Raw genomic sequence first — 144,179 nt, 5'->3', positions numbered from 1 at the left:
GCTTAATAAACGTTTATAAACACAGAATAAGGTTAATAACTATCTTATAAGTACTTTATTAACTGTTAATACGTATTTAATAAGCTGTTTATTAACTGTTAATTAATGTTTGTTAATAGGACGTTCGTTTAAAGTGCTACCTAATATGTTTTTATATCCTATTTAAAAAATAGCCGATCTACAAGCTCACAGCACATCACATTGCAATGTGTTTTGAGCTTGTAGATCCGCTATTTTCGAATAGCCGAAAAATGAAAACTTAAGTATTCCTCTTTTTGCTGGGGAACCCCTTCAAGGATCCCTAGGGGTCCCCGGACCTCACTTTGAGAACCAGTGTTCTAGAAGGGAACACAACATGCTGTACACCTGTAAACCTGTGATGTGACAATAAAGACGATTCTGATTCTTTGGGGTGAGTAATTGACAGAAAAAAAATAATTTTGGGTGCGGTGAACTCTTCCTTTAACTCCGAAGAGTGTATACTATTGTACACCCTTTGGTTTTACTGTGTAACGCACCTTGGACACGTCTCCCTTGAACCCGTAGCCTATGGCTCTAAAAAGACCACCTCTAAGGACAGTGAGATCAGTGAGAGCCTGAACTAACAACGGTATCAGCAACCTCTGAATAGCCTTTTAAGCTGTCTCTCGTGAATAACCACACTGTGTGATGGGCTACAGTATTTACTGTGGAGTCAACGTGATCTCTCAGCTTTGTAAGGGATCAACCAGCACTGCCACTGCGGCACGATCACCACAACACAGCCATGATCCACTGCCCCGCACGTACATGCCTTAGCGTACCACCCGATATCTGACTCAGGACTCCTCAGGGAAGAACCCACATATCTGTGCGTGTGTGTGTGTGTGTGTGTGTGTGTGTGTGTGTGTGTGTGTGTGTGTGTGTGTGTGTGTGTGTGTGTGTGTGTGTGTGTGTGTGTGTGGGTGGGTGGGTGGGTGGGTGGGTGGGTGGGTGTGTGTGTAATACTGTACATTTTAGTGCATAACATTCCTGGCAAAATGTACCCTTAAGCCCTCAAACTCCACCTGTTCAGACTTGGTTTCTTCAGCTAAAGCCTTATTTTTCACTGTTTTCCCTTTTAGATAATTCATTTCATTTAAGATTTCTATCTATCTGAGGTATTATTATCATTATTATTATTAAGCTTCCATTACATGCACTTAATGAACCGTAAGGGTCCTTTTGGCACTCAAAGCCCCCTGTCCAGATTTGACAGCGCAAAAGCTGGCTCATTTCAGAGTGAAAGCATGTAACTGATGCAACCCTGCTGGGAGGTGGGAGCTTTTTCACTTTTTAATTGTTTAACAGCTGCCCACCTCAGGGGGGTTTCAACGTCTTTTCGTTTGAACTCAAGTTTTTTAGAGAGTATTGTTATTCCTGCATTAGCCTCTCCAGGCTTTTATTTTCCTTCGCGTTTTGCTCAAAAATAAGAGCCTGGACCAGCCTGTTGACGTTCCTGGCATAGGAAGAGGGTGGTTTCCCCAACGTCAGGACTCTCAATGCTGCACATTGGGGAGGAGGAGGGGGGCGGGAGCACAGATTGGTGAACCAATGGGAGCCCGCGGATTCTCTCTCTGGAGATTTTGAACCCGCCCCTCTAGACCAGATATCAGACGTGCTAGGGCAGCCTATTCCTGCATTAACCCTCCCCGTCCGGCTTTCCTCCCCCGAACACGGGCCAATTGTGTTAACATATTAGAGGCCCAACAAAGCCGGATCACCGCAATGGATTTGAACCCACAACCTCCGTGGTGGTGGGCAGTCTATGTATCAGTTTAACAGAAACCCAGCTCACGGGTGTGCGCATAGAATTAACTGACAGGCATTTGACCAGGCTGTAAAACCTGTTTAGAGATTGAATTCACTTGTACTCCACCAAGAGAGAGGGGGGGGGGGGGGGGGGGGGTCCATGCCACACCCTGACGGGTGGGCCTGCAAACTACAGTAGCAGTATCTCAAAAGAGAGGGTTCCGTTGTAAAACATGATATCATGCAGGGTGTGTTTTGTGCTTGGGGTTTTCGTTGTTATCCTCTTTTTACTGTCATGAGAAACTATATAAATGTTCTGTGTAAATATGGTGCAGCCGAGACTCGGTCACCTTGCATGCTGGAAGGGTGGCGTTTCCCTTGGGATCCCTATTAAGTTTCATCTTGCTCTCACTCTCGTTGATTTTATTGAAAGTTATAGGCTACTGTATGTAAGTTTAGCTATGACAGAGGCTGATAATATAATATTATGTGCTTACAGAACAAAATATTCTCCCCATTGACAGTGAAACAGGTCTTAATGTCACTCTTTTACTGTGGAACACAAACAAACAGTGCCAGATTCTGACAATGTATAACATGCCCTGACACTGTATTTTCTTAATTTTATTTTTCAAATAACAATATCAACTTCCAGGTGATTTTATTATTTGAATTAGGAAGAAGATTAGGACTGGATCCACAAATTCAGATTCAGATCTTTAAATAGAAAAATTGAGAAAAATAAATAAATGCAGTGTCAGAGTTTGTATTATTTGTTTGTGTTTGTTTGTCCGCTAAAAAAGTGAATTTGACACTTGTTGAAAGTCAATGGGGATAATATTTTGAACTATCAGTCATCAACAGAGCAACTACTACAGAAATCTCACCAATATTTGGAGTTTACATCATTGCAAGATAACTGCACAAACCAAACCTCTACCAAAGTATAATTACGTTTTTGGGAGTTTTATTCATGCAGCGTATGTGGCCTACGGTATTTGTTGATGGCTTAAATTATAATCATCAAAATGAATCAGAATTTCTTTTATCAAATTTGTATAAAGCTATATATGACAAAAATGACCCCTGGGGGACCCCGGTCAAAAAGGTTTAAGTCAAATGGTTAAAGTATAGTCTCTGGTGATAAGAACTGGGCTGAAAACAGGGCCAAGTTGTGGTTGACTAGAGAAAAAAAGCACAGCCTCCACACAAGTACAAGTCTACAAGCGCTCCACAAGTTTATGGATTTCTGCTGCAAATGTTTCAGTCAAGGGTAAAAATGCACTGTCAAATAACAAAGCAACTTTCGGTACTAAGAAAAGCGCTATATAAATCTGATGCATTACTATTGTACGTGGCCACTAAACAGTGGGATGCTCTACCAGCTGCCCTGAAACTTTTAAATTCCCTTTTCGATTTTGAATATGCCCTAAAATCATGGCTCTATTAAAATTCGAATTGATCTTAGCCTGTCCCCAGGGTTGGAAAAACTCACTCCTTCATCGAGCTTCACAACATCTGTTGTGACTCGTGAGTGGCATCCTCCATGTGTTCGCATCCCTGCGGGTGGTCCCCATCTCATCATCAATTGTTTTAACTGCATATTTTGATATGTGTTCTTTTTTTTTTTAGCATTCTTTGTTGTATTGTATTTGTCTAGATGTTGAATGTTTACATGGACCACAATGGAAATAAGCCTTTGGCTTTTTCTTTTGTGATTATCCATTTTGATTTCTTTTTTTCCCCTTCTTTTTTTTAAAGACGGGGTGCCGTGATTTTCAGTGATCCCCCCCCCCCCCCCCCCTAAAACATAATCATCAGGTATTATGGTTATACTAGGAGGAAGATTTTTTTCAAAAAAGTGTACAGAAATTGTTAAAATTATGTTTTTATGTGGACACGCCTCCAGTTCATTAAGTATACCTGGTTCTCACATTGGCACCTCCTCCACCACCTTAGCACCACCCACCTGTCAGTCCCTCCTCCTCCTCATGCCCACACCTGTTGTGTTATGATAATGAGGGGGAGGGTATGTTTTTACTATGTCACTAAAGCGCTGTTTCTCTATTGGCACGTTTGACCCTCAAAGTTTCAGCCTCCAGGTAGAAACTCAAAATAGTCAGAGAAGACATAAAACACCATAAAAACACCACCAGGGGGCTTAATGAAGTTCTATCAACCTCATAGACACATGAAAAACAGAAAAAGTGCAAAACCATGGCACCACCTCTTTAACCTATTGCTGTACTAAAACTGTCAATAAAACATTCTATCAATCAAAAAATCACAGCAGCCAAAGCACATTAGATAATATTCATAGATATGATTAATATTGACATGTATAATGTGTGCATTTTTCTCTCCAAAGTTTCCTTTTTGGAAATGTATGGAATAATTGATTCTAGACTGTGCAACACAGATGGAAATGAAACATGTTCCAATGCCAGGAATGGGATAGAGAGAGTACTACCAGAGTAGTTAGTGATAGGCAAGCAGGCTGCAACTTCACCTTGAACGTGACCAAGTGCAGGTACAACTTCTGACAAACAGATCACAATTTTTTGCCTCCGAACTTTGAGAAAGGCCCTGAACTGAACTGTAGGCTGGCTAACTGCAGTCAGTGTTGGAAAAAGTACTAAAATGTTTTACTTAAAGGGATACTTCACTTTCACATAAAATAAACATTTAAAAAATATATTAAAAATAAATGAAAAAAGTAATGGAAAAATCACGGCCCCCTCACGCATTAGAGTGTCCTACTAATTTGTGAGGGGGCCTTTATTTTGCCATAACTTCTTTCATTTTTTTAAAATATTTTTTTTAAATGTTTATTTTATGTGAAAGTGAAGTATCCCTTTAAGTAAAAGTACCAATACTGCTATGTAGAAATACTCTGTTACAAGTAAAGGTCCGGAATTCAAAATGTACTGGCCACAAAAGTAGCCTATTGGTATACAAATGTACTTAAAGTACCAAAAGTAGAAAGTAGGCTACTCATTATGCAGAATGTCCAATTTCACAAGTTTTCAAATGAATAAAATGTATAAAGATCTTTTGAAAATAGCAGATATTGTGAGCTTAGATCGGCTATTTTTAAATGGCCAAAGTGTATATAGGGCTGAAATGGTTAATAAAAATGTATGCTTTATTGCTTTGTAATAATAATCATCTTCAAAGTAACTATAGTAACTAAAGTTTTCAAATAATTGTAGTGGAGTAACAGTATAATATTTGCCTCTGAGATGATGTAATGGAGTAGAAGTAAATTGTACTGAAAATTGTAAATACTCCAGTTAAGTAAAAAATACCTCAAAATTGTACCAAAACAATTACAGTACTTGAGTAAATGTAGCCTACTTAGTTACTTTAAACCACTGACTGCAGTGTTGCGATACTTTTTTAATTGAACAGAAAATAAATTACCTGGCCCCTGGCCTCCATGGTGGTTCTGCTGAGACGGAGGTTGAGCAGCTCAGCAGGTGCTTTATTATATTCTGTGAGCACGCAAAACTTCAAAAGCCCCGTAAGTCCACTGTTAACTTAATAAAGTCTTTAAAAAAAAGATTTATAGGCCTATTAAATATCCCAGATGTAATTGTCAACGGTCTCACCCTTTTAGACAAGCAAGTGATTCGTTGTCGTGTTAGACAACGTTATCTGAAGCTCCCATTGACTTGCATCAAGTTGCATGTGGAAATAAGCCGGTTATGTTGTGAATCCTGATTGGCTGCCTGATGTACGTGGGGGGGCGTTACTTGACGGAGGTGCGTGCAGACTGTCACGGCGTAGCTACATTGTGGATGTGACTGACGGATGTCCACGGCACGGTAAAGTTAAGTAAAACCCTTGCGAGTTGAAACTGCACTGGTGGAAGAAGTAGCCTACTCGCATTTTTTACTTGAGTAAAAGTATCAATACCACAATGTATAAATACTAGTAAAAGTACCAAAGTATAGACCAATTATTTGTTTACCAACATTGAGACTTGACGCACAGGTGATTGTTTCATGCAATCAATTCCCAACATATTGTTTTGGGGTGCGCTGGTTTCAGTTCATTCAACCTCCTCTTGTGTGTTGGCTAGTGAGGCGCGTCCTAGAGAGACATGACAGAATGGGTTTCATTTAAATTTCATTTCAAAATATGCTTAGTCTACTGTACAAAAGTAAAAGTATGCAGAATGTCCCATTTCGTTTTCAAAATACAAATCTTTCGAAAATAACAGATCTTCAAGCTCACAACTTTGCCATGGGAGGTGGTGTGAGCTATTTTCATATAGCCGAAATATATATTATAGAGCTTAAGTGGTTAATGTATGTTCAGTAATAATCTGAATCTACAAAGTAACTAGTACCTAAAGCTTTCAAATAATTGTAGGAGTGGAGTAAAAGTATAATATTTTCCTCAGAGATGTAGTGGAGTAGAAGTACAAGTATTGAACATTGGCAATACTCCACTAAAGTAAAAAAAATCCAAACAATTGTACTTAAAGGGATATTTCACTTTCAAAAAAACTTTTGGTCATTTTATCATCTACTCAGGCCTTTGTGAACCCCCCAGACAGTTTTTAAGTTGCTTGATTAATTATTTAGATATTTGATATTCATTTTATCAGACACGCCCCCTTCCTATACAAACCCATTGTAACTTCAAACTCCATTTTAACCATGTTAGATTCATCAAAAACACCCGTCCTTGGTTCTGGTGACTCACCCTGCCCTCCTAATGCGTGAGGGAGCCGTGTTTTTTCAATTACTTTTTTCATTTATTTTTTAATTTTTTTTTGGAAAATGAAAAAAATAAAATACAATAAAAAAATTTAATAAAATAAATGAAAAAAGTAATCGGAAAAACACGGCCCCCTCACGCATTAGGAGGGCAGGGTGAGTCACCAGAACCAAGGACGGGTGTTTTTGATGAATCTAACATGGTTAAAATGGAGTTTGAAGTTACAATGGGTTTGTATAGGAATAAAATGAATATCAAATATCTAAATAATTAATCAAGCAACTTAAAAACTGTCTGGGGGGTTCACAAAGGCCTGAGTAGATGATAAAATTACCAAAAGTTTTTTTGAAAGTGAAATATCCCTTTAAGTACAGTACTTGAGTAAATGTACTTAGTTACTTTACACCACTGACCATAGAAGGCTACTTTTTAATAAGTAGAATAAAAGCCCTGTATGCATGAAGTGTTTCTTTAGCCTATTTGTGAAGCTGGGTTTGAGGTCATGTAAGATGACAGTTAGGCTATTCAGTTGTATTCAGGTGAGTGTCTATCAGCAGTTATAAAAAATGATATACGTTTATCACCAATAAATATATTGATAAATATAAGTACAGTCTCAGAAGCCTATCAACAATGAATATTACAATAATGAATACAATACAATATGAATGAAGATATGTACAGTCTCTCGATGGTTATCCTTCGCACAGGCATCTATTAAAGTTTCACAATTTACATCCTTGTAATAGTTCATGTGCAAGTGCACCAGAGTCCATGCAGGAGCCAGTTACTGATAAGTATAAGTAGCCTTGGGAACCAACCTGTTCAGAGCCATGTGGCCCATATAGGGCAGGAGCCTATCTCCTGTTTCTGTAGTGTGAGGCAGCTTGATGTACATCCCCCGTTCCTCCAGCCATGATATACAAGTACCCCCATTGGACATGACGCTAGTGTAGGAATGGCAAGAATGAACGTATTGCAACTTCTCTCTTTGGGCACGCAGAGCAACGTGTCCCTAGCCTGGCATGGCCAGACTAATATCACGCGTCCGTAGATGTTAGTCTGGAATCTCTGTGTGGAACCTGCATTTCTGCAAAATGCCTCTGGTGATAAACCCGCCCCATATTTGCATACTGGGCTCTGATTGGTCCCTCACAACTTCTGAGACCTAATCTGCCACGGGCAATTTTGTTTTTGCAATGGCAGATTTGTCTGGAACCAGGCTAACGTGTCCCACTAGTATGTAATCTAACCCTTGATGCCGAGTGCCAAGCAGGGAGGCAATACGGGTCCAATATTTATAGTCTTTGGTACGTATGACCCGGCCGGGGATTGAACCCTGACTTCCCAATCTCAGGGCGGCACTAACCACAAGGCCACTGAGTTGGTCAATATATATATACATAAAGACCTGACAGGTGCAGGTTTAAAATTATTATGGCGGTCAGTAATCCACCACCAATCCTTGGCCTCCTATACTGAGCTAGAGGTGGTTGTGGTTGCACCACCCTACGATGTTGCACTCGTCCTCGTTGTCATCCGACATTCAGCTGACAATGGAGCTGTCATCGGAAAACGTCTGCTAAGTGCCACATACCCAAGTTGAAGCAGAAGAACATGAAAGTTCACAGAATGGTTGCTTGTGGTGCGACGATGTTATTCACCAGCACATTTGACTGGCCCCCCTGACATACTGAGGTCTGCTGGGGAGGTAGTCTGTAATCCAGGCCACCAGGCCGTGGTCTACCTACATACCTGAGAGTTTATCTGCAAACGAGAGTGTCTGGATAGTGGTGTGGAAGGCAGTGGAGAAGTCAAAGAACATGAATCTCACATGGCATCTCCAGATGTGTGTAGGCTTTGTGTAACAGGTAGCATCATACACACCAACGTAGGAGACATGCTGGGGCTTGATGTGGGTTACTTGTCATGGATTTATTTGATTATTTACAAGGCTATACAACTTTGTTGAAATCTTTTTAGAACTCAGTGGAAGTAAGTGTGTCTCTTAGGAGTTATTTATTTCTAAGTTCTAAGGGTGATAGCAATTTAATCAGATGTTAATGAGGCTTTTACTTTCTATGGACCCACAGCTAGAAAATTAGCAACTTTGCATGAGAAAGTTGTTGCTTAGACCATGTTTGCTGTCAATGCTAAGCCAAGAGCAGCATTTATGAAACTGACCTATTATTAACAAAAGCAGACACTAACTACAGTATGTTGAGGCAAATTTGATGAATACCAATCTTATCTCTGGGAACACAATAGATTTAATTCACAAGAGAGCAATCAGAACTTTCTTTCTCTACAACATCAATAAATGGAAAAACAGCTTATTTGAGATCACAAGTAGCCGAAGTCCAACAGAATGATCCAGGAATATCCCACTGGGTCTCGATGATTTCATCAACACATTGTTTGAAACTTAAGAAGAACAAACAATGCAAGAAAACCTGGAATAGTGGAAACGGAAGATGAAACCTGGGGTGAGGTCAGGAGGAAAGAATAATATTATATGAGTATATCAAAGGAGATTCATTTGATGACTTCTTACAGCAAACCTGAAGGAATAAGCACAACATTGATGTTCAGCATACAGTAGTGTCATTACATTACATTACATTACATTACATTACAGTCATTTAGCAGACGCTTTTATCCAAAGCGACTTACAATAAGTGTATTCAACATAGGTAGGGAACGAAAACTACTAATCACCAGAAGTCTTTAGTGCATTTTCTGCATAAACAAGCAACCAAGAGTATACCTAGCGCTAAGGTAAAAGTGCAATATATCAGCTACCTATTTCCTTAAACAGATGAGACAAAATAGCTAAATCAAATGAGCATGAGCTAAAACAAATAAGTATATCGACTAAACAAGATCCAATAAACAATCCAATAATCCAATAAACAATACAGCAATAGAAAACAAGCGTTCGTACAACTAGTTAACAACAAGTAGGTCAGGCAGGGAGGAAGGGTAGTGTTTCCTGAAGAGGTGAGTTTTCAGCCTGCGGCGAAATATGGGCAGTGACTCTGCTGTCCTAACATCAGTGGGAAGTTCATTCCACCACTGTGGGGCCAGAACAGAAAAGAGTCGTGACCGTGTGGATCGGCCAGAAGGACCCTTGAGTGACGAGGCAATCAGTCGCCCCGAGGTGGCAGACCGAAGTGGTCGGGCAGGGGTGTAGGCATCAACCATAGCCCGGAGGTAGGAAGGAGCTGTTCCTTTCACTGCCCTATAGGCTAGCACCAGGGTTTTGAACTGGATGCGAGCCGCTACGGGGAGCCAGTGTAGAGAGCGGAGAAGGATGGTTGTGTGGGAGAACTTGGGGCGGTTGAACACCAGACGAGCCGCAGCTTTCTGAACAAGCTCCAGAGGTTTGATGGCAGATGCCGGAGCACCAGCAAGGAGGGAGTTGCAGTAGTCCAGGCGGGAGATGACGAGAGCCTGGATGAGCACCTGGGCTGCCTTCTCCGTGAGGAAGGGGCGAATCCTCCTGATGTTGTAGAGCAGGAATCTGCAGGACCTCGTCACTGATGCGATGTTTGCCGAGAACGTCAGTTGATCGTCCAGGGTCACACCCAGATTCTTTGCAGTCCGAGTTGAGGTCACCACAGCATTATCAATGGTGATGGCCATGTCTCGGTGCGGACAGCCCTTCCCCGGGAGGAACATCAGCTCGGTCTTGTCCAGGTTGAGCTTCAGGTGGTTTGTCGACATCCACTCCGAGATGTCAGCCAGACAAGCAGCAATGCGTGCCTCCACCTGGGTATCAGAGGGGGGGAATGAGAGGATTAGCTGGGTGTCATCGGCATAGCAGTGGTAGGAAAAGCCATGGGAGTGGATGACAGCACCCAGAGATGTAGTGTAGAGAGAGAAAAGAAGAGGACCCAGAACCGAGCCTTGGGGAACCCCAGTTGTGAGCCTGTGTGGTTCTGACACAGACCCTCTCAGCATCACCTGGTAGGAGCGACCCGTCAGGTAGGATGCAAACAGGGAGAGTGCAGAGCCTGAGACACCCATCCCCTCGAGGGTGGAGAGGAGGATCTGATGGTTCACCGTGTCGAACGCTGCAGACAGGTCCAGGAGTATCAGCACGGAGGAGAGAGAGTTCGCTCTAGCGGCATGGAGCGACTCCGTCACTGCCAGGAGGGCAGTCTCTGTCGAGTGACCCACTTTGAACCCAGACTGGTTGGAGTCCAGGAGGTTGTTCTGGTGGAGATAGGAGGACAGTTGTTTAAAGACAGCACGTTCGAGAGTTTTAGATAGGAAGGATAGAAGGGAAACCGGTCTGTAGTTCTTGATCTCAGAGGGGTCAAGTGTCGGTTTCTTCAGGAGGGGGGTGACTCTGGCAGTCTTGAAAGTAGAGGGAAAGTAGCCAGATGTCAGAGAGGTGTTAATAAGGTGGGTTAAGAAGGGAAGAAGTTCAGGTGCAATAGACTGCAACAGAGTGGATGGGACCGGGTCCAGAGAGCATGAGGTGGGGCGACTAGAGGTAACAAGGAGAAGGACCTCGTTAGGGGAGAGGGGAGAGAAGTGAGATAGAGAGGGGATGGGGGGGGGGAGAGGAGTAGATGAAGGTAGAGAGGGGGGGGTGGCAGGCAGACGGGTGTGGGTAGTGCGCAGGGCACCAGCCGGGGGAGGAGGGAAGGAGGATCGGATATCGTTCACCTTCTTGTCAAAGAAGTTGGCGAAATCGTCGGGGAGGAGGGACGAGGAGGGAGGAGGGGGTGGTGGTTGCAGGAGAGAGGAGAAAGTTTCAAAGAGTTTTTTAGGGTTGGAAGCAGAAGCCTGAATTTTAGTGCAGAAAAAAGCAGCTTTAGCAGCTGATAGAGAGGAGGAAAAAGTAGAAATGAGAGATTGGAAGGTGAGAAGGTCCTCCAGGAGGTTGCCATTTCTCCATTTGCGCTCAGCCGCTCTCAGGCTCCGTCTCTCAGTCCGCACTGAGTCCGACAACCAGGGGGCAGGTGGAGTTTGGCGTGCAGGCCTGGTGGTGAGGGGACAGAGATGGTCGAGAGAAGAGGATAGAGTAGAGAAAAGAAGATCTGTGGCGGTATCAGGGGATAGAAGAGCAAAGGATTCAGGGGCAGGGAGAGCAGAGAGAACAGAAGAGGAAAGATCAGTGGAGGAAAGTGAGCGAAGATTGTGACGTGAGGAAATCATGTGAGTAGGGAGGGGCTGTGAGGGGGGAGAGGAGAGAGAGAGAGAGTAGGACATGAAATAGTGATCAGAGAGTTTCTTACCCTTTTCACTGGAAAGAGGAGTGACAGACAGGTTAGCAATAGAGCAGCCTCTGGTGAAGATCAGGTCCAGTTGGTTGCCCGCCTCATGGGTAGGAGGAGATGGGGAAATAACTAGGTCAAAGGCGGCGAGAAACGAAAGTAGTGGGTCTAGCTGCTTCTCAGTCGGGAGGTTGAAGTCACCCAGAAGGATGAATCCAGAGCCATCGACAGGGAAGTGGGAGACTAGATGGTCCAGCTCCTCCAGGAAGCCACCAGCAGGGCCCGGTGGGCGATAAACAACTGCAATGGTGAGCTTGACTGGATGAGAAACAGTGACCACATGAAATTCAAATGAGGTAGGAGAGAATTGTGACAGTGAAACAGGAGAGTATTTCCATTTTCTGGAAATTAGCAGACCAGCCCCACCTGTCCGCACGGCTCTGGGAGTGTGAGAGAAAGAGTACACATCTGACAGAGCCGCGGGCGTAGCAGTGTTTTCTGGTCTGATCCAGGTCTCAGTCAGAGCAAGGAAGTTGTCATAGATGCAGTTACAGTACTCATACAAGTCTCTCCCCATCTCAATGCATGAAGAGTATCATTTCAAACCGGGCCTACGACAAGTATTCAAAACAACAGTATCCAGACTGTGCTTTGATAGAATAGTATTAAGACGTGTAACCTTCAAGATTGCCATCAAACTCTTGACTGTCGCTGTGACCCTAAATTCTCACTATGCATTAATCTATCCTTGCATGCTAGAGGAAGTGTTTTGTTCTGTTATCATAATTGGCCTAACGGATTCCCAGGAGCTGAACTCAATCATTCATGACAACTTGATCATGTGACATACAGCTGTTGAGACCACCAGCTGTTGAGTACCCTGGTGGGTCAGTTTTTTTAATTGACTGGATTGACTTAGTGAAGTGTAGGCAAAATATTATGTTATTGGTAAGGTATCTATCTATCTATCTATCTATCTATCTATCTATCTATCTATCTATCTATCTATCTATCTATCTATCTATCTATCTATCTATCTAACTATCTATCTATGGTTCTATTTTTCTATTTATTTATTGTTCTATCAATCATTCTATGTATCTGATATTTTATTTTGGTATTCAATACTGTATCGCTCCTCTGTCAGTCCTCTTCTGGTAGTGATGTGGTTGTCATCCGTCATGCTTGTCCAGGTGAGGGATGATGTTAATCTGTCAAGTGCCTCATGTTCTCTCGTACTCTAATCCTCTGAGTACAGTGGCTATTTATACATACATGCTTGTAAGTGGTGGAATTCCTGTCGTCTAATTGATGCCAATGACTTTAACATGTGACATGATGTCATGGTTGGTCAACTTTGCTTGCCATAGGTTTACCATGAGCATCCTATATATGCATGCTGCATGCATGCATGAAAGGAGACGGCCCTGTAGGGGTCTTTGGCCAGTTCAGATGTTGATGATCGACATCAGTGCAGAGCAGGCTATTGCACACTACAAGTGTGTAGCGTGTGGCATCTGGCCCGTTTCTCTCCAGATTAAATTTGGTTACTATTATTTCAATTTTATGCATCTAGGACAAACATGGCATGATATAGTTTATTTTCCAGAATCTAGCCAATGTTTAGGGTTATGATGACTCATGTAGTAGGACACATACTGTACAAGTAGCTTATTGATCTACTGTACATTTGTAAACTGGAATTCAAATTCAATCATTACAAAACAGAGGATTTTGGAAATTTTTACTATTTTGTTTGTATCAATAAGTGGAGCCATTTTCAATATATTTTCAAGGTCTATAGGATCCAAAGCTTTTACATTTAACAAATGTATAAATGTCTGTGTTCCTCTTCATAGAAAGTTTTTCCAAGATGCCTGCAACTGACCCTGCTCAAAGACTTTGCAGATGAAAAGACACAAAGCTTGGTTAGGCCTTTAGCAAGTAATGGAAACAACACAGGTGTTTTTTTCTTCTTCTCAGTCATTGTTTTCATGTATCATGTCAGTTAGTCAGTGGATGTAGATTATAGACAAATCTGTCTCAACACGATCAGAGTTTCTCAACCAGTATTATATATATACATTATAAAATATAAAATTATTATAATAATAATAATTATTATTTATTTATTTTTACTGAATGGGTTCCCAGATTGATGCAAGGATGAATCCAAATGTGTCATGCAGTTGGCGGTTGGCGCACTGGATTAGTCTTTAAGAGGTAAAATGTTGAACTGCAACCTGAAACTAGATGTTGTGAGTGACATGCATGTTTATTATCATGCTTCTGTGTTGCTGTCGCAGGCAACATCTTAGCTTAATCTTATGTGATTCTGCCACCTAGTGGACAATAATATGTATGAGTTGGTATGTATGCATGTATTTCCACAGATATGTTTTTTGCCCCTGTCTGTCAGTCAGTGTGTAAATCTGTGGGTCCTACATTTGGCTTTCAAAATGTGCGGGAGGGGCCTATTTTATAAACAAAAAAAACAAAAATCATGAATGCATCTTCCAATGAACCCAGAAACATGAAATGTATTTTTGCAATCTTCACCAAATGGTACAACACATGAACTCATGTGTGTCAAATACAGTAGCTTTTTTATATAACATACTGTTTGGCTTTCAAAATGTGTGGCCAGGGCCTGTCCTATATACAAATCGGCTACTAGGAGGGCCGGCTGGCCGGCAGACCACGGCCACGTCACTCTGACTCAGACATAACCACAAAGAAACCCAACAATACGCCCATATATAGGCATGTCACTATGACTCAGACATAACCATAAACAAACCCAATATGCCCATATATAGGCATTTGGAGATCCGGTTGTCCAGAGCCACAGATCGACCACTATGCCCATATATGGTCATGTACATATATGGGACCGACCGGCTTCAAACTTGGCGAGCGCATCGCCAAGGACTCGAGGGAGTGCGGTGCCTGCCACCGAGTCGCTCGGATATGTGGTTGTCCAGAACTGCCGATCCGACTGATATGTCCAAATCAGGCATATATCCAGTTGTCCAGAACAAGCCCCCAGAGCCACGGTAGAACAGTGAAGCTGCCATGGCCTGGTGGTCAAATCTGGGATTGCAATATTTCCGCATTTAAAACGCCACTGTGCATGCTTCTGCCGTTTGAAACCCCTGTGGGCCTGCTCTGTGCCCAAATGTGGAAGTAGAGTGTTCTTCCGGGTGCTTCAAACGCCAGCGAGCAACTTTCATTGAAATGATAGCTGGGGGGCGGGGCAGTCCGCCCTCTATTTTCCAGAACCACTGATCCATTCAATATGCCCATATATGGGCAAGCCAATATACTGGATATGGGCATCAACATGGGCATACACTAATGACATTAGGGATCTCCATATGACCATATATGGGCACAAAAGGGACACAGACAGACAGGTACAACAGGTACTCTGACAAAGCCCTCAACACTATGACCAGACGTATTGGTTGGAACATAGGTGTGAGGGCTATGTCGCGCAGCTGCACAGTTGCCGCCGTGTTTTTCACCGATGCTGGCGCCAAAGAATCCCATTCATTTCTCCATAGTCGTTTCATAAAATCCTTATATTAAATGTTTTAAGCCCACAATCCCCCAGGGAAGGGATCTGTACTTGGCCCCTTCCTTTTCTCCCTGTACACTAAATCTCTTGGCGCTGTTATCTCTGCTCACAATCTATTTTATCACTGCTATGCCGATGACACTCAGCTGTTTCTATCCTTCCACTCAGGTGGAAGAGCACATCGCCGCATGTCTGGCTGACATCTCACAGTGCATGTCTTCTCACCACCTCAAGCTGAACCCAGACAAGACCAAAGCTTCTCTTCATCCCAATCCCAGGTAAGTCCTGTGCCACGCAGGATCTAACTATTTCCATAGACAACGCCCTGGTGACTTCGGTTCCAATGGCCAAGAACCTTGGTGTTGTCCTGGGCAGTTACTGCCCGCACAGAGTACAAAACACTGATGTGTATAATGTTAATCTAATTTCAACAAGTTGTAAGTGTTTTTCTGTTGGTTTGCTGATTTTGGAAGTCATGATTGTTTTGAAAGACAAATGTATGTCAATTGCATCACACTGCTGTGAATCATTTAAAAGTAAGTCGATGTTTGTTAACAATCTTAACCCTTTTACAAACAGATTTCGGTCTGTCCTTGTATGTCACCCAGGATTTGATATACCTTTGGCCTGAGGCAGTATTTATCCAACTTGCCATTGGACTCATGAAATACAACTCAGCATCCCCTGGCCTTTGGCTTCTGTCCTTGCTCAAGGTCAAGGAGTGACTGATTCAGGTCTGGCTGTGAGAGAGAAAATATGACCAGAGGAGGAACCTCTCAAGAGAGGCAATTATTGCAACACAAAAGCTAGGTTTACAGCTCATAAACCGTGCAAGGGGAAGAGCCTGTCTCTGCCTGTGACACAGTCGGCTCATAAAGAATGATGGATGTTGTTGGGCCTTTGAACACATGGACCAGCTCATTAGATTAAATGTCACTTAAGGAGTGTACTTTTTAACTTATGCTCGAATATGGGCAACTTTTTTGTTTCTGTATGGACTACGGTAGAGAAACTGCAGCTTACAGAGGCAATCATTTGCCATTTACTTGGCACTTTAAAGCACTGCGTGCATATTTTTCATATGGAGCTCTTGCAGTGTGGCATGCCAACCTACATAACACCATATATGGAAATTGCAGTGAGCTTGTAGACTAATGACTATCACCATCCATCCATCCATCCATCCATCCATCCATATATACATCCATCCATCCATCCATACCCACTTGCATACAATATAGGACACACACGGTACATACAAACACACTGAGGTATGAACACACAAAAATAATTCCTCCATGAATTAAAGATAATATATATTAAATAATTTGAAAAGCTACATCAAATATCTAAAATGTATTCAAGGTTTTGTTGGCCATATTTTACTTTATTTGTTCCTGTATGTGCCACTTCTACAGTATTTTGACATCTACACAAATACCCTGAAAAGGGTGCTGTCATGGACAGTTGGACACAGACACAGTGACATGCCTTCAGGCAGGGGCTCCATAGCAGGGCACCCGACCCCTGTCATCTCCCTCTGAGACAACAGGAGGGGAGGGTCCCAAGGAAATGGGAGGTCACTGGTGGATAGACGCCAAACATTGGATAACTCCAGTCACATGACAACTTATGGAATGCTAATTCATAGAATTTCGCCTCCCTCTCTTGGTGTGTAGTGAAGCTATCTACAGAGGGAGCGAGGAGGAGGCAACAATTTTCCAACCTAGAATAACAGAAGAACAGAAGGCAGCAGCTCGAGTAGAGGGTGACTCAGTGAGGACTGGACACGTTCATGAAGGTACGATCTGACTGTCTTTCTGTGAAGGTGAAGGTTACTTTGTGATGATACAGGTGTTTTGATATTTGAGAGAGAGAGAGAGAGAGAGAGAGAGAGAGAGAGAGAGAGAGAAAGAAAGAAGAAGAGTGCGCTTGTGTGCGTGCGTGTGCGTGCGTGTTTGTTTACTTTACAGTATGTCCACATGGGTTTCAGTGTTTGTGTGGTGTGAAAGCCAGCTTCACACCACACGTGTGTATGCATGTGTGTTTTTGCGCACGCTCAAATTGTGTGCATGTACAGGTATGTGTCATGTACACATTACATAATTACGTTATTACGCATGGCAGCATTTGAATTGGATTTAAACATAGAAGGTCACTACTGAGTGCAACGAGACACTGCAGTAGCACAGTACACACACACACACACACACACACACACACACACACACACACACACACACACACACACACACACACACACACACACACACACACACACACACACACACACCAGTACAGAGTGTACATAATGTGTAATTGCTGTTTTTACATTCTCATTTGTATATTTTACCAATGGGTGTGGATTGTTTTTCTGCTGATATACAGAGTGACAGCAGCCTGACATCTGTTTATGTTTTATCAAGTTAATTGTATAAATAACTATAATAACTTGAATTCAGAGTTTGTGGTTGGTGTGTGTGGGGTCACTGGGGTGTAATTTGTTTGAGGATAGATGTTTTGAGACCAGTTGAGATCCATGAAGCTTGTTAGTCAACTGACAACCATCTATTAATAACCAATGCTTGTGCAGTGTGCTTTGTAAGCAGTTTACACCCCATGGCATTATTTTGCCACTGAGACAGACAGTACACAGTAAAATCTGCAGTGTTTAAGTTTGAGAGTGTAAATGTAACAAAATGGATGCATACAAGTCCATTTAATTCCATTTGGGCATGCTAGGAACCCCAGTCCAGTCCCAAAGTGCACACTAGTGTTAAACGTACTGCCGTTTATATAATTAAATATAACAACCTGTTTCAAGAACCCTAATTCCCCCAAAACCGTCACTAGTAAGTATATTGAGTAAGTGATGTCAATACACACTTGCATGCATGTGATCAACACACACACACACACACGCACGCACTCACACACACACACACACACACACACACACACACACACACACACACACACACACGCACGCACGCGCACACACACACACACACACTGTGATCAGGTTTCCTTTATGTATAGATGTGTAGAAAGTGAACTCTAAATGGCTGCGGCTTTCTGACCCTCAGGCTGTACACCTGCAGTAGTCGTTGACTCGTTATGCATAATTATGTCATAAAAACAGCTTGAAAAAACTGCTTGGTCCTTGTTACTTACATTTGTCACAAAACACTTCCAGGACCAATCAATTAGTCTCATGTCACAAAGAAAAGTCCAGCCAATATATCTTTTATTTTATTTTATATATATTATTGAAAACATTTAAATAAATGAGTGAATAACAATTTCAGATAATAACAGATCTACAAGCTCACCCGTTGTGAGCTTATAGATCTGCCATTGTCACTATTTTTGAAAAATTAAGAAAATGTTTTAAATTCTTCACTCTACATGTATAATGGTATGTCCAAAATAGGTTGAAAGATAGTTTAGGAAATCGATACATTTCCATTTAACATCACAAGTCGTCATCCTCAACAAATCTGCGGTGGCTTTTCCCTCCAGTCACCATCTCAATGTACAACAATCACAACATGGTTGCAGCTCCCTTTGTCACACGTCCCCATAATCAATGAAACCAAGACAACGGAGGATGTCTTTCACCCTGCAGTGAAAAGCCTGTCCCCAACAGACAAAGAAGCCAGCTTTATGGCAGATCTGTTACGGAATAGTGGTCACAAAACCTCAGCGTATCTGCCTCGGCGGTAGACCTAACGGGCGACAAAACTCTAAAAAGGAGTATACGTAGCAAAATTGTGCATTTTCCAACACAAAGTTTGAAAATGTTTAGTTTGAATTGATTTCATTGGCAGTGTTTTTGTGGAGTGGTATGACGCCTGAGAGGAATTGCTGCCCTACAAACTCACTTTTGAGTCAAAAACTTACCTAGAGCCCTCAAGCCCTGCTCGAGGGCCTCGAACAGCAGGAGTTTGAGGTACCCAGATTGAAGTGACTGGACTGGACAAATCTTTCCCTAAATTGAAGAAACTCTTTCTCCCCTGAGGTTTGGCAATACAGGCATGATGTATGAGGATCTCAACTATCACAGTGGGGCAGGTGTGTAGTGTCACACAAAACTCTGTAATGGTAGCTTTGGTGAAAAGGATGGGTCATAAACTCCCTCCCTGTCTTTATTAGAGGGCTATTATGCCATATAGAGTCTGACATTGCTTTGATTCTGAAAGTGCATTGTAATGTGAGCTCCATCATAATGCTTAATTTAATACTCTGTTGTGCAATGGTGTCTTTCACTCCTTTAAAGCTCTCATACAAGGTCCAATAAGCATACACAGGCACTTAGATAAACAGAACTACACAAATTAGAAATGTGTTAAGACGATTTACTCTTAATATACCACGTTCCATCCTGATTCCCCCCCAAAAATAGTGATATAATGCAGTAGTTCTCAAACATTTTAAATTGAAGGAGAAAAAAAAAACAGTTTGGTATGCATTAGGCCATGGGCCCCATAACTCACAGACCACAGAGTCACAGACCTGTAAAGGTCCATTTGGTTCCTAACTATCAATAATTTACCTGGGGATCCCCTGGAACCCCCTCAAGAACCCCCGGGGGACCCCGGAGCCCCACTTTGAGAACCACTGATGTAATGTACAACACCTGTTTGCTAGGCCCAGTCAGTCCCTGATTTGTAAATATTATCGTTCAGAAATGACAGTAACTTAAGACATGTGATACTAGGTTCAAATACAGATCATGACCCACGACTGCGTCGCATACAGTATAACCTCTTCTCTTTCCTGTCGGCTTTTACAGTAGTTTAAGTGTTTAAATAAATAAATAGGAATCCTTCTTGTGTGTGCACAGAGCCGCTAATCATAATTCAAGTCATTAGTCAAGTGACATGTTCATGTCTGACAGGACTTTTTGTCGTTCAAGTAATTCAAGCAGTAGTAAGCTCAAACTGCAGCTCATGGTGCAGTACAGTAAACCAGTGGTTTTCAAAGTGGGGTCCAGGGATCCCCAGGGGTCCTTGAGGGAGTTCCAGGGGGTCCCCAGTTACTTGATAGTTAGAAATAAAATGGACTCTTATGGGTCTGTAACTAAGAGTTTAACAAAGTATTCATTCAATCATTCAAACAAACATTTACACCTGGCATTAAAATGCATCCCCAGTATCAACTCTTCCTTTACTGCACTACATAGATCCCAAGCAAGCAGAAATAGCATTACATACTTCAACCCTACTGCATACTTAAATTACAATCCAAGCTGCCTGTCAGCGTTTAACATTTCTTTTGTTGGATCTGGAGGCAAATATTTGTTTCTGTCTAAATCACCCAGGATACACCAGATAAAATATGACATCTGTCCCTGATAAATACCCACCAAAGCCACCATGGGGTGCTACTGAGAACACACTTCTTCTGCCAGCTGGATCAAGGATCCTTTGTCTTGTTGCACATTTGGCCGCTGAAGCCTGATACTGTCCATCAGTGTGTTAGCGAAACAGCTCAGTACTGTAGCCCACTGATGAAAAAAGAAAATGGAAAAAATGAGATAAATGATAAATAGAATGAACTAATCATTAAATGAACAATCTGAATTATACTGTGCAGCCTGTACTCAAACTGGTAAAGACATAAAGGTAGATTCAACTGGTCCTCACAAACTGAAAATGTTCTCACAACTTCAACTACTGACATGTTGCTATAATTCCTTTATTTTCTTGCTGCCCATAGGTGCTTTTAATCTATTTTAATCAGGAAGAGGAGTCCCGTTGGGGCTGGACTGGAGGTGGAGAGTGCCATGCACGTTGAGCAGACACCAGTGGCCTCTAGTGCCAGCAGCACCACGACTCCCACTAACAGCACCACAGCCACTACCAACACCATCACCACCAACACCATCATCACCACCAACACTATCACAACCAGTGGGGCTGGGAGGCACATTTTGCCCCGGATATCAGTCTACAGTGGGATAACAGACAGACAAACAGTCCAAGTAAGTCCATTTTATGGTTATTTCTACTTCATAGATGAGTACAGTTGAAAATGACACAAACGGTTCTTCTAATCATGGACATGCGAACTTGTGAAGTAATGTGCCCCTTCAAAACCAATCATGAATATAGGATATTTATGTTACATCAACAGGCCAGTTGATGCACGTTTCTTACAATACTGGCATGGGTGAAATAGACCTTTTTATGGCAGCCATACTAATTTAAGGTTCTCTTCCAGTTAATGTAGCAGAGCCTTTCCAGAGCAATGGCAACATTTGTGGGATAGGCCTACAGCTAAACAGGGAATCTACACTAAATTAGATGCACACCCTTGATAAGCTTTCACAGAGAAGCACACCTTTAATGAACAATAACATATTTTGTAAACACAATTTGAAGTCATGCATTATTTCATCCTACCTTTATATAAATCAATACTTTCCTCATAATATCTGAAAAACAAAAACTCACTGTCCTTAAGCTTGGTTCTCATATATAGCTTTGTTTTTGCACTAAGCTCCGCCTGCAACATTGAGATAACCGGGAAGCATAGAAGTGCATTAGGGGATAGAATCAGGCATTCTAGCACCATGGCACTGTGAAAGGTGTGAAATTATGATTTATATGCATCAAATATATACACATTTAATGTTGCTGGTGTGGTGCAAACTCCCCATATGTCATACGTAAAAACAGACTTGTTTGGCACAACAGGAAGGTGCTAAGCTAAACCATCTGCCGTGGCATTGGTAATTGGTCCGACGGCTCTTTTTTTCCCCGTAGCACCATTGGTCCAACGGCGTGCATTATTACTAAGCCTAACCTGAACCCTAACCACCGTAACCTAAAACAATTCGGACTATTGGGGTTTTGGAATAATGGGCTGTCGGACCAATGGGCAGGCCCCATAAACAAAAGACCCAGCAGGTCTTTTAACCACTTAGTCTAGACTGTACTTCGTCTTTTTTTCATCTGACACCAAATCTCTTCGCAATGCGCTATGAGCGTATAGTTATTTTTGGCTAATGTTCCTCCCAGAATATGGATGCTGGTGTTCAAGTGGTTAATAGGGCAGCCACAGGTGCTAGCCTAGCAGGTATCTGATAAAATAGACACACCTGGAGAGTGAACTGGACAACAGGAGAAAGGAGGAGCATGTAACTCCACAAGATGTCCTGTGCATGTTGACACTGATCAGTATCGCTTCCAGTGATAAGAAACATTCTTTATCAGTTTGAGTCAAATGTAAGAGAAGCAGGCTCATCACAACAAAGGATGAGGGTGTACCCCCCCCTCCCTCTCGCTTCTCCTGTTGCTGTGGAACCGGAATGAGCTGTCACTCAACCTTGATGTAGAGATTCAGTTGAAGAATGGGGGAAGTCTGTATTTTGTCATATGATGGGGTTGCTAGTTGAAAATTAGGCTTCACTCATGACCCAGAGCCTTGGCTCCACCGTCTTCTTTTTGAATTAACCCATTTTAAATATTGATCTAATATTGATCCAGTCTCATTTCTTCAGTGTACTTAGGATTTCTGAGATGGATTTTTTTATTAAAATGTATTTAACTTTATATAACTTGATGCTAACTAATAATACTAATAATACTCGATGAATTGAATACACAGGACCACAATGGAAACCAGCCCTTAGGGCTTTTTGTGTTATCCTTTTAGCACCATTTGTATAATCGTACCACTGAACCTTTTTGCGAACTGTTAATAAAGTATTCAATCAATCAATCAATCAATCAAACAGATTACAGAATCCCTTCATTATTCGACAAGAGAATCCCTTTCTCAGAAAAGGGCTAATCCCCAACAGATGGATTTCAAACAATGTTGCTCTTTTCAAGTGTTGACTCGATGGTAATATAGATAGATACAGTAGATACCTTTATTGATGCCGCAGGGGAAATTCAGGCGCCAGAGACAGCATGTAGAATGTAGTTTTAATCATACTGCAGGCCTAACTGAGATCATACTGTAACTGAGAATGAGATTGTGACTGAGATTGTAACAGAGTATGAGAACAGTGAAATCCTTAGAGTTCATGTATCCGTTTGTAACTCTGAGAACATACACCCGACGAGTTAAATGAACAATCAGCATTTTACTTTGTGCAAACGTGTCCCACACACATATGCATGCACACACTCTCACAGACATCCACAAGCCAGGGCTTGTCCGTGGCCGGATGCATGTATGCATGTTGGGGAATGGCCCCTTGCTCCTGCAGGCAGTGATTGAGTAGAGATGGGGCCCTGCAGCAAGGGGGTGTTGGAGGGGGTCTGGATGGGGTCTGGATGCCTGGCTGTCAGAGCCCTCTGACTGATTGCTCAGAGGTGACAGGGTCACTGGACACACATCATACCCTGAGATCCTGTGTGTACACACACTCACACGTGCGCTGCGAGACTGAGTATTCAGCTACAGTGGGCGAGGCAGATTAGTGAACTTCAGCAGTTTAGACGGAGAAGCCTGTAGAAATGTATTCATTTTCTTGTACCTTCAGCCTCTGAATGGTGTATTTCTGTATCATTGTGTACATGATGTCGTGCAAGCTAACGTCCCTCCTCCAGTCTTTCTGTGCTTTTTGTTCTTCTCTGCTTCCTCTATTTTTGTCTCTTTCTCCGCCACAGCTCTCACTGTCCACCTCTGCTCTGTGTGTGTGTGTGTGTGTGTGTGTGTGTGTATGTGTGTGTGTGTGTGTGTGTGTGTTTGTATGTGTGCGTGCGTGCGTGCGTGCGTGCGTGCATGCGTGCGTGTAGGTTCTCCAGCAGGCTCTGAATGGGCAGCCTGGCACAGCTGCTCAGTACCTTCAGCAGATGTATGTGGCCCAGCAGCAGCACCTCATGCTGCAGACAGCAGCACTGAACACCACTCAGCTCCAGAGTCTGGGTACCATGCAGCAGGTTAGTCAAAATGTCCACCATTGTACCCATCCCCAAGAAATCCAAAGTGACATGTCTGAATGACTGGAGACCTGTCACTCTCACCGCAGTAGTCAGCAAATGCTTTGAGAAGCTGGTGAGAGAATACATCTGCTCCATACTACCTGCCTTGCTAGACCTGTGGCAGTTTGCATAACGTCAAAACAGATCCACCGACGATGCAATTGCCACAGCTCTTCACAGTTCACACCGTCCTGTCGCACATGGATGACAAGAAGCTGAAGTACAAGTACGTACATATGTTGTTTGTGGACTACAACTCAGCTTTCAACACCATTGTCCCGGCAAGACCTGACACACAGAGACCTAGAGCTACAGCCAAGCATGTGCGACTGGATGCTAGACTTCCTGTCGAACCAACGCCAGGTGGTGAGAATGGGCAGTATCACATGGGACACCCTGACCCTCAGCACTGGAGCACCCCAAGGATGCGTGCTTCATCGATGGAGCTGCAGTGGAAAGGGTCAGCGAGTTCAAGTTTCTCTGAGTACACATCGAGGAGGAGACACACACACCATGCACGTGAGGAAAAAGGCACAGCAGGGACTATACTGGTTTCGCCGCCTGAAGAAGTACGGAGTTAGTCCCTACATCCTCAGATTGTACTACAACAGCTCCATTGAAAGCGTCCTGTCAGGCTGTGTTACAGCCTGGTATGGAAACTGCACTGCCCGAGAAAAGAAAAACCTACAGCGGGTGGTGCGGTCAGCAGAATGCATAATGGGAGGCGAGCTCCCCTCACTCCAGGAACTGTACAAGAAGAGGTGTGTAGTCAAAGCTCAGCGCATCATCAAGGACAGGCACCACCCCAGCCACAAACTGTACATACCCCTACAACGACCGCCGCCGGGCAAGGAGGCCTACCTGTGGATTATACCAGTAATGCAACCTTTTGTGGACTATGTGGTTGAACTTGACACTGGAGACTGGAACACACTGATACTCTTCTTGCACTAATGTCTATGTCATGAACAGTATATACCAGCTGCTATGCTCATTCACTTTTTCTAAACCTCATGTACATAATGTTTGGATGCGCTATGTGTAAATATGTAGATACTTTAAATTCCTTCTTTCTTTTCTTTCTGGAAACAATCAAAACGATGTAGCTTGCACGAAAACTTTCAACCACTGTTTTACACCTGTAAACCTGTGATGTGACAATAAAGATGATTCTGATTCTGATTCTTATTTAGTCTGGTTGACATGCAGAAGGTTTGACTTGTTACCCTTCAGCAGGCTTAATTTATCCCATTTGTACTCTCTTAGAGTTACAGACCCGTAAGGGTCCATTTGGACCCCTGGTGGTCCCCAGACCCGACGTTGAGAACCAGTGGGTTAGACAGTGTTTGTGTCTCTCTGTTTCACAGGGAACCCTGGTGGCAGGACATCCAACATCCAACCAGAACATTTCTCCAGTCCAACAGACAGGAAACACACAAACCACTGTGAGTTGGGATGCAGTCATGCATGCTGTGCCATTTCTTCACTGCCAATACCTACTCCCGGTAGTACAGTACCATGACATATTATCCCATAATAAGCCTTTTTGTACTTTTATTCTGTATTCTTTTCAATTCAGTTTCACCTTGCTTCACATAGTATTATTACATACTATTATTGACACTTATTAGGTGCTGTTTAGCATTGTTATCTTTGAGGGGTATGGGAGCAGGATTCATTATCTCCGCCAGGCCAGACGTATGTTTTCGCCCCTGTCCGTCTGTGTGTATGTGTGTGTGTGTGTGTGTCTGTGTCTGTGTGTGTCTGTGTGTGTTTTGTGAGCAGCTTATCTCTGGCACCGCTGGACCAATCGGCATGAAACTTTGCATGCACAAGAAGACTCCACTCCACTCCATATCTTTTAAAACGGCCTGATGGTGGCGCTATAACTGTCCGCTTCACGTTTTGGCCTGTAACTCCTGAACCGTAGATTACTGGCTGGTACAATAAAAATCGCCGGATCCCTTGGCTCATAACGCAACTCCCCATAATAGGCCCTGCCCATTTGTGCCTGACTACATTTTCTGCCGTTTTGCATTTTCTTCAAAACACACTTTTTGCTACTACTCCTAAAGATTTTGTGCAAACCTAACACAAATGACACATTATCTCTGGAGTCATGTTATCAAGCTGTATCTGTCAGATATCATATTCATATTCCCTTCCAACTGGCTATGATTGACTTCCAAATTGGGTAGCCAATCCATCCTGGCAGAGATCTGCGCTCTGAGGAGTGCACTTTTCTAGTGCATTTTTTGCACCAATCATGGCTTTTAAACAGTCACGGGCACGGCTGTCTAATTTTTATACTGCCATATCCCTTATATTGAAACCAATTTGATTGCACATTATAGGGTTAAATTGAATTCAAGCAGTAAAACAAGCTCCTCAGACTGTTATAGCCTAGAGCTTAAGATTTTTGCCCGAGCCCGACGGGACCCGACCCGGCCCGTCGGCACGGGCTGGGCCGGGTCCAATTGGTCACGTATTTGTCGGGCTTTGGGTCGGGCTGGGCTAGGCAACAAAATGCAATTTATTTTTTTATCCAAATAAATGCATATATTAATTAATTTGTAGCATATTCTTTTTTTCTAACAGACTGTTGGAAAAGGGTGAATGACTCCTGTTCTTAACGAATTACCAAGATTTTCTGAGAAAAAAGGCTGCATGCAGCAATTAAGCTTGTTTAGAAAAATGACGGGCTACGGGCTGGGCTGGGCCCAATGTGTCAATTATGTATCGGGCTTTGGGTCGGGCTGGGCTTGAAGTTCTGTCGGGCTGGGTCGAGCCGGGCTCAAATATTTAGGCCCGATTAAAGCTCTATTATAGCCTATCAGTTTCATGCAGTGTAAAAGCAAATATGGACAATATAAACACGAGTCAACAATACAACAATGCAGGCATGCAGTTGCAACAGTAGTATAAAAGAGTGGTGGATAGTAATAAATGCACTACAAAAACTAAACAAACGCAGTATCCAAGTACACAGTCAAATCCTGTTAATCTAACTCTGAGAGTGTACAAATGTAACCAAATGGACCCTGTTTACATTTGTACAGTCTCGTGAAATTAACACTGAGAATTTAGCAGTGTATCGGAGAACAAGTTGTAAATGTAAAGCAACTGATTCATTTGTATACCCATCAACACACCACCAACACCACCAACACCACCAACATCATCATCATCATCGTCAGATCAGCTTAACTGTGCCTGTGACGGCCGCCCAGCTCATCAGCAGTGTCAGCGCTGCAGCCAACTGCGTACCTCAGACAGCTGTGATCCTGAGGAACGCCTCGAACCCCATCCTTACTGCCAGCCAAGCCCAGATGTATCTACGGGCTCAGATGGTGAGAGAGTACATCTACGATCAGTGGTGGAAAAAGTACTCAAATTCTTTACTTAAGTAAAAGTACCAATACTGCAATATAGAAATACTCTACGTTACGTAAAGTAAAAGTCCAGAATTCTAAATTTACTTGAGTAAAAGTACAAAAGTATTGGCATCAAAATGTACTTAAAGTACCAAAAGTAAAAGTACTAAATATTTGAAAATAGCCGATCTACAAGCTCACAACGCGTCGCGATGCGACGCGTTGTGAGCTTGTAGATCTGCTATTTTCAAATAGCCTTTGTATAAAATAGGGCTAAAGTGGTTAATGTATGTTTCATTATATCATAGTTTATATTTGAAAAGTAACTAGTAACTAAAGTTTTCAAATAATTGTAGTGGAGTAAAAGTACAATATTTGCCTCCGAGATGTAGTGGAGTAGAAGTAAAAGTACTGGAAATTGGAAATACTCCAGTAAAGTACAAATACCTCAAAATTGTACTTAAGTACAGTACTTAAGTAAATGTACTTACGGTAGTTACTTTCCACCACTGTCTACGCTACATCCAAATTGTAACAAATTGTTTTTCTACTGTGCTACAGAAAATGGTGTGTTTCAGTTTCATTGGTTCGTGACTTCTGTGTTTTTTTCCTTCATTCTAGCTCTTCTTGACCCCAACTGCAGCCATTACTGCAACCAAAGAAGCCTTGACACAGTCAACCACCCAGCAGCAGACCTCTGGAGCACAGGTCAATATGTTGGAGGGATGGATGGGTCCAGAGAGGATGTAGTGGTTGAGAATACTGCATGATCTCCCCTTTGATAGATGACTAGCCAAATAACTAAAGCCTGATCAATATGTTGATGGCCAATATATCGGCCATTGTTGAACTATTTTGATTATTTAATTATGCAGCCGATGTGTCCCGATTTATATCCACTTAGAACCTGGCATCCCTATTTTGTAATTACAGTTGACAAACGCTTTTAAAAAGCTTGTACATCTGCTTTTATTAAAAATAGCAGATCTACAAGCTTTGATTAATTGAATACTTTATTAGTCAGAAATGTAAACAGCACGTGGTACAGTCAGACATTAAGGCTAAAAGGATGACTCAAAAAAGCTCACAACACATTGCAACGTGTTTCTTTTTTCAGCTTGTTTTTTCAATAGGGCTTCCCTCTGTCACATAGTTAAATGAAGTTACATTTGTTTGTGTTTATTGTTATCTATCAAAGTTATGTTTGTTTTTTGTTTGTATTTATCTTATAAGTTACAGTAAATGTTCTCAAATAGAAGCTTTAATCAAAGCTAAGTTCTTAAAATTGAAAGAAAGTGATGAAAGAAAGTCAAAACATTGGTAATCAGTGGGCTAGGACTCTCCAAAAATCGGGATTGGCATTGGACCCAAAGATCACAGATCTGGCTCTACAAATAACTACAACAATTGCATAACAGATTTTTAAAATGACAAATTCACATTTGTGTGTGCTTACATGGCACTCAAGTAAAACTTTGTTATCACATAACGTTAACACTATCACACAAATCCATACAGATGGAAGAATGCAGGACACATTACATCTGTCCTCCCCTCAGGTGCAGAATCTTTCTATGTGCAGGCCAACTCCGTCTGCACCCTCCACCTCCTCCTGCACAACACCCTGTGCTACTGCGTCTGCTGTTCAGCTGCAGGGTCTGTGCCTAAAGCAGACATCCAGATTCAACCAATTCACCATCCCAGTTCCAGGGCAGGGGTCACCTGGGCAGGGGAAAGTCTCTGAAGAAAAGGAAGGTCCAGGACCTGATGTTGAAGCCCCATCAGAAAGGCAGAAGCGAGAGGGACAAGTGGAAGTGAGAGGACTGATGAGTGTCAGCCAAAGTTTGACAACTCTCACCCAGCATCCACTCATCAGCCCAGGTAAACACTCACCCAGCATCAGCCCAGGTAAACACCCATTCAACACTCATGCTATTGATCCACAAGGGAAAATGCAATATGCTCTCAATATGCAGTTAAGCGAGAGGTAAAATTGGGGAAAGATAATAAAAAATAAACAAAGTGCATAAAATAGCTTAAAATGTGAATTAAATAATTTAAAAGGAACATCTACTATCAAAAAGATAGAATTAAAGGCAACAGAGACAAGGCTTAGCACTTTGTTCAGCAGTCTGATGGTTGCTTGATAACATTGTTCAGAAGTCTGGTGGTGTGGCTCCTGATACTCTGGTATGACTTGCCTGGTCGTGGGGTGATGAATGTCCTTGATGATACTCTCAGCCTTGGCCACACATCATTTTTCATGTATTTCCTGGAGGGAGGGAAACTCACTTCCTACGATGCGCTGAGCTGTCTGCACAACTCTCTGTAGTGCTTTGCAGTCGATACCAGGCGGTGGTGCACCCTACGGTGCCGTTATAGCACCCTGAGGATGAATTTCGGGAGGTAGTATAGCCGTTGCTACGTGTTTTTTTTACCACGAGCGTGGTGTGTGGCCTATTTAAGGTCCTCGTAGATGTGTATTCCAAGAAGATGATGGGGATGCTTTATTGTTGGTTTCAAAACAATTCTAAATGCTGCTGGAAGCCAGTGTAATGCTCCTGGAAGCCAGGGTAATGAAGATTGAAATGATATGGTCATTCCTTTTTCAATAGAAAACCACCTGTTAATCTGTCTGGCTGGGAACTTGTTTTGCATTGCAATTCATCAGTTCAAAATGGAAGAGGAAGGCACATACACTGTAAATTGTTTCTCTTTGCCTTTAAGGGATTTGTCCTCTTCCTGTCCCTCCTGCCTCAGATCTTACCAGAACCCTTCCAGGGGCAAACCCCTCCACTGTGGATGCTAATGGTGAGAAGTGCAGCCATGGCTGCAGCTGTGCAGTGTCCACAGCTGGGAGCTCTGACCCAGGGGTCTCCACATCCGAACAGCCCCTAATGAGCTACCAGATGGGGGTTGGGGGATGCTGTGCAGCGCAACACATCTCCCATGTCACATGTGCACAAAGAAAGCCCTTCCCCCATCTGAGGCCCCCCAAAATCAATACAGCAGCGAGTCGAGCTTCTGTTTCTGATTAAAATGCGGGAAAGAGCTGCTCTTATGTGGGGAAATGAACCACAGGAGACATTGCCATTATTATACCTTTGATTCCCTGAAGCTTTAGAGGAGCTGTAAATCAAACTGGGTTGTTTTGTTTATTTAAGCTGGTATAGATTCATCCATTCATCCTGATAAGCTCAACATGTACATTATAATCTTAATAATAGTAATCACACTCAAAATCACATGTGGTATATCAGAGATGTACTGTAATGCAGTAGGCCTGTGCAGTAAATAGGTCAGGGTTCAAGTCGATAGGGCCTGGCTGAACAAACAAGTAACCTCTTAAGGTCCGTACACACTGGGAGCGATTATTTTGTGTGATTAATTCACATTAATTTAAACTTCTGTTTGTGTTTAGAGTTCATGCACACTGAGTGCAATTATAAGGAGTCATACATAAACCTGTATGAATAAAAGTTTGATGTGAAATAATAATAATTTATTTGAGTCGCTCCTGATGTGTAATGGACCTTTATAATAGTGTCAGCAGAACCAGCAGCTTTCTAGATTGACTTGATTCTGTGGTTGTTTTCGGCGAGCAACACTGTCGTACGACAATGTATAAATAAGGCTTAATTCAGTGGAGACCATTTTGGGGACTTTAACTTCCATCCAATCTATATATCTGTCTATACATTTCAGGAATCTCTCTCTGTGTGACTGTGTCCCTTTATGGTCAAATATATATGGAGATCCCCGAATGCTCCTAAGTTGGTGCATCACAGTACATGACATCATAGACTGGCCTCGAAGTACTCACTAGTGTTTACGGTGTCACTCTGTAGGTGGTTAGCTGTCTATAAGAGAGTAAACCGCTGGACTGATCACATGTTTTATAAAGTGAATGTTTTATATTTAACTTTAATTTGATAATTGAAGTCACTGGGGCTCGTATCGAGCTGAAGCCTTGCCCAATACATCATAGCTATGTCATGGAAGACTGACTGACTGGCCAGGTGAAGTTCGAGATCCACATGAAGCCATGTTGTTCCCATTTAGATCTCGAGATCCATGCAGATGGATGAAGCGATGGATTTGACAAAAACGATATTGGTCAACTGTGGGCAACTTGTATCTAAAACAAACAAAAAAAGTCAAGTACTGATTTCCTATTTAATTAGATATGATCTAGTAGCCTAATTGCTGAAGCCTGAAGATGTTGGCAAATTCACCAATTTGTGGTTTTAAAAAATCACCTTAGACTCTAGGAAACTATTACAGAGGCTTTATCAACTCAAAAATCTAAAATCTAAATCAAATCCCTCTGGCAAAAACCCTGGTATGCAGTCTCAGGAACTAGACAACAATGGAGAAAAAGTGTTAAATTTGTTCTACTTTTTCCACTGCCCAGTGTCCCACTCAACCACAGAAGGGGGAGTTGTCAAAACATTGCCATAGCTCTCTTATACATGTTTAGGAGCCCGAGGTCACCATACCAGAGGAAATGTAAACAAGAGCACAAGAATAATAACACATCTAGTGATGAGCTCTCCTCCCACGCAACACAAATATTTTAGGACCAGATATGTGGGAGTTTCTACCATGGACAGTTAAGTACACTGTAAAATCCTCAGTACACTGGTACTGTAAAATCCTCAGTTACAAATGGATAAATTAATACAGAGGATTGTATAATGTACTTTCACACATGGACCAGCCAAGCCATGTTAGGTTATGAATGAAAACTGACTTCAAGCACATTAAATATAACACTTAATGTTATCATTAGGTGTCTCGCACTGATTAACTTAACTGTTTTGAATGATGAGAGGAACATGGCTTGAGATATGATTAATTATAGCGGTGGCACACAAAATATAACTACTGAACCTTTTAACCTTTTCACTTAATGAGACTTTATGCTGCATCACATATGGGAGATACAGTATATGATGTTTTCACAGAGGTATTTAAGTGCTTAATTGACGGTACTAGAATGTAAAGTCTTTGCCACATGTTTATTTTTCTCTGCTGCTGATCATTGTGCTAATGTGTAATGTGCTGATGTATGTGTTCACTACAATTTTTACTTCATGACTGGATGGATGGATGGATGGATGGATGGATGGATGGATGGATGGATGGATGGATGGATGGATGGATGGATGGATGGATGGATAGATAAATAGACTGATGACAAGAATAATTGTTCATACATAAAGAAAATAAGGAAACTACTTGAGTCGCTTTGATGAGCCATAATTGCTGACTAACTTAGCTTCTATTAGTAACATTTGCACTATAGATCAGAGTTCCTTTAATCCTGTTGCACCGCCTGCCTGTACTTATTGGGATTGAATAATGTGCAGTGCACTTAATTACACTTCAGTTTCTGCTGTCAGGCAAGATTTTTTAATAAGCTGTTTTATATACATTAGAGGCTACACTGTCACAACATTACTATATAATTACTTAAATGCCAACGGTTGGCATTGACATTTTACTGTTAACGGTATCTTTTCTGACCTGTTGTTTCAGCATGCGCCCAAATCCAGATGCAACCTCAGCTTCAACAACATAAACAACAGAACACTGGTATCCAGCAGCAACATGCTCCTCAGCAGAGCCAGGTCACACTCCTCCATACCCACACACGGGCCCAGATGGTACAAACCCTGGCCATCCAGCCCCATGTGCAACCTCAAACCAGACAAGACCCTGCTCCAGTGTTGCCCAAATCCCCTGTGTCCAGCCTGCCAGCAGCCATTTTTAATTCCATTGTTAGGCCTACATCTCAGGTATTATCCCCCAGTGAGCCAACCCAGGACCAGGACCCACATAGACCAACATCTGACCAGTCCCTGGCAGCGCAGCCCTGTGCTAAACCTCTGCAACAAGCTGAAGTTGACTTCCAGAGCCAGCTCACTGCAAAAAGCACAGTAAGGGGCCGATTTGCTTCTCATAGCTCAAGCTGAATTGGTGATGGTCCATATGGTACTACATTAATAGTTATAGCAACATTGCACAATGTGTTCTTGGCTGGAAAGGAGCACCTAAATTAATGCAGAGACAGAGGTTTATGATATTCAGCAGTTTTAAAAAGGCAATTTATTATGTTAGTATATCAACATATACCTGTCATTGTAACACAGAACAACACCATCCCTGCTGCCCAGCAAATGATGCCACTTCCTGTGCAGGCGGACAACACTACCAAGCAACAGCCAGCAAACTCTGACATGTCTGCTTACAAGACTGAAGGTAGGAATAATAACTGCAAACTCTGAACATTTTCCCCTGCTTTAGTTTGCTACAACAGAGCAAATTATTCACGAGGTCACTTACATTATGAATACATATGAATTAGCTTTTCTTTGGAATGTGTTAACTTTCATGTTATTGTATTTGTATCTGGTGCTGATCTTGAATCTGCTGTCCATTTAACACCTACTGTATTCCCTTCATCACACAGTAGATGCTCTCTGCATTCATGCACCCATAGACACGTCACAATGGCCGCCTCCACTCCAGCTCTCCCCTCAAGCGGAAGATCAAATCTGTCATACCCCAGTGTACATTGTCCTGCACAGCCACACCAGATTGTGCCACTAATAAGGAAGCGGTTATTGGCTTTTGTCATTACCATGACCGGAGACATGCTTGGGACACAGCTGTGGTGTGTTTGGGAAGAATTCATGGAGAATTATGCCTGGTCCGCATCCATATGAAAAATAGAAGTATAACAGGCCAAAAGAGGCTAGAGAGTTAGTGAGATTCTGGTTTCTGGGTGTACATTAGCTGTTTAGATAATGAATAGATACACTTGGAAATCATGGCACCATATTGAATATTGGACCACCAATATCTGACTGACATTAAAATACATTTACCATGATACGTTTTTGAGAGCCCCTCCTGTCAGCCCAGGGTTCTTGGGCTTAAAGATATGAACTAGCTTTATGAATAGCCTGCCCTGGAAGTCGTGTCAGCCTGCAAGACAGTTTTCCACACAGAGAATAATAAGGTGTGTAGCATTAAAACTGTGGCCATAGGGAGGGGAAGTTTAGTCAGTAACTACCCCTTTGTTTAAGATCATATTGAATCAGTAGTAGAAATGATTGCATGTAATCATTTTTTAAGCACTTATCACATAATTATGTGCATGTGAAGTTGATAATGATAAAATACCTTGCCTTGAGAAATATCCCCAGGCTATGGAGAGTAAATGATGACCATAACATTTTTTTTCCCAATATGAATCACAAGTGAAACTCGCAAGATAGAAAATATATAATACAATGGGCTATTAGGCCTGGTGTATACGTATTAAATTACGTTTTTTGTTTTACAGGGTTTTCCTTTATCTAGCTCACATGTTAATGTTATGAGTGTTTTCATTATTTTGAATATATAATGCCATAGCCTTCAACAGGTTGAAGTTTTCCCTATTATTAATGTTGATGTTTCTGACATTGAATTTGCCTAGTTTTACTGGCAAGTTTAGTGAACTAAAGCCAAGCATCTTTTTTACCACTGAGTGTATGGATGGATGGATGTATCGGAGAGTGTAGCCTACATCAAACAGCAGCATACTCCTGTGCAGTATTACACATTATAAACACAGTACATGAGCACAACCGCGAGTAGAAGGGAAATGCGAGGAGTGGAGACGGCCAATCATGTACCTCTGTTTCTTTACTCTAACCATTCAAACCAATCAGGCAGCGAGCTCTTCGTTGGGAACTCCGCTGTGATTGGACCGCTTTCCAGGTTTCCCGGGCCAATGGCGGGGGTGTTGGATTTCTCTATTCACTTCAGCGTTGCCATGTCTGCTGATTATAAGCGACTTTGGGCTTGTTTTTCTGTAAAGTTGCTTGTAAATATTGGTAGTTGCGGGTTGCGGTTTTGGGTCTTCTTGTTTTATTTCCTAATATTGTTGAAACCAGCGATTCTAAAACATTTTCAAGGCAAGAACCCCCAAATGAATATGTATTTGTCTGCGGACCCCATCTGAAAACATTTGCCAGGGATAAGATTTGCGTTGTTAAAAATAGCCTATGTTTAGAAAATATTCCCAAAAAAAAATCACAAATTCTTCCAAGATTCTTTTGAAAATAGCAGTTCTACATGCTCACAATGCGTCGCATCGCGTTGTGAGCTTGTCGATCGGCTATTTTCAAATAGCCAATGTTGTATTATGTTATGTTTAAAGGGCGAAGATCGAGCTCGCTTCTTTTGGGCTTGTTCTCATAGACCTGGTTGCTTATTTCTCTCGCAAAACCTGGCAACACTGCTTCCAATGAAGTAGTAATAGACAGACAGGCAGCGTACAAAGAGGTTTACATGGGGTTGTGGGAGCGGCGCCGGTGGCTCCTGCAAATCAGAACAACCACACGAGCAAATGAAAAGAAAAAGTTTGGATATGAACTGTTGGTGTAATTAATTGGGCGTTAATTCCCGTGTGAAACGGATTGCGTGCGTTTGTTGGACATTCTGCTGTGTTTTGGAGGAGAACGCGTGGCGGCGGGCTGCAGTGTGTGTGGTGCGTTGTTTCCCCGGCGGACTGGAGGGTATTATATGAAAGAGATCGTTGTCTGGTGCAGGAGCAGCAGCGGAACAAAGGGCTGTGCAGCAGCTTTTATTGTCACAGCGTATGGACCGCAGCCCACTGCTACTGTTTATTACTGACTGAAGTCGCTTTTATTGGATTATTGTGAAAGTAAGCCAACTGTTCATCATCATGTCTCTCTCATATACACACGACTGCGTTGAACTTTTCGGATCTTTGCATGCAAAGTTAATATTTAGCTCTGTGCAGTGTGTGGTGGAAAGTAACTAAGTACATTTACTCAAGTACTGTGGTTAAGTACAATTTTGAGGTATATTTTGTTTTATTTTACCGGAGTATTTCAGAGGCAAATATTGTACTTACTCCACTACATTTATTTGAAAACTTTAGTTACTAGTTACTTTGCAGATATAAATGATTATATCATACGGTACAGCCATTTGTATTTTATGCATAGGCTATTTGAAAATAGCCAATCTACAAGCTCACATGCGTCGAGGTGTTGTGAGCTTGTAGATCTGCTATTTTTAAACATTTTAGTGCCTTACCTAACAGTGTATTTTGATGCCAATAGTTTTGTACTTTTACTCAAGTTACTTTTTGAACACAGGCATTTTACTTGTAACGTAGTATTTTTTATATTGTGATATTGCTACTTTTACTTAAGTAAAATATCATCATCTGAGTACTTTTCCCACCACTGCCTCGCCTACTCTCTTCAAGTGGTGTAAAGTAGCTAAGTACAAAGTAACTAAGTACATTTACTCAAGTACAGTAAAGTACAGTTTTGAGGTATTTTTTACTTAACTGGAGTAAGCTTGTAGATCTGCTATTCCATACCAGGATCTCGTAGTTTAGGAGTCAGTGTGATGATAATGTGACCGCGGCTCAACAAGTCAACTGGTTGACAAGTTTATTATCCCTGTTAATTGTGCCGTTTTAACATGTTTTATTTGTTTCGGTAAAGACAAGTTCATTTGGATTTCACATTGTTGTTGCTGTGCAGTGGTGGAAGTACTGTACTTAAGTAAAATGTTTACGGTATTTTTCCTGGAGTCTTTACTTTTTTCAGTACTTTTACTTCTACTCCACTACAACTCAGAGGCAAATATTATACTTTACTCCACTACAATTATTTGAAAACTTTAGTTACTTAGTATATTTTGATTATTAAAAGATTTGAATAAATGTTATACTATGATACCTTGTGAGTTGTGAAACGGGACTTTCTGCCTAATTTTACTTTTGGTACTTTAAGTATATTTTGATGCAAATACTTTTGCACTTTTACTTTACTTTTTATTACTGGGCTTTTACTTGTAACAGAGTATTTCCACATTGCAGTATTGATACTTTTACTTAAGTAAAAAAATGTGGGTACTTTTTAAACCTCTGTTGGTGTGTGTGTGTGTGTGGGTGGCAGGTGAGGAGGAGGCTGCAGGCTGCGGGCTGAATGTGAACCGTCCAGGTGGCTCGGCTCCAGTCATGACCTCGGGGAATGGGAACAATGCACCCACGGTTACTGGCAGCACCCCGCAGAATGGCGAGAGCAAGCCGCCCCCCCAGCAGGCCATAGTGAAGCCCCACATCCTCACCCACCTCATCGGGGGATTCGTTATCCAAGAAGGCGCAGAGCCATTCCCTGTGAGTATAGCCTGTCTCACGCTGACAAGAGTTACATTTTGGTGTGTGTGTTGGGTGGGTTGTATAGTAGGCCTTTCAGGTAACAAAATAGGAGAGTGATAGGTGTATCAGGTGGGATTAGCCGCAAGCAACTCTTAGATCCTATTTTTAATATCTGGAATCTAGAGTTGCAATACCAACCCTTGATAGCCCATACATTCAAACAGAAAAGTCCTATCTGATTGTGTTAAACGACGTTAAACTCACCAACATTACAGCTGTACGGAAAGCATCAATTATCCTCTTTCTATCTGCAAAGTTTCATAAAAATCCACCTTAGACATGATATAAGATACTTTCTGTCAAGAAATTCCGTGCAGGTGATTATTTTTCTAAGTGTTCAAGTTTGGAAGCGCTTGTTGGAAATCACTCAATGGTCCTTCGTACCACCTGTTTCTAAATTGCACATAATGCAGGAGCAGCAGGACGTTGCGTTATTGAAAACGAGTGCTTCCAAACTCCAACACTTAGAAAAATAATCACTTGCACGGAATTTCTTGACAGAAAGTAGCTCATAACATGCATACATTGCAGATAGAAAAAGGATAATTCAAGCTTTCCGTACAGCTGCAATGTTGTTTAATACAGTCAGATCTGACTTTTCTGTTTGAATGTATGGGCTGTCAAGGGTTGGTATTGCAACTCTAGATTCCAGATATTAAAAATTGGATCTAAGAGTTGCTTGCGGCTAAGGTGGGATATTGACACATGGCACCTTTTGATGACCTGCTAAGATTGTTTTGTCTCTTTTGTCTACTCAAGAGCATCAGACAGCCTAACAGTGGTAGGCTGAGAGGCTAGATCAGGTATTTGATTTCGACATCAATCAGTTGCAGTACCATACATTTTGGGTGACTATATTTTTCTGTGAAATATTAAAACAAATATATTTTCAAGTTTTCTGCTATACATCCATGGACCACAAGAGGTAGCAGAACTCTAGTCTCTTAGCTTATATTCTGTGGAGAAGTTTGAAGTGACTTTTTTGTGAGTGTTTGTTTATAAGATGTTTATAAGTGTTTGATATATCATTCCATAAGCAGAACTTGCTGCCATTGTTTCTTGTGTCTTCCAAGAGTCTCTCCCACTGTCTCTTGATTAAAGAGATGAATGAATTACCACAACACTGGCCATGTGGTGGAAGCAATTTAGAGTTAGACACCATTCTTTTTTACGTTGTCAATGTCCACTACTGCCTCTTATGATACTTATAGAAATAGACCCTATGTAATAAAGGCATAATTAAGGACAATCTTGAATAGTAAAACAAAAAATTACATGTCAAGTGATAAATGCACAATGATCTGATTTTACTAGGGATCTCCATTAGCTGGTATCATAGCAACCACCTAGTCTTCCTGGGGTCCACATAAAAACACATTCAAAAACATTTGTAGTTAAAAAAGATCAGGACACACACACACACACACACACACACACACACACACACACACACACACAATAAATTCTAAACCAGCTGATATAAAGAGAGAACCCTAACCTAAATGGCACAATAATAAAAAATGCCAATAGGACACATGCAATGACATGTATGACAAAACAAAAACACAGACCACATTAAGTGAGTTGCTTTAATTGAAACAAAGACACTTTCTTGATTTGTTTCTTTCAATCCACGGCTTTAAAGTCTTAACCATCTTTGCCTTCCATTTCACTGCACTCAGGTGGAACGTCCATCATTCTCCATTGAAAGCCTCAGGAAGCATAAGCATTATTCTGAGAGGCACAATCACAATTCAGAGATGGAGGATCTCTCATCACAGGGTAAAGACCGTGACTGAAAGAGGCTCACATCACTTTCCTATTTCTACATTTACCTTTTACAATTTATTCATCAATGTTCTTACACCTAAAATATGAAACAATCTATTGTGTAGGGTTCCATTAGTGCATTTATTTTACATTGCCGGTAATGGTACAATCTTTCTGTTGTTTTCGCTTTGACTCTTCAGAGCTGAAGAAGCAGCAGGATGAGCCCATGCTAACCTGTGAACTGTGTGGGAGAGTAGATTTTGCCTACATCTTCAAAGGGTCCAAGAGGTTCTGTTCCACTGTCTGTGCTAAACGGTAAGGGAAGGCCAAGGGCTCAATATGGAAGAATTCTGCTATAGCATATTGAAGGGGTAAATTAACATTTAGGATTTTTGATTTGTTGTTTTTGGTTATTGTTCTAGTTTTCTGGTTCGTTTTCTTTCCCATTCAGTTTCCCTAAATTGCCACTTGTACTGTGTTAAGCACTTTGGTGCAATTGGGATACAATCTGTTAGCCCTCTGCTCAGCAGAAAGTGCTCCTTTATATTCATCAATACCCGGAAGTTATCCATCTCAGGCCTGGGGTGTCATGATGCAGCCTGGTCTGAGCTTGGATACTGAGGGTAACAATGAATGCTGGGTGATAATTTGTTTAGCATATATACCCATTGCCGTATTTATTATACACTTTTAACTTCTCTGGCAAAGAAATGGTAGACTCGCTGGGATTTCCCGACAGTGTGGGGAGGCTGCATACCCATGTTGGTATGCAGCTGTTCTGTGAGCCATCAAAGGACGCTATCAAGCTGTTTGAAAATAAAATGTAACCAGTATAAGCTCATACATCATACTGGGCCGATACAACCTGACACTGATCCAGCCCTAGCGCATGGTGAACAGTTCAACATGCAACACTTTTTGCCAGGCTGTAGTTGTAAATAAGAATTTGTTCTCAACTTGTTTTTCCTGGTTAAATAAAGGTAAAAAACAAAACTTTCACTAATTGGTCTGCTACTGCCGTTGAAACCCTAGGGCTGGTACTGCTTTTCAACCATCTGTCCTTTTATCACTACCCTCGTTCATAGCAAATAAAGGCTGTATATGTTATAAAACACAATATCTACCACATTACACTTGAATTACATTTTATGAAAGCTGAAAGCCAATTTGGATAATTTCTTAAAAGTAACAAAGCACCCACTGACGAAACAATGGTTAATACAACTTGTGACATTTTTTCTGCAGTTACAATGTGGGATGCTCAAAGCGAGTTGGTCTCTTCTCAAACCGCAGAACTGCAATGGAGAACCTGAAGAAACAGAGAACACTGAACGGCACCCACAGAAATTCTAATTTCGAGTCTAAAAAGAAGGTGAGGCAGCAGTTAAGTGGTGTCAGGTTTGTTCATGCCAACATGATTCATTGTACAGTATGTTTCCTGACCTCCACCCAGGTGTAATGGCCTAACAAAAGCCATACCACAGAATAATATAGGCTAGCTTGAGTTAAAGTCTTGCCATGACATTGTGTTTTGTGTCTTATTTAAAGCTGCAATTCATATTTCTTATGTGTGTTGCAAGAATGTCGAACCCGAAACCAGGGTCTTAATTTATTGTTGAGCTAGTTATATTGTAATAAAATATTCTACCATACAGATTGGTTAAAATGACATTTTACTCTGTGGTGCTGTTAGTCGAGTGGTTAAGGCATGTACCACATGGGTTCTGAGCCGCGGGTTCAATTCCGGAACCCGACGGCAGCTTTACTACATGTCACTCCCCTACTCTCTCCCTGTCTCCTGTCTCTCTCTACTGTACTATTGAATAAAGGCGTAAAAGCCCCTAAATGTATTGAAGAAAAACATTTGTTTGTTTTATTAATCAAAATAAGTCCAGGATTGTAGTTTTCAAAGCTAATAATATTTTCCGGTATTATTTTTGCAAACCAAAACCTGTGCTAATTTGAATTAATCTGCGCCTTCAGGTTCCTCCTAGCCACCAGAAAGCTATTGTCGGTGCCGTGACAGCTGGCCACTTGGCTCACCCTGCGCAGGGTGAGTCGAGCCAGTGTTCGGACATGTCCAACTACGAGAGACCGCTGTCACCTCTGTCGGCGGCGGCTTCCGCTGCCCAGCGCGTGCACCCGGGTAGAGGGCCTGAGCACTCTGAGCTGCCCCTGCTGTCCCACAGCTTCCTGGCTTGTGACCCCGCCCAGTGGAACGTAGAGGATGTTTATGAGTTCATCTGCTCTTTGCCAGGTAGGCAACACTTAAGCTAAAAAAAATAGCCTTTCTGAATTTTGCAGCAATGTTTCTTGTTGAGTTTGTAGAGCGGCTATTTTCGTTATTTATCGTATGACTATGTTTATAGGGCTTAAAGGGATATTTCACTTTCAAAAAAACTTTTGGTCATTTTATCGTCCACTCAGGCTTTTGTGAGCCCCCAGACCGTTTTTAAGTTGCTTGATTTAGTATTTAGATATTTGATAATCATTTTATCAGACACGCCCCCTTCCTATACAAACCCATTATAACTTCAAACTCCATTTTTAACCTGTTAGACTCATCAAAAACACCCGTCCTTGGTTCTGGTGACTCACCCTGCCCTCCTAATACGCCTAATAATTTTTCGATAACTTTTTTCATGTATTTTATTTTATTTTTTTAATGTATTAAATTTTTTTCATTTTCCAAAAGAAATATTAAAAATAAATCGAAAAAACACGGCCGCCTCGCGTATTAGGAGGGCAGGGTGAGTCACCAGAACCAAGGACGGGTGTTTTTGACAAATCTAACATGTTAAAAATGGAGTTTGAAGTTATAATGGGTTTGTATAGGAAGGGGGCGTGTCTGATAAAATGAATATCAAATGTCTAAATACTGAATCAAGCAACTTAAAAACGGTCTGGGGGGCTCACAAAAGCCTGAGTAGACGATAGAATGACCAAAACTTTTTTTGAAAGTGAAATATCCCTTTAAGTGGTTAAACGAATAAAGGACAAAATGTGTCTGCCCTGTTGTCAACAGCACCCTCTTCTTTTAGTTTTTCTTTAAAATCCATCTCTGACATGACTCATTGTTGAACGCAGGTTGCCTAGAGATAGCCGAGGAGTTCCGCTCACAGGAGATAGATGGACAGGCCCTGCTGCTGCTGAAAGAAGACCACCTCATGGGGACCATGAACATCAAACTTGGCCCTGCTCTCAAGATCTTCGCCCAGATCAGCATGCTGAAAGATTCATAGCCACCCTGACATTTCCAACACACACACACACACACACACACACACATTCACTCACTCTTTAAGGCAGCTCCAATCTGTCTGACTGGACAGGAGATGTTCAGGACCTTTTTAGTAATGCCTTCTGTCATCTGGATGGTGTAGAGGGGGGTCAGTTAGGAGGCCATAATTAAGTTTGACTTTTCTTCCAGACAGACGTTATTCCTGTGGCCTATAATTGACAACAAGCACTTCAACGTGCTTGACTTTTCCACTTTTTACTTGACATCAGGAAAAACATTGTTAGGTAGTGAAGTCAGTTTTACAAGAATCCTGGTAGTTAGCCTGCTTTGGTATAAGCGTTCCAATAGATAATATATTTTTCTTTATAAAGTACTGGGTCTTGTCTGCACTGAGATGCTCGAGATCAGTTCATTCCCTAGTGCCGTTATCGCTGAAGACCAATACAGCTTTTCTGGATGGCTGTGTAGTTTTCATATCACTGTGTTTTCTTATTGTGCTTTTACAACTGTGCCCTGATAGTGATGGTCAGATGTTGGACTGTTAATCAAAAATGTTATTGCTTTTTTATTGTATCTACTTTGAACAAAATGCATTCATAGAATGTTTTTCTCATAATTGTATTTTTTATTATGGACGTGTTTCAACAGATTGTGATTAGATGACACAAATACAAACAAAATAAACATTCACTTGACATATAAAAGGGGGCAGCGTTAAGGCAAAGTTGCGTTTCGTGAATGTTTATAAAGTTTGTGGTTCCAAAGCTCTGCCCAGGTGCGATACTGTAGCGGATATCATTACATACCTCATCCATTTGTAGAGCAGAACAAGCTGTTCTAAATCTACTGCTGAAAACACTGATGTCATTTAATGGAAGTGTAGTGAATGATTTACAAATTTTGAATACTTTAATCCCAAAACCCCAAAACATACAGAAAAAAACCCTGTTATAGCAGTCAATGTTTTAATTAGCACTTGATTTTATCCTGAAAGACCTCAACTTGACATCAAATGTAATGGTACCAATACTGCATACTACTGTTTTAAACATTGTTTTATTTTTGTAATCTTGTTTTTTTTTTACAGTGACCATTTTGTTATTTTAAATTATACTATTAATTACCAAATGCCTCCAGATTGTGACTATGACCCAAAACAAAGCTGCATGGTGGCAATTGTAATGAAAGTTTGATTTCTTGGTGGATGTATCACATGTGCCTTCTCATAAAGAGAATCACCAACTATAGTATGTTCATTGTCAGTGGTACATGTATCGTGTTGTTAGTGGTAATGTTTATGGAATTGTTTTGCAGGATACCTTTTGTACTTTGAAATAAATCCTTAAAGTGATTGTACACATTCTCTGTGTAACACTATATTACATAGTACTTCGTATACGGTTGTTGGTAACGCTTCAATCCTGTAGCAGTGTTGAAACAGCAAGCCAACAGTCTTCAAAGTGCTTTCAGATTAGTCAGTTAAACTGGTTATTCAAACAGAATCACCATGGCAGAGCTATTGTTTTAAACCCTTTGAAAGAAACGGGCCAAACTTTCTAGGTCTAACGTATTTATGATTTTGGCTCTTTGCCAGACACTTCAGAGACCAGGGCAAACTCACTGAGAAAATACAGGAGGTGGACACCACAGGAAACGACTAACCACTTAAATGGTGCATTTACTGTATATAGCAGCTTTATCCAAAGCGCTTTACAATGTGCTTTACATTCACAAACATTCACAGCAGAGGAAACGATTGGAAGGCCTGCTCATCGGGAGCAGTTAGGGGTTCAGTGTCTTGCTCAAGAACAAAGTTATGATTTTGTTCAAAATGTTGGGACTACCTCCTAGATTGAGAAACACTGCCTTACAGTGACCAGTGAGTGCCATTGGTAAGGAGAAACTACATGCAGGCATGTTCTGTTGTTTTGATTCTGTCAAAAGGACATACTAGAGCAATATCTTGGCAACTTAATGACTAGTGTTTTTATGGCTAATGAACTGAAAAACTGAAACCACACCTTTAAATCTTAATCTCCACCTGTCAATCAGTGGCAAAGATTAGTGGAGCTAATTTAGGACACTGGTGTAAACAGTAACCTTGATGCCAGGTGATTCCATATATATCCTGTTTGTCCTATTTGAAATATTATCTTGTGTACAAGAAGCACAAATTTGTACAATTATTACATCGTTTTTATTATTTATTGAATATTTTGGTACAAGTGATTTATACACAGTATTATGGCAGCAATGAACAGATACTAAATAAAAATAAAAAAGTTTTGACCATATAGGCTCACGTGTTTCAACTTTGAGTAGCCAACTAGACTATCAGAGTAACATACTGCAGCTTAAGAGTCTGTGAATAAAAATGCAGCTCTGTAAACTGGAAAAACATTTTGTAAAGTAAAAAATTATACCATAGGCATTATACATGAACTAAATGTAATTTAATATAATATGCCACCTAAGAGTATTATGAATCCTCAATGGTAATCAGACCCACAGTGCAGGATTCCTCATCAACAACCAGTGCAGGCAACAAATTCACAGATCTCACATGAGTCGGCATTGACAGCCACAGATGCTGAAACAAACACGCACACACACACACACACACCCACACACACACACACACACACACACACACACACACACACACACACACACACACACACACACACACACACACACACACACACACACACACACACACACACACACACACACACATATATATATTAGTCACATGGTTTTGGTTGACATAATTATGGAACCTCTCAACCTCAGAGAGAAATCAAATTACTGCTTTTTTCCAGTAACAAAATGGGGTTTTCGAGTGAGCAGTAAATAAATCCACTTCCTGTAGCCTCCAACTTTATTCTAACCAGTGTGGTGCAGTGTAAGACACTATTAGGAACACATTTAGTTTGGAATCAAGTCCGAACACAGCCAATTGAAATACCTTTGTCTCCATTCTCTTAGTTTAAATGTCACGTGACTCTAATTAGCAACTTTTGAAAGTGCTTTTATCCACTTATGGCCTATTTTATACTTCAGCGATTCCAGAATTTCTACAACGCATTGCGATGTGACACGTTGTGCACTTGTAGATCTGATCTATTTTCAAATAATTGTGAAAATGTTTGAAATAATTTGAAACATTTTGGGACGCCAGGGTGAAAGTGGTTAAGATAAATAAATACATACCTAGTCTGGTCAGGGACAACCCTGCATCTTTATTCTGGCAAAGAGGTAGGAAGTCTTTTGGCAGAGCAGGGTTAGCGCATACATCCAGCGCCTTTTCTTTTATGGACCGTAGGTTCTGCTTTACTGCCTTAATTTTCATCAGAGCACCCAGTTCCTTCACCGACTCCAGAGAAAATTTGAACTCTCCCTCCTATGAAGAAATTAGACACTCGTTAGCTGAAATGCAGTATCTTAATAGAATTTGTAACATAGTTAAAAATAGCAAACATAAAGAAATCGATGCTTAGAAATAGCATGATTTTTTTTTAATATATATATTTTTATAAAAGAGTCTAATTTTCCATAATTTTGCTACATTCGAGTTAATATCCTACCATGATTTGTTTTTACGGGAATTTGTTTGTATGGCAATTTAAATTAGCATACAAAAAAAATCCACAGTAAGCCTACTCTTATGCACATGCAAAAGGCAAAAAAGTCATGCTACCTTTTATGTGTTGAGCAGATGCATTGTTGCAAGGGATATGCATAGGCAGACATAAAAACATGAGAAAATGTGGAACATTGCTTATAAGGATGTATACTTTTTTTTTTTTGTGCTTTCAAGTTTTATTTAACCACTTTCAACATGGCGTCCCTATTTTGGGCATGTCATTATAGGCACCAAATTTGTAAAAATCTCAAAATTATAAAAAAAAAGCAAAAATACCAGATCTACAAGCTCACAAAGTGCCGTGAAGCGATGTGTTGTGAACTTGTAGATCCCAGACACCTGACACAATCATATGAGAAGTACAAAATAAGGATTAAGTGGTAAACAAGTTATGTAGGGCGCTCTTACCGTGACTGTTACAGCACTTGACACTTGACACAAAGCAACAAGTAACAGTGAAAGTGTGATGGCAGCCTTCATGTTGTCTTTCTGTGGCAGATGACTGAATTCTTCTTTTCTCTTGTAGCTACTTTGAGGTTTCTCTCTTGGTTGGGGTTTGTACAAAGCACTCCTGAGTATTTATAAAGGGTCGGTTGATTTTTGTCTGGCACTAGGGGCAGTTAATGATGAACGACAGGTCATTTCGACAGGTCATTTATCATGCCATAAAGGCATGTGTTATCGGGTTGTGGAAAAATAAGGAAGTGAAATGAGGGATATTGATTGTTTTTTAATCACATGGCTCTGACACGATGTACTAACTAGGCTACAACACAAGTTGTCAAAAAGATAATAGTATACCTGTATGACTGATAGCCTAGTATTCATTCTTACATGTGGTTCTCTATTTCACTGGGTTTGTTACCTCCTTGTTGTCTTTGCATAGTCATTTCTGTCCATTCTCTGATGTAAACATACATAGTCTCATTGGGGGACAATACATAGAGTTGCAATAGTTCTAAAAGTAATGAATGTTAGCAGTGTCATTAGCCTGGTAAACCCTCCCTCCGGAAATCTAATTTCCATTGAAATCAAATGGAAATGAGATTTCCGGAGGGAGGGTTTACCAGGCTACAGTGTCATTGTGCTACTACCATGTGTTGAAATGACATCCTTTAAATGTATTGATTGATTTACAAAAACACACCTGAACTCTATACAGGTGCTAATACAGTATATACAATGCAGTCCTTTCACTTTACAAAAAGTAAGTACCAGGGCTGTTTTTATATAGTGTTTATATAGTATCCACTTTGTTTGAATTTGTTTGAGCTTAACATTAAGACCTGAGGCCGATTCTACAAATGCCTTCTAAATCAGTAGTCCTCACAATTTCAAGGTTTTTCAAAAATGTAAAGAAAATAGCAGATGTCAAGTTCCCAGCGTGGCTGTGAGCTTGTATATTTGCAATTTTTGGATTTTAAATGACACAGATGCTTTCCTAGTTTTAACGGGTTGAGTGTAATTTCACACCTATTTTTGTGTTGGGAGTGAATGGAATCACTACTTCATAGTGCAAAGACACAACAAATAAAGATGATCTGTAGCTTAAAGCTTAAATTGGAAGTTATCCCAAATAAAAATGCAGGGCTTATGTATGTATGTAATGTAAATGGTCGGAAAGTCAGATGCTGTCATTCGAGATGACTGGTAATGCTGTTGGAGGGCTCATCTGATGATTGTTTAGGGAAGTCTTAACTTAAGCCCTATATTGTCATTTGACAAACAGCAAAAATAGCCGATCTACAAGCTCATAATGCGTTGTGATGCATCACATTGTAGTAGCTTGTAGATCTGCTAATAAACAAATAATTTGACAAATTTAGAAAATGTGCAGAAAATGTGCAGAAAATACGGATGCCAGGGTTAATTAAAATGGTTAAAGAAGTGAAATGTGAGGAGGACAAACACTAAATGGTGCAAGACCCAGGCCCAGCTCAAGGCATTCACTCTTCAAGTAGACCCAATGTCAGAGCTCTTTGATCGATGAATTATCATCAATGCAAGATGAATGTGTCTTTGCACAACCTTAAGTCTAAGTAAATCTACCCTGGAGGAGTGAAAGGTTTGTTTGCAATGTTTGCAGTTTGTTCTCAATTTCTTTTTGTCAGCACTCTGACAAAAATGGGTCAACACTAAGGAGTGTTGACCCATTTTTCAACTCTCCCATGATGACCACATTCATATTCTTTATTCTTATATATTTCGTATTAATGCCTTTCTGTTTCTCCCGTCAAATATTTACTTTAACTGACAATATATTTTGGCCAAATGAAGTCATGTGTCAGGAATCAGGATACACATTACAGAATACATATTTTCATTGCATTCTTGATATGCTCGTAGTGAAAATGTTAAATCCAGGTGACCTGTTTTGAAGACATAGTTAAATTAGGGTGTCCCGCATGGGAAACCATTACCATTACTGTTCAGCTAAAGGGTATCTTGCTTCTGGGCTGTAAGGCTATTTTGTTATACTTACACTGGAGAGAGTTTAATCCACACCAAATTATACTCCTATGTGGGTCCATTTTTACAAGGTCAGAGTTAAATAAAATGATGGAGCTCGCACAAAAGATTTTTTTTTAAATCACCCACTTATTTACACTTGTAAACCTCTGATGTGACAATAAAGTTGATTCTGAATTAACACTGAGGATGTTACTGTGTACATAATCTTAATTGGAATATACTCCTGTAGCTGTAAACAGCCCAAAGTATTAATCAACAGAAATTTCAATTAAGTGGACACTGGACAGACGTCCTATTTGTCTATAATGTGAAAATGTGGACCTGGAAACCCAATTTTAAGTAGCTATAATGTGAATTAAAGTACAAACACATAGATTTCAAGTATGGGCTTTATATTCACCATTATTACAGTATCTTGTGTTATACAGGCTTGCAACACCAATGCTTGCTTCAGTACTTAGGCTAAGCAGTGCATCGTCACTGGTTTATTTCAGTGTTGGGGACTTAAATAGATGGATTAGCACTTGACATTTCACCTGCAGAGCTTAAACAATCGCACCTGGATTCTTTTCTCTTGCAAGGACGCATTTTAGGCACTTAAAGGTTCACAATGTCTACCCATCCTCTTCTACTTGGTAAACTAAATGATAAAAAGCATATTATGATCAGGAAGTGTAATGAGTCCATATAAATGCATTAGCCTCAGCACACAAAGAACATCCCGATATAAAACTGTATAAAAATCAACATTCACACCATCACTTTCCGCTCATAAGCCACATTCAAATATAGGCATTTGTAAGGGCGGTCCAGTGTCACTCATTTATTCAAAGTCTGGCTTGTCAGTCCTACATTTGCTCAATGGAAACATTCGTAGCCTCATTGAGCAAAAATTGGTCTACGAGGTATTCGGTTCACCCCGTAAGTGTTGAGTCCCGGAGAGTCAAACCCCGGTGACAAGCCTTTCTTGTTGAATGGGTAGAAGTTGAAGAGTTGTCTGTCCTGCGCCTCCAGAGACACTGAGGCGCTGTTAACTTTCAGTTTGCAGGGGTACTGGCTCTCAAACACAACCTTGAAGACTCTCTCTTGGAGGAAGTCCAGCCGGATGGTCCGGTATTTGGCCGGCACGGCACTGTCCACCTGCGGGCCAAACTGCTGCATGACCAGCACCCCATCTGAATCCACCTTGATTTCGTAGAACGTCATGTTCCTGTAAGTGAAAAAACCCATGTATGGAGTTGGGTTGGGCGGTGGCCTGAGCGTACGGCGAGCTTCCCTGAAAGCCGCCTCCACGGCGGGGATGATGTGGCTGTAGGCCTTGCTCACCAGGTCCTGGTCCTTCGGCCGCACCCCGGCCATCAGGACCACAAGGCCCAGCTTGAGTCGTGGGACCAGGGAGAGGGTGGCGGCGTAGCCGTCCAGATCCCCGTCCTTCCTCACAACGTCGTAGCCTAGCTGCTCGTTGATCTCCCAGGGTGTGCCAGTGGAATTGGCAAAGTAGCCACTGTGGCAGCGTAACATGGGGGTCAACATAGTCTTGAGGGTCTCCTGCTGAAGCAGGGGCCGGCTGTAGGCCCCCAGAAGAGCCATAGCCAGTTTGGCCATGTCGACAGCTGTGGAGTACATCTGCCCCGCAGGCCGGTACCAGCCCAGGTTGTAGAGGGGAGCCGGTGCTCCGTTGCTGTACACCCCCATGGCCATCTTGCTCTGAACGGCTGGTGTGATGTCAAAACCAGTGTCCTCCATTCCCAGACGCTCCAGGATGTTCTCTGCCACCCAGCTCTCATAGTCAGAGCCAGTCACCTTCGGGGCCAAGACGTTGGCCAACAAGGAAAAGGCCACATTGCTGTAGTGACATCTGAGGGAGGAGAATAAGAATCGTTATCACATACCCAACCTTTATTTGTGCTGAGTGAGGGGGTGATAAATAGACTGAGAGGGTGAAAAACCTGTGCTGATTAGTCAGACCAAACGAACTCTGCCACCAAAAGTGGTTGTTACAGGTAACACAGTCTGGTTCATATTGCCACCTTAACCACAATTATCAACGTTCGATGACTTCGATCACATAGACCAGATAGACCAGAACATACTCTGGGACAAAATATTATAGGTGGGCCTAGTTGGCAATACACTGAACAGCCTTAACCACTTAAACACCAAATGGTTGAGCGGAGTCCCTCAGGGCTCTATACTACTGTATTTTCTGTTTTTTATTATTGTGGGGAAAGCTTTTGCTGAAAATATCGACAAGCTCGACAAGCTCCAACTCGATGCGTTGTGGTGCGTTGTGAGCTTATGCTTGGGTTTAAGTGGTTAATGCTTTGTATGTTTGTGTCAATGGCTGTATTACAGATTGGTATCGACATTGGAGTAAAATATGGCTGTATTTTATGTCCCATTCTCCTCTATTCTCCTCTCTCTATTACATACACTGCCCGCACTAGTCTGTTCAAGAAATGATTTATAGCATTTTAACGTTGCCTTGTCAGAGGCAGATGAACAGAACTTATTTCAGTTAATAAATAAACCAGAGGCTAATAAACTGTGCTAATAATCAGGTACACTATCACCTCAGCTGATAGATGTTTCTGTACCCACAGATACCCATAGATGTTTCTGTACCCACTATCACCTCAGCTGATAGATGTTTCTGTAACAGTATACGGCTGAATCATAAATCCATGTATTTGTTCACTGTGTGTGAACTCAATGCAGACATTAGTTCAGAACTGTTTCTTCAACTCTCAAACCATGTTGTACTTGTCCTATATTAATGACCTTGATGATGTTGATAAATTGTGTGTAATTCTAACTGGTAAACACTGCACTAATGAACGTGCCACTGCCAAAGCCTGTCACCTCTTAGGCTACTTAACAGAAGCTCAAACAGATGCTCTCTCATGAGCGTTTACATTTACAATGTAACACTTTACGATTATATAACAAACTGTATCTGTAACTGTTTTGATAACAAACTGTATGATTGTTAACAACGTGACCTTTTGCAGTATTGTAATGTGCGTTTATTTTTAGGTAATTTTTAGCCTGTTTTTGCAACTTCAAGTTAATCCATACTATCTAATGCACTTCACTCTGCATGATCTGTGGTTTGAGGAGTGGCACATAAATAAAAATGTATCCATCTTTATCTATGTATTAACTCTTAACCTAAATGTTACATTTTCCCAATGTTACATTTTAAACTAAGTGTTAAAGTAATACTAGGTAACTTTTTCAACAAAAAAAGTTAAATTGTATATCTTTTGTGAGTGGCAAATGTTTTCACCCACTCCATGAATTTCACCCCCGAAAGCCTTTTCTATTATATTTTCTATTGAAACGGTGGCTAGGTTAGTCATTCCCGCGAAAAGGACATCATCCGGCCGGAAAACGGAAACGGAAATGCACCGGTTTCCTGTTTGGCCAGGAACTACTGCACCGGTTTCCTGTTTGTCCAGGAACTACCGCGCTAATAACAAAAAGGAATCTCACGCTGTTTTTAAGAGATTGTAGGATTGAGGGTCTCAGCTCACGGTAACTAAAGCTCCACTGGCTAAGAGAAACGATCCACAGATAGTATAAAACAATTAAAAGAACGCTTTTTGAAACGCTTCCGTCTTCCGGTGAAAACAAATGGAATTCTGGGTAACACAGGAATAAACGAACGGCCTGCAGTGACGGTAATGACCAGCAGAGGCTGCTAAAAATCGTTATTTGTGGACCTGCATTGTATTACTTTAAATTTTCCCATGTCATAATGAACCATTTATAAGGTGTATGACATAATGTATGTCACGATTAGTTATGTTAAAATTTGAAAATAGCCGATCTACAAGCAAACAATTGTCGTGATGTGTCACGTTGTTAGCTTGCAGATCTGCTATTTTCAACCATCAGTCAGTAAAGTTGGTAAATGTCCAATAATGCATTCTTATCTTGACTAAAATAGTGAAAATAGCCTATAAATCTATTTTCACTATTTTCTAAATTTGTGTAAAGTGTAAAATAGGTGGTTGAAAGTATATTGAAAATGACAAGTCTTACTTGGTGCCTGGATCTGCAACGAGGACATCATCCTGTAACAACTCCAGGGCTGTCTGTGTGTCTCCGTCCCAAAGGAGACTGGTGCCCCTTAGTCTTCTGGGTAACCCTGAAAAAACATTCAACTTTATAAGTAAAACTAGAGCAAACTGGCCTCATCCTGTGTAGGGAAGAAATGCCTTAATTAGAAATTAATATTCTCAAATTCCTGTGATTTGTGGGCAAAAAAAAAATCAGGTCTTATATGCAGTGTACAATGGACATGTCAGAGGTGACTGGCCACACAAACTGAATGTGGACACTTTGATTACATAATCTTAAAATAACAAACAGGTCAATGGCTGCTTTTGTAAGCATTTGGCATGCACAACGGCTGCTGATTCCCTCAACAAGGATATGAAACCATCAGAGGCATTCTTTGACATTTATTAACTTTACTAATCTGTTGGTATGAGCTTTATCCTTAACAGTGTAGTGGTAAAGACCTCCGCCTCCACGGCCACTTACCCTTAGCAGGCCAGATACTGAATAGCATTGACCTTGACCATGGACTGTAAAAAGAATACCTCCACTGTCTTTGGCTCAGATTTATACTCTATATATGGTAAAAGCTCTGCTAGCACCCCCTAGACCAGTGTTTATCAACCTTTTTTGTGCCAAGGCACACCTGGCATAGCCAAAAAATCCCAGGGCACACCTAGATATACGGTATATATATATATATATATATATAATTATATATATTATACGGTATATCTATATACACACACTAGGGGTGTGCCGATATACTAATTTCACGAAACGATACGATACGATATTGGGCACACAACTTCGATACGATTTCGATACGATACGATACGCACTTTATTATCATGAAAATATATGGGGGAGAAAAAAAGCAAATGCAAACAAATATTTCTGTTTTTGCATTATTCCGACATGCAAACTTGTAGCTTTTCAGCTTCCACTAGCCGTTTTTAATCCAAATAGGGCAATAGTGTGACACCTGACCCGAAAGAAAACAGCATGTTGTCACCCTTTTCACCTCGGGCTGTTTGCATGCCTGATTATTATTATTGTTAAAAAAAAAAGAAAACGTTTTTTTTTTTTTTTTTTTAATTATATTTTTTCAAACCTTCTTCAAACGGCGCGGCACACCTCAGCAGTAGCCCCGGCCCAAAATTGGGACGTTTGCCAGGGTTGATATACACTGCCCTAGACAATAACATGAGAAAGGCAAAATGATTAGGATTGGGGGTAAGGGTATAGGGGGTTGCTGAAGGTCATTCTCCCAAACATCATACAACTATTCTCCCTCTCCACGGAAGCACAGCCACAAAAGCTTCTCTTGTTCAGCATCAGGTTTGGACTTGGTCCATAAAATCCTCCCTGCCTCTCTCCCTTCCGAACACCGCTAGACTCCCAATCAGTTCTTGTGGGTGATACCATTTGTGATAGGAAGTTGATTTATAGCTAATGCACTGCACCTAGTGAAACTCTTTTTGTTATTCTATCCCAAATGTCTTTGTTGTCGTGATTATTTCTTATTCTTATTTTCTGTATGCTACTATTTCAAGGATAAGACTACTAACATGGTTTCAAAACCACACCAATAACCACCCAATAAACACCTCTGGTAGTCAACTTTGCTGACATAATCGGCTGAGTGGTTCCCTTCCCTATATTGGTCCTTACTAGCTAAGTGATTCCCTTCCCTCATCTGACATTAAGCTGAACCTGTGACGTTGACTCCGAGGGAGTCTCCGCAGCAAAATCCTGAGCGTTAATCAGGAGTTAAATTAATACTCAGGATGTCCTTAAAATGGCCATCCCCATGGGTTTCTCCTGACCACCTCTTTTAATCCCGCCAGTCCAGTCGGAGAGACAAACAGGCCAGAGGGATGATTAGCTTTATCTTTAGCCACAAGCCTTTTACTATTAGCTTATCTCTCTATTCATGGAAGCTCAAGGGTCAAGTAAAATGCTATACTGGGAAATGAGGAGACATACCCTTAATAGAGAATGGACACGCATCAATACCTGGTTTTTGACCCCATTCACCTCATTTGCAATCACAGTGATAATAATTATGTGAATAATAATTGTTGGTAAGAAGTTGTACGGAAGAAGCACTCAGTGTATTCCATATCAGTGATTCTAATTACTTTTTTTAATTCCCAGCTCCCCCAGTTTGAAATGCATTAGGCCAAGGATTTCCATTTGATACTTTATCTCATGGGACATCTTCACTGTAAAATCCTCACCTGGCAATTAACAAAACAGGCTGGCAAACAGTCTACTGCGAATCACAGGTCCATTTGGCTCCATTTGTACACTCGCTGTCTGGGGGATTTTACTGTGTTGGACAGTGACATAAAAAAAAATCCTGTTTGGTATAATTACCAGAGAGTTGACTGGCCATGCGGCGTAGGGTGAGTGATGGGAGGCGGGCTGTAGGGTCCCTTGCAGAGATGGGTTCTGGACCCAGTGGGTTCTTTATGGTAAAGTCATCTGCATATTTCTCGAAGGGGTCGTCCAAGGACTGCACCTTTCCTTCCTCCCACAGTTTGTACAGCATCAGGGTTGGAAAGAGCTTGGAGACGCTGGCAATCCTGCAGTTGGAGAGGATACAAATATGTGTCCTTGGGCAACATCAAATATCAAATGAATAGCTTTCGTTCTGAAAGGAGGGATATTGAAAAAGAATCCACACACTCCCACAAAGTGATTTTGAACTTGCAAGACATTTTTCTACCTGTATTAAATAAAAGCACTTCATATTAAGGTATTATCAGTTGCTTGTTACCATGAATATTACTAATGTATTTATTCAAGCATTAATTAAGGGCTTATTGAGACAAACCTCCTAATAGCTTACAGTAATATTATTTTGCTAATTTAATAATGCATACTCAGGAGCTAAAATGTGACTAAAATAAAACTAATAAATTATCAAGATACTAATGCTAACAAGCAATTAATTAAAGATGAATATGTTGAAAAGTAAAGTAAAACAAATGTTACCCTCCAATTTGACTATTTATCTATAGGCTCTCTCTATTGTCTCTTTACATCAGGACAAAACGCTCTTTGCCATAATGAAAATATTCCACGTTAGATAATGTGTACAACTCAGATTATGTTACTCATTTTAATTAGATACTGATTTCTCAGCGTGCAACATCTCTACTGCCCCGCCGGAAATGTGAGGCCTCAATTTAGTAAGTGCTTCAGTCTGTGTGAGTGTGGTCATATGATCTACTATATGTAACTGTGCTAAATGACCAAGGCTTTGGTATAGATGACTACAGTAATCCTAAGCTCAGCTCCAACCTAAAGCCTCTTGTAAATAACATATCTGAACGTAAATTATATAATAACATTTGCCTCAGCTGGAGACCGGATGTGTGGTACTATATTTGATTGTTTGAGAAGTGGGTTAACTAATACAAGGCAGTGTAGAATACAATAGATGGATGGATGGATGGATGGATGGATGGATGGATGGATGGATGGATGGATGGATGGATGGATGGATGGATGGATGGATGGATGGATAGATGGATAGATAGATATTCTTCACAGCTCACCTGTACACAGTGTATTCATTGGGTGGAGGTGAAGAGGGGTCACTTCCGTTCCTCTTGCCAAAATGTCCATTCCACAGAACAGAGTCATTCAAAACCACAATGGCAGATATCGCCGGTAGCTGGCTTTTGTCAATGCTTGTCCTCAAGAGGGTATCTACCTGTTGTGGCATATCAATGGAAAAACAAAAAAATGAAATATGTATTCACTACTTTATCCTTGTATGTCTGTTTCCCTTTTTGTTGTGTTTTTATATTCTTAATCAATAATATTTGTATTGATTTGAATAATTGTGTTGCTTTGAATGGTTTGGAAAGGCAAAAAATAGCAGATCTACAAGCTCACTGACTGAAGTCTAAGCTTATCACCGGAAATGACCCCCCCCCCCCCCCAACTGTTTACTGTAAATATCTGTCTTTCTTATTATTACATGTATATATGATGTTTTTTTTTTGTTTTTCGTGCATATTATTATATATTATTGTTTGTCTTAAAATGTCTCCATGAATTGAATACACAGGACCTTAATGGAAACAAGCCCTGAGGGCTTATCTGGGTTATCCTTTTAGCATTCTTTTGTATAAATCTGTGCCACCGTGCCTTGTTTTTGCAAACTGTTAATAAAGTATTCAATCAATCCAAAAAAAAAAAACACTTTTGAAAAACCTTGAAAGTTTTAGATAATTTTGGAATAATTTAGAAAAGCTATTGTTCTCTTCTCGTCCATACATAGGCTATTAGTTTTGGGGGGGGGTTTACATTAAAAAGTTTGAGAACCACTGTTCTAGGAAACACTTTTCCACGTACCTGTTCTAAGGCCTCCTTCAGCACAGTGATTGGATGCTGAAGTCGAACAGGCTCAGGGAAGCGAGGGCACATTGGTTCCTGTTTCACCTCCTCTGTTACAGTCACTTCTGCAGGCAGATGGAAACAGTATGTTATTGACAGGGTATCATACATGCAGGGGTGTAAAGTTAATTTACTTAAGTGCTGTACTTAAATACTATTTCAATGTAATGGTGCACTTATATAGCGCTTTTATCCAAGGCGCTTTACATAGATTGTGCATTACATTCACCCATTCATTCATACACCGATGGCGGAGGAAACCATGCAAGGCACCAATCTGCTCATCAGGAGCAATTAGGGGTTCAGCATCTTGCTCAAGGACACTTCGACACTAACTCTGGGGGAGCGCCCCAGCCCGGGATCAAACTGGCAACCTTGCGGTTTCCAGTTCCCTCTACCCGGCCACTCTACCCCTGAGCTACTCTACCCCTGAGCCACTGCCGCCCAAATGTATTTCCATTTCTTCATACTTTGATACTACATCTCAGAGGCTAATGTTGTACTTATACGCCACTACAATTATTTGACAGCTTTAGTTCCTAGTTACTTTGCAGATTTAGATGATTAATAATGAATTAAGTTTAATTAATAATTAATACAATTATTAAAAGTAGGGTAAATGATTTTTCTTTGGTTAAAATAAGTGTTAAATAGCTCTATATTCTGATAGTACTCATTGCTTGTTCAGTAACAGGAGTCTCCATGTCTCTCCAGCTCTTTAATAATTAAACAGAAAATGCATTTTCAGGTCAGGACACCAATTGTATCCAATCATAGAGAACTCAGTGCAAGTGGAACTCAGGACAAGTGACATTGGAAGTGATGACACAAAGAAACGAGCAGTCAAAATTGGAATTGGAACACTTTCAAAATGAAGCTAATAAATGGGTAATCTCTCCTGATTGGCTGAGATTTTGTCACCTACTGTACCTGAAAATCTATTTTCTGTTTATCAAAGAGCTGGAGAGACACGGAGACTCCTGTTAACTGAACAGATGCTCCATAGCAATGATTAACAAAAACCTTTTTGTTTTAACCAAAACATATCACTTACCCTACCTTTAATTAAACTCAGTTATGAGCTTGTAGAGCTGCTGCTTTTGAATAGCCAAACTATAAAACAGGGCTTAAGAGGTTAATGATCAATAATTATAGTCCAGTAGCATGATATGTGATTCTTAAATAGGCATTCTGGATTGTTACGTACATTGCCGCCAGGCACATGATTCACTGTTTTGGGTTTTCTTCCCTCTGCTTTTTGCCCTCTGTCTATCATTCATTCCCAGGTCCAGCCCATGCCCTCATCACTCCATCATTCAATCAGCATTCTACTTCACCTCCCACCACCGATTGCTCCTTCAGTCATCAGTCCACCAATAATCTCCAGCCACCTCCTATATTAAACACCTGTGTACTGCTATCTGCCTCTTTCTCTCCTGCCATACCTCCACTGTTCAATACATCACCAAATATATTGTGATCTACTACATACCTGTACTGTTTTAGTACAGTGTTGTTCTCATGACAGCTCGTATAACTACTACCTCCAACATTGTATGAGAAACATGCATTTATCCAGCCATACACTCATTGTTGATAGACTATATCTAATTCATGTATTGATTGGAGATACAATTACAATTCACAATTGAGGCATTTAGCAGACTCTCTTATCCAGAGCGACTTACAATAAGCAAAATAATCACATGCATAGAATGCAGAGAGACAGTGTAGTGCCTCAAGAAACTAGGATTCCATGAACATGCTTCTGTCTAAACAAAATGCCATCTAAATGACATTCTTAACATTGTGGTCAAGAAAACCAATCTAAGTAGCAGAAACGTGAGAAGGAGGAACCAAGATATGTCTCTACGGCAGCCATCTCTTGGTCAGTTGCTAGCATCAATGGGGGCAGAAGGTGGCAGGAAGGGGTACAGGGAGAGTGAAGTGCTAGGGGGTGAGGTGGAGTCTGAAGAGATTACGGCAGAAAATTAGAAGTGAGTCTGCAGTTCTGACTGCAATGGGGAGTTTGTTCCATAGTTTGGGAGCCAGGAGGGAGAAGAGACTGGGATGTATATCCATTCATATTTTCACTGTTTATTAAATATACAGCATATTAATGTATGGTAAGACCCAGAGCAGATATATATAGTGTCAGATATCTAGTTTCAGAATCTACAGTATAGATTCATTATTTTATTTATTACATTTTGGTGTGGCTCTTGACCATTACTGTACCTGTACTTCTCCTGAGGCCTGTGTTACTGCAGTGTGCTATGACATCTGAATGTCCCTTATCTTATCTTATCATTATCTTTACAGACCAAAGGAAGACCCTCTGTTTGAAACACTATACGCTTTGTTGTATTATTCAGGAACGCCCACTATTCAACCCCCACCCCACCCCCCGTCTCCCATGCCAAGGTTTAAAGCCTGCTTTAAAGGGGATGGTAATCCTTGCTGTGACAACGTCCAGCTTTGTGTAATCCCACTGCCGCCCCTGCAAACGAGCAATTACGCTAAAAGACGCTAAGGAAGCCCAATGTCCAAAAGTGGTTCTTGTCAGCTTCAAAAAGTAACCCCCAAAGCCCAGAAATAACATGTGTGTTGGTGGGGGAATAGTTATGTGCATCAGGTCTGTTACTGGGACCCAATAGTATATGATTGTTGTTGTTTTAAAGGAACCCGCACAGCAACATCCTGAGTGTTAATTTCACACAAACGGACATGTTTAGGTCTATTTTACACTCTGAGTTAAACTTACACTGTGTGTGTGCTACTGTAGGTAAACATGGTGTGAGGGAGTGACTTACCTATCACCATCTTTGGCATGCGATACTGCCATATGAAGCAGCCAGTCATGACCACAGAGATCAGAAAGAAGACCACCATACCCAACTTGGTCCATTTGACCTTCATCTTGCCAGTTTGGATGGTAACGTTAAGGGTTGGTCAGGGCTGGTGGGAAAGAAAACCTAACATCAGCGATAATGGCAGGAGGCTACTAAGGAAGGAGTGGATCATATTGCAGAGCAAACCACTTCACTCTTTAATTAAGCATCAGATGTCTACAATTGATAGTTTTCTTCATGGGCAGTCTCGCATTCTTCACAGGTTTAAATGTGTTTTACAGATTATGTGAGCTTTTTCTGCACACTTTAAAATCAGAAGCTATCATTATCACACATTTCTCATTTACTTTCAAAATACATTCTGACTGCAAATTACAACATAACAAAAAGCTTTCTCAAACCAGTATCCTTTGAAATTCACTTTGCAACAGAGATTATTTACCACTAAAACTGACTCACCTGAGAGGGGGAAAAAGAAGAAAAATGCCTCAAATCCTCATCAGCACATGTTCATAAACAACGTCTGCAGAAGGCAGGTAGCCTATCCAGAAGGGTCATTTTACAGTGACCTGAGACACCAGTGTAGGAGTTGTCATCAGTGGAGTTAAGAGAATCACTGTTCCTGAGCATTCACTCCCCACCCACTCACTGCCACCTACATGCATTTAATCCTAACCATGATCCCTGGCTTGAATCGGGATACACGGGTGATTCTCTCCCCACAGGCGCCGTGACATCATAATCTCCTGAGATGGAAGGCTGCAAAGCAGCAGGACGGAGGAGGGTGTCAGACAGTGGGTAAGCCCTTATCCTGAGCAATCAAATCATTTCACATCAGCTGGAATATTCCCAGTAGCCTAGTGGACAAAGTATTGACCCCAGTGCTTGAGTTAAAGTAGATAGCCTACTCCTGGCGAAATATTACTCAACTAGTGAAAGTTGCTCTGTCAAATATGTACTTGAGTTAAAGTACCAAAAAATATATTTAAGTACTCAAAATACATCATGCTGTTAAAAATGTTTAATATCAATGCATTCCTGTATTAAAATGTAGACATTTTCCAGAAGAATTCAAAGATTTTCCAGAAATTTTAAAAAAATAAAATAATAGTGAGAATAGTAGGTTAGATTCACTGTCAACACCCAAGTTTGGGAGATAAAGATGCTGTTGATGCTTTCTTCTTTGGTAGGAGACAGCAGCACCAGATCATATGCAAACAGTAGGCATTTGACTTCTGTGTCTACAAGGGGGAAGCTGGCTCCCATGTAGAGGCTACCCTGGATAGGGTGGAGGAGGTGATGAAGGTGCGTAAGCTGGACGCTATCAAGTCAAGTCAAGTAAAGTCATCCTCCCCCAAAAGGACACACACTAGACTTCGGTCTTTTGTGCCGTTAGGTGTGATGATGTATAATGATGCACACGATGGTCACTCTGCTCGTTCAATAGACTAATTAGCTAATTACAGTTTTTCACAATTGTTAACACACAAAAAAAATCGGCACAATTTTCACAACCTTAACTTCATGTACTAATCGTTCGACCCAATTTGGCACTACTTCACACTCCCTTATCTGCATTAGACTCTGACTTTCCTTCTTTACACTCTGATGTCAATTACATTATCACCTTGTTGTCCAAACACTACACACAATGTTCAGTTGTTGCACACTCTTCTCACGTAAAATCTCAAAGCAACAATCTACAACCCACCTTGTTGTCCAAACACTACACACAATGTTCAGTTGTTGCACACACTTCTCATGCAAATTCTCAAAGCATCAATCTACAACACACCTTGTTGTCCAAACACTACACACAATGTTCAGTTGTTGCACACACTTCTCATGCAAAATCTCAAAGCATCAATCTACAACACACCTTGTTGTCCAAACACTACACACAATGTTCAGTTGTTGCACACACTTCTCACGTATCTCAAAGCATCAATCTATAACACCTAAATATTCAAATCTCTAAACATTCAAGTTTGGTGAGCAATTTGAAATCAGGACTGCAGCATAAAAAGGCCTTGAGCCTCTGTTTTGTTTGGTGCACAATGGAACATTTTGAAGAAATCAACATCCAGAGAAGGAGAGGGGTAAGAGTGAGAGGAGGAGGAAGAGGGAGAGGAGGAGGAGGAGGGAGAGGAGGAGGAGGGAGAGGAAGAGGAGGTGGAGGAAGAGGAGGTAGAGGAGGAGGAGGAGGAGGGAGAGGAAGAGCAGGTGGAGGAAGAGGAGGTAGAGTAGGAGGAGGTAGAGGAAGAGGAGGTAGAGGAGGAGGAGGGAGAGGAAGAGGAGGTGGAGGAGGACAAGGAGAAGAAGGAGGAGGATGGAGAGGAGGAGGAGGTAGAGGAGGAGGACAAGGAGAAGAAGGAGGAGGAGGGAGAGGAAGAGGAGGTGGAGGAGGACAAGGAGAAGAAGGAGGAGGAGGGAGAGGAGGTGGAGGAGGACAAGGAGAAGAAGGAGGAGGAGGGAGAGGAGGTGGAGGAGGACAAGGAGAAGAAGGAGGAGGAGGGAGAGGAGGTGGAGGAGGAGGAGGACGACAAGGAGAAGAAGGAGGAGGAGGAGTAAGAAGAAGGAGAACGGTCATCTCCAATGAGATTCGGGCCACTGTGGTAGACCATGTACTCAATCATGGTTTGACCATGAGGGAGGCTGGCCAGAGGGTCCAACCAAATCTGAGCCGCTTCACTGTTGCTGCCATCATCAGAACCTTTAGGATGGAGAACAGGTACTATAAATCTATTTGTCTTGTGTACTTTATGTAATACTGCATATCAATAGAATACAGTGTACTCACAGTATTATTATTTTCTTGGCAGGACTGAAAGAGAACCACACCGTGGAGGAAGAGCACGGACTTTCACGGCCGAACAGGAGACTACAATAGTCAATATGGTTCTTGAGAACAATGCCATTACACTCAAACAAATACAAACTAGGATTCTGGCTGACCAGGCCATATTCGGGAACATCCAGACTGTCAGCCTGTCTACAGTGGACCGTATCCTTCATAGGAATGCTTTATAAGGATGAAGCAAGTGTACAGGGTCCCATTTGAGCGGAACACAGACCGTGTCAAGGATTTACGGCGAGAGTTTGTGCTTGTAAGTCCCATACATTCAGCACTGATACATGCATGTATTGTACAATTCCAATATTTTTCCTTTTCTACAATGTCTCACTGTAGCCCACTGTGTTGACCTCTCTGTGTGACTGTGTCCATACTGTAACTTGCATTCTCATGCTGTCTGTTTCAGCGGATCCAGGAGCATGACACAGCCAATGAACTATATGAATATATTTTTATGGATGAGGCTGGATTCAATCTGGTGAAGAGGAGGCGCCGGGGCAGAAATATCATTGGCCAGCGGGCCATTGTTGGGGTCCCCGGCCAGCGTGGTGGGAACATCACCATGTGTGCTGCCATGAATCACCATGGGATCCTGCATAGTCATGCCCATCTAGGGGCATACAACACTGCCCTTCTCCTTGCCTTCCTGGATGGCCTGCATGACATGTTACTGTAGTACCACCAGACCACATAGATGACCAACAGAGGATCGATTATGTTGTCATCTGGGACAATGTCAGTTTCCACCGGGCTGGTGCAGTGCGTGAGTGGTTCCAGGACCACCCACATTTTTCTGTTCTGTACCTTCCACCTTATTCGCCTTTCCTCAATCCCATTGAGGAGTTCTTTTCAGCTTGGAGGTGGAAGGTATACGAACGGAACCCACAGAGCCGGGTCCCACTGCTCCAGGCCATGGAGGAGGCTTGTGGCGACGTCACTGTTGAGGCCTGTCAGGGCTTCATGCGCCACTCGAGGCGTTTCTTTCAGCGCTGCTTGGACAGGGAGAACATTGCATGTGATGTGGATGAGGCTCTCAGGCCAGACGTGAACCGAAGGCTTGATGCCTAAATGTATGCCTAATGTAAAGCAATAAAACTTTTTTGGCTGCATATTTGTGTTTTGTTTTATGTTTGACTATGAAAAAAGTAGGCCTACATACACTGAGTCATTTTACAAAAGAAATTGTCAATGTCATTCATATGGTGTGTTCCATTTCTATGATTGTGTTTTCAATTTTGCCCTGCAGTGTGCTGTAAATGTTTGGTAGTGTGCAGCACATGCTTATCGTGTGTACTGTAATGAATGGTATGTGTGTGTCATTTGAAAATATGGCTGTGTGTACCAAATGAAAACAGTTCCATTTTGTGAACAGTTTGATGGCAAAGAGTCATCTTGCAAAGGCAGTGTAGGGTTTAGCATTTTGTGTGTGAGGTTTTCAGTTTTGTGTGTGCAGTTTTGAGAAAGCCGTTATTGTTTTGAGAAACGTGTGTTAACAATTGTGAAAAACTGTAAGTAACAGCAGTTCTCTACAGTAAGGACACTATCTGACATGGTTACTGTGTGTGCTCCTATTATTTATTTTGTTGTGCATTATGCATGCACTGTTGAGGGTGTATAGTATGTATTTTGTTCATTATTGTCTCCGCCAGGCCGAAAGGCATGGCGAGAGAGTATGTTTTACCCTCCGTCCGTCCGTCCGTCCGTGTGTGTGTGTGTGTGTGTGTGTGTGTGTGTGTGTGTGTGTGTGTGTGTGTGTGTGTGTGTGTGTGTGTGTGTGTGTGTGTGTGTGTGTGTGTGTGTGTGTGTGTGTGTGTGTGTGTGTGTGTGTGTGTGTGTGTGTGTGTGTGTGTGTGTCCTGTCCGTGTGTTACCAGCTAATCTCCGGCACCGCTGGCCCGGTCGCTGCGAAACTGTGCACACACACTCCCTGGATGCCAATTCAGAACCTCTGCCTCAAATTTTTCACATGGGCCTGTTATAGCGCCACCAGGAGGCCGATTTGTGCAAAACCCATTTTTTAATATTACTCCTACAGATTTTATCCAAACGTCATGCAAATCGGTGCACAGTATCTCTATAGTCATGTGATCAACACGGATCTGTCCGATTTCCCATATTCCATCCTCATTGGCTAAGGTTGGCTTCCAAAATTTGCAGGATGGGTCCGTTTTGAACAAAATGCCTCAAATCATGAACGCAGCTTGCGATTTCCGTGAAATTTCACAAACACATTCCCACTAGGCCGAGGAAGAAATGCCATTTGACATTTTTCAAATCAGCCTCATGGTGGCGCTATAAAAGGCTGATTTGTGTTTTTAACTATAACTGCACCGATCTGCGTGAAACTTTGCACGCACACTCCCTAGAGGCCAAGGAAAAACATCTGCCCTGCATTTTTCACATTTGCCTTTTATAGCGCCACCAGGAGGCCGACTTATGTAAAAAACATTTTTGGATATTAAGCCTTTTTTTATCCAGATTTTATCCATTTTTTTTTTTTAATCCACAAATCGGTACACATGATCTCTATAGTCATGTGATCAAGATTGAACTGTTTGATTTTTCATATTTCATCCTGATCAACATCTAAAGTTTGCAGAAGTGGCCCGTTTTGAACAAAATGCCACATATCATGAACGCAGCGTCCGATTGAGGTGACACTTTGCACGCACATTCGCACTATGTTGAAGAACAAATGCCACCCTTTAACATTGCCCTATTATAGCGCCACCAGGAGGCCGGTCTTTTCAACACTTTTCTTTTTTGTATTACTCCTACAAATGTTGTCCAATCATCATGCAAATCGGTACCCATTATCTCTATAGTCAAGTGATCACGATGGTTCTGTCCGCTTTTTCATATTCCATCCTGATTGGCGAATTCCGAACATTGTTGGCCAACAATAACCTACCTGACCTGGCGGAGACCTGTGCTCCGAGGAGCACTTTTTCTAGTTGATGGTGTTTCTTTTGAGTGTGCTGTATCTACAGTACTTGTCTTGCCCTGTAACTGTATCTTGGTCAGTATCATGTCAGTATCATGGTCAGTATCATGTCAGTATCGTAGTCAGTATCAGGGTCAGTATCATGTTCAGTCTCATGTCAGTATCGTAGTCAGTAGTCAGTATCATGTCAGTATCATGTCAGTATCATGGTCAGTATGTCAATATCATGGTCAGTGTCATGTCAATATCATGGTCACTGATGTATGTTAAAGAGTGTTGGACTGCATCCCTATCTAACCCCCAGCTTAGGGGAAAGAAGTTGGTCAGTTTTTTCACCAATCTTGACCGCACACTTAGTTAGTGTACATTGAATTAAAGGCTTTTTAAAGACATAAAAACAGGGTGCTTTTGTTTTGGTTGTCAAATAGAGTGCTGAGGGTGAAAATATGATCTGTTGGATGCTTTGGTAAGAAGTCAGTTTGATTTGCCCAGGACATTATTTTCTGTGAGTAAAATCAATATTGATCAGTGACTGATCAATCAGTGATCATCATACTGAGGTTGCTGATGATGACACAGATCCCACTGTAGTTTTTGGGGTCGCATTTGTCTCCACGTTTGTAGAGTGGCGTTATCAGTCCTTGGTTCCAAACATCCGGGAAAATCCCTGAACTAAGGACAAGTATGTTGATCTGACTAGGTCATGTGTGCACCTTCCAGTTCAACCAGAAGAGGGCAGTGTGTGCTACAGTATAACATGCACTTCAACTCTCTCTCTCTCTCTCTCTCTCTCTCTCTCTCTCTCTCTCTCTCTCTCTCTCTCTCTCTCTCTCTCTCTCTCTCTCTCTCTCTCTCTCTCTCTCTCTCTCTCTCTCTCTCTCTCTCTCTCTCTCTCTCTCTCTCTCTGCACGCACGCACGCACGCACGCACGCACCGCACCACACACACACACACACACACACACACACACACACACACACACACACACACACACACACACACACACACACACACACACACACACACACACATAAAGAAATAAATTATGGGATTAATAATAGCCCTGTATTGCTGATGGGCAGACTATAAAAAACTAGAAAAAGTTGCGTGGAGTGTACATTTAATGTATGTGCAGGCTGGTTCTGGCTGTGTCACCAGCATGCATTTGTGTGTTAGGTGGGGGTGCGGTGGGGAGGCCTTGAGGTAGTCTCAGGCCCAGGGGCCCATGGACTCAGGATGCGGCCCTGCATCAAAGTAGCGACTCCATGTAAACACCATCAATTTATTAGTTGGGCCTTCGGTACAAGACCTTCTATACAGAACATGTGGAGTACCTCATGGCCTAGGGCAAACCATGGCTTATGATTAAGTGGGACACCCCTCTGCCCAGCTTCCTAGAACCACCAGCCACAAAGCATTTCAGTATTTTTCAAGGGTTTTATTAAAGGCCTGTAGCTTCAGGGAGGGCCAACAGCCAAAACAACAAGCATAAGGAAACTAAACATGAACAACCTACTGTAAACTTACCTAATCAAATCAAAAGTGACCAAAAGACAGATCATTAAACTAACACTAAAAAGGTTAAACATACAGGCTTCCCAGCCCTTAGCTGTAGCAAAACATGTGCAGAAAACACTTATATACTATAGCAGCAATAGTAACAGTACTGCAGTTACCTATTATTTTAAACTAAGGCAGCTAGTAGTCACACGTAGTAGTCACATCAAAATGACAAATGTGCAAGATACCTTGTATCTATATACTGTATTATATATCAGCAACAACAGTTTCCCTGTAGATTTTTATACTATTACAGTGGTATAGTAAGATCATCAATATAATATGTACAATTGTGCAATGTTGTGTTGATCAAGAGACTACAGTTCCTAGTGCCAAACCCACTTTATATTTTATAGTCTTTCCTTGAATGGTTAATTTTTTCTTTCTTTTTTTCCCTCTCTTTTTGCCTTATCTCCACGTCCTTATTTATGTCTCCGACAGCTGCCGGGTAGAGGCTTTTTCGAAGGCCCTCTTTGAGACACCTCAAGCGCTTGCCAGTCTGCATCATCTCAAGCAGACTGTTTTCGGGGCGTTGCTGATTCTTTTAGCCCTCCTCATACTCTGTCATTATACTGTATATCATCTGCTGTCACATACTATATATATCTGACACTGCCAGATATATAATATATGACAGCAGATGACAGTGGCATAAGGGGGCTCCCTATGGTATGTTCAGCCAAGCGCACCACCTTCTGAAGGTCCCGAGAGTGGCTATTTCCAGGTGGTAGCAGAATAGAATGACTTCAAGATTTATTTTGTGACAACTTGAATTTCCTTAACTGTCTAAGGTGGTATAGGCCTCACCTTGCTTAGAGGGTACTGAAATCATATTTTACTGACATCATTGTTGAGTCAAAACTCAGGAATGGAGCTTTGTTGCAAATCCTCTTCCATATAGTCAACACTACACCTACTCTGCTCAAGTAACTACACTTCCCAGAGTGCAGAAGCAAAATGGCTGCTCGTTACCAGATTAAGGGTACCTGAGAAGGAATGGAGGTTCTCAGTCATTCCAAACAAACTTCAGAGAGAAGAAGCTCAAAGTTCCACTCATGGGTTCAGTCCAAAGACGCCAATGGTCGGGGAAATATTTATGTTTGCAATGCTACTTAATGTGTTTGAAATGTGGCTTAATGTGTTCATGTTTAACTGCTGAAGTTTAAATTGGTTAAGGAACACATTGCAGCATTGACTTTTTGTGTTTGAAAAGTATAAAATACAAAAGAATACAAAGTTAAAATTCTGTTTATTTTATTTAGAACTCTACTAAATTGTGGAAAATTCATGAAATTACCAATGAAAAAGGGGCGATCTACAAGCTTGTACAGCTATTTCTCTTTGTTCCATTTAAAGGGACTTTAATAAATTAATGTTTGAAGACATTTATTGTTTGGAAAATATGAGTTGTTAAAAAATACTATCATTTGTTGTAAAATGGCAATGTGTTTACCTTGTTTTCTCTGTCTTTAAAGGTTTGCAACCTAATAATTGACCAGACCAACAAATCAGAAAACAGAAGCCAACAAATCAGAAAACAAAGTTGCGTCCTTGTGTCCTTTGGAGCCGAACGAGAGTAGGACTTGACATCCTTGATGTCTAGTTTCCGAAGTCCATAGGCGATTACTGTGCCAGAATCGATCGTTATGGACTGGTCTTTGGTCTTCAGAGCTTCTAAACTGGCATCAACAGTGTCCAGCCCACTTGCCTCAGCTCCACCGGTGCGCTTCCAGGTCTCACAGATTTCCCAGGAGTTGGTCGTGATGACTCTCTCGGTCAGCATGGCCAGAACATGCGGACACTTTGGTGCCTTCTTCGACTCCTGCATCTGCTGCACAAGCTTGTTTTGCCTGTCGCACCTGTTTTTGGAGTGAAGCAGCACCAGTGTCTCTTTCTTGCACTTGACGGGAGATTGTTTCAGTTCAGCAGAACCCTGTCCCTCAAACTTGGCATTGAATATTTGTTTAACCTTGGCAGCCAGCCTCCCGCTGTGATCGTATCTGAACGTCCCCTCGTAAGGACCTAAGAATATCTCAGAAACATCTGGATTTAGTTGTGGTGTACCCCGCAATATGTCACTGAGGGTGAAGTCAGACAGCTGGTCCTGAGTCCACTTCCGGAACCACCCGTTGTGATTTGTCTTGATAATCAGCTTATCTGGACGGAAAACGGTAGGCCTGACCTCTGGTAGTCGAATAGTCGACTAATTAGTCGAGGGGTGTCTGAGTCGACTGCCAATCTCTTAGTCGAATTATAAAAAATATATTTTTCTAATTATTCGACTGAGAGGTTGGCCTAGTTTGTTCTATTAATTAACTAATAGTTTGCCAAAAATAGGATATACATCATGATTTATTGGGAGAAACCAATAGTATATGTTAAATCAGACACTAAGCACCCCTACAGCCCAAATGGAATGTTCCTCTATTGCATAACATATTTTTTGCATGATTTGACTGAGAGATTGGCAGTCGAATCGGACTGATTCGACTGCCAATCTCAGTCGAATCATGCAAATAAATAAATAATAATAATATTATTTTTTGTGTTGCATTAGTCGACTGCCAGTCGACTATTGGCAATTAGTCGCCAATCAGATTCGACTATACAAATCCTTAGTCGGGGACAGGCCTAGAAGACGGAGATGAGATCACTAGATCGATCACCCGATCGAGGGCTTATCTGGCTGACAACGTGGTCAGCTGCCTTGGAAAACAATGATTCTTTATTCTTCTTTGTTGCAGTCAGTATGGGAGCATAATTTAGCCAGTCGAGCGTAGCGGACCCAGCTGGACAATAAGAGGTGAAGCCTGACTGATGAGTTGACTCATATTTTCAGCAACACAGGTGAATCTGATTTCAATCAAGGTGGCTGGTGTGCTCCTGTCCTGAGTTTGACAAGAGACCCTTCAAACTAAAAGCACCTGACAACCCCATGCAAAGATGTAAACGACAAAAAAAAACAACTGTGGGTCTGTTACATCGAGTGTTGATGTCCAACACGGAGATAAGAATCTAGAAATAGTGAGTAGCATAGCTGCACTCTCCGAGCAGTTCAAGGGTGGGAGTTTAACTCAGGAATGGAGCTTTATTGCCAATCCTCTTCCATATATAGTCAACACACCTACTCTGCTGAAGTAACTACACTTCCCAGAGTAGCCTACAGCAGCAAAATGGCTGCTCGTTACCTGATATGGGGCAACTGACAAGGAATGGACGTTCTCAGTCATTCAAACAAACTTCAGAGAGAAGAAGCTCCAAGTTCCACTCATGGGTTCAGTCCAAAGACGCGAATGGTCGGTGAAATATTTATTTACATTCATGTTTGCAATGCTGCTTAATGTGTTTGCAATGCTGCTTAATGTGGATGTAACCAAGGTAAATGCTGTGTCACTGCTGTCTGTGTGACACTCTCTCACTCACTCACACACCGATCAGCCGCAATGACTGACTACCAGCCACACCCAAGTATAAAACAGTGTCAGCCTGCAGTAGTGAGTGAGGTGCAGTGGTGCACATCATTCTGGAACTGCTGCAGGTCTGTACCATATTCTAAATTCCAACAATTTTATCATTGACCAAATGACTAAACCCAATTATAATATGGCTTTTAGATTTCCACTACCCACCTGATTGAACTGACTAGCTGTGTGAAACTTGACTGTATCGTTCCTCTCCTCCTGTATTTAACATATTTAACTTGCCATGTAATGTATCAGACCTGATGAAGACCATTTGCGGTCAAAACGTTGCCTAACTTATTATAAATAAAACTTTTCTACTGGGAGCTGAAACTGCGCGCTTACCCCTCGTTCCTGGCTGTGTGAAACTGACAGATTGAATTGGTGAGTGACTATGAGTTTAAAATGTTTGTTGTTTGAAATGTTTCTTCTGATTTTGTTATTTTGGTTGGACTGTATATTTATTTTGGATGTAATGCTTGTAGATAAGCTATTTTTTAGTTTGATTGTCAGTGATCTTGTATATCAGCTGTTTTTGGTTATTTGTAAAGATATTAATTTTGCCTTTCTATACATGCTGGCCAGGTTTTTCCCATGCCATGAAAGAAATGAACATGATGGCGACTGGCGAGCTAACCACGACCCAGAGAGACTTGAATGGTCTACAACACTTTTGTCCTGCCAGGCCAAATCTGCAGCAGCAGCCATACACCACTACACCCAATCCCCCCATATCTCACACACCAACACTGCCCCCCGACCATTTGACCTTTGACTTTGACTGCCTGGACTGAGCTGCTCAGGGATTGAGCCTTTGATTTGTTGGACTGAGCTGCTCAGGGATTGAGCCTTTGATTTGTTTATTGAAATATGTGTTGAATTATTGTCTTTGTTTCTTTTTGGTTATTTTTCTCAATACATGGTACCATTGTCTGCACTACAGTCTCTTTCTTTGTTATCAATATAATTTGCCTCCCTTTCCACCCCTACTTCCGAATGCACTACTAGTCCAATACTGGAAATTATACTTTTATGTTTTATGTTATACATGCTTCATGTTTAACTGCTAAAGTTTTAAATTGGTTAAGGAACACATTGCAGCATTGACTTAATTTTGTGTTTGAAAAGTATAAAATACAAAAGAATAATACAAAGTTAAAAAAAGGTTCAAATTCTATTTAAAACTCTACTAAAATGTCAAATTCATGAATTACCAAGTGAAAAAGTGGCGATCTACAAGCTTGTGGATCAGCTATCTCTTTTGATTTTTCTTTATTCCATTAAAGGGCTTAAATGGTTAATTAATTTAAAATGTTTAATAAAGAATGTTGACTTTAATGAGGACATTGTTTAAAGGCATTAATTTGTTTAAAGACATTTATTGTTTATATGAGTTATAAATGAGTTGTTTTAAAAAACCCTATAATTTATTGTAAAATGGCAATGTTGTTTACCTTTTTAGTTTTTTGTCTTTAAAGGGATTGTTGGCAACATTAAGCCTAAATCTGAAAAATATCTATATATATATATATATATATATATATATATATATATATATTGCATTTTTTCCCCTCTATCAGCCACTATATAATGATGCAGGGGTGTTTTCCTGCATTGAAACACAGTCCTCTTTCTGAAATCCGTATTTACCTACTGTTTATGTATGTGTCGGACGCACGCATGTGTGCATCCGTGCGCGTCCGTGTCCGTGTGAACTTTTTACTTTCGGTTTGAAAACGCTCTCAAACTTCGTTTTTGAGGCACATAATTTACTTTTCAGATAGTAGGCGGGTGCAGTTATGAAAAAAAAGCACCTTACCCAAAACAAATTGCAACAAAACGTTTTTCAACAGTTTTTTGTAGTATTAGGTGTCCTTAATAACATACTAAAAGTTTACCAAAGTTTGATCACTGGAAAGGTGTTATTTTCAAGATGGCGTCCAAAATGGCCAAAAAATCTTTAAAATAACCTAACTCCTTCATTATTTATCCTAGACAAGTACTTTTTGTGTCTAACCCTATGTTTTGGGGGCATAGAAATCCACAGGACTTGTCCAAATTGCAGATATACATTTAGATAATTGTGAAATCCAATATTTTGTTTTTGACTCTATTAAAACCCTCTGAAATGTTCACCCGTTTCAACTAGTTATATTTGTTTTACTGGAACAATGTTATGGCAATATTGGACTGTCATATATTGATCTACAATGTCTTGATTGTATGCATATCACAAGTTGCCATTCGCCTCACACCCACTGTTGTGGGTGTCCTTTCAGGTGTTAAGACACCTCCTTTGTGTTTATTCCTCCGTGTTAAATCAACCCTTTTGATCAAGCTATGTAAATGGCCATGCCAGACCTATTGTTTCTTGGTCATGGGACCCCCTGGGCCTGACTTGGGAGAGAGGTATAAAGACACTGAGAAAAGATATGAGGGGGACTTCTTTTAAGAGAGCTCGGAGTGAACACCACGGTCGGAGGAGCACCTAGAGTGAGCTCAGGGTACAGGCCCTCTTGGGCTATGGGGGGACAGGACATTGAGGAGAAACATGCTTGTTTTTGATGCGGTTGGATTTGACAAATAAACATATTTCTTATCTATTTTCACCTCGACTGGATATACATTATTTCCATAACAAACAAGGCTTCAAGATATCCTCAAAACACAACAAAACAATAGTCAAAATTTTCAGTCATTCAGAAGGTGGCAGAGAAAGAGAATATTGTCAGATATAGTATTGCTTGCAATATTGAAACATTTTGGATAGCTCTGCGGATCAAATGTGAATCAAACTGTCATCTTGTAGACAAAATTTTGAAAAACTTTTTTAACACATTAGGAAGGCAATCAGTGTGAGTGTGTAAATAGGGGTGGCTACGGAGGTTAGTGCAGAGCTGTCAGAACCCATTTCTCTGGGTGCCTAGGCAGAGGGTAGTATGAGGGTGGGGTTGTGTGAGGAGGTAAAATGGGGTCTGGTGTAGAGTTTAGTGGGCCTAGGGTTCCCCTCAGGTGGGTACAGGGGAGTATGGGGAGTGGGGGTCACTGGATTTCTCCCTGGGCACTTGGAGCACAGAAGAGCAAAGTTATAGGAGCCAAGGAGACCCTGAGCTTCTCCTCTCCCCCATGTCCGAGGTGCAAAACCTTCAACAGTTGGCTCAGACATGTCCCATTAAAGCTATAGTGGGGCACGTGTGGAGCTCAGGACGAGTGCTCATAGGCAGCTAAAGAGAATGGGGCTTGTCAGCCCCTGATGCACGTTGTGCATCGCGATAGCCAAATTCCAATTTTCAAGTGTCCATCCTCAAGTCCTCCAGGCGAGGAGGCAAGGAGCGTCATTTTGAAGTGACAGCAATTATGACGTGTCACACAGTTGGATTGCTGGACTATTCCAGAGCTCGGAGGGTTGTCATGTGGAGGAGGAGAAATTATACGCCACGCATTTCAACGAAGACAGTTCCCCAAACGATACATGAAAGATACACTTGTATCTTCCCAGATTTCACTCCAAGTGGCTTAGGGAGCCTGCGCTCACCTCACGCTGGAGGACAGAGTGAGGAGGAGGCAGAAATGAAGCTTATGCGTTAGGCTGAGAGGAGTATCCCTATGTCGCCTGGCTCACTGAGTCCCACTGGTCCCAAGTGGACCTCCATGCTGGCTCCTATGCCCGAGATGGGCACTCGTGAGTGGGCATAGTTAGTGAGGAGCCCCCCATAGTTGTGGTTGTAAGACCTCCACGTGGTGCATGACTGTGTGTCAGGCAGTCAGGGGTGTCCCTATGTCTGACTGGCTCACAGGAGAGTCGGTGTCTGGTTGGTGGCTGACCATTAATATTCCCAGGGGCCCCCAGTGACTTATCATTATGGCTCAGAGCGTCCCCTCCCCTCAAATCAATTTTTAAAGTTAAAATTATCCAGACAAAAAGATCAAAGTTCAAGGTTATTGCCAGCAGTACCAATCACAAAATAAAAGACATGTGAAATTAATTTTGCACTAAAACCCCACACAACTACTACAATCTCAGGAATAAGATGTCTGTGACAAGCAAATCTGAACCCTATCCGGCCACACTCCTCTACCACCCCTACCCAAGACAGTAGACACTAAATGTTGTGATAGCTCTGTGCTGACTTACAATGTTTACAAATGTCACAGTACCACCCAGTAATAATGAATTTATTCCTTTTTGGTATGAAAAGAAATCTCCTGAAAGCTTCAACAGAATGTGAATTACCAATTCACAAATCCATGTGTGTGTGTGCTTATAACCATGCTTATAACCAATTCCTTTATAATTGAACTTGTAATCACTTGACTATAATTTATATATCTTAATTAGATTTCAAGATTACCAAAACATGGGGTTAGGCACCAACATTACTTGTCTAGGATGAATAATGAAGGAGTAATGGTCTTTTTAAGGAACTGGCGGCGGCCATCTTGAAAATGTTACCTTTCTAGTGGTCCGATTTTGGTAAACTTTTGATATGTTATTAAGTACACCTAATACTACAATAATCCATTGAAAAACCTTTTGTTGCAATTTGTTTTGGGTCAAACCATAACTGCACCCGCCTATAGCGTTTGGGTAGAATTTAGTTGTTTAACTTCATATATGTGGTCAATTTGTCATGAAAGAGCCTATTTAAAAATAAAATTTCAGAGAACCGGCAGGGGCGGGCAGTTCCGCGAATTGTATCCGAATAAAGCACCCTATATTCGGCATGGCCCGTTTAGAAGTCTCCTTAACTCTATGGAAGTCCTCCCTGCCTCACCCCCTGGTGGTCAGGGAAACGAACTGCTGGAGTTTTTTTCTTTGTTTATGGACGGAACATATTTATGAACAAAGTAACACAACTACATGCAATGGAATTGAGTTTTTCCTGCACAGTCCCTAACATATAACAATAAGAATATATTACAGAAAGAAACATATGTGTTCTTGCCATGTAACCTCAGACAAAACAATAAACCTCAACAATACCAACAGTAATCTACGATACAATATAATGACAAAGTGCACACGTGTGAATAAATCCTGTTACTGAACTAACACAATAGCGGTAACAACATAACGGTTACTATGGGAATATAAAGCTATTTAACACTGACTTTAACATAAAAATATATCTTACACCCCCTTTAATATATGGCATCTTAGGTTTAGATATATTTCAGAGCCACAGCACAACTCCAAGACAAGCTTACTGCTTCACCCAGCGGTTTTGCATCTCCAACCACTTGTTCTTGCCTGGAGGTAACAGGTTCTTCACATCATTCTCTAATATATCATAGAGAATTTTGGTGTGACTGCAGGCATGAATGGGTCAGGGTGGGCTGTTTGATCAGAGTGGCTGTCTACAATGTTTGCCTTTAGGCTAACATTGAGGAGGCGGCGCATGTGCATCATCTCTATGGATGACGTTGGTCCATAGAATATGATGTGCCATTAAAGGCCATTTTGTCCATGGGGCTGCAGTGCATTAATCGACTGAAAGTGTGTGCGTGTGTGTGTCATTTTACATAATGCATCCCAACATTTCACTTTATAGTAACCTAAGTAATCATAATTCTGTTCGACGCCATGCAATACTACCCATACATCTTACTGGTTAAACGTTACTGGGAACAAAGCCCCTGACAGCGAAACCAGCCAACAGAGAGAAACCAGCAGCTTTGTTGCTCAATTTACGACCCACAAGTCAAGACAGATTAGGCCTGATTGGATCGTTGATGCCATGTGTGACCTACAATCTGTGCTGCGTTCGTATTGGCAGAGCAGGAGGGTCGCCGAGCTCCCTGGGCAAAGGTTTCCATGGGAACGAGCCCTCTAACGGGCTCCTCTAATCTGCTGTTTAGGAGCCCTCACTCATCTTGAGGCAGCGTTCTGCTGGATTCCTTTATGTCAGGCCCAGATTCTTCTGCTCTATTTCCTCGCTCTCTAGACCCACACTCTCTCACTCGCTACCCCCCCTCCCCCCCTCTGATGTTTCTCTCTCTCCATCCCTCACTCTCCCTCCTCCCTCCTCTCTCTGCATTGCTGTGGCTGCTCTGCTCCAGCTTGCTTGGATCAGTGGTGCTCAAAGTGTGGTCCGGGGACTCCCAGGGGATCATTGAAGGGGGTTCCTGGGGGTCCCCTGCAAAATTAGTTAATATAAGATCCTGATCAGTTTAAACATGTAAACCTTATTTTACACTTTAGCTATTCAAACACTTCTTGTATAAATTTGTGAAAATGTTTGAACATGTTTGCCATTTTTTACACAAATCTTCTATTCTGCGGGTCCCTGGTACAACATCTTTTCAAAAGCCAAATACATATCAATTTGGGGGTCCTTGGCATGAAAATGTTTGACAACCACTGGTCTCAACCTTTTTAATTTTAAGACCTGCATTTGATATTTGTTTTGTTTCTGGGACCCCAAACTAACCAATCCTCAGTGTTAATGTAACTCTGAGAGTGTACAAATTGGCCTTTAAGGACCTGTAATGGTCCATAATTTTGGTTCCTAACTTATCAATCATTTAGCTGGGGACCCCCTGGAACCCCCTCAAGGACATCACACATCTCAACCAAGGCACAGAAGTATACTGTATATACAGTACTTCTAACAGTATGGAAGTTGAAGTACATCATTGTACACTGGGGGGGGGGTGGGTTGAATGTTTTTGCATTTATACCTACTGTATGCTCCAGACAGACATTTTAAATGGCAACCACTCCCTCCACTGGCGGCTGTGTTTTCTTTCCTATGATGGTTGACTGACTGGAGCGCTCATTTTGGTTCACTTGACATCGCGTTTTTATTCACTCAACAACCTGCGTTGGCACGTGTTTACAACAAATGCACAACTTTTTAAACCTTTTCTGTCCCATCAAACCGTCTACAAGCAGGCTGTCCTAATAGGCAAGCCGTGGTGGACGAAATAGGTTGTCATGGGTGCTCCCTTACCCTTTCACAGCCTCTCACAGCCTAGCCTAGGGCATCTGAGCTCAAGGTGTCTACCATCCTATCCATAGTCATATCTATGATCCTATTCACAAGTTTCCTTGGGCGTTGTGGGCATCACTTCCTGTCGATTTGATCCCTGATACCTGATCAAATCGAGAGGAAGTGATGCCCACCCTAGGAACACTTGTGGATAGGAAAACAAAGAATGGCCACGGTGGTGGAACTCAACTCAAACCATAAATTAGGATGGGTATATGCAGAAAACAAATTCCAGATGTGCTCATGTACTTGACAAATATCACAACAACAAAACAACAACAGCAACCATTAACTTAACCATAAACATAAAGAACATTAACTAAACTACACTGTTTGCAATAAATCCAAACCTTTGCATGCCAATTATAATGACCTGCAGCATTAACGAAGCACACCTCCACCAGAGGTGGAAAGTATCCAAGTACATTTACTCAAGTACTGTACTATTTTTTTGTTACTTGAGTATTTCCATTTTTCAATACTTTATACTTCTACTCCACTACATCTCGGGAGGCAAATTGGCACAGAGCAGCCTCTTGCAGACACATTTTCTCTATGTTCAGCAGTATACATGCATATTGAAATGCATTGTTATGCTTTTATTTTATTTTGATTTGTAACATTTTTAATACAGGACTATTTGCACATTTTTATATTGTTACTTTTACTTAAGTAAGCAATCTGAGTAATTTTCCACCACTGACCTCCACACTGCACATCAACAGAGATAACATATAATAGAATAAAATAGTTTAGAAATTACATGATTTCATTATGCGTGAAAAAACTAAGTATACAGGTAGAATCACAATCTAACAAACTATTTAATATAAAGGCAAATTAATGTATGAAAACTGGCCTCCAATGAGTGTGGATTTCAGGAAGGGGTTCAGTGACTTGTTCAAGGACACTTGGACACATGGCTGTTGACACACTTTTGGCTGTTGCAGGCATCTCACCAGGGAACCAGCAGGAATGATGGAGCACCCTGTTGCTCATAAACACCAGGATCATAAAGCACTCTGTCTGCTGCCATGTCCCACAGGACTATACTGTTGTGTCCTCTTATTTCTCTTTAACTTAACAGGTCTCCCATTCCTGTATTATGAAATGCAAGGAATTATTTGTGGGCTCGCTGCAGAACGAGCACACTAATGTTTTCCCGCTTTATATTCATATAATTTATTCTGCCACTTTTTTCGGTATATAAAATCTTCCACATACTTTGTGCTAGAAATGTTGTTCAAACTTCGACATGTTCAGCTATACACAGATTGGTGTGCTGCTTTTTTTATTTTTTTTTATACTTTTTGAAATGTTTTACTTTTAATTTATTTTTGCATTTATTCATAATGTTTTCATCCCGTAGAGAATCTATTATGAAAATCTTCAAACCCACCTCACTTTGCATCCTCATTACTCCGCATACTTTATCGTAAAGATGATTTAAACTTTTAACAGCGCACAGGTTCAAACTGTATTCAAATACGTCAGCATCACAGTTTTTTTTTCCCGAAATCACAGTTCAAAATTTGTGATTTTTCAGAAGCGCTTAAAATCTTCTGCACTTAACGACGTAAATCAGAAGGGAGGCACAAAATATTCACCTTACACGCATGTGTTTTTTGCTTAGACGTAGCCATACTTGTCTTCTTTCACACAATGTGACTACCAAAACATAATTTGAACTACGGCCCTCTGAGTGACAGGAGTTATAGGCTCTCCATTACGATCAGTGTGAAATTTTAAGCTTTTGAGCAAGGATGTTTTTTTATAAACAATTTTTTTTAACTCGCTCTTATAACCACGTTTTTGATCGTACCAACACCAAATCGCACATGTTGTGCCTCAATATCTCGGGCCACTCACAGTAAAACAAAATGTGAATTTGACCCGATTACTTTTTGCGATATAGCCATTCGTTCGGACATAACCGTTTGCCATTCTTCTCAGCTTTAAGGGATAGTTCACCCAAAAAAATACTTTTTTTATATCGATTAGTCACCCCATGGAGACTTGAATTTGTGGATATTTTTTTGTTTTTGTCACATTCCTAAGCCAATAATTTGATGACCAGCGGACCGGTAGGTAGCGGTTCCGGTAGGAGATACAAAGGAGACTCTTTGTGTCTCCTACCAGAACCGCTGCAGCACTGTAATTAAAGCACATTTGTAGCACCTGTTGCAACAGGTCACGTGGCGTTGTGGATCTACAAGCTTGTGGATCTGCTAATTTTACATCCCATAGCCATTACCCATAGCCTGGATGTATGTATGTAAACCCTAACCTGGCTGGTGTCACCAGACTTTCCACCTCGGAGGAAAGGCTGGTATTCGTTTCTAAATGGCCGTGTGATCTAGCCTGGTAAACCCTCCCTCCGGAAATCTCATTTCCATTTGATTTCACTCCTGAAATCAAATGGAAATGAGATTTCCGGAGGGAGGGTTTACCAGGCTACGTGTGATCAGGTCTAGGCCACGCATAGGCAAGGGGATACGCCCATGTCTCCTCTCATTGGCCAGCCGTCCCAGTGGTTCTCAAAGTGCGGTCCGGGGATCCCCACGGGTCCTTGAGGTGTTTCCGGGGGGGTCCGTGGTTGGTTCTCAAAGTGCCGTCCGGGGACCCCCAGGGGTCCTTGAGGGGTTTCCAGGGGGTCCTTGGGCTGGTTCTCAAAGTGCGGGCCGGGGACATCCAGGGGTCCTTTGGCCAACCCCAGTATATCTGTAGCGCACACACACGCACGCACGCATGCACGCACACACAAATTGCCGATCTACAAGCTCACAACAAATTCCTTCAAATGTACATTTTGCTTAGATACATTTTCTACGGTACAATACATTGCAATTTGCGTCTGTTTTCAGTGAGCCCACACAGTTTCTGCAGGAACTGCCTTTTATAGTTACTAATATGATTATTGTTTTTGCAAGTGGCAAAGAATTACATATTTTATTGCGAACGCAGCGGAAGGAGGCGTGCCTCCGCGCAAGTGGAGCTTACTATGAAACCGTGCTCGGCTTGTGTGTGTGTGTGTGTGTGTGTGTCCGTCTGTCTGTGTGCAGTATTGTGTGCACTGCCTGCACTGCCTGTGTGCAGCCGCCAGAGTGCGCCAGAGTGCACTACAGTGTGGCTGAAATCCGCCTGCCCCTGGGTGACTAATTACACTCCTCTGAGAGAAATATAGCAGCTACAGTAAAAAATTAGAAAATGTGCTCCTCGGAGCACAAGTCTCCGCCAGCAGACCCGTGCTATTTTAATCAAATGAAATCACCTACCCTATCTGCCATCAACCTTTCTTCTAACAGGTGCAAGTCCTGCAGTTCTCGGGGTATGGGGTCGAGTAATAGGTTGTTAGCCCAAGCCTGTGTAGGGAGTTTCCCAAGTTTAATGGACCGATGACACGTGTGGCACATCCAAGTGTTGTTTTGCTTGATTGCAGTTGGGTCTTTGTCTAGGAGACTTACAATATCTATCGTTCCTGTATACTTTCCAGGTTTAAACTCTGCCACTGATTCTCTGTAGAGCATTCGTTCACAGCTTTGGCCTTCTGCGCCTTTGCGTCTTCATCAGGTTTCAGATTCTCATTTGCTGATTCTTTAGTTTGCATAATGGGAGTTAGTTACATTGTGTGATCTCAGCCTCCTATTTATATATTTATATTACATATTGTGATGTCACGTAAAACTGACCAATGAAGAGTTCTTTCCAGCAGAGCTGCTGTTTCTGGATGGCACCTGTTGATCTTTAGGTCCCCGTTTGACCAACTTGGAGGACGGGGGCAACTTCGCTGCTACAGACCTCTTCCTGCTGCTCACTGGCTCCTCTTCCTCAGCTGACGATTCTTCCTCTGAGGAGGAGGACGAATCGGAGGAAGAGGAGGAGTCCTCCTCCTTCTCTATTTATAGAATTTTCCTCTGGAAAGCCTTCTGGATACGATTCTGCAGCTCTTGAACCTTCTGCTGTTCCTCCTCCAGCTCTTCAGCTGTGAGGCTGACAGGGGCAACTGTGGAGGAGACTGCCTGATGTCCCTGTTGTAGATGAGTATGCTTTCTTAGCTTTGGCCTTCTGCGCCTTTGCTTGACCAATGTTAGGTGTTCTCAGAGGGACACACACAAGCTAAGAGGCAGACTGCAAATGATGTCCTCGGTCACATCCGTCACACAGTAACATAGTCTCTGCGTCTCCTTTCCGTCTGCACAGTTTACAGCGAGCGTTGAAGAGAGACTTTGCCCAAATGATGCTCTTTTCCAAAGTGGACAGATGGACAAACACTTGGGAAAGACTGGAGCAGGACTGCAGAGATTCTCTCCAACGTTCCAAAACCATCTTACCACTGGCACTGCCATTGTCACTGTCACTGGACGGGTCGTCATTTTTTCTTCCTGTTTTTACCGTTCTTCTTGTCTTTCTTGGACTCCTCGCCGCCCAGAGGAACTTGGAGGAACCTGCGTTCGATTTCCTGTTCTATCTGAAACAGGGCATGAGCAAGGCAGTGGATGGTACTGTTCACTGGCTGAGAGTCATCCACCTCCATCTCCTCTCCACCATTCATCTCTCCGTTCTTTATCCTGTCTTACCTCACTTCAAAAAGTACAGGCTTTTTGAAGTGACACACTTATTTATAGAATTTTATTTCGTCATGCGTCCCTCTAGCCAATCAAAAGCATTGGTGTCAACATATTGACACGTGTCACGTGGAGCTTGACCAATGTTAGCTTGTCTCTCTAGCTTCTACAGTGTTTTTGGTACCTGTGTAGAATTGCGCAGTGTGCCTTTGAATGGGTACTGCTTCAGGAAAGTGTTCTTTGTACTGACTGGCTGTTTTGGCTGCTTTTCCTACACGATCACTATCAAAGTTGACCAGGATGGTTTCGACTGTTGTGTTTATTTGATGGATGTGAACAACTGTCCCGCATACTCCATTGGACAGTCCGTCAGATACATTGATGTTGGTTGTCCTCTTCTGTGTTACTGTTGTAGATGAGTATGCTTTCTTAGCTTTGGCCTTCTGCGCCTTTGCTTGACCAATGTCAGGTGTTCTCAAAGGGACACACACACGCACGGACGGGTGATTTGGACTAGAAGATACTGTTCCAATCAAGACTGATTGATCCTGTCTTACCTCGCTTCAAAAACGTAAACGGCTTTTTGAAGTGACACACCTTTTTATTATAGGATTGTATTTCGTCATGCGTCCCTCTAGCCAATCAGAGACATTGATGTCAACATATTGACACGTATTAAGAGTTCGGCTTTGTTGTGGGATCATTTCAACTCTAGTCCTCTTCTACGTTACAATTGTAGATGAGTATGCTTTCTTAGCTTTGGCCTTCTGCGCCTTTGCTTGACCAATGTTAGGTGTTCTCAGAGGGAAACACACACGCACAGACGGATGACTTGGACTTACTGAAGGTACTGTTCCAATCAAGTCTGATTGATCCTGTTTTACCTCACTTCAAAAAGTAGAGGCTTTTTGAAGTGACACACCTATTTATAGAATTTTATTTCGTCACGCGTCCCTCTAGCCAATCAGAGGCATTGGTGTCGACAAATTGACACGTGTCACGTGGAGCTTGCCCAATGTTAGCTTGGCTAACAATGTTTGCTCACACAAAGCGAAAACATATTCTCCACCTTCGGCGGAGACAATAACACATCTAAAAGCATCTAGACGAGTTCAGCTATTGGGATATCTAAGAATTCCATGTCATTTGTGCATATTTCAGGCCGGATGGCAAGTTGAAAGCGTTCGCTTCACGGGTTCGCGCGTCTTACTTGTGTATCATGTCCAGACATACACCCAAGGGGTTATGACTTAAACCCAACAGGAAGTCAGCCATTTACAATGTATTGGGGGTATTTTTGTGCATTTTAAGCCATTTACATGTACTTTTACATGTAAAAATAAAGGCAGGTTGAGAGACCAATTTCATCCAATGAGGAGAGAGAACTCAGAAAAGCTTACAGGTTAAATAATAGAAATTGGAAGTGATGAAAAAAACAAAAAAAAACAAGAGCAGACAAAATTGGAATTGGAACATTCTAAAATGTAACCTGATAAATGGGTTCTTTATCTTGATTGGATGCAGATTAGTGACCCACCTAAAATGTATTTTCAGTTTACTAAAGAGCTGGAGAGTCCCCTGCTGTTATTGACCAATGACCAAACACTCTGTAGCAACAATAATTATCAGAATACAGATACATTTAACCTTTTAACAAAAACGTTTTGTTTAACCAAAATACCGCTTACAGCACCTTTAATAAAACATTTGTAGGAGCAAGTAAGGTTTAAAACAGCACAGATGCTTCCCCGGCCGTAATGGTAGAAACAGTAGAAACAGAGAAACATCTGGATATTCTGTTAGGGAGGACCACAGATGTATGAGGCAGAGAGAGAGGAGAGTGTTGCACAATTGAGGAGAAGGAAGAGAGTCAGCCAGCGAACAGATAAATCTGGGGTAAGATCACCATTAGGAGACATGGAGAGTGTGTTCAAAGGTGTGTGTGTGTGTGTGTGTGTGTGTGTGTGTGTGTGTGTGTGTGTGTGTGTGTGTGTGTGTGTGTGTGTGTGTGTGTGTGTGTGTGTGTGTGTGTGTGTGTGTGTGTGTGTGTGTGTGTGTGTGTGTGTGTGTGTGTGTGTGTGTGTGTGTGTGTGTGTGTTAGACTACAGTACATGGAGTTTTCCTGATGGATTCATTCATCATTCACCATATTCAATTCACACTCAGTGTGATGTTTTTGGGCATCAGAAATAACAATAACACAGTTATGAAAATAGACGATAGGCATAAAAATATTCAGCAATTAAAAAGTAGTAGGTAGGCCTATAGGTAAATAGGCTACTTTTTTAATAGTGGAGCAATGTTCTTAAACTTCAATATGATTATATGAAGTGTTAAATACTTTAGTGACTCTTACACATGGGTATCATTTTAAATACCTCAGGAAATTGAGTGTAGTGACTCTTGGATATGGGTATCATTTTAAGTGGTCTTTCTGGATGTGAGCGAAGGCGTTGCACCGTGAACACATTGGGGTTAAGACCAGGGGATGTGCTTGTGGATATTCACAGGTTATGGTCAGAGATCAAGTATTTGTTTTGCTAATCATAACTGCTTAGCCCGCAGTGATTTTGTCATGAAGGCTCTATATATTTTATACACACACACGCACACACACACACACACGCGCACACGCACACGCACACGCACACACGCACACGCACACGCACGCACACGCATGCACGCACACACACACACACACACACATAAATAAAATAATGGAATTAATAATACCCTTGCATTACTAATGGCTAGACTATACAAAATAATATAAGTGATATGTGTGTGTGTGTGTGTGTGTGTGTGTGTGTGTGTGTGTGTGTGTGTGTGTGTGTGTGTGTGTGTGTGTGTGTGTGTGTGTGTGTGTGTGTGTGTGTGTGTGTGTGTGTGTGTGTGTGTGTGTGTGTGTGTACATGTGTATATGTATATATATACACAGACACAGACACACACACACACACTGAGTGAGTGAGTGAGTGTGTGTGTGTGTGTGTGTGTTATTATCACTAGTAGTTTTGGTCTTAAAATAATATTTTGTGCTGTATTATTAAACATAAATCATAAACAGCTTGAACACAAAAACGACGTATTTTTCTTAATTTCTTCTTATTCTATTTTTCTTATTTCTATTTTTCTGAAATTGTGAATATCAATCTTATGCCATATCAACCGGTAGCCTCAGAGCCTGTACAGCCGGCCAGCCCAGAACAAAGGCAGTTACTGATGTCAGATAATGACAGACACCCACAGTCGGGTCTTGAACCGGCGACACGCATCGCCCCCCCCAGAAGGATTCACTTTTGGTTTCGTCCAAACTTAGCTTAGGATGCGCGCTGTCCATCCATGCAACAGCGGTTCGTTCTATTGGTCCGGTGGATCTGCGCTTCCATAGATGGATTCAATGGGTCGCTTCTGGACGCGTTCTCTGTGAATGAATGCATTGGCTTTGCAGAGTCAAATGCCGAGAATTTATTTTATTATGGATATCTTACATTTTTTATGGATACTGCCAACGGTATGGGCTGTCGAAGGTAAGGCACTTGACTCATTCGAATCTATTATTTAAATCTAGGCAATGAACGACATAATAATGAGCAACACACTAAAGACCCAAGTGTATAAAGAGAAAATAACTATCTGGGCAAAACAAACTGTCTGTATTTTAACCTTATTTTAAAATGAATTATATTTAAGTAGTGTTCGGTACAGAAACATTTGGAACTGGAAGAGGCACTGTCAAAGAACTATTACATCATGATGATCATTGTGCCTACTCTGAAGAGAATAGAGTAGATGGTAGACTAGACTACCCAATAGAGTCTTGTTTATTTGTTTGTTTATTTTCTTGCTTGGTTGCTTGTTTGTTTGTTTGCTTGTTTGTTTGTTTGTTTGTTTGTTTGCTTACTTCACATATAAATCAGTTTAAAAATAAACACTAAATAGCAAGTGAGGGAGAATGCCTGAAAACCCTCCAGGGGTTTCACATTGTTGTCAGCCTTGTATTCATGAATTTTATGCATAAAATGCATACAACTGAACTAATATGCTCTTTCATCACGTTTTAAAACCTGTGTTGGGCCTATACTGTACAAGCCTATCATCAGATTTAAACACACTGACGCAGATGGTATAGCTTATAGTGTAGTATGCAATGCATAATTGACAAATGAAGGGTTTTTCCCCCAGTATATTGGAAGTGTCTGTGAGGTAATGGGACTCATCTCTTCTCTAAGCTTTTTGTGATTGCAGCTGTTTCAACCAACTGTATCAATTGTACATGGAACTTAAAGTAGCCCAAGACCTGGCCATGACATTGTTGATTTTATTGATTTGTCTCTTTTGGGTTACATTGGATTGCTTTCATGCCATGGAATAACCTAAGAAGCCAACAGACACCACTGTGTTTGACACCAATTTCAGCATACTGCATTCTGCTATGCCATTTTTATGGCTGTTGCCTACCTAAGGGGGGACACGTTCTCATACCCTGTCCCCACTGTCAATTAATGGCGTCCATAGATTGTACGACCAACCTGTAAGGTTTTCATCTGTCAACACCCCTTATTTTGAACATACTGTACTTTGTACTAATGTATATTAATATTGTATGTACTGTATGTAGGCTATATCAGGCCTATGTGTAACATTTTATGGAACTACATTATTCTTCCCCCAGTAGTACACACTTCCCATCGCTACTGAAGGGGTTTTAACCCAACCTGACCTATTTTTTACCTTATTTATTTATATTATTATATCCAGTATTATCACTATTATCTCGTTATATTGTAATCGTTGTTGTTAGCACAGTCTTGCAGAGCATGCCTAACCAACATTGTGTAGCTTGTACCCATGGTGTGACAAATAAACCCTTATGAATCTTCAATTTGCTGCATAAGAGACTAAAACACAAACTTCCATATAGGATCATCATGACTAAATATTTCAAAAAGCAGTTGATACCACTTATAAACCAGAGAGATATTAAAGCTGCAATCCGGAACTTGTTTTGATGAATAATGCATTATTTGTTAACAATCTTGCAGTTAATACAACACCTCCTGAGCTACTGGACAGCAGTAGCTTAGGAGGGATCTCTGTCGGATCATCTGGAAACCCCACTTTTGGTTCTAGACGCTTTGGCTGAGATGGAATGATCATGAATAATACACATTTCTATACATTTATTATTTTAATTTGATTTCACATTCCAAATTTATACCAGTCCAAAGTCATCCATTGTTACACTCTCAAACCAGATTTATACTTGGTTGCACATCATGTCTCGCACCGAAAGTAACTGATCTACAAGCTCACTTGTGACCTTGTAGATCGGTTATTTAACTAATACAAATCAGGCAGCATCAGAGTTAAATTAACAGGATAGTTGCGATGCCCCAGAGGATGAGTCCAATACAAAGAATGGTCTTCATTTTTCAGACATGGTGTAAGACATTACTGTAACTATTGTCCTTGAGGGGGTTCCAGTGGGTCCCCAGCTTAATGATTGAAGGGAACCAAATGGACGCTTATGGATCTGTAATTCAGAGAATGTACAAAATGTGTGCATGCTCAGAGTTCAATTAATACTGAGGATTTGACAGTGTAGATTGGGGTTCCACAGATACAAATGGCATCAAATGGGGATCTGAGGCCTAATAAATATCAATCTGCATATCAAACCTAGGGTCCTAGAAATGGAAAAGGTTGAGAATCATAATCCCATCGTATCGCAACACATCAAAGTATAAATAAGTGATTAGACCCAGGAAAAGACAATCACATCACGATATTATGATATCCCAAAATCCCAAACTGTCTCATACCACGATATCTATACAATACCAATATATGGCCCGGCCCTCTTTCATAGTGATGTTGCCTGAACAGGAAAGTGTGTGCCCGCCTCTCTGGAAAAGAACCATGGCTGAATGTTAGAAAGTGTTCCCACGTCGTAGATGCAATTTTTGCAATGTTTGAAAGTATAAACTCTGGTTTAAGTGGTTAAATGACATTAGTACAAGACAAAAACATTTCATTTGCTGTCGTTAAACACCTCACTGGCTCATCTCCACGAAACAGCTTGTGAGAGGTGAAGCGAAGCATTTGTTTTCAGTTTCCCAGTTGGTATCAGTATAGCTGTTAATCAAGTGCATAATATTAGTGTATACCGTGTATATCGTATTACAGTATGTTCAGTCATTGATATAATTTGATGATAGCAAGTGCATAAATAGCCATCAATGGAAAACTTTAAACAATAAATATTAGTGTAACACCTATGAATGTGGACACAATGTTTCCTCAAGCCGGAAACAATAGAGCCAAGGTCCGTTGGATGATGTAATCATAAAGACATTAGACACAATAACTGTGTCTTTGGCAGCTTTACAGAGAACATGGGCAAATATTGTGCTTCAGACTTGTTAGTATCCTTAGGCTTCTATTGTTGTTTCATGCTGTGGTTGGTTTTGGTCAAACTCAAAGGAGCAGCTCAAGGTTTTGACTGTGTCATCACACACTAAACCAGGGGTGGGCAGCATTTATTTACAGAGGGCCATGCTGACTTCGATAAAGTGAGTGAAGGGCCACACATTGTACAATTGAATTGAAACTTGAAACACTTAGTGCTGAGTTGTGTTAAAACTGCATGAATTTGGTAGACATGCCAGACTATCTTTACGATAAGGCCTTTTTTTCCCCCTTTTTTTTACAGCTGGACTGTACTGTACTGGTTACAATGAAAAGATTACTTACATAAAAAAATCCACGTCAATGCCGTATCAACTTTTAAATGAGCCTATACTCTTAGACAGTATCTTAATTGATATGCACCACTCCAAAGGTCACTGATAAAACACATTGCATTGTGTTATAAATATGTACTCACTTCACTTCACTTTACATTATAAATATAAAACATTTGAGTACATATGGATGGAAGAATGCAGAATGGTAAATATTAATTACTATTAACTAGTCCATACCCATGGGGGGATATGCCACATGATTTGGCAACCCGGGAGCCAGCGAACACAAAAACGCTAATAAACAGCTGACATTTGGGGAAAGTGAAAAACGGGCTTCGCTGTTCCGTGCACATGGTAATGGTGAATGGCTGTGTGCAAATTCAGATCAATTGCTCCAGCCACTGAGGAGAACCGGGCAGAAGAGATTTGGTACCAACCTCACCACCCTCACAGAGCTTTGTCGAATTATAGGAGGATTGGAGTAGAGTTAAATTAATTTGTCCCAAATCCATTAACATATGGCAACCTTTTAGAATGTACATTCTTTTGAGGGGTCATTTTGTTTCTCTTTGAGGACTTGGCAGGCCGGATTGAGATGGTCAAAGGGCCGGGTGTGGCCCCCGGGCCGTATGTTGCTCATGTGTGCACTAAACCCTTGATTTCTAGCTTTGAGAGAGTTGTTGGTGCTCACAAAATGTTGAATCTCCACCCATCCAGTTGGGATCCACAATGAGGTCATGAAGCAGGGTACATCATATACATACTGTAGTACTTGTGCATATTCTTTAAAGTTCATGTTGTCCGTCCGGACAAATATGCTCGTGCGTGTGCGAGTGTGTGTATGTCTGTACGTCTGTCTGTGTGTGTGTGTGTGTGTGTGTGTGTGTGTGTGTGTGTGTGTGTGTGTGTGTGTGTGTGTGTGTGTGTGTGTGTGTGTGTGTGTGTGTGTGTGTGTGTGTGTGTGTGTGTGTGTGTGTGTGTGTTTGTCACACATGGTCATACCCAACATCATCGCAAATCATCATTGTAGGTAACCATTTATTTTGTGTATGATGTCAGACCAGAGCTCGATCAGCGAAAGAGAGAGAGACAGAGAAAGGGAGAGCGGAAGAGAGGGACCGTGTTGAACCCATGTAATAAGCCAATGCTGGGTACCGAAATCCGAACACGCTGATCAACATCTCGCTGATCAACACGTAGCTCATCGACGAGTCGCTGATCGACACGTCGCAGAATGATCGCTGTCAGCACAAAAACCCCGGCAAGCTGATAATGCAGTATTTAGAGAATGTCATAGCAGAAAAAGTCATGTAGATCAGGTCTATAACAAAGTACAACAAAAGATTTATTTTCTATGTAGGTTAAGGTCTGTTGCAGTAAGCAGTGAAATCATGTATTAATTTTTCTGCATCAATCCAGTTTGTGAGGCAGTAAGATCTGACAGCCTGATATAATGGTATCTCAGTGATGCAAAAAAATTGCCATGCTTTAGGATGTGCCCCAAAATTGTTGCGCAACCACTTCAGCAGACCTTCAAAAAATCAACAGCACATTGGGCTAACAGGATTTCATTGGACACCCAGCCATGTTTGTTACACGATGGTGTCACTCGCTGACAATAATTTCCAACCTAATTAATTCAATGCATCGAGACGTGTGACAAAGTATTAAATTAGGCTTTATGATCCTCAATGCAAATAATAATTGTATTTTGTTTTATGCATTTGATTCTGCTGAATCAGCAGCAGAATCCACACAATAACTAGGGAAGTGCAATTAGAATGATATGTGTTGTTTTTGTGTGTATACATATTGTGATGTATGGCAAGCTGTTTGGCTAGAAAACCATTTTCTGTGTCAGAAAATTAAAACAGACAATATTATCTAATCTTAAAGGAGGAGTTCACCCAAAAAAATTACTTATTCTATATCAATTGCACGCCCCATGAAGCCTTGAATTCATGGATTTATTTTCGTTTTTGTCGCATTCCTAAACCAATAATTTGATGACCGTGTGTATTTCCGGTAGGAGACACAAATAATCTACTTTGTGTCTCCTACCGGATACATTAGTCGGTAGGAGACGGGAATCAAATTATTAGCTTAGGAATGCAACAAAAACAAAAACAAATCCATGAATTCAAGGCTTCATGGGGTGTGCAATTGATAAAAAGAAATAAGTCATTTTTGGGTGAACTCCTCCTTTAAGATGAATTCTGTGTTTGGGTAATTTTTCATTTTGACAGCACTATAATAATGCACACATGCATTCACACACACACATACAGTACACACACAGACACACACACACACACGCACACGCACACGCACACGCACACGCACACGCACACGCACACGCGCACGCGCACACACACACACACGCACACACAAATACACACACACACACACACACACACACACACACACACACACACACACACACACACACACACACACACACACACACACACACACACACACACACACACACACACACACACACACACACACACACACACTGACAGTGCCTCACATTCCATCCATGCACCTGAATCGTGGGGCTGGTGGTCTCATGATGTCTGTCTGGTGTCTAGTCTGGTCTGGTCTGGTCTATGCCTGCTGTCGTATCCTGTCCCTCCACCCCCCCTGCCTGCCCCATCTTCCCTTGGCCCATTTATGTAAGCATCAGACCAGACTTATTTCAGACACAAGTCACTCAGCAGCACTAAGAACCTCCTACACCTCTGTCTCTTTCTCTCTCTCTCTCTCTCTCTCTCTGTCTCTTTCGCCCCCCCATCCTCTCTCTCTCTCTCTCTCTCTCTCTCCCTCTACCTCTCTCTCCCTCTGTCTCCCTCCCTCTCTCTCTCTCTCTGTCCTCCCCCCACTGCTCTGTCTTCAGTCTCCGCTCATACAGATATGTATGTGCTTAAGATGTTGGTTACACATAAGCACAGAGTGCTTTAGCGAGTGAATTATGTCTGTTTTTCACATCTCAGCTGGAATCAACCTGGTTGCAGACTTAAAGTGTCTTGTGTAAAAATCCTGAGTGTTAATTTAACTCAGTGTGTGTAAAAATGGACACTTGTATGTCCACATTTACCTCGCTTTTGAAACATTGATATGGGTTCGGTAACTGTATTGTCACAGAATCGCTGGTTAGAAAGAGCTTGTCAGCATTGCTCCTAGATAATTATTTATACTTTGATACTTGATGTATTATATTTTGGTGCCTCTTTATTTGATTGGATGTCCTGCATGCCATATTCCCCTCCTTGAAGGTTAGTTCTCTGTACGAAATCTCAGCTACATACAGTATCGTCACAGTTGTCTTCTGTTCCAATGGATCCAGAACATTTCCAGTGTTATTATTTAGTCACAAGCTCTTGTTAATACTTTTCATTGGTTAAATATTTATAAAACCTACACACAGACTTAACCACTTTAAACCTGGCTTCCTTCCTTATTTTGATAAAAATACAAATAAAAATTGTTGTTTTTTGAAAAATATAGCAGATCTACAAGTTCTCAATGCGTTGCGTTGCGATGCAATGCGTTGTGAGCTTGTATATCTGCTATATTATAGCTGCTTTTACATTACACTGTCAATGAAGTTTAGGCATTAAGTTAAAATGTTATTTAAAACATAAAAATAAAAAGTTGAATTATGAAAATACAAGGTTTCTGCCTGATAGGGTTAATAGCTAAACTTTATTTATTTATCATACAATTATTCCAAGTAGATTATGTTTTGGAATACGAACTGTTGCCAGTTTGAAAGAGCAGGAGAAGTTAACCCATTCAATTCGGGAACGCATCTACTGTAACTGTAACTGGTTTCTGAAAAACTTATGTCGCTATATCAGTGGTGCTCAAAACCTTTTCATGTCAAGGACCCCCAAAATGATATGTATTCAAAGATTTGCAAAAACAATCACGATTTTTCAAAAACATTGCAGATCTACAAGCTCATAGTGTGGCACTCAGTGCCGTGCTATGAGCTTGTATATCTACTATTTTTGAATAGCCAAAGTATAACATAATGGTTATAGCTAAAAAATCTAAAATGACACAGATGCTTTCCTGGATTGAATGTGTTCACCATCATTAATATTCAGTGTTACACATTTGCCCTGCTCTTTTCCCTCTGGGAACAGCGCCAGAAAGTACTGAGCACCAAAACAGACCTGCTTCTCTGCTGCTCTATATGGTGGGTTTGTAGCCTGGTTCCAGCCGAATCTGCCTTTGCAAAATCGCATCGCACTTTAGCCCTCGGCAGATGTGTCGTGTGATATTGTCTGGCCACGCGAGGCTAGTGGGTTTGGAAGTCTGAGAATGCGGACAAATACATATTAATTTGGGGGTGACCTTGACATGAAAATGTTTAAGAACCACTGGTTTCAACAACACATAATCACCCCAAATAATCAACTACACTTTAGAAACAAGCAGTGGTGGAAAAAGTACTCAAATGTTTTATTTAAGTAAAAGTATCAATACTGCAATGAAGTACAGTACTCTATTACAAATAAAATTCTGGAATTACTATGAGTAAAAGTACAAAAGTATTGGTATCAAAATGTACTTAAAGTATCAAAAGTAAAAGTACTAAAATGTTTGAAAATAGCAGATCTACAATGATACGATGTGACGCGTTGTGAGCTTGTAGATCGGCTATTTTCAAATAGCCGAGGTATAAAATAGGGCTAAAGTGGTTAATGTATGTTTTATAATGTAATAATTTATATCTGAAAAGTAACTAGTAACTAAAGTTTTCAGATAATTGTAGTGGAGTAAAAGTACAATATTTGCCTCTGGGATGTAGTGGAGTAGAAGTATAGACAATTGGAAATACTCCAGTAAAGTAAAAGTACCTCAAAATAAGTACAGTACTTGTGTAAATGTACTTAGTTACTTTACACTACTGGAAACAAGCCCAAATAATCAACTACGCTTTAGAAACAAGCCCAAATAATCAACTACACTTTAGAAACATGCCCAAATAAGCAAAAAAAAATACCAATATTTACAAGAAACTTTGCTGAAAAAGAAGCCCAATGTCGCTTATAATAAGTGGACATGGCAACACTGCTGCCGTAGTATTTACATTTTACAGAGACCCGTGTGGACAGACACAGCTGTGAGCCGACCAATCAGTAGCAGCAGCGTTATACGTCACAGCTTTAGCCCCGCTTAGCCTTACTCAGACCTACCCAGGACTGGGTACTTTTTAGGCACCAGTTTAGTACCACTTACACACCACGCTACCCACTTCATTGTAGTGGAAACCGTGGCACAAGTGGGCAGTGTGGTGGTGTGGGGTAGGGTGAGGCCATGCATATGGAAAGCTGGCAGTCTGTCTGACTGGGCACCGGGCAGCAGGTTCAGTGCATGCATGGTGACTGCAGTCAAAGAAAACCAGTGTGTGTTGTGAGAAATCGATATACAGCATGATTTTTTCCCTACTTTTTCCACATAAAGAAGAGTTTTAAGTTTATGTTACAGCCTTTACCCACTTCAACCTATGGCAGTGAAAAACTTTCAGAAGGATTTTTAATAGGAGACCGGGTATTGGAGCTCTAAAAGTCACCTATCCACGATGTATATGATCTTTCTCACTAAATCAAAATGTCCCCACTGTGGTGGCTTTGTTGACTTACATTATAAACAATAGTAAAACATTTGCATACCAGCTCAGTGGCCTTGTGGTTAGAGTGTCTGCCCTGAGACTGGGACGTCGGGGTTCGACCCCGGCCGGGTCATACCAAAGACTCTAACAATGGGACCCCAGTGCCTCCCTGCTTGGCACTCAGCATCAAGGGTTAGATTGGGGTAAGTCCCTGCGACATACTAGCGTCATGTCCAGGGGGTGTATACTTGTACATCAAGCTGCCTCACGCTAAGGAAACAGGAGGCTTCAGGGCTCGACAAGGCTTACTATACTTACTTAACACGTTTGCATCCTAAGTGACAGAAGTAGCACACCAGTAGCTATACAGATAAACATCCTCTCCACAGCTTCTACCTGATGTGTCACCCTTTCAATCATATGGATTTACATTTTGGCCACTAACAAGCCACTCACTGTGTTGACAGTGTACAGTACAGCACTTTTCCATTCTCTACCAAGCACATGTCGTTGATCTTTTGTGCATGCTGCATGTGCTGTATAGAGCTCCCAGGCAGCAAGATCTTCATTAATTTGCCCATAAGGCCTGCTTATAATCACTCTCTGTACTCTCTACTGTACATTCCTCCTCTTGACCAAGCTCCCTTGTTGACTTTGTGCACTTTTCCATTCCAGTCTTTATATTTGTGCCAAATCAGCTCAGGAAGTAATTGCTTCATGTTGTTGTTATTTTCTCTCTCTGTAATTAACCCTGAACCTGTTTTCATCCATTTACAAATGACACATTTATGTAAGCTTGAACAGCAAATGCACAAAGGCTTGATTAGCATGTTTTTACTTGTCACAAAATGGTGCAGACGTTATGAAGCATAGCTGGAAACAATCCTCCTATAATTTGACAAACCTCTGTAGTGGTGCGTGGTGTGTGGTGTGGTGTAGTGGTGAGGCCAAAATTGGTTCTGCCCGTTTCTCCTCAGTGGCTGGAGCAATTGATCTGACATTGTACACAGCCATTGACCATTACCATGTGCACCTAACAGCGAAGCCCGTTTTACGATTACATGAAATCTCAGCTGTTTATTAGCGTTTTTGTGTTCGCTGGCTCCCGGGTTGCCAGATCATGTGTGCATATCCCCCCACGGGTATGGTCTATATAGTATGTGAAATTTCCAAACAGCTTGCATGGGCAGTGGTGGATATTAAAAACATCTTTCTAGCAATTTATATGAAGTCCATGACTATAATGGATCATATTATAATGCTGTATGATCTGCTTATAACACTGTATAATTACAGTTTTAAGCATTCATACAGTAAAGACTCATACGGCTTTATAACTATAAAATAAATTAAGACATTATAAGGTCAAGTATAAATGCCTTATAATCTGCATATACTGTAATGTTCTATATTTACAGTTATAAGTACTCTGTAGCCTATACACATCATGTTTTTGGCACATTGACTTATAAGGTGAATTATCATAATACTTCAAGTTCATAACTGTTGGTCACTTACAAACTTTCTTTTGGTCATACGGTAGGCTACATTATAATATTATTTATTTTGCATTATAATCACTGCTATAATGCATTATAGTGTGATTATAAGCCACTATAAATAAAATAAAATAAAAGACAATTAAACTTGAACTTGACTATAATTAAGTGTTATAAGCAGATTGGAGGTTATAATTATAAGTAAGTGTATAATTTATTATAGACATGAGCTTCATAGAAATTTTTACAAAATCCTTTATTGGAACACCATTTTACAGTAATACTACTGTTTTTCAAAATGTGGTGGTCTTTTAAACCTATAACTGACAAGTAGTAAGCTCAGTGGTTAGCATGGGGGGTACAAACTACAGTGATACTGTATTTCCACTGTTTTTATTAGGTTGAAATCTAGATATGTACTTCTATGTATTCCTATAATTCCACATAGAACATCACATAAGAAGGCAGTGCCAGTATAATAATACTAACTAGCCGAGAGGAGAGTTTTGATAAAATGTTCAAGTACCACCTTTACGTCCATCAACAATGCAAAAGTATTACAGTATTATTATGATAATGGAACAAGGAACTTGTTTTAGGCTTCTAAACTCCTCTGGGAAATAACTGCAACACAATAGAAAGCTTATTTTATCTTCTGCAGGGCCATAATGCAATACCAGATGTGAGTACCGGTAGGTGTGTTTAATCCATGTTATTAGCATTCGTTTATGTGTTCCAAATAGGATTTTGAGACCCATTTCAGCATTGCTGATGGAGAGAGAAAAATATTTGATTCCCCATTGCCATCACAGAACACAGGAGTAACAATAGAGATTGATAAAGTTACAATACTTGGACTTATATCATGGCCTACCTGGCCATGATATTTACATTTACATTTATTAAGAAACAAAGATTTTTTTAAGAGCACAATACGGTATATTTGCAGCTCATGACAGGAGGGAAAATATTGATGTATAAGGAAGCCTGTGCAATCAATAACTGAGCTATGCAAGACTGCATCCATATTGTAATAATAGAAGCCTGTTCAACTAAGCCTCTGTAATCTAGGATCATAGGTAAACCAAGAACCTAGCATCAGTCTAAACTGTATAATAGCAAAATATTTATAATCTGTACGTTGAAACTATACAAACTATGGGATGCCAGCTCAACAAATGGACCTGGCATCTGTCTATATAACATGCTATCTAAATTACATTTTAAGCTTTGCATGATAATAATAACCATGCAGTTATTAATAACTGCATGGTTGCCAGGAAGATCATTGTTATGGAAGAATGGAAGTCTGAGGATTTGCCTCCAGCACATGTGTGGTTCTCTCAGCTTGGAACTGTGGCTGCTTTAGAGAAGTGGGATCATATTGCAGGCCCTTGATGTTGTCTATGGTCGGGTAATGCCCTTTTGATTGTTCACTGTTATTTTTTACATACATATGATACGGTAGATGATGCTGCATTATTGGTCGTGAAAACGTTTTTTTTTGGGGGGGGGGTCTTTTTTTTCCGAATCTTAATTTTCTTACATTTTTATTTGTATATTTGTTTTATTATTTGTTCTGTTAAAAGTAAAAACTCAAATAAAGTTTTGATCACAAAAAGAATAACTGCATGGTTGCCAAGGCTAGGTCAAGTGCTACAGGCTAAGGTGGAGTCTGAAGAGGTGAGTCTTCAGTTTACGGTGGAAAATTGGGAGTGAGTCTGCAGTTCTAACTGCAATGGGGAGTTTGTTCCACAGTTTGGGAGCCCTCTTGAACCCACTTGTACTTGGATCCCTTTTTCCTATCTACTTCATGTGCCCCCCCCCCCCCCCCCCCCCCCGAATATTATGGATGCTAGGGTTCAAGTGTTTAAAATCCTGAGGGTCCATTTTTACACCCAGGGTTAAACTAACACAGTATTTTACATTTTATATAAAGCTAAGTGCAGTCCACCACTGTTTCCCTGTGGGTTTAATCCAGTGTGGCGTACAGAGGCACGCCGCAGCCTACAAGGATTATGTGTGCTGGACTTAGTTGCCCCACTCTCTCCTCGCTGTCCTACTTATCATTGAAACATGGAGAGAAAGAGAGAGCTCTTTCTCCCTCTCTCTTCATATATATGTATATATTGCTGGAATGCAGGGACAGATGGAGTGAGTGTAATGGGGAGGGAGCCACGGCATTGTGGGTCAGAAAATGAGAGAGAGTGTGAGGGGAGAGAGAGAGAGAGAGAGAGAGAGAGAGAGAGAGAGAGAGAGATCAAGTTGTACAATGTATAGTGTGGCTGATGCTGATGTCAGGGAATACACAAACTGCACCATAGGGTATATGCACCATATGCATGTTAGTGATACAGCAACTCATCTCTGCATAATGTAATGTTACTTTCAAAAGATAAATAGCGCTTCCTTTTCAAGCTAACTATGAATCATATATACTGTGTGTGTGTGTGTGTGTGTGTGTGTGTGTGTGTGTGTGTGTGTGTGTGTGTGTGTGTGTGTGTGTGTGTGTGTGTGTGTGTGTGTGTGTGTGTGTGTGTGTGTGTGTGTGTGTGTGTGTGTGTGTGTGTGTGTGTGTGTGTGTGTGTGTGTGTGTACAGACAGACAGACAGACAGACAGACAGACAGACAGACAGACAGATGATAGATAGATAGTGTAGAACCTTGATCTACAATTTAGTCTGAGGATGAGGAGAATTATTTCATTATTCTTAAATATTCATAGCTTTACAGCCTCACTACAATAACTGTTTTAAACACAAAGGGAGTCCTTTCTACAGCCACTGTGGCTAAAGTGTGTGACAGTTCTGGCAGCATATTGTGCCTAGTCGGTTGTGCTTAAACACAGAAACGGAGGAGCTACCTTGATGAATGTCTAGTCACGAAAGGAGGGCAACATATACTAATGCAACCCCCCACCCTCACCCAGCCTGTCCCCGTTTCCCTGTCTCTCAGCATCAGTTGGAGCCTGTCAGGTTGGTTGCATTTTGGGTGTGCACAGAACAATGGCGCATTTAAACCAATGTGACTCGTAATGTAAAATGCAAATGCGAGCACAATTTCTGGTTGGAGAACAATGGTGAAGCCCTGTTATACCATACAGCAGGGCTAGATTGTGGGTTTTGAGCAGATGTTGTTGGTTCTGAAAGAAGCTTGCTTTGAGCTATATCGGTTTAATATTACAGAATTGCATGGCCAGAAGTGCCACAAACACACATTCCGTGTGACAGTTCTCTCCGCCTCTCCCTTCGCTTCAACCCTCTTGGCCAAGTCCATGGGAATTGGTCGCGGGTCAGCGCTCATGGCCTCTTTATTCCCATTTAGTGGCGGCCCTGACACCTGGCTCCCCACTCCCTCCCAGCTCCTCATTAATCGCTACTGATACTAACAGGAAGCGAGCAGCCGTAAAAAAGGCCCATTTGGATGTAACAGTGGCCGCTGGCACTTCAGTCCAATTTTGGCAAGCACTGCAGCTTGCATTACAATAACTTAGCATAAATGGCAGCTTTATAGTACAGTACAGTGTCTGGTCGGGGATTATGTGTGACCAGTCGTGGTGGAGAATTGATTGTGATTAGTAGGCTAAAATGGAGAAGAAAAAAATAGATCAGTTGATGCAACTCAATGCAAGCGCAAGGTAACTAGAGCTTCAATGCATACATAATACTGTACATAGGAATAAATAGTAAGTAAATTACTTATTTCAACCAGGTTTCTCCTAGTCTGCTAGACCTGTGTAAGTCTGCTATACCTGTGCTTACAGCTGTGTAAGATAAGATAAGATAAGATAAGATAACTTAAGATAAGACAAGACATTCCATGTAAGAGTAGAGCACTGCCACAGTCAGCAAAAATAAATGGTCACTGTCTTACTTGACTTCTTTCCTCATACTGTATGTCCCATTCGCCATTCAGATTTGAAGTCTGGTTACTGAAAAATATCAAAAGGGGTGGGCTACAATAGATAGCTTAAAACCCACAATAGTCAATGATACTTTTAAGAGAAACATTTGATTACTCAAAATCCTGTTTGGCGATTGTATGATTGTCGACCCAAACTTTTACACCTTTCCAAGCGGGCGATGGCTGTGATAATACCAGATTACATTCTGTCAGTGTCTTTACTGTGTGTCTATTTATATTATTGTTATCATTGTTATGTCAGCATTTTTATTCTTTACTGCTCTTCATCCAGCTATTTCAAACAGATCAAATAACCAGATCGATGTAATGTAGGGAAGTTGCTGGGCAGAGAAGAAGAGGGTGGTAGCAAAGCAAGGCCATCCAACGATGGCTAGAGGATGCTGTGGTGGTGTACCACACTACGAAGGCCACTTTTATTAATATCTTGCTCTCAGCAGCACTAGACCCATAGGAGGCTGTGAATAATTGAAAATGTGTCAGGACACAAGGTCCAACAGGGACCAGTTTCGCTCTACTTGGCTTCCCCCTCTCATGGGGGGAATGGCATGGAGATTATGGGCTGGACTATGTGTGCGTGAGTGAGTGAGTGAGTGAGTGAGTGAGTGAGTGAGTGAGTGAGTGAGTGCGTGCGTGCGTGCGTGCGTGCGTGCGTGCGTGCGTGCGTGCGTGCGTGCGTGCGTGCGTGCGTGCGTGCGTGCGTGCGTGCGTGCGTGCGTGCGTGCGTGCGTGCGTGCGTGCGTGCGTGCGTGCGTGCGTGCGAATCTGCAATCACACAGCAAACATACCATCCCTTGTAAGTCATTATTTTGTCATACTATGTGACCACGCTCTCCACGCTCTCAAAACACAATTGGAGTTTTATGCGACTACTACAAGACATGCTTACTTTCCTATTTCGTTTGAAACCTATATTAGTTCTGCACTCCAAATATTCAGTGAGATATGTTAGATAAATATATTGATGTTGCAAAAAATAGCCTCCAGCTTGCACCAGTGCTATCAGTACTATGTGTAGTCACGTATGAATTGAAGCATTTACAATGTTTATGTTTACCTACAGTACCAAGGACACAAATATGGCATATTTACACTTACTATCCTTCCCTCCAGAATCCATGATCTATAAGCTTAGCTTATAAACCTGCCCAGCTTATAAGCTATATCCCTCCTAGGAACATTTAATTTCTACAGTATATTACAATCAGATGGAACCTCAAAACATTCAAAGGTGAAGATTTTTGTCATAAAACACATCTACTCTTTTATTAGGCCGGATATTTTACTCTCAAATTGCAACAAAAACAATTCAACAAATTTCATGTCCTCTGTTCTTAATGAGAGAAAATAGTACTATGAAGGGACAGTTTTGAATATGGCCTATAATATACTCCTACCAAAAATGCCTTTTTAGCCATATGTCGGTGACGGTGGGCACAGTCCTACATTGTGCATGCTCAATTTGACCATGCTGTACACATCAATTCTCATCGTTAGCAATGAAGAGAAATAATTGTAGGGACATATTTGATTATCAAACGAAACAATTAAAATCCAACTGCTGACCAACCAACCAATGCAATGCAACAACGTTGCTTTCATTCTCATCTCAGGGCGTCTGCATTGAGTGAGTGCAGCTGGATCTCCTGCAGTTTCCACATGCTGGAGTGAACTCATTATTGTTCTTTGTGTTCATTGTGCATGTCAGGCTGCTGCAGTTTTCAGCTGAACTATCATGGCTAAATGTGAGACTAAATTAAAATATTGTCTTCTGCTCTTCATTAGAAATGTATTTGGAATAATACATTACACCTTTTTGTGTGAAAAACTAGTATATATTGGTGTATGTCATGTGTAGTGTTTAACTGGTAGAGCCAAGTCCACAAACACATCTTTATGGAGCTTTTTCTGTTTGGAATTTGTTCCCTGTGAACATCAGGCAGTGAACAGCACATATCCCCTATTATACACTATGATACACTGTGATACACTATTATTCACCACGATGCACTAGTTTGTACTGCAGTATGATACACTATTATACTCTATGATACACTGTGATACACTAACAATACACTGTGATCTACTGTGATACACTATAATACACTATGATACACCACTGGTAAGAAGGAAGGCATTGGAGCAACTCTGACTGGTTTGATGCCTTTTTATTAAAGTACACAAAAAGGGACAACGTTTCGATGTGTGCGATCAGGTCCAGATGTCAGGTCAAGACGTAGCACACATTGTCCCTTTTTGTGTACTTTTGTGTACTTACCTCGATTGCTGTTGTCCTGCTCCACTGAACCTGCCTACCTTCTCGGCTGATGGTAGAACTCCCTTTCTTCTCGTTACAATATACACTACTATAGGACGACGCCGGCCTACTCAGCGCCAGAAGGGCTACTCTCTGTTCCACTGCATTCACTGTCACCTATATTGACTATGCGGCACAAGCGTTAACGCGAAGCTCGGCCAGATCAGTCAAGATACTGACAACCCTTCTCCATCTACAGACTGTTTGCAAATGATATACTGTTCATTTAAGTCTTATAAGCCTTATATTTCCTGAAAAAATACACATGATTATTTAAAATAAATAATATAATAATAATAAAATTTTTAAAAAAATCTCACCCCCACAAACTCCCACAATGTGCTAATATAGATGACCATATAAATAAGAAATAATTGTCACTAGGGTAGATGTGGCCATTTATAATTAGCTGAATATCAGGATTTTCACTTCAAATTATCATTAAGACTTGTAGTGTGTCAAAGAGGATACGTTAGGGGTACGATACAAGTTACATTATTACTGGGCAATGTCATAGCTTTGTCTTGAAAAGTTGGCTGCACATCTCCGCCCTTTGCTCATTCAAAGGAATTCCACAGATTTTAATGTTGTGTACCATTTAATTAGACATTTATCAGGTTTTAGACAAAATGTTTCTGTGTGTTGCTACTGTACTGTAACTAATGAACACTAGCAGTGCAAACAAAGTATTGTAGCCTCATGTCACAGTCCTTGTCTTGTCTTGTCTAGGTCTTGTATTTCTATGTTATGTTTATGTTTTAGTTTTGATGGTTCTACAGTATGTTCATGTCTTCCCCAGCTGTATCTCATGTGTAATCAGCCCTCATGTGTGTATATTAGTCGTTCCCCAGCAGTTAATCCTTCTCGGGTCATTGTTTAGTGTCGCATCATGTCAGTCTGTTTGTGATGTCTGTTCTGCTAACCTGTATTAAAACACCCAACCATTGGTTCTGAACACAGTACCAGCCTGTCTGTCCTGCATTTGGGTTCTCAACACTGCAGTATGTGGCACCTCACACATTTTAAAGCTGCAATCCGGATCTAATCTTAACGAATAAAACGTTATTTAACCAATCTGTATGGTAGAATATACAATATACTGTACCTGTAAATGATATGTAGCCTGCAAGGTTAGTTCAGGCAGTATACTCGAGGGGTTACACGCATCCTCATTACTATGTGGCTGTATACAGTGTCATGCGAGACCCATATGTCATACACTGACATGGCAATCAGCTGATCAATTGGGTGGGTTATTTAAGCTCACCTAAATCTGCATTCCTTCCGCTTTGTGTGTTCTGGTTTGTTGTCATGCGTCTGTTTGCTCCCACCGCCACCCCAGCACCACTAGTGGGCTCTGCTATTGGTTCTGTTCCCCATGGGGGGTTGTTATTGTATATCTATCTTAATGGTTAATGATGGTTGTCTAATTGTGCTGAGGGAGAAAAATGTAGCAGAGCCTGAACGCCAAGATAAAATATTACATCCATACTTGTAACCAGTGGCGCAGCCAGAACGCTAGTATAGGCTGGGCCTGAGCAGGAGCGGATGGGCACACATGCACACGTGCGCATGTGTCCCCGACCCGTGTCCCCCCCCGACCCGTGTCCCCGACCCCCGCGATTTTGTTTTTGTTTTTGGGTGTTTTTTTGTTACTTTATTTCGGTTTTAGGGTTAGGGTTAGGGTTAGGTTAGGGTTGTGTTATTTAATTCATATTTTTGCCTGATTTTTTTTTTTTTTTTTTTTTTGCAAAATCGATTGGGTGGGCCAGCTTTCTATGTGGGTGGGCCACTGCCCATCCCAGCCCACCCATGGCTGCGCCCCTGCTTGTAACTCACTATTCGTGAGTTATCTGACTGAACTAGCACATTTGCAGTGCTAGATTGTCAGGTAGGACAAGTGAAACTGCCTGAAGCTCCTAAGCCCAATATTTTCCCCGGGCCCCACTAACTACTGCTATAGTGTCTCTGTGCAACAGTATCACTATGTATGTAAAGTATTGACCTTTTATTCTTTTATTTTCTTTAATTTTTACATCGGCAGAGGTACTAATGGATTCTACCACAGCAACAGCAGAACTGGGCTGGACCCTGCACCCACCACTGGGGGTGAGTGGAACCAATCAAGTCTCTATGACCTTTGCATCATTTTCTGTAGCATATAGTCATAATGACTCACACCATATTACATATTACATGATCCTCTCTATTAGCTACACAGTACACGGTAAAATCACTAGTGTTATACCCCAGGGCTCTATATTTGGCCCACTCCTGTTTTCCCTCTACACCAAATATTTCTCTGAAAATAAAAAGGCCATGATTTACTGTACAAAACACTTCAGCATTCTAATAAACCATTGTTTATTTGTATTGTTTATTTTACAGTGACTGTTCATACAAATCTGATGACATAATGGCATGTATGTTGACTATTATTAGACTATAAATGCTGCTTCACCTGTTTGACTGGCTATTCCCAAGCCAAATAAATAATATTAAATTCTATAAAAAAAAAGAAATGATGTAAGAATTCATTGTATAATAAAATATTTGTATACAATATTTATATGATATTCGGTCAAGTGCTTCCAACAATGCACAAGTTACTGAGTTGTAAAAACACAAAAGTCCACTGAGGTTATGTAAACACAACACATTCTCGCTTCATTTAAAATAAACACCAAGTAGCCTATAGTAAAATAATTGAATTTCCCATATGTCATTCTTCCAGTGGGAGGAGGTGAGCGGCTATGATGAAAACATGAACACCATCCGCACTTATCAGGTGTGCAACGTTTTTGACAACAGCCAAAACAACTGGGTACGCACCAAGTACATCCGGCGAAGTGGCGCTCAGCGCATCCACGTCCAGATGAAGTTCTCTGTGCGTGACTGCAGCTCTATACCCAATGTCCCTGGCTCCTGCAAGGAGACATTCAACCTGTACTACTACGAGTCAGACTCGGACACGGCCACAAAAGCGTCCCCAGGCTGGATGGAGAACCCCTGGGTCAAAGTGGACACGATCGCAGCTGACGAGAGCTTCTCTCAGGTGGATCTGGGAGGCCGCATCATGAAGATAAACAGCGAAGTGCGTAGTTTTGGACCCGTGTCAAGGAATGGCTTCTACCTGGCCTTTCAGGATTACGGCGCGTGCATGTCGCTCATCGCCGTGCGGGTCTTCTACAGGAAGTGTGCTCGTGTCATCCGGAACGGTGCAGTTTTCCCAGAGACACTGTCTGGGGCTGAAAGCACTTCCTTAGTTGCGGCCAGAGGTCTATGTGTGCCCAATGGAGAAGAGGTGGATGTTCCTATCAAGCTGTACTGTAACGGGGATGGAGAGTGGATGGTGCCCATTGGTCGCTGCATGTGTAAAGCCGGGTTTGAGGCAGTGGAGAATGGCACTCTGTGCAGAGGTAAGGAGCAGTTAGGTTTCTGTGTTCAACGACTTAAAACACTATACTTCAAATCAATGCTTTTATAGAAAATGGCAACCACAGAATGCATGCAATGGACAAACTCCAGATGATCATTGACAGTTAAAGGAGCAAACATTATCTCATTTTTTTCTTTCTTCAGATTCATTTAAAAAGCGTGGCCGAAAATAATCCCTGTAGAAAAGATTGTTTTCTGATTGTAATTCAAGCATCCATGACTTGGGTTTATCACCCGAAATATTGAATGACAAATCTGGTAAGAAGCAATCAAACAGTTTAGAAAATGTCCAACAGTAATGTAAAACTTACAGTGAGTCGTAGTGAGTGGGCTAAACATACTATACGACTTGTATGGTCCTTTAAGAGTTGAAATAGTTACAGGAGACGAGTAAAAATCAGGGATCTTATTTTTCATTCAGTCATGTCCTCGATCACTTGTCTTGAATGTTTGAAAACAACAGCTATAAATATTAGCTTTTCCACCTATGCACCCTGTGATATATACTTATACAATGCACAGTACTGTATATAAATATGAATCAGTAAAAATAATCAGCAGTGATTATTCACCAGTAGTTGGAAATTTACCCTTGGAATATTCATGCATTGTTCACACAGGAACTAGTGTTGGTAGAGCATCTGCCTTACTCCAGGGCACCTCCAGAGAACTAATTGAACTGTGTAAAATGTGGCTGCAGACTGTTTCCCTGATGATTAGACCAGAAAGTCTAATTAATGATGTCCATCCCATCCCTCCCAGTAAACAGTGGTAATGATATTATCTAGACTCCCCCAGCGGGTGCATATGTGACCATCCTCTGCACCGTTGTGCATGGTTCGCTCTTTGTGAAAATCGTTGCAGAGTCTGTTTTGATTGTGATTTGGCCTGACAGTCCTCATATGATGGTCACGGCTTTGTATCCACCAGGCACCTCCCTGCTCCTCCACGTTGCTATATATACTGTGGAATCTATAGTTGGCTCATGCATTATAAACTGAGCTGTCATGGTTAGGATCTGTCAGAGCAAGTGATGTTCAGCTATAGTTTTTCTGATCACTTCATGTAACAGTTGAGGACAAAAAAAGTACCAACACCTCAAGCCTATAAGCAAAGATCTTGTGATGCCATTGAGATTACATGGATTAAAGTTCTCAGTCACCACGACGATTCCATAGTAGCCAACATGTCTTCTACGGAAGCGTGTCATGCACTGCGACGTGTTATAAGCTTTTTTCGGCAATCTACAAGCTTACAACACGACATGCTGCGACGTGTTGTAAGCTTGTTGATCGCCTATTTATGGTTATTTTAAGATTAAAGAGTATTTGAAGAGGTCAAACTAGCAATAGAATACACGTTCAATCATTCCATAAGGTTTAACCCTCTGGTGTCTGGCTTATTTTATTTTTATTTTGTTTAATTCTACATATTGTGCTAATTGTTTATGAAACACAGCTTGTGTGTGTGTGTGTGTGTGTGTGTGTGTGTGTGTGTGTGTGTGTGTGTGTGTGTGTGTGTGTGTGTGTGTGTGTGTGTGTGTGTGTGTGTGTGTGTGTGTGTGTGTGTGTGTGTGTGTGTGTGTGTGTGTGTGTGTGCGTGCGTGCGTGCGTGCGTGCGCGTGCACGCGTGCGCATTTGCGTGTGTCGCATATTAGGACTTGGCCCAACAACAACAGTTTTTTAGTCGTGAGATTTTATAATGCTTGAATCCATGAGATTATGGCACTTGATACTCCTAGACATCTCTTCTCTCTTTCCTAGAAATGTGGCTTTGTGAGTTCTTTGCTAGGGAAATGACAATATGATCTCACATTAATTCCAACGTTTGCCATCTGTTGTGACTTTAGTTGACTCTCCGTGTGGCCCTAAGGGTGGAAGATGTTTTTAACCTGAAGAAACATACAACTGAAGTGACACAGAATTACATTATTTTCGAGTCATAGTCTAATGGCACAGGAAAAGAGGCACAATGTTTGCCACAGATTGCCAGGGGGTACCAGGGCATTAATAGACACGCATTACCACCACAGCATGCAAAGCAACGCTGCTTGCTCTCTTTCTCCGCCATTGGACAGATGGTTTTGTACAGTATGTTCTGTCTATGCATTTATACACATGTCATTATCATGCGGTCTTTACTCCATCATTGGTGTCATCCAATAGGCTTCCAAGACAGGGTGGTAGAGTAACAGATAAGAGGATGTAAGAAGAGGATTATGATAATCTGATTAAAAATCACAATGTTAAATGTAACCCATTGCAAACACTATATAAAGAAAACATTTTTTTTTGTAAAAAGCAGGTGATTACTTTTCTTCAAAATTTGAGGGGAAAAGACAGATTGAGACATGTAAGTTAAGATATCTCAGTTAAGGCATAGAAATATTCATCCATTAATAATAAAATAATTGTTTTATTTTTGTAGGAGAATACTCAGGGTCCATTGATCTGATAAACTAATGCTAATGATTAGTAAACATGTAAGAAATAGCCTAAAGTATGTATTATGATTATGATATAATTATTATTTATCATTTAGATTTTGGAATTGGTCTGCTCTGCATATGTTACAGGGCCATGGAGAAAAGCATTTATGCAGTAGCGGCAAAGCTAGACCTTTAAATATCAGATCTGACAAATAAACCCTTTTGCAGTCAGAGGATATCATTAGCCTATACAGTAAGTGCAATGATTGAGCCTTTTGTTCTTTTCTTTTTTACAATAATTGGTTTGCCACAGTCAAAGTGAGGCTTCGCCTTGATGTGTGTTCAGACTCATTATAGAGTCCTTATTGACAACTCTCGGCTGAGGAGTGGATTTGCTATTTATTCTAGCTACAGTACAAAAGTCTGACACCATTTCGAACCTATAACTAATGTCAAAATACAGACCAGCTGATCTGATGATGATACCATGACAATTGTGTAAGTGTATCTATGGATGTGTACAAATTAGTGTACTATGTTCTCACACCAGTGGAAGTTCTCATACCAGGCTAAAAGTTAGGCTCGGTGGAAGAAAGACTAATCTGCGTCGGACTCAGAAAGAGGTAGTCATTTGAAAGAAAAGCAGGCATGCTATGTCAGGGCAGACTCCAATCCCAAACCCTTAGTAACGGGTCAGTGCTTCTGTAAATACAAGAAGGGAAAAAACATCCTTTTTATTCACCACCGATCATAGTGAATCATCCACATCTCAGTGTCTCTCTCATGCTCTCTAATTCTCCTGTATGTCTCACTGTCCCCCCCCCCCCCTCTCTCTCTCTCTCTCTCTCTCTCTCTCTCTCTCTCTGTCCCTCTGTCCTTCTCACCCGTTGCATCTTCTTTTTTAATTTGTTCTAATTTGCGTCTTGCTCTCTTTCATCATTCTTTTTCTTGCTTTCTTTTATACCACCAGATTCTTTCTTCCTACCTCTTTCATTTCCACAGTTATTAAAGTAATTTTTTTATGAATACAAATATATTTTGTCCAATCTGTATGGTAGAGAATCTTACTGTAATAGAATATAACTTATACAATTGGGGTGGTTGTATTTTGTCTCCCTGCTCTTTTATTGAGATATTTAGATTGTGTCAATATACAGGATGTGGGTTATATACAGGATCTCACCTATACACAGGATCTGACACGAATGTTGACCTGATGGTCAAGATTGATTACATTTATCCCCTGAACAAGCAGGCAGGTAAAAATGTCAGCACTTGCGCAGGAAACCGGGTTAGAAGAGAAAAGTTACATAGTGCTGCTTTAAAAAAATAAATCTATGTTACCTGCAGGCATCAATCTGTGTCTTTAAGCAAGGTTTAACCAAACCCTCTAGACGTAGTAAAATGGATGTGATTTGGCTCCGTACTTTGATAGCTTTTTTGCTTCAACACCAAATCCCTTTGCCCAATATAGCCGATCTACAAGCTCACAACGTGTCTCAACATGACAGGCCTAATGTTCCCCCCAGAATATGGATTCTGGGGTTCAAGTGGTACATGCAACCTTGGAGGGTTCATACATTTTTAATCAGCCCAACCACTTAAACCCTATATACTCGGGGTCCCCCTGGGCTGTATACTACAAGGATAACACAAAAAAGTCCTGGGGACTTGTTTCCATTGTGGTCCTATAATCCTAGATTACTTTTCACTTCTCTACATCATCTGTCACATCATTTAGTCACACATTAATATACCCTTTGTTTTAGTGCTATGGCTGCACACGTCATCCGTCTTCTTTCATCCTGTCACCATCTACTGTAGGGTGTGATTCAAATGAAAGCGTCATGCTGTGGTGGGGAAGCACACTGGTGGATTACCGGTTAGTGCGGTCGACCACATACAGTAAAACTGGTTCAATTCTGGCAAGAAACCTGTGTTGCATGTTTTTCTCCCCCTTCTCTGACCTCAATTTCCTGTCTCTATACTATACAAAATAAATTGATAAAATGATTAAGAAAATGGATCGTCTAAAAAAGAAAAGAAAAAAAAGGCTGGCCCCTGTTGCATCCTCGTGGGATACAGTTAATGAAAGTGGTGAGTGTGTCTGTGGTACGGAGCCTAACGATAAGAGAAGTGGCCACATGGCTGGTGAAATCCCACGACTGGCTGGAGAATACATTTTGTGGAAAGTGAATGAGCAGTCGTCATTAATCGCTTAAACCCTATACTTGGTTGAGGTGAGACCCCCAGGCTCTGTACTTGTGACTTTTCTGTTTTCGCTCTTCGATCTATAATCTCACAGATTGTACGTACAGTAGATGTGCTCTTCTCTGCGAAGGTTTTCCCCACCATACGGATGCTGGGGTTTAAGTGGTTAACAATTAATCTACGGTATAAATCAGACGTAATTCTCCAGAATATCTGCTGTTATGTGTTCTGACAGTGTGTTGTTAATGTTGTGTTTTCCGTACCTGGTGGAGCAACAAGTCAGGCCCTGTTTATCATTTGACCTTTGTGGAGTGTCACGGTCGGTTAGGTCTTTCATAAGGGCAAAGTGAAATACTGGTGAGTCGGTATGACACGTCGTGTCGTCTCAATTTACAATTACTATGCCCTAAATTATGAATTTAGGGCATTTAGCACACGCTCTTATCCAGACTTAGAAGTGCAAGATCAGAGTAAATGACATGAACCCTATATTCTACAAACGACAGGGTAAATGGTCACGTAAGTGGAGTGCAGTGCAAAGGAAAATAAAGTAACTTGGATAGTGGATACCAGGTAAAAATCCAACCTAGTGTCTGAATAAGCAACATGCAATGTAAATAACATTGTCAAGCAAACAACGTATGTGAACAAGTAACCGACATACATCTGATTGATTAATTAAAATTTGTATTGACAAAAATGCATATAGATATATTTGTGCATATCTGTCAAAAGGATAAAACACAAAGAAGCCTGATAACTTATTCCCATCTGCATAGTACAACTATAGCATCTATTAAAAGAAGAAAAAAAGGTGAGAAGAAGGGATGTAATGGAAGTAATGAGGAGTCCTAATAGTAGGAGGCGAGTTTGAGGTGAGTTTTCAGGCTGTGGCCGAAAATGGGAGTGACTTAATTATCATATTATGTATATGGGAAGAAACTAACTGCTGTAGCACACTTTAGATTTTCTGTGCACCCACAGGGATCAGTCTCCAGCAGTCAATTATCAACGTGTCTTTGAGCAAGACATTTAATTGCTGTAGTGTGCAGTTGTGAAAAGTCCAGACTGCTAGTCTAATTAAACTGGGTATCTCCCAAGAGTGGCTGATGGGAATATGTGGGGCGTTCTCTCCCTGCAGCATACCGTTTGAGCACCGAGGTCACTCACGTATTTAGGTGTGCCACATAATCACAAATGTAATTGTGCTGTTGTTGTTGTTGTTGCTGCATGTCAACTCTAAGTCAGTCAGTGACAAAGTCTGTAGCACTGCACTGCAACTGCTGTCTTTATAAAACAAATATATTAGTATTATTTATTTTAGTCCTCCTGTTTTGACAATGATGGATTACAACTTTAGATCCAAATGTGCTTTATGCACCCAATGCAACAGCTTGATGTAAAAATCGTATTATGGACTCTGCTGTTGAAATGCTGTCCTCTGTGATTTTATTTCAACTTATTGATTATGATTGATCAACTGAGACATTTGAAACTGACAGAGCAATATTTTGATTTTGGAAGTTCTAGACAGTTCATTTTTGATGTACATATACTTTAGATAAAATGCTTCAATAATCTGTCTGACTGTATGGCTTTAATGAATACTGTATAGGGAAATGGGCTGGAAGCTCCAGACAATAGTGAAACATGAAAGATGGATGAAGGAATACTGTGTTGAGATGAACCCATTGATGCAGAACAAAGACAATGGAGAGATGACATTTCAGACAGTGTCAGACTGTCAGACAAGAGTGTCCACAGTGATTTTTGTCTAGACTATGTTTTGCCCCGTCTGTCTGTCCGTCCGTCCGTCCGTCCGTCCGTCCGTGTGTCCGTGTGTCTGTCCGTCCGTCGTTGAACAGCTAAAATCCGGCACTGTTGGCCCGATCGACGTGAAACTGTGCACACACTCCCTGCAAGCTAGAGCAGAACCTCTCCCCCAAAACCTTTCACACTGGCCTATTATAGTGCCACCAGGAGGCCGATTTTTGCTAAACATTTTTTTTATATTACTCATACAGATTTTGTCCAAACATAACGCAAATCGGTACACAGTATCTCTATAGCCCGTAGCACTTGCCGTAGCACTTGCACTTGCACTTGCCCTAGCGTTGACGACCTTGCAGGCTTATGCAAAGGCTGTTTAGACTGATGATAGGTTCTTGGTTTACCTATGATCCTAGATTACTATTGCTATGCATTTGATGTATAACCTTGTTTTTTCCTTGCTTACTGTAAATCGCTTTGGATTAAGAGCATCTGCTAAATGCTTAAATTGTAAATTGTATGTGATCAAGACGTTGTTTGTTAAAGTTTGCAGGAGTGGTTCACTTTGAACAAAATTCCTCAAATCATGAACGCAGCATCAGTGACGAACTACGTACATATTAATCCCCACCTAATGTCCATCGCAACTAAACAGACAATTGGACTCGAGTCATAGTGACTCGACTCGAGTCTGACTCGAGTCGCATATTTGACGACTTGCGACTCGACTCGGACTTTGAATGTAAAGACTTGCGACTCAACTCGGACTTGGAAGGTAAAAGACCAACGAGACTTGAGACTCAACTCCGACTTGCTAGCCAATGACTCCCGACTTGACTCGACTCGAGACAAGATGACTCGGATGACTTGTTTTGTTTTTCTCTGTGTGTGTACTGTGCAAACGCCACCGCCACCCCCAGCGGGGTCATTTTGATTCTACGACGGCTGCCGTCCAGTTATCATCAGTGCCAGTGTTGCCAGATTTTCTGTGAGGAAAAACAAGCAACCAGGTCTAGGAAAACTAGCCCAAAACCAGCCCAAAAGAAGCGAGTCAAGCTACTATGGGCCACATGAGCACTCTAACATATACATCAGCTATTTGAAAATAGCAGATCTACAAGCTCACAACGCGTCGCGATGCGACGCGTTGTGAGCAGCTTGTAGATCGGCTATTTTCAAATAAAATCCTTCGAAATTATAATAAGCAGATTTGGCAACCCTGATCAGTGCGTGCGTGCAGAACAGCTGGGGCACTGCGCCACAGCAGCAGGAAAAACAACAATGGCAACAGCAACAGAAGTCCCCAAAGTTATTCAATTTGCCATGCCAGGAGGAGAGGTGGTGCTGCTCACTGTGCTCAGTACTCACTTTAAATCTAATAATAAATCAACAACAACAGTAGCACCAGCCAGCGAGATATACGTACTTGTAAACATGAAAGTCACTCACCACTGTCGAATCAGGATCACACCGATCATGATGTACTGTAGTGAAGTGACTCGTGACTCGACTGTATACTTTATCCATGGTAACAGCAATAAAGTCTCTGCGTAATCCATCACTTTCTCACGTCGCCACTTGGGACTCGACTTGGACTCGGACCGGAGCGACTTGAACAATTGTCTGCAACTAAACCCATCATCATGAAACTTACCTAAACACTCCAACTACGCCACTAAAGAACCTCCACCCAAAAATTGTCTGACTATAACAAGCCACTTCACATTAATAACAATACAATTAACAGTAAGTCAAACACAAAACTATATTCTACACTCCCACGAATCAACATATTGTGCAAAAACTTCATCAACATTAATCCCTCAACTTCTACAGATTCCACTCACCTCTATAATGACTGAATTCCGAACATTGCTGGCCCACAATAACCTACCTGACTTGGCGGAAACCTGTGCCCCGAGGAGCACTTTTCCTAGTTTATTAAAATTAATTTAGAGTAGCCAATTATTTTTACCCCTGTTTCTCCCAAATGTAGTCGTTATGCCAATTAAGTCATAATTTATCATCTTGCGCATTTGAAACTGACAGAGCTATATTTTGATTATGGAAGTTCTCTAGACAGTTCATATCCGGCATACACATACTGTAGATATAATGCTCCAATATTCTGTGTGAATGTATGGCTTTAATTAATACTGTATGTAGGAAAATGGACTGGAAGCTCCAGACAGTAGTGAAACATGAAATATGGATGAATGAATACTGTGTTGAGATGAGACCATTAATGCAGAACAAAGACGGAGAGATTTCAGACAGTGTCAGACTGTCAGACAAGAGTGTCCACAGTGTCTTTCTTTCTTTCTTTCTTTCTTTCTTTCTTTCTTTCTTTCTTTCTTTCTTCCTTCCCTCCTTTGAACCCATTTCAGATCCCTTCCCTCTCAGAACAATAGTGCCTGGATGAGTGAGCAGTGAGCAGGACAATCCCAGACTTCCCTACCTAATCCTCATATTCCCGCCGCAAACAACAGAGCTGACAGGGTCTAGAGGAATCACGTTGCGCGTCACATCCATAAGCTGACCTTTTTGAGATGCCGCGTGCAGACTTGTATGACTAAACATATGCTGTCTTGTATGAGCACAGGAACACATTGGCCAGTGTAGAGAGCAAAGCTGCATTCCTATTTAAATCCGGGATGTATCAGTGCTACAGCATGTTCAGAACCTGGGCCAAGTGCATGGTTCTGCATTTTACAGTGGCTGGATCAATTGTTGTTTGTTTCCTTTTGCATGCGACCACCCAGAGTCAAAAAGCTATCACGTTGGGGCGGCTGATGGCCTAGTGGTTAGGTCATACCACATATAGGCTGTAATGTGAGTCGCGGGTTTGATTCCCGAGCCCGATGGCCTTTGCACATCACTCCCCATCTCTCTCTCTCCTGTTTCCTGTCAATCTACACTGTAATATCCAAATAAATGCAGAGAAGCCCATAAAATATCGTATCGTAAAAATAGCTATCACTGCACACTGCACAATTTAGTTGCAGTAGTGTGTGCATGCGTGCGTTTCTCCTCTCACTGAGATTTGTTTCTGTGGACCGTTCTGAACTAATTGTTCAAGCATGAGGTCACCAGCTGCCTGGGGCAACAACACGTTGTCAGTGACAACCTGTTGCTGTGGTGGTCTTGTGTGCATCCCCACGATGTGGCCCAATGCACTCAGCGGGGAGCAGACCTCCTCCATCATCGTCCAATATGTGTGTCTCTGTCTACACCAGTGGTGGGAAAAGTACTGAAATGTTTTACTTAAGTAAAAGTATCAATTTATATAGAAATACTATAAGAAATAAAATAAGTTAAAGTCTGGAATAAAAATTGTACTTGAGTAAAAGTACAAAAGTATTGCTATCAAAATGTACCAAAGTACCAAAAGAAGTAGTCATTATGCAGAATGTCCCATTTCACAAGTTTTCTAATTTAAAAAAAAGAAAAATAGCGATGCAACGCATCGCGATGCAATTGTGAGCTTCAACCGGCCGAAATGTGTAGGGCTGAAGTGGTTAATGTATGGTTTGTAATAATAATCAAAATCTACAAAGTAACTAATAATAGTCCAGTAAAGTTAAAAGTACCTCAAAATTGTACTTAAGTACAGTACTTACTTACTTTCCACCACTGGTCTACACACACACACACACGTATTCATTATAAGGAGCATGAATGCTGCAGGATTGTTACAGCGTTTACAGTAACAAGTATAGTCCTGTAATCAATGTTTGCAGAGAATTTAACTCTGAGAGTGTACAAATGCTATCAAATTGACACTAGTGGGTATAATTGGTCACATTTGCACAATCTCAGTTGCAAATGGATAAAAAGAAAAGATACAAATGGATAAAATGAACGCTGAGGAGGATTTAACTGTGCAGGCACTATTGATTATTGACTATTTATTTCCAGCTTGACCCATTTTAGTCCAGTAACATAATGAATGTGTGTAGTACGTGTCAATATTGACAGTGTGTTACACAATATCGATGGACATAATCAGGGCAGACAAGAAAGTTTCTCGACTCACTGCGCCACCCAAACGTTTCTGTAGGTTAATGTGTCCAAGTATAGGATAAGCTTCAACTCCTAGATCAGTCACCATTTGGACATCAATAGGCTACATGTCATTGTCTGTTCATAGCTTCGGCCATTTATCATACACAAACATAGACCATTTTGCTGTTGATAGCTTTATTCTTTCTCCATAGTCATTAAAATATGCCAGAATGTATCTGAATAATTGCGTCAATGTGTTGGCTGCACATGTTTCTCTGTCTATTTTTGGCTAGACTGAATCTGCATTTTAAAGCATTGAACCGTAATGAAAAAATAATATTGAAATTAATGGAGTCTAATGGTTTCCTTGAAAATCAAACAAACCAAAGTTATGCTGTAGAAAATGGTTGCCATTCATGTTAAATATACCATGAGCCGTAGTCAATGGCTAACCGTAGTCAATGCAAAATTACATTGTGCACTCTCAGCTTTACATGAGGATTCTTTACAGTGCACTGGTTTTAGGGCACGGTGGCGCAGTCGGTAGTGTTGTCGCCTCACAGCTAGAAGGTCCTGGGTTCGATTCCCGCCGGGGACGCTGTGGGCGCTGGGGGCGTGTCTTCTCCTCCGCGTCATCAGCGCCCATACCCTAGGTGGGGTTGGCGAAAGGGCCTACTCTGTGTGGAGTTTGCATGTTCTCCCGTGTCTCTCAGGGTAGTTAATACCCTCAGAAAAACATGTAGTAATCCTGGTCACTATACCGCCTCCCCCATGACAGCCGGGGCGCCTGATGGAGGAGAAGGGAACTGGTTGGAATAACTCCACGCGCTACGTCCAACCAGGGAAACTCCCCCCTGTCAGGTGACAAGAAGGTCAGTTGGCTCTCAAGCATTGAAGGAGGCATGAGCTCGGCCCTGGCCTCCCTAGGCTGGTGAGGGGAGTGTAGCGCCCAGGATCACTTAGAAAATTGGCACCGGGTGAAAAATAAGGGTTGCAAAATCGCGGGATAATTAAAAAAAAATAAAATACAGTGCACTGGTTCTGTCTACTGTCACGTTATAATTCAATGTCACTGTCCCTTGCAGCTTGCTTGCCGGGGAACTTCAAGACCTCACAGGGGGACCACAACTGTCTGCAGTGTCCCATCAACAGCCGCACCACTAGTGAGGCAGCCACCAACTGCGTGTGCCACACCAGCTACTACCGTACCGACTCTGATCCACAGCAGATGCCTTGCACCAGTATGTATAATTATACTTATTATTAGCCCCCTTCCCCACTCCCTCAAGAGGCCTTGCCTTGTAAATAAGAACTTGTTCTTAAGCTTGCCTGCCTCTGTGCAAAAATAATAAAATAATCCAGCATCTATACAAACAGAATTGGCTGTGTGCATAGTAGGAAGCAAGGCAGGGAGGGTGATCATTGTCGCTGCACTAGCAACTCCTACAGTCTGGTGGGGTTGAACAGGACGAGTAGGACGAAGGTGCCACGTCCTCCCTGTCGAGGCTCCTCACTGGTGAAGCAGTAGGGTACAATAGCAGTGGCAAAACAGAAATGTGTGGGGAGGATTTATAGGTGTAATGACTAAATTGACGAAATTAGTAAAAATAAGTAGCTACTCTACATTATGGAGTAAGAGGGGAAAAAAACGAGAAAACACAAGCTTTGTAAATGGCACATGGGCTACTCTCATATCATAGCTCTTATTCCCCCTATTCCTTGCAGCTATTCCATCTGTGCCGCAGAATGTCATCTCTATAGTGAATGAGACATCTCTGAAGCTGGAGTGGACTGCGCCGCTGGAAGGCGGTGGCCGTGAGGACGTCGTCTACAACATCATCTGCAAGAGCTGCGGTGCCGGGCGCGGTGGCTGCACCCGCTGTGGCGACAACGTGCAGTTTGTGCCACGCCAGCTCGGTCTGACCGAGACGCAGGTCCACATCAGCGACCTCCTGGCCCACACCCAGTACACGTTCGAGATCCAAGCCGTGAACGGGGTGTCGGACCAGAGTCTCTACTCGCCGCAGTATGCGGCTGTCAACATCACCACCAACCAAGCTGGTAGGTCGACTCTGAAGTCGGCGCTGACCCGTGAGGGTCCAATTAACACGTTTGCTGTGCAAGAAGAAGCACCATTTGCTGACTCTGCTAACTCTCCTATATTGAACGCCTGGTTGCTCTTGTCAGCATTGTCTTGGCCCAGTCTATCTGTCTGGCACATCATGTTTTCTCTCATGCTTTTGCCTGTCCTAACTTTCTGTCTCTGGGTCTTTGACGTTCTCAGCACCATCAGCCGTGTCCATTATGCACCAGGTCAGCAGAACCCCCAATAGCATCACTTTATCCTGGTCACAGCCCGACCAGCCAAATGGACTTATCCTGGACTATGAGCTCCAATACTATGACAAGGTATTGTCAACCAGGTCTTTAGTCCAATATGCACTTTAAGCTGTTTTTTTATAATCATGAATCAATGAGGCTTTGTGGCATATTTTATCCACTGATTTGACTATGTTTATGTGAAAATGTTCTGTGTTGATTCTACCCCCCCCCCCCCTAAAATCTAGCTTTTGTTTGGCTTATGTCTATTAAGCGTACACATGAAAACTAGTAGTTTCTTGTATATCTCCGCATTTAATACAGATATTTACAACAAAAATCTGGTCTTCAGACTGATTGATTGATTGATGTACTTTATTTAGTAAGACACCGCACTGAAAACTGGTCTGACGCAGGGCACGCAACTCAGACAGGGTGCAATGTCACGCATCGAATACCAAAGACCTGCATAAACATCTGTTATGCAGGCCAAAAAAAATTAATGAGGGTGTGGCATTTTGGCATAATTAATAGGTCCTGGAATGCTAAGCAAAGATAGACATAACACTTATTTTTGGATATTTTGGGGCGAGAAAAACACTTGACATTTATACATTTATTGAACAGAGATGATTTATCTGAGGATTGACAGTAAACTACACCGTGGGACTTCATGGGGTGTATGCAATGGGCCTTTAATTAGTTGAGCTGTGCACAACACTGTTATGTAATGAGGCTGTCCACCAGAAGCCACTGAAAATGTAAAAAACTAAGTTGAAACACAGCACTGCGGCTCAACTATGCTCACCTCAGGTTTGCCTTTTTAGTCTGACTTTCAAAAGAAATTTGACTTTGTAAATGTGACCGTGTCAGGTTATCATTTTGTGTAGATGTAACTATGGGGAACCTGAATGAGCCCATCTATGTTTCAGAACCAGGCAGAGTGGAACTCCTCTGTGGTGAGGAGTCAGACCAACACTGCAGTCATAAGAGGGCTGAGGCCTGGAGCTATATACGTCTTCCAAGTGCGAGCTCGGACTGTGGCCGGATTTGGCCGATTTAGTGGCAAGATGTACTTCCAAACTATGACTGAAGGTATGCTGAAGATCTCTTTGTCTCAAAGGTTTTCAAGAGAAGAAGGGATATAATAGCAAAGTTGAAAACATTTTTTTTCAGTTCATTCAATTATTCCATTGAATCATTTGAATGCAGTTTATTTTAATTCAGCTGTATTGTGTCCTGTCAGCCAGGATGGCTCTGAATTTGTCTCAGGTCGCTCAGGTTTGACGCAGGGCAGGAAATTATGTACACATACAGTATAGAGTACAGTATACACACATTATTATAGTCCAACAAAGCCTGTTAATAGATTGTTGTGGTGTCCTGAGAGGACGATTTTTCCTGAGCATGTATGCACACACTATGCATTATATCGATCTCTTATCATATGGACTGACATAAACACTGACATAGTGCTCATGTTAGCCTATTTTGAGAATCTCAGATATAAATGAGGATTGTGCAGTTTGTTGTCTTTTGATCAGTCAGAAAACCGTCACGGCTTACTGTGTTTTTATTTGCAGAGGAATATAATTCCAACATCCAGGAGAAGCTGCCTCTGATCATTGGCTCAGCTGCTGCAGGCGTGGTCTTCATCATCGCCATCACTGTGCTCATCATTGTCTGTAACCGGTCAGTCACGCAGCACAACGTCGGTCATAAGCAGATGCCATTATTACCACTACCAACACATATGCATGTTCTGTGTTTTTATGAGGACAAAAACAAGCGTTTTCTTCCAGTATATCTTTGCTGTCAGATGGACCAAAACCAAATTGGCCCAAAACCTTTACTTTTCAGGAAATTCAAAGAAGATGTTGTCTGCCTTGCTTTGCAAACCCTTAAAGCAGATTTGCGTTCATGACAGATGTGTACCTGTACTCAGGGGCACTTCGGTGAGCTTGCAAGCATGCTTGCACATGTGCTGCCTTCCTGTACAAATAGACCTGGACTTCTAGTTTGAGGGCAGTAATCTGGCACACTTGGCCTAGAACAACCAAGCAGTGTTTTCTCTGAGTTCCACATAGCCGCTAACAAAATCTCCCATCAACTCTAAGAGCCCAAGTATTGTCAGCTGAAACCTCCATGGCTAGCGTGGCCGTGGGTATAGTGTCTCTGGTGTATTATATTATATTATATATATATATATATATATATATATATATATATATATTATGTCCCTCTTTTACATCCCTTTTTAGTCTGTTAGCGCCTGACCTGGTGATATGCGCTTCAATGAACGCACCTTTCAAGTTACAGCTGTTAACAGCTCACAGAAAACAAACTACAACGTACAGTAGTTTGCCTGAATTTATATCCTAGAGAGGTCATGTTATATAAATGTTCATAAGAATTATTCCCCAAATAGAATTCACACTTTAAATAGCATAGATTGTTTATTCTTTGGTTCATGTATGTAGGGCGCTTGCGTGCATGCGTGTGTGCGCGTGTGCATGTGTGTGTCCGCTGTCTGACCCCCATATGGGAGACACAGGTTTGAATCCAGGTCGAGACAGGGCTGGACAAAATTTGCATTCAATGCCGTGGCCAGTTCACTTCTGATGTGGAACAAAAGTGGCTCCTCTAATGTTATTTTCATCCCTTTTGCTTATTAGAATTAATTTCAGCATTACATTTCAACATCAGTTAATTAATTAACATGGTTAGCAGTCTCTCTAATGCATAATTGTGCATGCAGCCTCTTTCACACAGCTACACTGCAGTTACAGTCAGCCTAAACCCATAATGGCTTCATTTAATAGATTACACTCAGGGCTGTCCACAGAAATAGCTGGGGGTCCCTGAAAAGATCCAGTGCATGGGTCCTCCCCAAATCTGCTTTACTTAACAAGATTTGAACTCCACTGAGCATACTTTTATACTTGTTCTTTCTGTGTGTCCACAACAGAAGGGGATCAGATAGACCAGAATCTGAGTACACAGACAAGCAGCTTCAACACTACACCAGTGGTCACTGTAAGTCACATGCTTTAAAACAAACTAAATGTTGTATTTTAAGTAGTTTTGCAAATGCTGTGCTTGTTTTGCTCTAGGCTTCAGAGTTTCAGTTATTGTTGTGGGGGAAATTATAGAAAAGCTATCCATAGTTTCCTCTATGTTTCTAGATAGGAGTTGAGGGTATAAAGATCATTCTAAAACATTTTTTCCACAGTGTTCTCTATACCTACAGTAAACTGGTTTCTTCTGACACTACTTTGTCCCAGTGTCACCAGGAATGAAGATCTACATTGATCCCTTCACATATGAGGACCCAAATGAGGCCGTCAGGGAGTTTGCCAAGGAGATTGACATCTCCTGTGTGAAGATTGAGCAAGTCATTGGTGCAGGTAAAATTACAATGCGTCCCATACTGCAGGCTGCTACAGTACATACACATGGTGTAGTGATTCTTAGATGCATTAGAAGAACACCAGAAATGTAAGACATGTCTCTATGTTGTAATAAATGCATCCATATAATACGTTTCAGTTCCCACAGTATTTCAAGGATCATAGTGTTTAGAAGATGTTCCTGGGAATGGAGGTTCCACTTTTTTTGTGCTGGTACTTTGCCATTTGCGTACATACAAATCAGTCATCGTCTCATCTCTTTCACTATAGGAGAGTTTGGAGAGGTGTGCAGTGGAAACCTGCGTCTGCCTGGGAAACGAGAGATTCTAGTGGCTATTAAGACACTCAAGGGGGGCTACACAGATCGCCAGAGGCGGGACTTCCTGAGCGAGGCATCCATCATGGGCCAGTTTGACCACCCCAACATCATCCACCTGGAGGGAGTGGTGACCAAGAGCAGCCCTGTCATGATCATTACAGAGTTCATGGAGAACGGATCCCTGGACTCCTTCCTCAGGGTAAAGCATATACTTCATTGTACAGCCATGTCGCTCGCTGAAAAGAACCCAGTGTTCAACTAAAACACTTGACGCATGCTTTGGAAGTGAGGTTTAAGTGAATGTAGGACTTACAACTCTGAATCAGTAAGACCACCATGGGTTCTGTCTGTGTCCTCTGTGTGTAACATTATCCACTTGTCTTTGGAACAGCTCGAGGATTTGCATCTAGATTACATCATCACTACAGTGCAGTCTTGTCACTCTTCTGTTCAGCTCAAGCACTTATAACATGGTGGCCCTATTTTTAGACATTTTCCAAAAATTGGGAATATTCTTTAACATACAGAGATCGGCTATTATTGCTATTTGTCGCATAAAGTAGTGCTTTAGGAGTTAAGGAGATATCTGTTAAAATTCACAATTTCAAACGGAGCCCTGATGAAGATTAAGTCAAAATATTGGCAGTAGCCCAAATAAATATATTATAATAAATATAATATCAATATTGAGGCGTATACAGTCCTATAGGTTAAATAAAAATGGTCATCATGGCCAACTCTATCAATTACTTTATCATATATTTTAAATTATTTTTAAATAGAATTTTGCTTTTGCTTTTATTTTTTTCTTCAGCAAAATGATGGGCAGTTTACAGTGATCCAGTTAGTGGGCATGCTACGTGGCATAGCAGCAGGGCTGAAGTACCTGTGTGACATGAACTATGTTCATCGAGACCTTGCGGCACGGAATATCCTGGTCAACAGCAATCTGGTGTGTAAGGTGTCTGACTTTGGCCTGTCGCGCTTCTTAGAGGACGACACCTCAGACCCCACCTACACCAGCGCTCTGGTGAGTCACTGCTGTGCATTCAGTGAAAACAAAAGTACTGCTTGTCCCCATTCATATTCTCATGTTTGCTAAGTAAATTGGAGTTAAAAGAAGGCTTTTATTATATTGGTTGTGTTCAGCAAGTGTAAAGGACCATACCAGTACCAATACGTACACTGTATGTCATTGTCTATTCACAGCTTCTGCCATATAGCCTATTGTACTTAAACATTTTCTTGTTAATGGCTTCAGATTTTTGTTTACATTTTCTTGATATTCATTCAAATGTTATTGCACTTACCTGTATAATTGGGTAAGTACTGACTAAACATAATTACACAATTAAAGGTCGCAGGCATTTTAATTTAATATGTAAAAAAAATCTATCTTTTCTCCAGGCACTATGTTCAGCTAGACTTTTCAAATCAATCTGTGCCTTTGAATTTATTAAAAATGAAAATGCAACTTTGACAAAAGTATAAACCATGTAATAAAGCTCACTTCATTTAGACACTTCGGCTCAGAAATAACCAGACAGTTAGTGAACCATTTACCATTTATTAACCATATACCATATTAACCATTACTCATGTATGCAATAATGTTGCAATCAAGTTTGGCGGTGTGACTCTGCTCATGTGATATTAAACGATTCCTGTGCAAACATGACACAGATCTCCAATCACAACCCCCCAGAGCAGAGCATCCAATTCAAGTGTCAAATCACAACAAGTTGTCTCAACACTTTACATGTAGAGAAGAGACCCGACAATCCCACCCTGAGCAAGCAATTTGCGACAGTGGCAACGAAAAACTCCCTCTTAACTTGGAGAAAACGTCAGGCAGACCCTAGGCTCTAGGGTGGCGGCCTTCTGCCTCGACCGTGTCGGGGGAAAAGAGAGAGGGAGAGACAGAGGAGAGACAGAAAGCATGAAACATAAAATACAGTTTAACATAACATTGAACCTTCAATGCATAATTAAACAACCACAATCATAGTACAATCCAAAAACATAGTACAATACACAGAATCATAGAACCACAGTACAACACAGAATCAACCTATAACAATAATAACTAGATGCCACGGGGAGGAGGCCGGGGAGGTGGAGGGAATTTGAACACACCGCTTAGACAGCGAAGTACGTAGACTGAACAGAGAACAGAGGCTGCTTAAATGAACCTCCAGAGTTGCACTGTGGGTATGAGGGCGTGAGTGAGTTAACTGTAGCAAATGAGATGACAGGAGTTTGACACGTACTGACTTAAAGGAGTACGACTGAATTACTATACGAATGGGGGGGTCCGGGGAGTATGAATGAATATTATAAACATACTGCCCTCCGTGTCTACATGAACTATCGTGTCACTGGATTTCATTTAGACACTTCGGCTCAGAAATAACCAGACAGTTAGTGAACCATTTACCATTTATTAACCATATACCATATTAACCATTACTCATGTATGCAATAATGTTGCAATCAAGTTTGGCGGTGTGACTCTGCTCATGTGATATTAAACGATTCCTGTGCAAACATGACACAGATCTCCAATCACAACCCCCAACACACGCTCACTTGCAGTGAGCAATACAGCGCCACACCTTAATCTATATGAGAATGTTTATCAGTTAAAGCATCGAAGTGACGCAATTTCATTTAAAACCCTTTGAACTAAATGAAATATGCTACATGAATTAACTATGTGAGTGTCAGCAATGACGCATTTCCTTTAAATGCATACCGAGATGCCCTTCACATCTAAGCCGATATTCTGCGCCAGCAGCGACTATTAGATGCACATTTTGGCAAAACACTACTGTGTTTTGATGTTAAAGGAAATAGACTATAAATTATGAATAACTATGTGTATAGACAGCAATGTCAAATTCCCTCTATATGATGGCAGCAATGCAAACCCTTCAGGCAAGTCACGCTCGCCCGAGCGGTGACCTGATATAGACGGAATATACTATTTAGTGATTATCAATAATAACCCTACCTTCTAGACCACCATTAAGCAACGTGAGACCCAACACGACCAATGCTTAATGGTGTACCATAATAATACCACTGTAGCAACGTGAGACCCAACACGACCATGCTACTAGTGGCTTACCATACCTTAGTGATTTACCACCTACCATTAATACCACTGTAGCAACGTGAGACCCAACACGACCATGCTACTAGTGGTTTACCACCTACCCTTAATACCACTGTAGCAACGTGAGACCCAACACGACCATGCTACTAGTGGTTTACCACCTACCATTAATACCACTGTAGCAACGTGAGACCCAACACGACCATGCTACTAGTGGCTACCATACCTACCATTAATACCACTGTAGCAACGTGAGACCCAACACGACCATGCTACTAGTGGTTTACCACCTACCATTAATACCACTGTAGCAACGTGAGACCCAACACGACCATGCTACTAGTGGTTTACCACCTACCATTAATACCACTGTAGCAACGTGAGACCCAACACGACCATGCTACTAGTGGTTTACCACCCATCATTAATACCACTGTAGCAACGTGAGACCCAACACGACCATGCTACTTTACCACCTACCATTTATACCACTGTAGCAACGTGAGACCGAACACGACCATGCTACTAGTGGTTTACCACCCATCATTAATACCACTGTAGCAACGTGAGACCCAACACGACCATGCTACTTTACCACCTACCATTAATACCACTGTAGCAACGTGAGACCCGACACGACCATGCTACTAGTGGTTTACCACCCATCATTAATACCACTGTAGCAACGTGAGACCCAACACGACCATGCTACTAGTGGTTTACCACCCATCATTAATACCACTGTAGCAACGTGAGACCCAACACGACCATGCTACTAGTGGTTTACCACCTTAGAGATTTACCATCCCTTAAATGTACCTGACCCCCAACCTGCGCTCTGACAAGAGCAATACTTAACACACGATCAATTATGCAACTCCTGAATTATTCCATAATTGATCACACATAACACTCATGGCTTTTTGAGCTGCAAGAATTTCATCCGTATTTAAACGAATAAAATGTTCGTAAGCAGCAGACGACCAGGGACCCATGGCTTTTAAGTGAATAAAGACCAACAATGCTGCTGAGGTTGCTGCGCCGATCCGAAAGAAGTGAGGAGTATACGCTTGGGGCAGAGTCCACATTGCTGGCACTGAACACGCCTGGCAGCAAACCACGCCCTTGACATGCCTTCCCATCATCCAAGACGACAGGATCATTTCCGCCAGGATTAACCTCCATTTCAGGTAGCAGACATAGAAAAGAACGGACAAAAAGCGGTATCAGTTCTTACAATAAATGATATTCCATTAGGATGATAACTGATTAGGAGTGCTTAATTGAAACATGTGAGCTTTCAGTGCAAAGCAATGCATTTCCCATATCTAAAACCCATAAGATGCTGATAGAACTAATCCAAACAATATCTACACAATATCTACATTAGATAGTTCCTTTCTCCACTTAATAAAACTTAATCCGATGATTAATGTGACCTGCAATTCCCATTACTTCTCACAGCTAACTGCGTTCATTCGACATGAGCCGAGTGATCCACCGCTACTCTTGAGTCAAATCATGATTTAATTGATATTTCACAATATCACAACCCCAACGTGGAATGTAGCGATTTGAATATCCATGAAATTAGCTCAAAGCAACCATCCCAGACTACTTAAATATCCAAGATCATTAACAATCCATACCATTTGATATTATACACCTGAATTGTATAGACGTTGAATCCTTATAACATTGAGTGTGAGTGGATACGCAGATCAAGCAGTGAGCAGCCGACAAGGCTTTCAGTAGACTTAACCAGGATGAGTTTTAGATTTGATTAATGAATGACCTGCCTCTCATGGCTTCAGCAGAAGTAGATCCAGGTATACCACCGAGGTGATCTTGATTACTGCTGTGCAATGACCATGGCGCTGCAGTAAAAATGAAGACTGGCAGCAACCCAGAACCTGAAGATTCCCAGCATCCATGGTGGACAGAAGGTCATGCCATCATCAACCTTGGATCACCATAATGGGCAGTCGCTCATGAAACAGAAAACAGAAGCAGAATGAGATCAAGCAATGAACAAATATCCCTTACAATGACATGGTTAAGCTAAAAGAGAAGATAACATCCAAGTTAATTCATTCGTGTTTCATTAATATAGTCACAATCCAACCTAATGAATAATTAGTGCCATGTTATGACCTCAACGCGTGTGGTGGTACACAATAGACAGCTAACAGTAGCTTGAAGAGACGATAAGAAGCAGTGTAAAGTTTGAACGCTTATACCTCTCCAACCAAAATTCCAAACCAGTTTTAACTGAAACAATCATGAGGGGTAGCACCAATAAATAATGCTCACTACATACATCCAATGAAATAACACAAGCATAAGGCTACCAGAAATGGAAACTAGCATTAGCTAGCATGAAACAAACAACCTGGATGCTAGCATTAGCCCAGTGCCAAACACAACTCTGCATTGGGGAAATCAAGATAATCGAACGCCACATGGCTACAATGCACAAGCATCTCAGCATATGATTGCAAATAAGTTAGCCTACAACGATACTTCCAAGCATATTACTGAAGTGGGAAGATAAGCCGATGCACTGGAACCGCATGGTATAAAGACTCAGACTGAACTGAGTTTACTAGGAACAATTAGTGTCCACTAGGGTCGCAAACCCACAAGAAGGTACAATTACCCCAGTGTCACTAGAGGGCGCCAAACTACGAACATAAAGTCAGTTCTAATAGACAACAGCGCCTTAACACCTTTAAAATTTAAACCTATAGGACCTTAACCTTTAAACACTACTACCACCTTAACTTTAACGCTTTTACCACAAATAAACTTTACTCTTTAAACCTTTACCACTACTAATACTTTACCCTTTATTCATTATTTAATACCAATTACCTAATAAACGTCCTTAGAGCCTTAACCTTAGAACCATAACCTTTTAAGACTATTAATACTTAACTCTAAAACCTTTAACACTACTAATACTTAAAACCTTAACTACTAATACTTTAACCTTTAACACTACTAACACTTTAATACCTTTACCATCAATACTTAATACTATAAACCACCTTAGATATCCCACACAGTTTCTTCAGAAACAGTACTTCTAGTATAAGAACCTATTACACGGACCTTGGAAACAACTCTAAAAAAACTCGGTGGCAACAGTAATATCTAGTTGAGCATCTACAAACTAAAACCCCCATTATAGCTACCTGTAACTTAGAGACAAATGAGTTGAATAACCCAACGAAATGATCAACAGCTTCACTGAGTGGATTATATACTTGAATATCCCGTTTAGTAAGTACCTACTTAACATGACACTGCCTAGTTAACATTACCATAATGTCTGCACAATCCACCATCCAGTTAAGAATCACTCTTGCCTCTTCACATTACTCTAACACAGTAGAATTAAACTAATCCTAATATACTATGAATGTGGCGGTTGCATGGACTACATTACCCATAATGCTTTGCTGAGAGCCACTTCCTGTATACTCCCAGCGTGATCTAGTGAGAGAGTGACGACACTAGCATAGACTCCCATAGATAGAATGGAATGCAGAAACGCTCTGCTATCTCAATGGAGAAGTTCCAATGTTAGGAACTATAGCAACCAGCTTTGCAGCGGGATCAAGTAGTGACGGAACTCTCTCCCTCTATGGTTCTGGTTACTTCACGTTGACTCGTCAACAGTTTGTGTGTGAGAATGTGTGTGCGTTTAAACCAAACTCCGTCTGCATGGCCCGACGCTATTTAACACAAAATAATCACATGCACAATGACCTTTATCTCCATGATGATCACACACAGAGAAGATTAATAGCATCACCTGGCATGAAAGATCATTGAAGACGATCAGGAAATAACTGCAAGCAGCTTGGAAGTGGCTGTGTTCACAGAAATGACTCGCAGCGCAGATCCGCCTCGATGTCGACTTGTGTTGAAAATTACCAGGATACGTTACAGACTTACAGCAGCGACAATGAACCATTGACATCCACTATGAACCACGCTGTTTAGCGTCGTGCCCCACCTGATCTTTCACCCAAACACAACTGCTATTCGTGATCAGAATGACACTCCTGCAGATGAATTCAATGACGATAACGAGCACGATCCGCGATTACTGGTGAGTTGCAGCAAACAAGTTGATGAAAGTTTGAAACCACCCGAACCAATGTAAAATTTGAAAACAAGCAGCTGAACACACCGCTTAGACAGCGAAGTACGTAGACTGAACAGAGAACAGAGGCTGCTTAAATGAACCTCCAGAGTTGCACTGTGGGTATGAGGGCGTGAGTGAGTTAACTGTAGCAAATGAGATGACAGGAGTTTGACACGTACTGACTTAAAGGAGTACGACTGAATTACTATACGAATGGGGGGGTCCGGGGAGTATGAATGAATATTATAAACATACTGCCCTCCGTGTCTACATGAACTATCGTGTCACTGGATTTTGTTAACGACCTAACTCAAGCAAATTTCCTAGCATACTGAAATGAATGGAATCCAATGGCTTCCTTGAAAATCACACAAACCATGGTATGCTTTGGAGAACTACAGTGATATCAAGTATACTGTGTGAGTCGTACATAGTAAAATACTCAGTGTTAAGTCATTTGTACACTCTCAGATTGACAGGGGATTTTACATTGTAGTCAATGGACACATGCCAGATCACTTCACTGGTCATTTAATTCAAAACATTGGCAACAAAAATACACACTGTACACTTCACACTGTATCTTCACCAGGGCGGGAAGATCCCCATTAGATGGACAGCTCCTGAGGCCATTCAGTACAGGAAGTTCACCTCCTCCAGTGACTGCTGGAGCTACGGCATTGTCATGTGGGAGGTGATGTCCTACGGAGAGAGGCCCTACTGGGATATGAGCAACCAAGATGTGAGTATGACCTGAAGGAAGATTTAACAGCAAAAGTACTAAAGTCTAAACAAAATCTGAACAAAATACAAAATGATATAGAACAGTGGCTCTCAAAGTGGGGTCCGGGGCCAACCAGGGGTCCTTGAAGGGGTTCCAGGGGGTCCCAAGTGAAATTAGTTAATATAAATTAAATAAAATATATCAGTTTGACCGCTTTATATATATCAGCTATATGAAAATGTATGATTTACAAGCACAAACAAACTCGTTATGAGCTTGTTGATCGTCTATTTTCAAAAGAACATTTTGGAATATTTTTTTAACATTTTAACAACACAAATCTTGTATAAGGGTGCCTGGCACAAAATATTTTCAAATGGGGACTGCGGCCAAATACATATTATTTTGGGGGTCCTTGACATAAAAACACTAATATAGAATAATAATTGTCTCTTTTTTAAATACAATCTTTCTTATTTTGTTTTAGGTGATAAATGCCATAGAGCAGGACTACAGGTTACCGCCCCCTATGGACTGCCCTAGTGCATTGCATCAGTTGATGCTGGACTGCTGGCAGAAGGATCGAAACAACCGGCCCAAGTTAGGCCAGATTGTGAGCACGCTGGACAAGATGATCCGCAACCCCAACACCCTCAAGGCCATGACGCCACTCTCTTCAAGGTATGGCCCTCTTACCATGCCTAAACCTGAATCATTGGTTCCTTCTTGGCCCTGAATTTATTTTGTAGGTCATGAAGTACTATTATAAATTATTATTGTTCTGTTTCTGCAGTGTTCACTTACCTCTGCTGGACCGCAGTACTCCAGACTTTTCGTCCTTTAGCACAGTGGACGATTGGCTGGAAGCCATCAAGATGGGTCAGTATAAGGAGAACTTTACCAATGAAGGCTTCACCAGCTTCGATGTGGTGTCCCAAATGACCACAGAGTAAGTCTACTTTTAACTTTTCAACCAAACAGATTCCAACAATTTGAAATAATCTCTTCATTTAGTCGATGTTAGTGTCTCGGGCAGAGATTTTACTGTGCCTGATCCCCATTGTGAAGCATATACTTGCTTAGAATAGTGCTTAATATGCTGTACTCTGGGAGAATGTATGATGGGAGCAGAATGTGCACAGAGTGTACAATTTCAAAAAGGTGAGTTTGAACCACTTCAGAGCTGTGCTGTCTCTGTCTAGAAAGTCAAGCTTCATTCTATTAATCTACTTCACTACCATAACCAACCCACTTGGTTATTTAATGGTGATTGATAACATTTTTATGTAGATGAATAACGAACAAAAACTAAAAACTACAGAAAAGCACCCTTCAGGCAAACAGCGCATTTTCTATTATAGGAGTGGTAAGAGGGATAATGATACATCCACAGCTCTTTCAGAACGGTGCAGAATTAAAGCATTGTTTCTTCATAACATTTTTACGAATTTAAACTTTTATGTCCTACCCGGGTTTCAAATCCTGGTCCACTGAGCATGTTCCAAACTTACTACTGATGAGCTATAATGGTTAGTCCTTTGGGAAGAGGATGAATTTTTGAGCGATTTGAGCTTCATGCAATACCTTTACTTGTCAACTGGCCACCCACAGGATATACAAGAGGAGCAGTTGACTAACTACAACCACTGCTGTTCTGTTACTTATAATGTATTAACATACACCTACCTTACAGATAGTCAAAATAATATATCATTCACACACACACACACTAAATAAAATAGTATGGGTTGCAGCTTAACATTCCAAAATGAATGTTTTGTTTATCTCTGTAAGATACTTGGTTCCCATGGCTTGTGAACCAATAGAATAACATCGTTGTTACCATGCTTTATCTCTGTGTCGGGTGGGAAATGGCTGAATGTGATGGTAAAATGAATTCATTACTCTACATGAATATTTTATCACTTGACATGACTCTGTCTGACTGGTCTCACTCCACTCAACCACTAAATAAAATATGGTTGCGCAATGAACTGGTAACCACTTGAGGGGGCCTGTGGCAACAGAGGCGTTATGATGCGGATTGTGCTGTTGTAGTGCGACATCTAGTGGCTGAATGTTTCTATTTCACCTTTAACATCTTGTGCTGCAGTCCTGCTAGACTTTGAAGTACATTTTGAACTTTAGTTTGTATATTCACTTTACTCTCATCATTTACTCATCTAAACATTTCATAAATCTTCAATCACATTTTTTTATTATGTTTTTCAAAATTATTTCAAAAATATCTCGCCCTCAACACGTCACATTGCAATGCGTTGTGATCTTCTAGTTTTAAAATGTTTTCAAAAGTACTAATTTACTTAGTGCATAATGATTACCCACAGCTGTTCAGTTATTGTCATGACACAAGGAAATATATATATGTCAGATAAAATTGTAACTTTGCAATCAAGTAGATTTTAACTCATGGTAGCTAACGGCAGCATAAACCTATGCACCATGGACATGGGCAATGACAAAGTTAGTTAGTATGTAGGATCATTGTATAATCCATCAAAAGTATTACACAGAAAAAACAGAACAAACAGGTGCTAGCAGGAGATATAAAAAGTTAACAATAGTTAAAAGTGTCAATGGTGCTCATGGATCAAACATGAGAAAAAACAAACTCATTAGATACTACTAGAACACGTGAGAATGGCTAAGCAATTACAGAGCTCTGGGCAGGTCGGTTTTCAGAAGGTGATAAGCGTTTGATTTTAAGCAATTTGAAAGAAGGTTTAAGGTTGGGGTGCCTGGGGGCTCAGCCAGTTAGTGCATAGACCATGTGTTCCTTGTGAACCGTGAGGACCCAAGTTCAAATCCGACTCCCAGTCCTCGCATGTCTCTCCTCTCTCTCTGCCTTTGGCCTCCTTTCTCTACACTCTCCTAAAAAATAAAGCATGAAAATGCCCCAGAAAATAAATGAAAAACTGTTAAGGTGTCACTATAGCTAACTGGTCTCTTTCCACAGGGACATCCTTCGAGTGGGCGTTACGCTGGCAGGCCACCAGAAGAAGATTCTCAACAGCATTCAGTGTATGAGGGCCCAGATGAACCAGATTACCTCAGTGGAGGTCTGACCGTGCAGACCTAGACTGGCACACTGTTGTCTTCCCACTCCTTCTGCATCCTTCCACTGGGAACCTCCTTGGATCCCACAAAATGTCAGGACTCTCTGAGAGACTATGTACTAACACCCCTCACCCAACGCAGCCAGCACATTCCTTTATCGTGTTCTGGGTCTTAACATCGCAGTCATACTTCAACCTAAAGCTCAGCGCTTCAAACTCACCGATCTGTCTGGGTAGTCCCACATTCCGAACATACCCGCATAAGGAATGCCTTGAACTCTTACAGTTTGTTGAAGGAGGATAATGGGCAATAATGACAATTGCTTATTGAATTACTTGTTGGTAATACAACAAGCAGTAATACATAAAACAATCAAACATTATTGTGAGTTGTTAAGCCATGTTGGTTCTAACAAGCCAAGCACAAAGTATGAATGCTGGAAAATGGCAACAAAAAAAAACAGAAGACACATTTTTCCTAGCTTTCCTAGCATGTCGAGTGTTCACACAGATGCTATGGTATGATTTTGTTTATTAATTGGTACTACTTGGACAAAGACCATGATTGTGTTGCCACCTAGAGGTGAATTGCACGCTGGTGAAGCTAGTGTGGTATCTGCTAATTATTACAGGATCTTGCAGGTAGTGGCAATGATAGGTTTCAGGATGCCGTCAAATGCTAATAAGCTGCTTTTAGGGTTACAGAAAGTCAAAATAGCAAATACCTTTGCCTGGCAGAGAATGACCTGTACCTACAGTATTGGTCGACATCCACAGACCCGGTTTAATCTGGTTCCACATGTCAACCATTGGACCAGTCATACCGTTTTGGTTTGGCTCATTTATATTGGCTCCCAGACTGGATTAATGTGAAGGGATTTGCCCTTTAAAAGGGCTTTGATCTACTGTACAAGGAAATCATGTCTAATTGTTTTTTACTGAAAAACGTCACATTGGCATCATGGACATCAATGCCTACTGTAGGTCATCAGGAGTAGCGAGTAGGAATGGATATCATAACAAGTTGAAGTCGTGTGGTTTTGGAAACATCATGAAAGCCTGCATGGTCAATACTGTCTTGAGTTAGAAGTCTGAAAGTGCCATAAACTGGTTCCTCTTTCAGTATCAACTAGCTCTGCAACTGAGGTCACAATATGGGATATCATTTGCTTTTCAAAACAATTTGAAAAGCGAATGAGTTATTACTTCTTACACACTAATCGCTAGGAAAAATTACGTTTTTAACCTTTAAATTAAATTCCACCACCTTAAAAATCCCATGTAAAAATGTTGTGGACCATGCATGTCATTCACTGTGTTTTCACTATCCCCTTTGCAAGAGCTGTGCAGGGTTAGGGTGAGCATTAGAGACCAAATGTTGCAACTAAAGGTTTTACTACTACTACACCTCGGTTGTGAGATCAAGGGACTACACACTAGGATATTACAAATCGGTTAATAAGCAGGAGATACGATTTAACAGCTGCTGCAATGACATCACATTTTAGTTGCAGTGAAAACAAACTTTTTGTCTTTTATTGTACTGTACATATCGGACGCATTTGACTTTGTGTTGTTCACATCAACAGGCCACAGCCATTGAAACTCAACTAACGACATTCACACAGGTCCAGAGTTACAGTAGCAACAACCTATTGATGTGCAATCTTTATTTCAGTGACTCGGTAACTGTTTGTGTTTGTTAAAATTGTTTTTTTATGTTGGTTTTGTACTTGGTAGCTCATGTTTTCTTTTTTTGTTTACGGGAGGGCGGGTGATCAACTGATCAGAGGTTTTTATGTTGAGGAGACACAAAACTTTGTTAGCCAAATTATTCATCTTTTAATGACTGGATGATAATGCTCTACTGTTTTTTAAATAGGGAATCTACTGTAGGATGGGCACTGTGAATTCTTCTTGGAGAAAATGTTATTTTATGCAAAATTGAGTTATGCCTGTGATCATTTCCACTCACTGTAGAGATTTTTCTATTCTGTTTATGAAAAATACACATTTTCTTGATGGTTCAAACGTGGTTCTGTAAGTGTGAAGCCAGCGGTACTGTAATTGCACAAAAATAGCAGTGTTACAACAGCTCCAAACCAGGATCAGTGATTCTAAATGGAGCCAACCTACCAAAACACTGCACTCTCCAAAATGCATTTTGTTTGTTTTTACAATGTGATTTTTGATACGTGTCTGTGTTTATATATACAGTGTGTGTGTATATACAGTATATATATATATATATATATATATATATATATATATATATATATATATATATATATATATATATATATATATATATATATATATATACTGCTATTACAATAATTCATTTTTCTCAGTGCAGGAAAGAAAAATGTGAATTTTAACTTTGTCTATACACATCTAGTGTTGATAAGTAGCCTTGTACTATACAAAAGCAAGAAGCTATGCCCAGACATAGTCTTTAAATAAGGATTTTTATTGGGAAATTATGAAACAATTATCATAGGGAGTGTTTGCTTAGGGAGATAATACAATATTGTATATCCTACCTCTTACTCACACTGTACTGGCACAAATCAAGAGTTTACATGCTGGCACACCACTGATTACTATGCTGTAGCTGTACCTGTACCTAAGCCCTGTGGTAAATGGTGGTAAATAATTTCCTTATAACTTTACATTATTTTTGCTTTTGTTTTTATACAAATTTGTGTGTACCATAATGAATACCAAATTTTCACTGGAAATGCAGTACTTTTACTGAGATTGTAGATTGTATTAGAGTGATAATTGTACATGCATTTCTGATTTTAGCTTCCTCCACTATAGGATCATGGACTATTTCTGAGTGTGGCCCATTCTTTACAATGGTTACAGAAATCTAGGATAACGCACCAGGTGGCCAGAGTTAAGAATTAAGCCTGATTTATGCTTTGTCAGATGATGGTGTCCCGCGCCAAAAATAGCCGTGATGTGATGCATTGTGAACTTGTTGATCTGCTATTTTTGATGATGGGAGTATAAATTAGGCATTAGCTTCCACCTCTTGTCTCCACTCTCTGTTCGTCAGTGCCATTTCACAAACACAGGAAAAACTCAACTAAACAATACATGTCTTCACTTAAATAGTACTGTGCTCTCTCTATGTACAATTTAACCACTTTATCCCTATTTTATAGTTAGACTATCAGAAAAGAGACGATCTACAAACTCGCAGCGTGTACATGCAACACGTGAGCTTGTAATTTTAGATCGGCTATAAAAAAATCATAAATAATTGTGAAAACTGTTATTTCCAAAACAGGGACATCAGGGTTGACATGTTTAATGAGTACATAAATGTTTTCCCCTAACATTGTTCATGTTTGCAAAAACAAACAAAAAAATCTTACAACTTGCACTGTGCTCCTTTCATATGCTGGTCCAAATGTTTTGCCGTTCCTCAAAGCCCATACTGTACACTACAGTAACGTTCCTACACTGCCTCACTTTTGCCTGCCTGGCCCGGGGTGACCCTGAAAACATGTTTACACGATGCTGTGGGGAAAAGGCCAGGGCACTGATGAGAAATGTTAAAGGAGCACTAGTGAGGACCATTTCTATGAAGAAAGGTTGAAAATGGGTACAGCGCTCCTTTTAAGATACGTCCTGGGCCAGTTCTGTCCAATGCACATAAGATGGTAGAGGTCAAGTGTATATGCAGTAAAATCCTGGGTGTTAGCTCAAAGTTGTAGTATGTAACCAAAATGTGCCCTTATGGTCCTTTTGTTTACATTTGCACACTCTCAAATGAATACATTAACGCTGGGGATTTTACTGTGGCATGTTGTAAAAGGGTCAGGGTCACCACTCCTATGTCCTTACCACTGTGGTCTCATTTGGGACATTTAGGACATTTCTTTTCTGTATAAATGTATATTTGACTGCACCCCCAGTGAATGATGTATTGATATTCATTATTTGTAATACTGTTATTGATCTATTTTGTAAAATAAATTTTAAAAAAATGGGGAAAAAAATCTACTAAGACAAAAGAAAAGAAAAAGGAAAATCAAATGGAGTTTTGTAGCAACTGTCTTAAATAAAAATAAAAATAAAAACTGACATTCAATACGGTACAGTTATGCGGTATGTTTTTGGGGGACTATCTGACACCAACTATTATTTCCTCCCCTCTTGCAACCTCTAGTGTTCTTTATTTCATATTTCAATGCATATTATTTGAATTTCTTTCCCCAAAATATCCAAGCGTATATGAAAACAAATTATTTTCCAATTATTTTTAACTTGTCAGCATCTGTTATATACTTTATTATTTGAATATTTTTTACAGAATACAGACCAGGAAATCAGTCCTCTCTAATAATTCAATGTTCTCTTCTCAATTTTACCGTATATTTTATTCACATTGTGGTATGAAGCTACGGTATGATTCATGATCCTTCTTTCCCCCTTGTAGTGGAGATTAAAAAAACAACAAATCATCAGTAAACTGTAAACTGTGAACACAAGAGGGAAGCACAGACCATGTCATTGCATAACCATGTTTATATAAAATAGTAAATCTCGACTGGTCCTGAACCACTGCTCTTTCACCATCCTCGTGCTCGTCCAATGATCTGCAAAGGAGTGCATAATCAGGCACTGGTGGACAGTCTGGTAGTAAAGTCCTTGGGAAAGGCAGGGCCCAATTTAAGGTCCAGCAATGATTGAGAGGTAAGGGTTATAAGATAACACTTTATTAATGAAACTAATGAAACTTTAAGTGCACATAACCATTAACAGATATCACATGGTGGTGGAATGGAAAACCACCTCATTAACAGGTGCCATGTTAATGAAGTTATTATCTAAATATATAGTTGCATACTGTGACTCAAACACAGCCATGAGTTTATAATAAATACACAGTAACACGTCATTACAAGTTGATGACAGAGTGCTTTCATATGCATCATCATATGTTAGTGTTATGAATGTTCCTGCTAAAGGAAGGTGTGTGTGTGTGTGTGTGTGTGTGTGTGTGTGTGTGTGTGTGTGTGTGTGTGTGTGTGTGTGTGTGTGTGTGTGTGTGTGTGTGTGTGTGTGTGTGTGTGTGTGTGTGTGTGTGTGTGTGTGTGTGTGTGTGTGTGTGTGCGTGTGTGCGTGCGTGCGTGCGTGCATGAGGCAACAGATGCAACATTTTAGACATCAAGAAAGAGGGAGTGTAAATCATGGATTGAGCAGCAAAAAGAAAGTAAAAGAGGTTTATGTGGATTTCTTCATTAAAAACAATGACTTAAGAGGGCACAACAGGGACTAATGGGCCCTATCTTGCATCTTTATCTGTCTTTGCTCAGTGGACAGCAGTAACAATATCCATTTTAGAGCCCCGACACACACCCACGGGACACATCATCTCCGTCATTCTAATAGGTGCAATAAATTATACAATTTTGAATGAGCATGTGATTATTAGGCTAAGTTGACATGTTAATATGTCTCATAAACATAGAGGAGGAGATGTTATAGGAGGAAGGAAGGTGACCCCTGCATGTGTCAGGGATTTTCTAGTTAGACCCAACTGAAGGGAGACTAGGCAAATTGGAGTGGAAAACAAGTTTATTGTCTCCGCCAGGCCGAAAGGCATGGCGAGAGAGTATGTTTTCCACCCCGTCCGTCCGTCCGTGTGTCCTTATGTCCTTGTGTCCGTCAGTCCGTCCGTCTGTGAGCAGCTAATCTCCGCCACCGTTGGCTTGATCGCAGCAAAACTGTGCACACAGACTCCTTGGATGCCAATTCCGAACTTCTGCCCCAAATTTTTCACATGGACCTTTTATAGCGCCACCAAGAGGCCGATTTGTGCAAAACATATTTTTTGACATTACTCCTACAGATTTTGTCCAAAAATCTCACAAATCGGTACACAGTATCTCTATAGTCATTTAACGAAACGGTCTTTCAGATTTTTCATATTCTATCCTGATTGGCTAAAAATGGCTTCCAAAGTTTGCAGGAGTGCTTCGTTTTCAACAAAATGCCTCAAATCATGAACACAGCATGCAATTTCCGTGAAATTTTGCACGCATATTTCCACTATGCCGAGGAAGAAATGGCACTTGAAAATTTTCAAATAGCCTCATGGTGGCGCTATAACAGGCCGATTTGTGTTTTTGCCTATAACTGTACCGATCTGTGTAAAACTTTGTATGCCCACTCCCTAGAGGTCAAGGAAAAACCTTTGCCCTGCATCTTTTACATTTGCCTTTTATAGCGCCACCAGGAGGCCGACTTAAGTAAAACACATTTTTTTATATTACTTCTTCCGATTTTATCCAAATTTCACGCAAATCGGTACACATGATCTCCATAGTCATGTGATCAAGACGGATGTGTTTGATTTTTCATATTCCATCCTCATTGGCTAAGATTGACATCTAAAGTTTGCAGTAGTGGCTTATTTTGAACAAAATTCCGCAAATCATGAACGCACCGTCCGATTGCGGTCAAACTTTGCACGCACATTCACACTATGTTGAGGAACAAATGCCACCCTTTTAACATTGGCCTGTTATAGCGCCACCAGCAGGTCTAATTTAGCAAACTTTTGTTTTTGCACAAAATGCCTCAAACCATGAATGCTGTGTGCGATTGCCGTGCAAGGCCTAAGAACAAATGTAACCCTTTAAACATTGGCCTATTATAGCGCCACCAGGAGGCCACAATAACCTACCTGACCTGGCGGAGACCTGTGCTCCGAGGAGCACTTTTTCTAGTTTCTACTCACATACCTATAGGTTGGCACTACAGGCTACACTCACTCCAAGAAGGTAGATATGCGCCATGACGCTCACAAACTATAGCACCGCAAGTTTGGTGAAATAACGTTTATGAGAGCCTGGACCAGCTTATGGACAAACACTATTTCTGAACGATTGTGACCTTTGCTTTTATAATCGGTTCAGGAATATAAAAGAAGACATATCACAGATTGTTTTCTAATCACTTGTTTTTTGATGTGCACAGTACATTTTATTAAGGCATATATAAACAGTTTCATGATACTTTGGCATGTTCACAAATGTACGCTGTGCTCTTTAGGTATCTCTATACAATTATAGAGTGTACACACGTCGAAAAGCAACACAGCAGAAAACAATGTGTGATATGTCTTCTTTTATTTTCCTGAGCAGAGTATTAAGATCTCGCAGAAATAGTGTTTGATCATAAGCTGGTCCACCTGGCCTTCATTGACTCGTTGACGCGTATTCCATCGACCTCCCGGCTGCAGTTTGCCACCCATGCAGTGCGACGAATCTGCTGGCTGGAATAGCTGGATAGAGAAAATGACATCGGTTACCTTTGTCGTATATTATGGACCCCAAGCTGCTTATATTTATTGAACATAAACCATATAATAAGAATGTTAGGATTGCTTCATTAAGTCTAAGTTTGTTTACAGTTAGATTTGTTGCAGACAGACCCCGCCTAGCGTCTGCATAGCTAATCAGGACACTGCTTGGTGTGAAGTGCGTAAGGGCTTGATCTTCGTCTAGGTGGGGGTCTCACCTCAAAACACACATGGAACCGCCTGTTATTCTAATGTGAAATACAGTGTTTAAAAAGTGAACTGAAATGTGACTTTAGTACTGTCCCACTCCCGACGCCGTGAGGCTGACGGAGGGGCTCCCTGGTTCTCATGCTGTTGTACTTGTTGATGAGTAAACCGAATGACTGATCAAACCTGGTCCAGACGTCTTCTCCACTTTATTACAACCAGCGGGCCTGGTAACTCTCCACATTTCTAATTTTCTATGGCTATAGTTATGCTTCATTTATCACACCTTTACTTTATCTTCCTTGACTCACTCAAGGAAACAGCTGGTTAAACTAACTAGATCGTACAGGTGAACTCAATAGACAATCAACACATAGGCTGGGGCGAGACACAGGTGACGTAATAAAATAATCACAGGGTGGAGAAACAAGACAGGTTACGGTATAACAGCAACAAGGGAAGAGAGGGAACACAAGGGGCCATACGGAGTCCAAAACTACTTTAAGGTACAGACAGAACAGAACAGCAGGCACTAAATTTGTGACAGCATGGCCAAAATATGCCAGTTTCCCACCTCTTGACATCTTATTTAGACCATGACCATGTGCTACCTCAGGCCAAGTCAAAAAGCCAACAACCAAGCAACATTTTTAACCTACAGTAGCTATACATGAAATTGCATTCTTTCTTATCAAAATATTGTCTTGAATTTGCATGCATAAATTACTTTGGTGAATGGCTGCGTTGTTCATGACATTAATTTATGAATAGATTAGGTCTATTCCTTTTTAGTAACACTGGCTTAGCCTACTTATTTGCTGTCAAGCACAATATTGTCATGTCATTGCCTTTCGATGTCATTTTGCTAATGGATGTAGGCCTACTCAGCTGTCAAATATCACGAATAATTCAAGTAACACTTTGTCGTTGCCAGGCTTCATTCAGAGTCACTTCATTATCTTAAGGACATCCGGAACCAAAGCAACAGCCATCAGACTTCACCTTCACTGACACAATGATTAAATTTTACGTGAGGGCAAGCTGACCCACAAGTGAACACACTTTTTATTGGAGGGATTGACATGAAGGTGAGTTGGATCTGACATCCGCATAGTACAGAGGTTCTATTTCGTCTTGTATACTTTTATCCAGAGCAACTTAACAGTGAGAGAGCAGGTGTGGATTAAGTGTCTTGCTCAAGGGCACTTCAACAGGACATAAAGCAGTTGAGGGATTAAACCTGTGATCTCTTTCTTATGAAATATATAGACTACTGTAGAAACTACAACTGTAAATTAGGATGAGTGCTTTCATTTGTACATAGGCTACTGTACATTTCACCTACTGTACTTGTGTACTATTACACTACCTTTATCTACTTTGTAGATTATTTAACTTTTTTCTCACGTGAAGCACATCAATTTAACCTATAGGCTACAGTATGTTTTCCAGATAAACTTGACTTGAAAATTACTTTTTCCCCAAATGTGATAGCCTCTTTGCTCATAGCCTAATTTTCTGAAACAGAAACTTGCAAGGAAGCATCCGGCATTGCGACATGTAGGCTAGACATGATCTGGCCATTGTGGTAAAGTGTGCGTCACTCTGCTGATGGCCTTGTCCTAGTTCTGTGCTTGGCAGGTGTTTAGTGTTTTGGGGACATTGGTGTTCATGGAAACACACATGCACACACAGACTCACCTGCCCATACCCACGTGCGCATGTGTCTAGAGTTTCTAGACCTTGGTCACACAGGTCAATTTCTATATGCTAACACTAGTTTTAGTCCTATTTAATGCTTTGTCACTGTTGCACAAAATATAGTCGATCTACATGCTCACAAGGTGTTGCATGGCATTGCAACATATTGTGATCTTTTTTAAATGTTCGCCTATAACGACATGCCCAGGTTGAAAATGGTTCAAAAGGACACAAAGGTAACCAATCAAAAAAAAAAATGGAAACGCACATGCATACAGTCGCATATAAAATGAAAACACGCCATCTCTTGTCTGGACTTGCAGTTACTGTACAGTGATAATAATATAGAGATTTTTGTCCTATCCTTGAACCAGATCTTACTTCTAATAAGTAATGTTCAGAGCAGATGAAAAGGCAAGGTTGCATTCATGAAGGTCAAGGCGGCAGACCTATTAGTGCCCTTACCTGCCTTCTATGCTATACAACACTGTCTCTTTTTCTTTTACTTGCATGCCATGCAGCAGTAGGCATTTATCATTTATTCACATAAATGCTGCCAATTAATGTTGGTCTTTTCGTCCCCCCACTGTGTAATCTGGCTACGCCCTCTCTATATGTCACCCTAATCATTAAGCAACACTTCCAAACAGTCAATTATTCATGTCATACCATGCTCAGTGCTGGGCCATGTAAATTTCAACCAGGACTGAAATTATTAGTTTAATTTGACTGGACTGTTGGATTTGATTTTATAATGTTAATTATTTTTTTTTATTCATTTTTATTTTATTGTTTTGATTTTGCATTTACTTTTATTTGTGTTTTTTAGTTGTACATTTGTATTGTATTTGCTTTGTTCAGGACCCCTGCATCTTCAGACTCTTCTCCGCAAAGTATCCTGCCAGATTTATCCAAAGTGTGCATCAAAATGTTATACTGTTACTGTATACTTGGGTGAAATTCTTTGTCGCGTGTAGATTAACTGAAAAACACCTACACTGTATACTACTCATCCCTGTGTAATGCCCCGGATTCGAACCCTGGTCTCCCACGTGGAAAGCCAACATCTTAACCACAAAGCCAAAAGGTTAACTCTATCGCTTGGGGGAGACATTAGACTTTCAGGCCATCAGGCTGAGGTAG

The 144,179-nt window shown here is 41.1% G+C and overlaps 3 protein-coding genes across 4 annotated transcripts; 2 read left to right on the top strand and 1 right to left on the bottom strand.

Moving 5' to 3' along the window:
- Nucleotides 1-24,403: 24,403 nt before the first annotated feature.
- Nucleotides 24,404-44,193, top strand: LOC308096482 (polyhomeotic-like protein 2; the record flags this gene model as incomplete). The annotated part of the gene is made up of 14 exons (XM_080443902.1): nucleotides 24,404-24,708; nucleotides 25,442-25,460; nucleotides 25,616-25,693; nucleotides 27,446-27,598; nucleotides 28,244-28,330; nucleotides 29,182-29,503; nucleotides 33,164-33,564; nucleotides 33,778-33,886; nucleotides 37,618-37,838; nucleotides 39,563-39,662; nucleotides 39,851-39,965; nucleotides 40,896-41,022; nucleotides 41,634-41,907; nucleotides 42,738-44,193. The coding sequence occupies 14 exons, from the start codon at nucleotides 24,404-24,406 to the stop codon at nucleotides 42,890-42,892; spliced, it is 2,466 nt and encodes an 821-aa protein (XP_080300028.1). The 3' UTR covers nucleotides 42,893-44,193.
- Nucleotides 44,194-49,888: 5,695 nt separating this feature from the next.
- lactbl1a (lactamase, beta-like 1a) lies at nucleotides 49,889-60,409 on the bottom strand (the record flags this gene model as incomplete). Its single annotated transcript, XM_080443901.1, has 6 exons — nucleotides 49,889-50,867; nucleotides 53,057-53,162; nucleotides 55,457-55,665; nucleotides 56,644-56,801; nucleotides 57,449-57,555; nucleotides 60,304-60,409. 6 exons carry the CDS (start codon nucleotides 60,407-60,409, stop codon nucleotides 49,889-49,891), a joined length of 1,665 nt encoding a protein of 554 aa, XP_080300027.1.
- A 25,738-nt stretch (nucleotides 60,410-86,147) lies between these two features.
- Nucleotides 86,148-133,813, top strand: ephb2a (eph receptor B2a; the record flags this gene model as incomplete). 2 transcript variants are annotated; one of them, XM_080443579.1, is made up of 16 exons in its annotated part: nucleotides 86,148-86,247; nucleotides 104,874-104,938; nucleotides 105,564-106,248; nucleotides 117,767-117,922; nucleotides 118,407-118,742; nucleotides 118,966-119,090; nucleotides 119,933-120,095; nucleotides 120,584-120,692; nucleotides 121,969-122,036; nucleotides 122,285-122,407; nucleotides 122,681-122,928; nucleotides 123,544-123,759; nucleotides 130,596-130,745; nucleotides 131,215-131,408; nucleotides 131,521-131,676; nucleotides 133,705-133,813. In XM_080443579.1, the coding sequence occupies 16 exons, from the start codon at nucleotides 86,148-86,150 to the stop codon at nucleotides 133,811-133,813; spliced, it is 3,003 nt and encodes a 1,000-aa protein (XP_080299705.1). The 2 variants fall into 2 exon arrangements, with proteins under 2 accessions (XP_080299705.1, XP_080299706.1); XM_080443580.1 differs by having other exon boundaries at nucleotides 86,196-86,247; nucleotides 104,874-104,956.
- Nucleotides 133,814-144,179: the final 10,366 nt, after the last annotated feature.

Source organism: Gymnoscopelus braueri (genome assembly GCF_963280865.1).
Source record: "Gymnoscopelus braueri genome assembly, chromosome: 12".
In the NCBI taxonomy this organism is placed as follows: Eukaryota; Metazoa; Chordata; class Actinopteri; order Myctophiformes; family Myctophidae; genus Gymnoscopelus; species Gymnoscopelus braueri.
This window is presented reverse-complemented; position numbering and strand designations above follow the sequence as displayed.